The sequence below is a fragment of the Psittacula echo genome (genome assembly GCF_963264785.1).
Source record: "Psittacula echo genome assembly, chromosome: Z".
In the NCBI taxonomy this organism is placed as follows: Eukaryota; Metazoa; Chordata; class Aves; order Psittaciformes; family Psittacidae; genus Psittacula; species Psittacula echo.
Window position 1 is genome coordinate 100,379,150 of NC_137742.1, and position 144,179 is coordinate 100,523,328.

At 40.3% G+C, this 144,179-nt stretch overlaps 4 protein-coding genes across 4 annotated transcripts; 2 read left to right on the top strand and 2 right to left on the bottom strand.

The window, feature by feature from the left end:
* Positions 1–14,737: 14,737 nt before the first annotated feature.
* Positions 14,738–22,324, bottom strand: GCSH (glycine cleavage system protein H). Its single transcript, XM_080638252.1, has 5 exons — positions 22,203–22,324; positions 18,317–18,396; positions 17,084–17,147; positions 15,414–15,545; positions 14,738–14,841 (listed from the first exon to the last, which is right to left on the bottom strand). Exons 1-5 carry the CDS (start codon positions 22,321–22,323, stop codon positions 14,744–14,746), a joined length of 495 nt encoding a protein of 164 aa, XP_080494378.1. The 5' UTR covers position 22,324; the 3' UTR covers positions 14,738–14,743.
* Positions 22,325–22,720: 396 nt separating this feature from the next.
* Positions 22,721–63,645, bottom strand: PKD1L3 (polycystin 1 like 3, transient receptor potential channel interacting; the record flags this gene model as incomplete). Its single annotated transcript, XM_080638392.1, has 40 exons — positions 22,721–22,846; positions 23,745–23,876; positions 24,964–25,065; positions 26,350–26,560; positions 28,126–28,286; positions 28,648–28,775; positions 29,657–29,790; positions 30,251–30,578; positions 31,421–31,606; positions 32,286–32,426; positions 33,851–33,947; positions 34,381–34,612; positions 35,108–35,336; positions 36,578–36,791; positions 37,323–37,549; positions 37,670–37,869; positions 38,359–38,505; positions 38,851–39,029; positions 39,245–39,346; positions 39,570–39,800; positions 40,234–40,427; positions 40,862–41,087; positions 41,774–41,908; positions 43,050–43,176; positions 44,040–44,164; positions 45,248–45,430; positions 46,803–46,928; positions 47,778–47,972; positions 48,440–48,585; positions 49,744–49,885; positions 50,134–50,254; positions 51,000–51,207; positions 53,811–53,909; positions 54,992–55,396; positions 56,040–56,260; positions 57,921–58,068; positions 58,489–58,599; positions 59,368–59,553; positions 62,491–62,655; positions 63,195–63,645. The coding sequence occupies 40 exons, from the start codon at positions 63,643–63,645 to the stop codon at positions 22,721–22,723; spliced, it is 7,221 nt and encodes a 2,406-aa protein (XP_080494518.1).
* Positions 63,646–73,797: 10,152 nt separating this feature from the next.
* Positions 73,798–87,979, top strand: BCO1 (beta-carotene oxygenase 1; the record flags this gene model as incomplete). The annotated part of the gene is made up of 11 exons (XM_080638050.1): positions 73,798–73,861; positions 77,369–77,497; positions 78,882–79,011; positions 80,067–80,214; positions 81,069–81,216; positions 82,169–82,389; positions 83,217–83,474; positions 84,615–84,717; positions 85,587–85,681; positions 87,062–87,173; positions 87,807–87,979. The coding sequence occupies 11 exons, from the start codon at positions 73,798–73,800 to the stop codon at positions 87,977–87,979; spliced, it is 1,581 nt and encodes a 526-aa protein (XP_080494176.1).
* A 5,537-nt stretch (positions 87,980–93,516) lies between these two features.
* Positions 93,517–122,542, top strand: GAN (gigaxonin; the record flags this gene model as incomplete). The annotated part of the gene is made up of 11 exons (XM_080637748.1): positions 93,517–93,683; positions 107,021–107,135; positions 107,968–108,318; positions 108,788–109,005; positions 109,924–110,045; positions 110,496–110,608; positions 111,690–111,839; positions 112,145–112,281; positions 112,762–112,890; positions 121,463–121,572; positions 122,361–122,542. The coding sequence occupies 11 exons, from the start codon at positions 93,517–93,519 to the stop codon at positions 122,540–122,542; spliced, it is 1,794 nt and encodes a 597-aa protein (XP_080493874.1).
* Positions 122,543–144,179: the final 21,637 nt, after the last annotated feature.

Here is a 144,179-nt window from a genome sequence, read left to right on the forward strand (position 1 = left end):
CAAATCTGAGTGCATGTTTTTGCAGGAGAGGGACCTCTACAAATACGACATCTGAGAGTGGTAAAACCAATGTCAGTGTGATCTTCTGATTATGAAGGGCTGTCAGATCAGGCCTTTAAAGTCTTGGATCTTTTGTAGATTGTTTAGAAATTAAATGTGGTTTTTAACTGCATTTTTGTGTTCTGCAAAAGGGTTATGTGTCCCAGACATCTTGAGTAATGTCACGTTCTCATAGAACCTTTTGACTTCAGTGGGAATTGAGAAGCACTTTTGTCTTCTGAGGATCTGGTTTAGTCAGAATAATTACCCTAATAAATTCTGGGGGGAAAAATGGTCTGGAAACTTGATGGGAAAAGAGTGTTTCATTTGATGTTTCTAAGTTCTGATTTAATAGAAATAATAGCAAAACTACTTTCTGTGGTATTCTTAACTTGGTTTTAAATCCCCAGTCAGTTTTCTAATCCCAGATTTTTTAATAGAAAGAGAATGTAAACCAAATGTACAGTAAACATCTACTGAGTATTTAATAGTTTAGAATATTAAGGCCCCACTCTCCTAATAAAGTAATCCTATATATTGCTAGTACACATTTATAAAGCTAAAATTGCAGAACTAGGGTTTCAAAATGTTCATGATTAAAGCATATTAAGTGGTGTATTTGATGAAGAAAGCCAAGTGTCTTTTAGTTAAACCTATTTTTTTGCAAGAGCCTTAATACTGGAGAGAAAGAAAAGGACTTGTCTCCATTTGAAAGCACTTTGAAATCTGATGGAAATAGAGCAGAGCATCTTTTTATTTAGTGTTGTAGCTTTCCAAAACATGTTTTGCTTGACCTTTTTACCCCAAAATTGAACCAACAACTGTTATGCAAATTGATGAAAACACTTGGAGAAATAAAGAGTTTCTATGCATTTTAGATTAAGATTTAACAAGATATGTTTTTTCTGTTTTAATGGCTCTAGAAATACAAATGGTGCTAAAACCATTTTTAACAGTAACTCAAATTCTAGAACTTCAAAATTATCTTCCAGTGGATGGCAGTTGTCATTGTCAGTTTGATTTGTGCAGTGTCTGCAGGTCTGTAACGATTTAAAAATCTCCTTGTAGCAACTGTGGCTTAAACTCTTTGAATCTGGAATACCTACGTGGATGTACATGCATCAAGTACACTAGCAAGTTGTTGAGTTACCCTGCTTTTTATCATGGCTTAGGTGAAATTAATCTTGGTCTCTGTTGAAATGTTCTAGGCAGAACTGAGCTGTGGCTTTGTAATTCTGTTCAGGGATTGTTGCTATAAAATTTATTCCCCCTTTGTCATACACGGGTCTGAATATTAACCATTTTGAGGATGCAGAGTACCAGAGCAGCATTTTGCAAAGCAGAGTCTCAAGCAATTAAGCCTGTCCTCGTCACTAGATTTTGTGAGTAACGATATGGGTTTGAACACGATCACAGATTATGGATATGTGCAAGTCCAGTAAAAGGCATGGCCTCCTGGAAGCATTTGTAAACACCTGCTTTTTAAAGTCTGGAAAGTTAAGGTGGTGCCTGGTCAGCTTTGACTAGAGAATGTTACTGATGAAGTCTGTGGAAGAAGTTTGTGGTGTTTTAATAGAAATTTATCAGATATGTGTCAAAGCTGCACTACTTTGATTACATGTTTTTCACTTCTATCATATTAATCTATTTCCATGTGAGATTTATTCAGATTTCCAAAAACTTATTCAATGTTCAGTTGCAATGACCATGGTTGTTTTTTCCACTGGCAGAATGCATGTACAGATTCCAGTCCTTTAGATTTCAACCTGATGTTATCGATGTGTGGCTTGCTAGAAGCATTGTGATCAGTGGAGATGAAATAAGAATTCAAAAGAATAATTATATAATATTTACGTAAATGATGACTCTGAGGAGAAAAACCTGGAGAGGGTAGTTTTCAAGTTGGCGGGACAGCAATCATTTTAATAGAAGCTGGAGCAAACCAACTTTTTAATATCACATTTCTAAAGAATATAGTTCCACAAAATGAACTGTCACAGGCAAAGCAAAATATGTGAAAATTTTCAAGCCAACCTTTTTCTGGAGAATATGTAAGCTCTTTGTACTTTTATATGCATGAATAGAGCCTGTGCCACCTTCCTTTCCAAGTGATACTAGAATGGTTTAGGCAAGGAAATAATCCTTAGGTCGTGTACTTCACTTTTAAGTGAGTTATTCATTGCTTATGTCTCTGCGGATGTAAAAATGTGTCTGTCATTAACTGTGCAAAGTTGTAGCTTTATGAGATGTGCCACGGTGTTTTATGTGCACTATAAAGATACTTTATACGATGGGTCAAATTGTACTGTATGTCTGATATACATTGATGTTTGCTGCTTCACATCAAAACTGGTAGATATTTTGCATGGGATTCTATGCCTTTCATGGCAATATTTTTGAATTTTACCTATATTGTTAGAAATCCTAAAAGGAATCAGAACAATTAAGTGACTGTAAATGGAATTTCAGCTAGCTAAGCATATTATTATTTATTAGCATAAAATCAGTAATTGAAACTGTTGCACTCATTTTCAATAAATGCACATACTTTCAGGTAAAATATATTTTTCTCATTTTACCATTAGCAGATAACATTTTGCTGCGGATGTGTGTGCCTCAGTAAACAAGAAAATCAGTGCACACTTCTTGTTGTTTCTGCATATGTGAAGGGAAAATGTATCACTTGAATGAACAAATGTCTGTTCGTGCGTACACATGATCTCTTTACAGAGACATGAAATGCTTTTCCATAGCGTCAACAGGCAAACATCCTCTAATCCTATATTTTAATGTAACCTACAGAAATACTTAGAACCTGCTTTTAGCATAATATCAAATATATATTGAAATTTTTACGTGCCTTTCAACATTTCCTAGGAAGAAATCTCATGGGTTCCCTAGTTCTCTCACCAAAAGTCCAATGATGTTTTTGTCATTAAATGAAATTTGTACTAAAAATATAATAATCAATTCTAATTCATGATACATTTGCAGCTGTGCCAGAAATCCTGTATCTGTAATAGCCATAAGGATTTGATAATATTTTCCTATCTTACAGTGAAAGACATTACAGTCAGAAATCTGTCTTCCTGGTACACCTCAACAGTTATGTAGTTAAGTAAAAAACCCCAAAACTGTGACTATAGTTATATAACAAAATATATTTATTGTATATATTAACCTCTTACACAGATATTATGGATATATATTCTATCTGGAATCAGAAGTTCTAGTTTTTTATGAACTCTATTTGTGGAGACATGGACTGTTCAGCTTTTACTTCTATTTATCTGATGCTGCATAATGTGTACCATAAAAACTTTTGGATGGATTTAACCTGTCTGCACGGTTTATAACATGAGATATAAGTGCTCACTGTAAGGAATATCTGAAGAAAATGGCTTTTACCTTCCAGTTATACTGCATGGTGTTTTTGGCAAATCTTCATAAACTGATTCTCTTTCCTGTATGCACTTCACGTGTACCTATTCTGAATACATGAAAGGATTACTTACTGAAATGAAAATATTTTTGAGCACTGAAATTAAGATTTTTTCAAACAAGTAGTTAAAGGTAGGGAGTAAACATAGACGTTTGTGCTGTAAAATACAGAACCCTAGCCTTATGCAGAACTGATCAGTGTTTTTCTAAAATGGAAGATGGTGACATATCTAAAATGAAACATGTTCAGGGAATCATACCTGTGTCAATAGGAAGGCTTTCTCAGGTTCAGCTTATATGAGAGAATTGCCCTAAAATAGTTAAGTGGTCAGAGTACTTCCTAAATCAGTGTATGGACTTGAATGTATGTCTTCCATGATCAAAATGAATACTGAGCTGTAAAACCACGTGCTACTGGTTTAGCCAATTTATAAATACATCTTTAAAATCATTCTACAGAGAGGATTTTTGACCCTGGATTTCATACATATTGTGTATGAATACCCACCTCATTCAACTATGCTGGGTTTTGTCTGAGCTTTCTGCTATTGAGAAAGGTCTGATTTTATTTTTGTGTGACATAGGAAGATCATTTTACATTATGTTTTCAAGGGGATAAGACAGGAAGACCATTTTCCTTTCAACTTTAGTTTTTTAATATTAAACAACAGCATGCAGAATAAAAATGTGCTTGAAATAATATACACTAGCAATTCCAAAGAATATAGCTAAGAAAAATGGCAAATGTGAGATGTGCTTTAATAAAACGTACGTGCTTTGATTTAGTAAGGCAGGGAGAAACTCCTAGTCTTCAGTGCAAGTGTATTAATGCCGGGGATTTCTTTCTATGCAATATTATGGTGCACCTGTTTTTTTAGAAATGAACTTGATTGATATAGTTGATGTATTGGTGTGTTGTCTGTAAAATATTCTGTTTAAAGTGTCATTAAGGAAACTGTATGTCTCAAATAGTGTTATATTGTTAGGGTCCTTCTTGTCCAATCTGACTTCACTAGATCATAATCATAGTCCTTTGAATGACAGTAAGAAGATAATATTTCATAAAATTGGGTAATGAAGTCTCACACGTTATACTTCACTCTTTATCACTTTTAGGACAAAAAGTTGTGTTACTGTTGTGAGTTATAATTTTTTTGTATTTGTGTCTTTAAAATAAGCCAAGCTGTATTATACTTTTAAACTCAAAAAGCTAAGATTTGTTTTTAAAGCTGATGAAAAATATTAAAACTAAAGTCAGTTGGGGTTACTCCAAGTCCAGTTTCTAAGCTCTGGAATAACAAACATACATGTACATCTTGCAACTGGCTTCATGGAGGTGCACCCTGATGTGAACTTCATGCATTTTAAGGTTGATACAAAATGATCTCTACCTGGGTGCAAAACCTGCCTACATCTGGACATGAATCCATGTTGTAATGGGGAAAAATGACTGCTGTGACAGAAAATTACTGTTCTTGGAACGATTTAAGAAACCCATCTGCTCCCTTACAGTGTTACACAAACTATTTCTCTGTAATGGAGATGCTGTCTGTTGAAGACAGTTTTTATTCCTGTTTCTTTGATTTACCTTGACTTTGTTTAAAAATGAAAGTTGTTTCTAACTGTGTATTTAACTGGTAAATTACTTTGGTTGTAGTTTCTTCTGCAATGTTTGTATTTTCACCAAGTAATGTTTGTTTCTAATGTTTGTAAAAGTAATATCACCAAAAATTCAACATCAGTGTTTTATAATAATGCCTTGTAATTTACCTAGCCTTACAGTATTTCAGATGATTTTCCACCAAAACCACATCTAGTCACTGGTTGTCACAATTATGAAAATATATATTTATAAGCCTGTAGATTCGAGCTGTCATTAAAGAGTAATGATAAAAATTGTGAGCATGTGGTGAATATAAACCTTTTTTTTAACTGACAAATCATTAGACCCTTTTTTTGAGGATCTGAAACAATTGTGTTCTCTTCATCCATAATGCATGTGTGAATACATGTAATGTATCCATATTTCTGTGGACAAATATCCAATATTTGGGCCTAATTTTCCAGCCAACTGATTTCAGGAAGTCTCCATTGAGAGTGTTCTCTGTGGAAGGTGCAGTATGATGAGTTAGGGTGGTAATCTGGTCTTTGAATGATAACCATCTTTCAAGAAGATAGAATGAGATTATCGGTGAGTATAGATGTATGGAGCTGTCTTTATAGTCATGTATCCTTAACACCTTTTCAGGCATGGTTTAGCAGTCTGTAGTTCAGGAAGGGGTGACTGTACTTCAGATGGTTGTGATTATACTCCTTCCCAGCTTTGTGTCCTGATGGTCACTAGTAACAGCTGAAACGTTTTCAAGTGCAATTTAACATCTAGCTGCCGAAAGCCTGTGCTAGGTGCTAGAATGTAAAAGAACACCAGAGAAGGGAGGGATAGGTGTGAGGGAAGACGTGGGATGGGTGAAAATGACTGTGATTTGTATATTTTAAAAAATAACAGTTTTTCATAGAATCATGAAATTGTTTGGGTTGGAAAGGACCTTAAGATCATCCAGTTCCAACCCCCCTGCCACGGGCAGAGACACCTCACACTAAACCATGCCACCCAAGGCCTCATCCAACCTGGCCTTGAACACCGCCAAGGATGGAGCATTCACAGCCTCCCTGGGCAACCCATTCCAGTGCCTCACCACCCTCACAGTAAAGAATTTCTTCCTTAGATCCAATCTAAACTTCCCCTGTTTCAGTTTGAACCCGTTACCCCTTGTCCTGTCACTACAGTCCCTGATGAAGAGTCCCTCCCCAGCATCCTTGTAGGCCCCCTTCAGATACTGGAAGGCTGCTCTGAGGTCTCCACGCAGCCTTCTCTTCTCCAGGCTGAACAGCCACAACTTTCTCAGCCTATCTTCATACAGGAGGTGCTCCAGTCCCCTGATCATCCTCGTGGCCTCCTCTGGACTTGTTCCAACAGTTCCATGTCCTTTTTATGTTGAGGACACCAGAACTGCACACAATGCTCCAAGTGAGGTCTCACGAGAGCAGAGTAGAGGGGCAGGATCACCTCCTTCGACCTGCTGGTCACGCTCCTCTTGATGCAGCCCAGGATACGGTTGCTTTCTGGGCTGCGAGCGCACACTGAAGCTGGCTCATGTTCATTTTCTCATCGACCAACACCCCCAAGTCCTTCTCTGCAGGGCTGCTCTGAATCTCTTCTCTGCCCAACCTGTAGCTGTGCCTGGGGTTGCTCCAACCCAGGTGTAGGACCTTGCACTTGGCATGGTTAAACTTCGTCAGGTTGGCATCAGCCCACCTCACAAGCGTGTCGAGGTCCCTCTGGATGGCATCCCTTCCCTCCGGCGTATCAACAGAACCACACAGCTTGGTGTCATCGGCAAACTTGCTGAGGGCGCACTCAATCCCACTGTCCATGTCACCGACAAAGATGTTGAACAAGACCGGTCCCAACACTGATCTCTGAGGGACACCGCTCGTTACTGGTCTCCAGCCGGACATTGAGCCATTGACCACAACTCTTTGTGTGCGGCCATCCAGCCAGTTCTTTATCCACCGAGTGCTCCACCCATCAAATTGATGTCTCTCCAGTTTAGAGACAAGGATGTCGTGTGGGACAGTGTTGAACGCTTTGCACAAGTCCAGGTAGATGACATCAGCTGCTCTGCCCCTGTCCATCAGTTTCGTAGCCCCATCATAGAAGGCCACCAAATTGGTCAGGCAGGATTTCCCCTTAGTGAAGCCATGCTGGCTGTCACCAACCACCTCCTTGTTTTCCATGTGCCTTAGCATGCCTTCCAGGAGAATCTGCTCCAAGATTTTGCCAGGCACAGAAGTGAGACTGACTGGTCTGTAATTCCCCGGGTCGTCCATTTTCCCCTTCTTGAAAATGGGGGTTATATTTCCCTTTTTCCAGTCATTGGGAACTTCACCTGACTGCCATGATTTTTCAAATATGATGGCCAGTGGCTTAGCAACTTCATTCACCAGCTCCTTCAGGACGCGTGGATGGATTTCATCAGGTCCCATGGGCTTGTGCACGTTCAGGTTCTTAAGATGGTCTCGAACCAGTTTCTCTGCTACAGTGGGCCTAAGGTCTTCATTCTCACAGTCCCTGCATCTGCCTTCCAAGACTTGGGCGGTGTGGTCAGAGCATTTGCCAGTGAAGACCGAGGCAAAGAAGTCATTGAGAACCTCAGCCTTCTCCAGCCTTCAGTCATTTTCAGTGCTGAAAGACTAGGAGAAAGGTTTCTAAGCCCCATGTATATGCAGCAGTTTCTTCAGTGAGCTTGTCTTCCTCCAGTGGTGAGGCAGAATAGAAGCTATCTAGGTATTGACTATATGAACTGTAAATACTCTTCCAAATATTCTTTCTCTGCTAATTGCTGAGTTTAAAGTATTTGCTTCTTGCATTGTTATAATGTGCTAGTTTTCATAGTCTTTCACTGTAGACAGCATCTTACCTTACAATGGCCAGAACAGTTTCCAGCTTTTCTTGAACAACACTTTTAAAGCCTTTTTTGAAATACAGATAAAAGCCATATAGCCATAAGGAGAAGGAATGTTCCATGTTTGTTCTTATGTAATTAGTACAACTTTTTTTTCTATACTTTTTCAGAACATCTGCCTAGCTTTCTCATTATTATTATTAATAGTAATAATATTTCATGTTTTTCTTTAGAGGGACAAAGTAATCATAATGTAGCCTCAGATTTAATTTTCTTCCCTCAGAGGGAATATTTCCTGATTTAACATCTAATCTTTTTATTCAAGTAAAAATTAACTCTTAACTCACATAAATTACAGAATCCAGAGTTTTTTTCTGAAGGTGCCATTATATAAATATTATCCTGCATAATTAGTATAATACAATGTAATTTCACTTTTCTTTTTGGTGAGGCACATGCTTTGAATTTAGAACTGTTGTTATGCTTGAGTGATCCTGAAATAAAGAGGTTACAGTTCTGGGTGAAGATTATAATGGAGTCATGGTGCTCTAAAATCAAAAAAACAGGAAGAGTTTAAAATTGTTCTTTAATCTTGGATTCATTTTTCTTTACTTTTTTACTCACACACGGGGCAAAATATTGCTACAGTAATTCATCTGACTACTAATCAGAACTACAGTAGATGAAACAGCCTTACTAATAACAAGTGTTAAAATGTATGAAGTATTCATATAGTAGTGCTACTGACAATGATAATAATAGTCCCTGTTTCTTAATGTCCCACTCTGGGTGCTTTGTACCAACACCTTTTGTTCTGACTGATGAGCTGAATTGGCTGAGGGACTGGGCCATGACTGAATGCCATGGCCATCTCATGAATGGCCATCTCATCATGGGGAGTCCTGTGATGGGCAGAGGCAGCAGGAGTGAGGAGGGTCAGGTACAGAGAGAAGGAAGAGGGCAAAGAGGAGGCTGAGAGAGCAAGAGCCTGGTCTTTTCACAGCAGGGACTGTGAGATCGTAGAGTCAAAGAATGGTTTGGGTTGGGAAGGAACTTACGATCATCCAGTTCCAACTCCTTGCCACGAGCAGCTCAGGTTCTCGTGCAACCTCATTGCAAGAGCTAGAGCTGTTGTCATGGTCTTACAGCCATGGTCCCCAGCCGCCTTCTTTGGCCTGAGGATGACAGCCTCTTCTTCCTTGCATCTCTCCATGAATACAGGGGCCAGTTGAAAGGAGAAGTAGGGGGGTTCTGTGCTTCCTCTAAAGAGCAGCCCTTTGCAAAATTGTGTTAGATTCCCAATTAGAAATACTACTTTAGATCACATAGAAGCAGAGGCATGCATTAAAGGACCACAATGTCCTTCAGTTACTTGTTACACCTATGGAAGTTATGGGAAATAGACAAAAACATGCTTCAGTTGTAAATGAGGATGATACATTGTGGAAAGAAAAGAGCTGTGCAATGGTGGTGCTGCACAGCTTTATCACTGGCATTGCCTTGCCAGTTGTGGCACAAGTGGGGATTGTCAGAACAGACAGGAGTGGCCAAGAATACTTAAGCAGTGAAGAGGATAGAGGCACGATGGCTGGAAACCAGAAGTGCTCTTGAATCCTGTGAAGTGCAGACTCATCCTATCCTGTGGATTGATTTTAATGGTTACAGAAAGGTACAAGTACCTCCATTAAAATACATGTCTTCAGAAGAATACATTCAATAGCATAAATAATTTAACATTATAAACAAATGACAGATAAAACATCCTAATAGCAGAGGATGTAGGATGCTCGTACCGCATTAAAATCAATCAAGTGGCTCAATTATGCTTTGTCATGAAGAGAAGGATATCCATCTCGTGGGGCACACTCTAGCCGATCCAGATGCCGCAAGTTAAATTCTCCTGCCAAGGAGTGTTCCTCTAAGACTGTGTCTCAAGTAGTGTGGGGAAAGTGGAGAAAGTTACATTGAGGATACTCTCAAAGCCTGTCTGGGCCATCTGCTGCATACCATGCTGATAATTTATGCTGATGGACATTGCTCAGGAGTCTTCTAATATTGTTTTAAAGCCATGAGGTCATATTCCCTGGAAATGGCTTACCCGGAGGTGTTCAGTGTTCAATTAGTCCAGTCCCATTTCACCACACTGAAATACATTTGTCTGCAGAAATGGCACTGTGTCATGTAGATGGTTTTTGTAGTCTCCCTATGCTTGATGCAGCTTCATTAATGTTAAAGCAGTTTCCCCTTTGACTTTGGTGGAAAACAGGTTTTCCCCTAAGCTCCCAGACAGTCTCTGCTCTATTATTGAAAGGTTCTTATTGATTTAATGGCTGGCATCATGTTTGGAACTTAGTAACATTTTAGCCTGCTATGGACACCCCTTCCCACCCGGCCAGGTTTCAGACATGCTTCAAGAAGGAGTAAGAGCAGCCTAAGGGAGGAGAGAGATGCTAACGTGATAGGTACAATAAGATGAGGTTCGAGTTATTCCTTTGCTACATGTAGTGCTGTGAGGAGAGGGTTTTAAGCATTTTCAGTGAAGCAAGATGTGGTTAATATTGGTTCTGGTCTTGAAGCTGACGCACGGAGCTATCTGTCACTGAAGCTGAGCTGTCATTTATCGGCGACAGAGCAGTGAACCAGATACCGGCCCTTTCCTCCCCGATACCCGCTCTTCCCTCCCCGTTCCCATCTTCAACGTTGAGTGCCACCGTGTGGACAAATTGTGCAATAACGTCTTTTTAACACGGAATTAATAAATCCGCACGTCCCTGTTTTGACAGCCGGCAGCTTCCACTCACTGGTGAGCTCGTGTTGTTAAGTAATCATGCGCTGTTCTTAGCGCTTCGTTCTCTTCTCCAACATACACAGTGCAGGTGGTGCAACTTCCTCGCCTCTCTCTGGGTGATGTCTCCCAGCATCACAACAGAAAAGCCTCACATGTTCTGTTGAGGAGCTGAGGATTGATTTATCGGCACAGTTTTGTTTATTCACATGACTAGGCTGATGCAGAGAGAGATGTTACGTCCCTTATGTGTCTGTTTGGTGTATCAGAACACTGTGATGGGAGCCATTACTACAGTAAGATTGTGAATTCCCAGTCTATCAGTGTGAAGAAAAAGGAAAGAGGATCCTTATCCATAGTTCATCAACTGTCTGGAGACATCTGAAGGGGAGCAGTAGAAACTGAGATCTGCTGCACTTCTAAACCAATCACCAGAGCTACTGAGGTAATTGTCTTACTGCTAATTTCATAAGTGAAGTTGTCATTGCCCTTATTTTATGCTCATCAAAACATCACCAAGTGTTATTATTTATGTACTTCTGCTGCTGTAGTATTATACCATTGATTCTTTCCCCTCTGGTGAGAAGTAACAATTACATGATATGTATTTGTATACATGACAGGTCAAGATTCACAAGGAGAGGCAGCACTTCACTGACTGAAAACCAGACCAAATCTTGGGTATGCAATCTTTTCCAGGACCGATGTTGATAAAAGTCTTAGAAAACTAAATATAGATAAAATAGAAAATAGAATAAATATACAAAAAAAATAATTCTAAGATTAGTTTATATTATGCAGCTAGATATATTGAGAGATAAAGGGGTTGGTAATTGTGGTACAGAAAGGAAGTGTTGGCAAGAAGAAAGGTGATGATATAATCAACCCCTAGTGGATACAGAGACATAATTATTGGTTGTAGGAGAAGTAAGTAAAACATAATTTCCCATAAAACCAATCCCTCTACTGAGTCTGCAACATTTAGCTTTCAGTAGTTGTAAGTGTTAAGTTCTTAAGCTCAGGACGAAGACTTAAGAGGTCACAGATAAAAGGTTATTTTGTAAAACTCATCTCCTTTATTCATTTTCTGTAGGAGCACATACTGGTGAACAACGTTGATTTTCTTCCCTATGATTTATAGAAAAGCATTTCAAATTGTGCCACAGACCGAAGCTAATGCACATTCACTCCATCTTTTCACTCTGAGGAAAGGCATTCAGTGCGGATTCAACTGGCAAGTTTGCATTCATGCTCTTGCAGAGTCTGGCTCCATGCAGTGGACATTAGCCTATCTGAGGCTTCCTGCTGCTGCTGAGTGTGGTGAGGCTATGGGATTGTTTGACAGCTAGGAGCTCTGCTTGAGTAGCATACATCAAACAAGAACAGACACATGCTTTTGGCAGCATAACTCAGTTTGAGTGAATTGTAGAAAGAGAGACAAATACTTGCACCAATAGACATCATTCAGCCTAAATAACTGCAGAACACCTGAGCTCTTGGCATAAACCACACAAGAAAAGCACCTATTGTTCCCATTTTAAGAGGAAATGGGAAATTTAATAGATCACTTTAAGGTCATATAAGAACACTAAAAGCAGCAGGGATAGAGAGGCTCCTGGTCCTTCTCTTTAAGCAAATGAAGTCCATTCTCCAACTGTGCACCAGGAAGGAAAGGCTGAATTCTGTTTCAGGTGGTTTCTCTGGGAAGTTGTCATTTAGCCACATTAGTGTGTAGCTCAACCTGACCCTTAGATGTCACATCAACTTTGGGTGCGCATTTGTGGATTCATTAACTATTAAGTCTAATGGGATCAGCTGCTTCTGTTTAATGGTTTGCCAGGTGAAAGTTTCAGTTTCATTCCCGTGATGTCCTTACAGCAGTGTGCCTGCTGGATCTGACAAGACACATGGGTCCATTACATGTCAGACTATGACTGATCACGAGTCTCATAAACACTGCTAATACACAGAACAGGGCAAAGCCTGAGGAAGAGATCACATTTGCAAGTTTTTACTATTTCCCAGGTTCCTAGGGGAGTACAGAAATTATTATTCCACATTTAATTCATCAAAAGGAAATACAAACACTTCGAGGGAAAAAAATGTATTAAGATGTATTAGAATGCTCTGCTCTAATCTTTAAAGGCAGATCCACAAGTCTCATACCTTATATGGCAATGACTGAAGGGCCTATTTCTTTAGTAAAGTTGGAAACAGTAAGGTAGAAGAAACAGTATCAAACAGAAACATTTTCATGCATTCCTACCTCCATCTGCCTGCACTCAGCCTAATTAGAAACAAACTTTCCCTTTCCCTTCGGAAAGTGCACAGCAAGGTCAAAGACTCAAGCTTACACAGGGAGCCTGTAAAGAGGCCAGGATCAAGCTCCCAGCTCTCTCAGCCTGTTACAATAAATAGTGCATGATGCTGTGAATAATGGATAAGTACTGGCAGTTTTTAAAGCATTTACACCAGGTTTACTGGGGCCTTTTGCTTATCCAACACTGCCAAGCCAGGACTCCTCTGGCACAGCTAAACCTGCTCTCTCCTTTAAGGTACTTTGCAGTTTAACTCCTATGGATAAGACAGTTTTATCTTAAATATGCAGTAGAGCATCTCTTGGCAGGGCTTTTATCTGTGACTTTAGTAGGAAAAGTCAGCCCCTCAGATGTGAAAAAAACATCAATCACTTTGACATCCCCTCATATCATAATAAAGCCCTACATTTTTACATATTAGAAAGGTTTCTGTATAACCTGCAGTGTATTTCTGCTCTTTAAAAGAGCTGTGCTTTTGAATGGAACTTCCAAAGGAATGTGAATTTTGCCTTTGTTGTCTTATATGGATTAAACATTCCCCTCCTTCCTCTTAGATCAACTTACAGATACTTGGCTTTCATTCCCGTTTTGCGCTTTGCTTCTAATTATGACTTTAAAATTGTGGAACAAAAATTTTAGACCAAAACTCTGCTGTACTATTACATTTCCCTGGAGTGCAGTTCTGTACAACTCAACCTTAGCCTTAGATGTCACAGCAACTTTGAAGGCACATTTGTGGATTCATTAACTATTGTATCTACTGGGATCAGCTGCTCCAGTTTAATGGTTTGCCAAGTGAAAGTTTCAGCTGCATGCCCGTAATGTCCTTACAGCAGTGTGACGACTGGATCTGACAGACACATTACATGTGTCTGCCATTACATGTCAAACTATGACTGATCACACAATTTCCACAAATATCTACCCTTCTGAAATCATTAGTTGCTAGGGAAAAAAAATGTAGAATTCCTTAATTACTTGTGACATAGGTAGTGTTTACTATTTACTAGACAAAAAAGATACAGCCTGAACAATCCATTCTAGAATGTTGATAAACTATCATCACATGAGTTTTGTGTACTAAGGAAGTATATAAATCAGAAGACAAGGACCATACCTTCTGCCTCTAAGGAAGAACTATTTGACTACATAGTACAGTGAAAGAGGAAAACAAAGGATTAATAAATTCTGTAACGAAGTAAAAATCATGCAAGGAGGTAGCTGATATAGTTTCTTTTTTGGTATTATCTCTGCAACTATAATTAGGAAAAATATTAGGAGGCTAGGCAGACACCCCTTTTCAGTATCTTGGGAGCATTAGAAAAGTACTTCAACGAAAGCTCTAGTCCAGGTTATGAGAACAGTCATGTGTCCAGTTGTTACCATATTAAGGCTGTTGTTAATAAACTTGATTGTCAAATAATTCTTGGAAAGTATGTATTTTAGCAAATAAATTTTGTTTCCCAATATATTATAGAGAACATCCTGAAGTTACATAAATCAGAGAGAATAAAACACCCTTGCAGCTATACAGATGTTAAACATTTTTATCACTGTAATTATTTATGGCACTGTATACGTGAGGGATTATAAGTGGGATTTTTCAGGTTGCCAAAACTGGATATTCTGTACTTCACTGATTGATGACAAACTACATTGAAATATTTTATATGGATTTATTTCATTATTCCAGCTCAGTCCTCAATGGATTTTATGTACTTCTCATAGGCATCTTCATTCATCAGTTCATCAAGTTCAGCAGGGTTTTCCACAGTCATCTTGATAAGCCAACCTGAAGTTAGGAAATGAAAAACAGTTGCTAATATCCTACAAGAAAGATTCATTCATGTCTGTTCCTTAGAAAAGTGCCCCCAGTAGGCTACAAGCCCTCTAACACTGGTACAATCAACAAGATTTCTTGTGCAGGCAAAACAATGTTTTAATATTTTTTTTTTATAAAATGAACAAAAAAACCTGTCATAAGAAATGGCCTTTAAGCCAGACCAGCTGTCTAATTTAGTACTGTCTGACAGTGGCATCAAGGAGACACTGTCTAGAAAGACAGCCTGACCTCTTGGTATCATGAGCTGCTACAAGAGCAAAAAAGGAATGTGATGAAGGGAAATGGATTTAAATGCAACCACAGTCTATGTCTGAAAAGAACGCGGTGTAAAACAGGTGCCAGCAAAGACCAGACTACACTAATGCTTTCATGTTAAATTCTATTGCACTTGAACTGTATTCAATATATTCCATTTAAATCTTCACACCATTAAACAGAAAGAACTAGGAACTGAAGAGACATTTTTGCTAGCAAGATCCCAGGTGGCATTCATTATCCAAAGATAAAAAATGACATCTTACCATCTTGATAACAGGATTTATTGACGAGCCCTGGATTATCTGCAAGGGCATCATTAATTGCAGTCACTTTTCCCGAGAGAGGAGAGTAGAGTTCACTAGCAGCTTTCACACTTTCCAAAGCTCCAAACTCATCTGAAACACAGAATATGGTGGAACATTTTTTAAAGAAAAATAAAAAGCATTTCACATTTTTTTTAGTCAGACATTCTGGTGATGACCCAGCCATTGAACAGTGTCTGGATCTTGAGCAAGGAAAACTGTCAGAGATTGAAGTCACCAACTTTGTGACAACAATTACCAGTATTAGATTTTATTGTCATGCTAGTAGCTAGCTGGCTACTACAGAAGGGATGGAAATTTCTTACATGTAGTCTGATCCTTTGGCTAAAGCCCTGCAGCATATGGTTTGATATCAGGTTAGAAGGAACCACCTCCAGCTCTTGGGGCAAGAGACCTAAATAAACCCTCTCACTACAATTCAAACCTTTTTATATATAATTTGGTTACAAAATAGACACAGCCACTAGAAATGCCAGTTTTGTTTCAGAAACACTATTGAGTGCTACATTTGCACTCAGAAAACACCCATTAGTATTCACAAGCACCACGATGGAATCACCCAGCTGCTGTTCCCCTTTTTTCTGTTTTGTAGTCAGTTACAGAAACAATGCCTGGAGCAGTGTTAGTCCTGAGTAACTCCAAGCCACAAGCAAACAAGACAGAGGCTGGAGGAACACAGAGCTGTCACAAGAGCAGATAGGCATGAGCAAGAGGAATCAGAGAACAACATGTTCTGAGAAAGCTTGGAATTAGACTAAAGCCAGAATAAGTAGAAAAGATCTAAATGGAAAAGAAATTCCTTCAGATAAGACTACAAGTTGGTTAATTAAAGCCCTAAACAAAAAGACCTTTTGTTTAGGGTTTCACCATTCAGTGTGATGTACTAGATTTGGCCAAAACAGTTCTATATGAACCTATTCCACAAGTAGGATGGCAAAAGAGAGGCCTGCTACTTTACCACAGTAACTCTGTTTTCTTTTTCTGCAATCTCTAAAGCTAATGACCGCCTTTTCTTCATATACTAGCGAAAGAGCTCTCTGTAAATACAGGAATAGGCTTTTATTTTCTACCTGTTAGTACCCACCCTGCTTTAACGTACAAAACTACACAACTGAATGATTAAAAATGTAACAATTTTTACATTGCTAATGAGCAAAAACCTATGATTACAGTTGATACCCCAAAATTACTGAGTCTGTATGTTCATAGAAAAATTACAGCTTGATACCAATTAGATGCTTCACATTGTACAACTCATGAAATGCCTAAATGCAGAACCACAAGCCAGCCTGAACATTAACAAGTCCAAATTAAAGCATAAATATTTAAAAAACAGAGCATAGGTAAAATCATTACCAAAAAACCTCAAATATTTTTAAAATAATTTCTTCACAGTTTAATAAGCAGGTATTTTCTGCTACCATGCATGGTCTGACAGTGAGAATTTGAAATAAAGCTCTCTTGTAGAAATAACCTGGATTTGTTTCGCATCCAGATGATTTGTAATGGTATTAATGACCATAAAGACTACTTCATAAAATTAATCTCTGCAAAGAGTGAGTGGGATGACTAGAATACTTACTTCATTAGAAATTAGAGCAAAAACTTACCATGTTTACTCAATTTTGTCCCAATTTCTGGAAGACTACAGTAAACAACATCTCCTAATGCCTCCTTAAAAAAAAACAAAAGCATCAAAGCATATATTAAAGAAACTATACATAGGAGAGACCTGATACATTAGCTCTAGAACGTGTATATAAGTAATCTCTGGCTCTAAATTTAGTTCTCATTCTTTTAGGAATACATATTTTTCCACTTTTTCTTTTTCAACATTTAACTTGGAAAAGAATGCTTTGTTATTATGACCCAAATGCCCAACTACTGTTCATCTATTACAGTGTTAATAACCCACAGGCTGTTACAAGGCATATATACATCAACTGATCTTCACACCAGCTAAAGTAACGACTGTTTTAAAGGACAACGTTCCCAGCGATTGGAGGGAATACCCTTTTTGTTACTTCCAGTGCAGTTTGAAAGAAAATGCAGTGTTTCCTCTCCAGAGACATGGACAGCTAGATAGTTTGTCCTGACAGACCTAATGAGGAGCCTTATCACCACAAGAATCAGCTCAACCAGAACAGGCACCTGCCTCTTCACTGACAAATGTACCCTATCTCACAAAAGACTAGAGATCTTACAGTGTATTAGTGTTACTTAGAAAAAACAGAGATCATGGGAAATGCTGCTTGTCCTACAAAGCATTAATTCCACTTCACTGATAGCTTCTCACATAACATTTTCTGAAGTTTCACATACAGTGAATCTTAACCTGAATTTGCCTGTGACCATTCCAAATCAAGTACTTGCACGAGTACAAAACAACCCAGAGGAATTCCTAACCTAGAGTAATACATATATGCCATGTTGTACTATTATTTGCAATTCTTCTTTAACCAGAGGGATTGCATCATATTCCTGTTCAATGGAAATTTGACGTAAAATGTGCACAATATCCGCTATGTAGTCACAAACTTCCCAGGCCTGTAAGAGCTCAGGTAATAGAGGGGGTTTTGAATGCTGCTGAACCACTGAATTTCTCATCAAGTTCAGCTCTCCATAGGCTCAATCTGAAATGATTAAAAATTGATCAGGATGCTGAAGCAATATTCACTTCACAAAAAATGTGACAGATCCAAGTCCAAAAATCATGCCTAACAGAGAGCATATGCAGTTAGAACAGTAAAAAACAGTAAAAAAAACTGTCCAAGGAGCAAGGACAAGAGCAGGTATGCATAAATAAATATTGCAGACTTGGGTAAAGGGGGAGGGATCGATACCTGTGCAAAATTGCTGATTCCTACTGTTCCAATGCCATTTTCAACAGATATCCATTCATGCTTGTCTGTGAATTTGCGGGCTAAAATGAAACAAACTTGATATTTCAGAAATAAGTGACATTGCTCACTTAGATACAGTAACATATTTGCACTGTCAAAACTGTGCTTGTTTTTTTAGTGAGGTCAATTTTGTTAGTTTTTCTTGTAAAACAGGATATAAAATTTACAGAAGCATTTTGTTCTGCTCGTGACATTCTTAGTGATGCAGTAGAAGCTCACTAGGTGTTCTGCTGAAAGTATTCTACGACATGCAATCATCTAGAGACTGATAAAACACAGGAGCGAAAGGAGTAGTTCTACTTCAAACAAAAGTCTAAGTCTGAAGCATATGTGTACTCATTCTTATGATGGCATCATGGCTTTTCAAGCATATTTACTGCTTGTTTCTGACACCACTTTATTATTACAGCGAAGGCCAGTGTTAATGATGCATTAGTAACTGTCAGCCCTATAGCATCTAGTTCAAAGTACTTACAGAGCCATGAAGTAAAAAAGCTGCAGCCTAGCAAAAGGGGTCGATTCCCTTCCCTCCCCTGACATTTCCTATAGAGTCTATTTCTCCCAGTTTAATGTTGTCACAGATCTGTGTAAAATTAAGGCAAATTGATACAGACCAAATTAACAAAGCTACTCATCCGGACAACTTAAGAAAATGCGCTTGCTGTTACTACTGTTACCATGAGAACACCATGGTTATTCTGTATAGTTTTAAAATCAGCATAATTAAGACCCTGTTCAGTCTTTTCACAGCAATCTGGCAATTCTACGTGTATTTTAGATCTATAACATTTGAGGCAGCTTGTACTAGCTTTTATTATTAGAATTTCTTCCTATAAAGTCATACGGAGAAACTTCAGAAGAATTAACACCTCCTGTATGAAGACAGGCTGAGAAAGTCGGGGCTGTTCAGTCTGGAGAAGAGAAGGCTGCGTGGAGACCTCAGAGCAGCCTTCCAGTATCTGAAGGGGGCCTACAAGGATGCTGGGGATGGACTCTTCATTAGGGACTGTAGTGACAGGACAAGGGGTAATGGGTTCAAACTTAAACAGGGGAAGTTTAGATTGGATCTAAGGAAGAAGTTCTTTACCGTAAGGGTGGTGAGCACTGGAATGGGTTGCCCAGGGAAGTTGTGAATGCTCCATCCTTGGCGGTGTTCAAGGCCAGGTTGGATGAGGCCTTGGGTGGCATGGTTTAGTGTGAGGTGTCTTTGCCCGTGGCAAGGGGGTTGGAACTGGATGATCTTAAGGTCCTTTCCAACCCAAACCATTTCATGATTCTATGAAATAGGCAACATTTTTCTCACTGACATTTTACCTGAAACTTTTCTTACTCTGAGCATTTTCAGCCTGGTTTGTCTGCTTTCTCAGTTCCATGGTTTCCACATGGAACTTCCCCCCATTTTATTAACTTATTTTTAATTTTCACTTGTAGCACCTATCCAATCAGGCAAGGGATGTGCTAGAAGCTGGAGAATACAACTTAAACAGAGCTCTCTGTGTGATGAGCACCAGAATAGCACAGCTGGAACTTCTCTTGAGTTCCAAATTCTCCTCTCAGGCTCCTCCTCTAGGCTGGAATCCTTATGCTGGCTCGAGAAACTACACTTGTGCAAATCCTTCTGCATAGTCTAAACATGAAGGAAAACAGAAAATCTCATTATAGAGCTGCTACAATCTTTCCTCTCTAAGTCAGTCATATTTTGAGCTGTTTCAGTTGTAGTGATCTTCTCATTTATGTCTGAACATGTTTAAGAGAAGTAAGTCTCAGGTAAAATGGTTTATCTTTGAAGATGCTCCAAGTTTTACAGTAGAGCAATATATGTTTTTGCAAGTATAGTACACAAAAAATTTAGAGTAAAATGCAAATATTAAGTACTTTCCAATGAATCCTCACTCCAAAACCCCAGAGAATTTCAGGTAGTGCTATTTCTACCTACAAAAATCCCTCAGGATACATTCTAATAAATAGAAGAAATCAAAAGTCTTAAATCGTTTTAGGTCAAGACATTAAACCCACAGGAATTTCTTTGGAAATGAGTAATGAACCGTAAGAATGGAGAATGACGCAATCTCAAACCAAGCTGAATATCTGTGACACTACATGTCACAAAGAAGCCAACCACTGTCTTTTTTTTTTTTTATGCAGGATAACAATAAAGCATACGATTAGTTTATAAGTCAAGGTTAAAAAAATTAATAAAAAAAGAAAACCAGAAGACTTCCATGATCAGTTCAGAACAGAGCAGGTAAAACATTCTCAACAGTTGGATGAGCACTGAAGTTCGTTGTAGGACAAATTAAAAAGTTAGACTTGAACGATTTTAAGCATGCAAAAAAACCACTGTAAATAAAGGTTAAATTAAAGAGTTAATAAGTAATCTCAAAATCTGACCTTCGATCTTATGTAATCAGCTCACTAAATAAATAAAATTAAACAAATATGAACTGTCAAAGCACACCACGTCTCTTCTGTGAGCATTCTTTTCCAGGAAAGCAGCAAAATTTACTCTACCTTCATTCATTTCAACAGGACCTTGGTATCAGCTTAACCAGCACATTCTGAATTCAGACCCTCATTTAACTTAGCCTCCCTCTATTAAGTATTTCATAAATACATAAAACTCACACCTCTACAAAGAGGCATACAACATTCTTCCTCTTTGCCTAAAACACAGTTTATGGTTTTGCTTCAACTTATAGCTATAGAAAAACAATGGGTATATTAAACAATTAGAATAGTGGAAAAAGCTTAGATTTTGACTCAATTTGCAAGTGGTGACTAATAAATAACATTTCTCTCACTTGGTGCAGAAGACAGTTAAAAAGATAGTCTTCCAATCTATCTGGAAGGAAATTTATGACCTTTTCTTAGTGGCAATCATTTCTTTTATAGCATATTGTCCTCTTTACCTTTTCAGAATTTGTTTGCTGCGGTACCACTGACTATTTTTCAGACTTTCATTCAAAGTGAGCTTTGACAGCAGCAGATACCTTCAGAATTAACTACTTTAAGTGCAAAATCACACCAAGCACCAATGTGCAACCCCATCTCCTGCCTTACCCTTTCTGTAGCTGTGCTGCACAGGAGCTGCTGAGGCAGAGCCAAACTTCTTTAGCTCAAACAGCCCCAACGCCCTAAAACCCTAGTTTAGGTTCCGTGTCAGCCCACCTAAACTAATTGCTGCCGGCTTTCCTCCTCCCGGCTGTGCCTCTTTCTGGTCCTGCTACTGATGCTCCTCAGACAAGGATCCTGCTTTCCGCTTGACAAGCTACCCGCTTCCTTTGTCAAGTTCACGTTCTCCATGCTCGCTCCGCAATGCACCCTGGCTAGGGTTGGAAAGTGACACTTGGCTTTTTGCTGCAGCATGGAGAGGAGGTTAAAAGTTTCCTGCCAACTAACGGAGGCGAACCTGCTCCTCAGGGGAGGAGGCACCGGGAGGGTGTCAGCACCAGGGGCAGGTGAAACCGCGATCTCATTGCCGCCTGCGGCTACAAGCCCTCGCCGGCTTTCAGCCATCTTGCGGGGCCCTCCCGGTCCCCACACCGGCACCCGGGGTGAAGATGTCCGGCCGCAGCCCCGGGGGGATGCAGCACCCCGCTCCTCGCAGGCTCCGTGCACACCGCACACGGAGCACTTGTGCTCTCCGGGGCCGCGCAGGCAGAGAGCGACCTCTGGGGCTGCTCCGCGCACCGAGCGGGGGGCTCACCTCAGGCCGCACCGGCTGTGGCACCGCTCCCCACACGGCCGGCCCGGCTGCCACCGCAGCCCACCCTCCCCTCCTGGCAGCTCTGATAGAGCGGGACCGACGGCTCCCCAGAAAGCTCACCAGACAGCACCAGCGAGCTGGTGGCCAGCCTCCTAGCCGCGGGCATCCGCGGCGGCGGCGACAGGCGAGGGCAGCGCGGCGCCAGGCCCGGCCCGACTCGCCGTAGCGCTCGCAACGCCATCTTCACCGCGGCGAGGGGGCGGTGCCGAGCACGGCGCCCGCCTTACGGGGGCGCGTCAGGGGCGGCCGTTACGGGTCCCCTCAGGGCAGCGGTCTACGGGGGTCGCCATTTTCCGTTAGAGCTTACTCAGTGGAAAGAGGGTGTTTTTAACCCAAACCGTGCAGTAAACGCTCAGTGTTTATTAAATACAAGTCTAATGTACGCTCACGCACGACGCTTTGTCTTAGGTTTAGCGTTATTTTTTAGCTAATGCTCCTAAATAACATGTCAACTATGGTTTATTGGTTGAATACCACGTTTCAGTCACGAGCTATGGTAACCTAAGTCAAGCGACTTTAGCTGGTAGTTAAAAAGTAAATCTTCCACCCTCAAAGTGGCTTTTCTATGTGATTATTATTTAATCATTGGCAGGTTGTTCCAGTTGGTCGTTGGTGACTGGTGTCTCTTCCTTCTTGCATTTAATCCCGAAGAAACTGAAAAGTTTCATTAGCATTAGGTCAACAATTTCCTCTTCTTCTGAAGCCTGAAATAACAGTGAGAAGTAAGTTACTTAGATACACAGACCAGAAGTGAATACAGCCTCTGCTAAAGCAGGAAAATGCCATAAGAGAAGATCACTATTTGAGGTGAGATAAGCTAACTTTCACTCCAGCAAAGCATGAGTTAAACCACAACTATGAGTAACTGCCAAAGCAAAACATCATGCCAGTATTTTTATCAAGACAAAAGTCCCAGATGGACCAGATGAGCTTTGAGGCCCTTTCAAACCTCCTGTGCTGGGATTCTATGAACCTAGGTGAGGAAATTTGGGGTCTGCCAAGTCCCATGGAAATCTGGTTACAGGAGCCTGGAGTTCCCTTAGTGGCTACCATACAGCTAGTGGTGTATACATACAGTGAGCCACCCAACATTGCTGGATGAAGTAAATGAGAAAAATAAAGAAATCTTGTTTTCTATTGTCTGTGTCCTTTGTTTTCATCTCCCTTGACTTTATTTAAAACATGGAATTTTGGACAGTACTGGAGTACTAAGCTGGATTTTGCTGTGTGCTGTCAATAGCTTAAATGGGTCAGACACAGCGACACCTTTAAAAGGAGCTGTAAAGTCCTCATGGACTTAGATGTCTGTTTTGACACTGATTTCAATGGAGCCAGGCACAAGTCTAAGACTTTTGCTGGATTTAATAAGTGAACAGAAGGCTACAAATCAGATCTTGTGCTGAATCTGAGCAGGGATTTGCCTGAACAGGAATGGACAGCGTAAATCTGGAAAACCTGAAGTGTGATTTATAAGTAAATGAGTAACTTCTTAAAAGTTGGACTGAGTTTACAAGGGTTTCATCCAATGGTGGAATACCTAAATCACGAGTAAGCACTGCGCAATAAATGTTAAACACAAAGGGAGAGCATAGATGAACATACCTGGTGGTGCTTCTGTTCATCACTGAAAGCAACCAGAATCACTGAAATGAACAGATTCAGTACCACAAATGTCATGAAGATTATGCAGGATCCAATCAAGAAGGAGCCTAAAATTGGATTGTAGTCCAAGACCTATAGTATTCATAATGTAAGACATTGTACATTGATTGTAAAAAGAAACCAAAAAGCATACATACAAGCAGTTAAGACACAGTAAGGAGTTTGTCTCTCTGAAAATCCTCGTGGCTAATTATACTAGATGTATTATGTATATGCATTTTCTTCTCTAGTCACTTTCCTATGCTGATAGAATATTTTATATCTATGATATGTGAATATGGGTAATCTTTGGGGTTTTTTTTTAAGAATTTGCATTTGATTGTGTTGGTGTGAAAGTTTCAAGTGAAGGGTTGACAAGCCTGGAGGCGTGTTTATGCACAGAACAGCTCCATCATGCTTCAGCTTTCGAAGTATAGATGAAATCTCTGTATGCTCTTACTTTATTTTCTTGTATGCTTTACAAAGAAGCCCAGTCAGATTGTCACAGACATAAACTAAGCATTGTGTAAAAATAAAACCCTGTAATTTGCATGTAAGCCATATCCTAAGAGTATGTTTTGATTATTAACAACATCAGTGGGAAGAACATGTGAAAAACTGTGTCCAATTACTGATCTTCAAAGCTACCCATACCCTGTTTTATCTGTGGTATAAAAGCGTCCGCCAAGGAGGACTTCAGAGTCAGAGATGTCTGTAAACTGGCTTAATCCACAAAGAGCTGTTCGAAAGACATTGTAATGTTTGAAAGAACTTAATGGAAATTTCAAGAATAATAAAACCAAATGTAAAGTTCCCTTGTGGAAGGCCTTGCCTTTCTTGGAAAGCTCGTGAGTGTGTGTTCATTTCTGTCCGTAGCTTTCTAAGGAAATTACTGAAAAGTTTCTGTGATCAATAAGTAACCTATCTAGTTAAAATGTGAGCACTTCTGTCAATGCAAGGTTCATTCTGCATCTGAGACTGATACTCAAAATGGGATGTGAGATACATTTTGCCGGGGGTCTTTGTCTTGATGAGAAAAGCTTTAGGAAGCTGTGGAGCTTCCAAAATTAGATTAATTTCTAGCACTAACTGAAAGTCTTTCTATTTGCTGGGTCAAATCACATTTGATAGCTGAGATGCCAATTATACAGTGATAAACTTTGAAAATTATAGGTGATACCTCCTCATAGTTGAAGATTCCCAACTGAAGACTGACCATGGTCTCTGCTGAATTAAAGAGAGTTTTGTAAGAGGAGAGCTTCCAGCCGAATATCAGGTTTGTCTGCAGAGGGAAGAAGACACACCTTGTGTCACGATCTGAGTCCTTGCTGCAAAATCAGCTAATGACTGCTGTATGCAGAGGAAGCCATCCCACCTCATTATCAGAGCCATGAAGCTTTTCTGTAGTTTGAGGGGTTTTTTGTTTGTTTATGAACAGGGGAAACACCAGATAAGGTCACAGAAGACTAGCTTAGAACCAAGAACTGGGTTTACGCTTCCGGAACTATGTTTAACTGTAAGACCTTTTATCATGGCTACAAGAATGTCATATCTGCTCACCCACTATATATGTAAAAAAATATGCAAATACATGACAAAACGTCATATTTTAGCCTACCTCCATGAAGCAGATTTATCCATGCGTAATTGACCAAATTAATCGTAGCCACAAACACGTACCTTTCAGCACGTAGATCATTCCAAATAGGCAACATTCTTGTTTGCCCTCAGTAACCAAGATGCTATTTTCTTAATTTGCAGGCCTACTGTGTCTGATTTATATGAGGGCTGCTGCAGTCTCACGTTTTCTCCATCGCTCTGCCGCTTTTTTTACAGCTTCATCATTTGCATGATGTGACAACAGGCTTTGCTGTGGAACTGATCTGATCACTTGCTTTGCCTGTGGCTACACCAGTGCCTAAAGCTACTCAGTTGCTAAAGTGTCAATGCTCGAGGGAGAGATGAGGAATGTGAAGTCAGGCAGTGTGAGGCTGCAGCAGGTCCCATTTGTCACAGGACTGCCCTTTATAGGACAGTTTGGATTTGGCTCAGATGATTTCCACATTTCCAGAGATTTTGCAATTGAAATGTACTGAATTTCCTCTATCACTCTGCCAGAACATTTGCACAAAACATTTCAGCTAAACCAGTAAATATACATAAACAGTTACAATCCAACAATTCTTTAATCTTGTTAGAATTAAAATACCATTTTATTTGCATAAGTACTCCTGAAACAGGCAGAAAAATAATTATTTCCTCTTGAAAACTAGTCAAATAGAAAATGACACTTGCTGCACTCTCCCAAATTTAGGCTTTATCGAGAAAATTTTTCTATACTTCCTTTTTTTGTCACACCTATTACACTGAGATAATCCATTTTTTCATCTCAGTGTTTGGTTTTCGTACTAAAGAATTGGGCTCCAAGCTGCTAACCTAAGATGTAGATAGGCAGCTTTATTCAGTTTAAATTTTCAAAGCTGTGTTGTTTTCACCATTCAGAAATAATTAACTTGACAGTACGTGGATACAGACTGCAGACAACAGAAACCACAATGATACTCACAGCAATGGAATAAGCGAGGAACATGATTGCAATAACAGTGATGAATCCAGAGATATCACCCCACGCCCTCCTTAGTGTTGAAGTGATCATGTTTATTTTAGGATTGAGCCTCAGGAGATGCCACAGTTTCACTGTGGAGAGAAGCACTAGGAACGCAATCAGGTAGCCAAGAACTGCATCGGCTCTTGCTGTTTCATTAAAGCTTACGCAGCTGATAAGAAAAAAGAAAAGATGTAGTAGACCCTGCGTACAGAAGCCTTTAAGTGCATGAATGAGTATGCTGGAAAATCCAGTCACTCTGTCCTTGTTTCCAGTGGCGAGCTAACTTGAGTTCCTGCTTCAATGTTCCCATCTGTACTTCCTGCTGTGCGCACACAAAAATTTCAGTTACACATGGCAGAGCTTTTTATCAGTGTTAGCTAGAGCTGAGAAAGGGTTTAGGCTGTAGCCCAAGTACTGCTCAGTTTTATCAAGTCACAGCTTAAAGCCAGCTAATGCAAACTTCCTATCAGAATCCTGACTTTTAGAAAGATAGATAGGTTCTTCTGTGCATGTATAGCTGAGAGGATGGTGTTGTGCAGCAACATGCAGGGGGATGCACTAGGTGTGACAGGATTAGCCAATTTCCAACCAGTTGTGTGAGAAGCTACTGTAAGGTAAGACGTAAAAGATTGAAGGTCAGAACTGTGATCTGTGGCTGAATTTGTGTTAGCTGAAAGAAACTTGGTAATATTTACTTACCCTTTATAAAGGTAGCACATTGTGCTTTACGATTTTTTTTACAACAGAGGTGACCACAAATAGATTTTATAAATGTTGTATGCTAATACAGGACATGACGTATGCCTAGATGATCTATGCATGCTGCAGTGGCAAGAATGCAGCTGTCAGGTTAAGGGAAGTGTTTGTTCTTTCATTCAGCACTTACAAAGTGGCATATGGAATATTGAGTCCTGTTTTGGGCTTCCCAGTGCAAGGAGGACATAGAGTCCAGTAAAGTGCCACTGGACTGGTTGGGAGTCAGGATGTAGGACAAGAGAAGGATGTTGGAGCTGGGTCTGTTCAGCATGGAGAAAAGAAAGCTAAGTAAGACTTCTGATTATAGTCTGTAAATACCTAGTCAGTGTTCATAGAGAGGATGTGCAATGAAAGGAGGAGAGACAACAGCCACAAACTACAGCAAGAGGAATTCCATCTGGACATGAAAAAAACCATGTTTTTTTATTTCCCACAGTGAGAGTGATTCAGCACTGGAACAGGGGTCCAGGGAGGCTGTGGAACCTCCGTCCTTGGAGATACCCAAAATTCAACCAAACAAGGCGCTGAGAAACCTGATCTAATTCCACAGGAGGGGATTGGGGCTGTGACCCCCAGAGGTCTTTTCCTTCCTAACTTATCCTGTGATTCTGTCATCTGTTTCCTGTGTTGAACATTTTTTAACAGATGTTACCATTTTCCACTCTGTATTTAATAGGCCATTACTGTCTTCTAAGCAATTGTTGATTGGGAAGAGTGCGATGCAGATAGATGGGAAACTAGCAGCTAAGGTAGGGACTTGGTGCTCAAGTCTGCTGCATTTTATTAGAGCAGTATCAGAAGAAAATCCTGTTGCTGACACACATCTAAGCCCAGAAATACTTACATGCTTCATGAACATAGCCATATGGGGTAGCATTATCTAGCACAGACAAGCTGCTGTCTGGGAAGATGAAAAATAGAATTGTTTCTGCATAAGTAGCACCAACAAATATTGCACTAAATAGCATTAGTACTTACTCCTCTTTGTGTTCCTGGTAGTAGCTGATGTCTCTGGTCCCAAGGATTGTCCGCTTCACAAACACTGACAGAGCACTCCAGCTAATCAGTATGATGGTCATCTCCAGGAGATTCCACTTGCTCTGGTAGTATCTCCATCTCTGAGTCTTCATCAGTTTTCCCTGTGAAAAGAACAGCTTTGCTATTTCAGTCTTGTGTCTGTGTATCATACAAGACGCCTCTGCAGGTCTGTCCCTTCTGCAGGAAAGCAGACTGTTGCACATCAATAAAGCTACATTTTACACTATCTTTTCATTATTTTTCTCAAAAGAAGCATTCCATCCAAATAAAGTGTTGCCTTCCTATTATTTAATACAGATACAGTATCTGATTCAATCTTCCATTGAAGTCAAGACTTCACCTCCACTGAAACAAGTCAACAGCAGTGCTCCTGAAATCACGTACAGCCTTAAAGTTTTTGTAAGTGAAATCAAAACCAGACATGAGATGTTGCTATCAACTGACCTTTCTATTGGGCCTCACCTGTATGATCATGTAGTACACAATAAAGAGGAAATAAATTACTTCTGCTGCAACCACAAAGATGTGGAGACTGTTGGTGTATGGGTAAAGCTGGACACTTTGAAGCTCTGCGCTTGTGAAGAAGGCCCCTAAAAAACAAGCAACATTCACCTTGGTGCTCTGTTAATTACATCTTTCTGTTTTCATTCAAACAGCTCAGTTCGTCAGTAAGACTTCTATACTCACATTCACTTCAGTGTGAGACTGAATCCAATTACTAAACTAAGATTCATACTTGATTATGTGAGTAGCCTTATAAGTGTTCTTTTAAATTTTCCTTGAATAAGAATTTCGGTTGATGGCTTTTAGAGTGCTAGTCTTTCTTGTATGACAGCAATCTCAGCAGGGCTGAATTTGGATTGGACTACAAATACAGAAGTGAGGAGAAGCTGGAGATGTAAATCTGAATCTCATTCTCAAAAGACACTGGGCTCAGTTTTGAGGCCTGGTTTGGGCATTTTGCAATAGTGGAAGGGGCTACTGCTCAGATTTAATGCTTTTCTATGCCTTCAAACCAGAGTCTAGTTTCACTATTTCCTTTGTTGTATCCAGGTTATGTATTATATGATTACACAGCTATATATTAGAAGTCTTCTGGAACAAAAAAGACAGACTGTTATTTGTACTTTTTTGTCTTAATTTTGTATTGATTAGCTGAAATATTGGTAAACATAATTTTTCTTGTTCCTGTCGTGTAAATTCTGGAAATTAAGTTTCAGTATGTTTTCTTCCTCAGCAGATGACCACAGCATAAGTAAACATAAGATATTCTGTTATGGTCTGTATTAATGTGATACTACATTTTCCTAAGTGGCTTGTAAGTTTTGTATTGATTCTGTTACGAGTAGACTTATTAAAACACTTCTGTTTACTGAATAAAGTAGGTAAACATTGAGAACATGTAAATCTACCCTCTATAGGTGCATTGCTTGCTGTGTTCAGGAATGTGTAACTTACAAAAGGTTCTCACCTAAAGCATTGGTTTCAAACATCAGGCATACAATGCAGAACAGGTTCACATTGGCATTGTAGACTGTGAATTCAACAAATACTGCTCTTGTGAAGGTGTCTAGCCAGACGTTGTTGAAAAGGTACTGGAGAATTCTGCATAAAAATGTATAGTATCACATGGAGGATAGGGTTTTTTTGGATATACTCACAGAGAAAAACAGAGGTAAGATTTTAAAGAGGACATCTGGTCTATCAAGTCTGGGTATAGGGGATATTTTTACTATTAGTGTAGGTTTCTTTTTGGCTCTTCTGGAGAAACAGGTAGCAGATATTGGCCAGTGCTAAACCTGAGATGCCTCAGGTATCCAATCATTTACCTCATATAGGTTAAGCGTAAAAGGTTCTGAGTTGGGATTCTGGTTGTTACCTACCGTGGAGCAAGATGACAGGATCATAAACCACAATGATGGCACCACAGTAATATCTACAATATTCAGCACAATGCATAGCAGAAAAACTCAGAATGCAATCTGAAATGAATCTTAACTAGGGTAAAGAGCATCACTGACACCACAGCAGATATACCAATAATTTACAAGAATACAAGTGATACCTGGAGGCATTCTTAGGATCAGTTCCTAGGTGGATCACATATCCCCCTCCTCTGTAGATGGCAAGTTTGCCCCAGCTGGGCTGCCCTCTCAATTTGGACTGACTCTGATACTGCCATGCTGAGCTCAAGTCAGAGGAGTTATCAACAACTGAAGTGTTCCAGCGCTCCCCATAAACTGATGTATCTTCTGTTTTTGTGGAATATGGAGCATGGCATTCCTGAATTACATGCTGGAGTTTGGGAGAAATAGGGCAGGTGTCTCCTTTCACTCTTACTTGACGAATTCGAGCACTACCCACCAGCTTGGAATTGCCATCTGTAATGAATCCTAAACAGGAGATGGAAAAGAGCAGCACTGGCAATATGACAGAATTACTAATATTTCTTAATTTCGTTCATGATTTGCTGGCACATTAACATTTTGCTATAGATTCTTTACTGAGAAACACTGTATGCAAAATAGTTATGAAAATTAAGCCCTTGTGTTGATTTGAACTGAGTTCTTAGATTACATCCATATGTAACAGAGGTCAGTATCACTACCTGTGTTTTATACAGAAGGAAAGTGAGGCCTGGAGAGGAAAAGGGACTTGCTTTGAATCACACAGCAGAGTACCAGTACGCAGTTTTCATTTGGCCAGAGTATGTCAGTGCTTGTCATGCCAACAAACAGCTCTGCTAATGTATTTCAGTATTTACTCTTAAATGTGAGCTGGAAAATGGGCCATATTTATTACTGGGTATGTCTAAGGAAACACAGGGATATTGTATAATTAGCCTTCACAGTGACCTAATGCATGATGCAAACAGAGCTCTCCTGAGGAAAAGCTTTATAGAGCCACCTGTCTGCCATTCTTTTTTTGGATTACGGGAAGAAACTCATGTAAAATTGAGGCATATATGTGAATATCTGCAAAAAGTATGTAAAAATTTATAGTGCAGAACTTTTGGTTTATATGAAATATAAGGAAAATATCAGAGCACATTAAACTTGGCATCAAGCTGTAGGGTTTTTGTAATTCATGAATATTCATATTATAAGAATCTATCCTAGCCTTATACACTCACGTCTCCTTCTCCAGTCAAATATGCATGTGCAAGTAAGGGATATGTATTAAAGATAATGTTTCAGAATCTGGCAAGCTGAAGTGAAATAGTGTGACTCTGCACCTTTATATGATCCATAAAGATTTTTGACCAAGGTAGTGTTTGCCCATGTGAAAAAATCCTGATAACTGTAGACATTGTGGAATCCATCTGTAAAGCTGTTCTCAATGTGTTTGTTTAGGTAGTAGGAATTGGGATCTCTCTGCCCATAGGCAACAAGTAACAGCATCCATAAAAAACCCAGATAGGCTGGAAAAAAACAAGAAGAGACAATGCATGTGAGCTCAGATTTAATACTGCTGTTCAGAAGAGATTGCAGAGATGGTTACTGCTTATTATCATAACTTACTAGGTTAAGGAGATGCTTTGCTAGACTCTGACCAGTACTAATGAATTTACACAAGCTACTTCAATGTGCTGCAGTTTAAGCATATCACATTTGGAATGGCAACTGTAAATAAAATGAGTAGTCTAACTTTGTTCCAAGTAAAGTTGAGGTAATTTTTTTCCATTGTTTTTAGAGGAAGTAAAACTGGGATTTAAATCATTATCTGTAGATACTCTCTGCTTTTAGAAAGATGGCCTCCATCTGATTTGTTTTGTTTGGTTTTTTTTTTTTTTTTATTTCAACTTCTTATAATGTTGACCTCCTCATTCTCCTCTTTCTAACTCTTCTGTAACCTCAAGTGTAATCTGTTTCTTTATCATAAAATCAAGTCTTAGCCACACTTTTATCTCCAGCTACCCAGCTAATACTCTCACCTCCCTTCAGCTCCAGCTACCACTGAACAGCTGTCTCTACACTGTAATGTCTGGAAGAAAGCTAAAGATATGCCAAAACTTTTTCACCCAAGAGAACAATATTTTCACTAATGTAAAAATACCAATGAATACTACTGAATACATCAAGATAACATATGGATAATACCTAGGATTTCTCTGATGAGGGCAAATGCTTTCTGCTCCTTTAGGCAGCTGATTTTCATTTTCTCCACATCAGCTGCAGGAGGTGGCAGGTAAATATTGTTTCTACTGTCCCGTCGGGCTCCGAGGAGAGGGTGTGAATCCCCTGTGGGTGAGAGCAGTAACCCTGGAATTAGTCAACAGATTGTCTATGTCCTGCTTTTTGTTTCTTTTAACATTGTAAGTTAACATTTCTCTTTAACGCTTTCCCTTATGAAGGCAGGGAATGTGATTTAAACAGTTAGTATAGTAAGGCAAACAGGAGGAAAGGAGCTCACAAACACAGTGTGTTAGGTTTAGGAGCAGATGCAGTCCAGTCTATCTCTAGGCTGAGCATCTCAGAAGATGATGTATTCAGAGCCTAAGGCTGATCAGGGAGGAAGCCATATATCAGGATTCTTTGCTGTGCTGTAGGACTCCTGTCTGCTGGTGTTAGCTTTTTTTAGACATGATTGTGATTGCAGAATCCACTGATTAAATGGAGTAATACAGATAATTGTGGTTGTGGAAAAGTATGTGAACTGAGAACTTTCATGAAAGACTTAAAGGAGGTGAGAAATTTCCCTGAGAGGAACTTCTAGATATGCTTGCCAGATAAAGATCTGCCAGTCTAGTTGAAGAGTGTATTTTGTGCTGCATCACATGTCTATTTTCACTAGGTTGTGGAATAGTTACAGACATGAATGCTGAGATGTCTGTACAGAACTAAAACAAGCCTCCTTGTATATCTGTTTTTCCTTACATCTGATGTGAGAGTAAAATATTTAAGCGTGGTTACTGCATACTAATAGCACTAATTCATTCATTTTATTATAGTGGCTTCAGTCAGTTTGTCACATTTTATTATTTTCTTTTCTAGCTGTTACTTGAACACTGACAGCCTGAAAAGTGATTTACAATTCTTGTGATTCTTGTACAAGAATTTACAATTCTTGTAAGTTCTGAAAAATGATTTACAACTCTTGTACAATTCTTGATCTAGTATGAAACAATATAGGAGAATATTTTTTTCCTGACATAGGCAAGCCAGGGATGCAGGGAAGGAAGGAGCTGGGTATCCTAGCAGCAACTATGTCCTCTAGTAAAAGGGAAAATCTCACAACAAGGCTAGGGGAGATTGTGCGTGTCTATGTGCATTTACAGCAGTAAAAGGATAAACAAGAAGATATTATTCTTTTGATCCAGAACTTATGTTCATAAATCTTTTTCACCTTCTGGTCTCTTCCATTAAGTGTTCTACAAGATTTATCCAGCGTACAATGGTATGGATATGTTCTTTGTATGTTCTTCAACTGGCACAAAACTAGTTATTTAGGTTTGTTTCCACTTCCATGTTGATCTTGGGAACGCTAATAGGTAGGCACATAGAAATCACAGCTCTTGTGGATTTAGTGATTTCTGCTAAGATTCAGGTATATAAAGACAAACGGTGAAGTTCTCAGTTGAGCTGAGTCACATATTTGTGCATAAAGTACCCCAGAAGTTTGCAGAACACTCCCTTTAGTAATTTCTCACTTTATAGGCAGTTACCTGGTGCAGCTAAAGGCCCATCGACAGCTGTGTTTTCTTCATCCTCATGTTCTACCTTCTTCAGAACCAGAGCAAAGAAGGCAGCAAATCCCAGCACCTGGAAAGAATTAGCTATATACTCACCATATGGCCATTTCATATGAAGAAGCTCAATTTCTGACCTGGATCCCTTTGGATCCAGGCACTGCAAGAGAACAAGTGTACTTTGGCTTTGTTGAACTCATCCAGTTGAAGCTGATAAACCAGAGAACAATGCACAGCTCTCATCCAGTTAAACTGACTTTGCCATATTATACATTGTCCCTGATCAGAAACGTCATTGCCTTTTAAACTCTGACAAAACAAGGGAGATGAAACTAATGGAGTGAATAGCAGCAAAAGTCAACAGACCCCTCTAAACCCCCTACTCGCTCTTGTTTTAAGGGCAAAGACTTCTCATTTTACATGTTAAGTCCTGTGGTTCTTTAGAACACTTGTCTTCCTGAAATGATAGATAGAATGGCCAATGGTTGTATTTCTGAGGAACTCACCTTTAAGGGCTGTGTGATGAAAAGACTTTCCAAGAAGGAGATGGCCATGGAGATCAGCCATTTGATGGAGTTCTCCTTGCCGTAATGCAGCCCGTAGAGCATGGTAAAGAACCCAGAAACACCACTGGTGGCTGCAACAAGGAACCAAGCAATGAACACAAACCACCAGGGCAGCCCTTTGGAAGAAGAACTTTTCTTGCCATCACTGGAGGAGCTTGGAGTAAGGGACAGCCTTGAGAGTCAACCAGAAGAGGAAAAGTCAGTTTGCAGTGGAACAGAAGCCAAGATCTCTTATGATCACCATATAAAGGCCAGAGAGAGATAGTTAGTGCTATTGTTTTCAATACTTCCAGCTTAATTATTGTATTTCACTGAAATACTTTAGTCTGCTTATTAATTTGTCTTTATCCAGACCTTTTAAGAGACTACTGAGACTTTGGAGCTCAGTGATTATCCCAGCCCTTTAGTAGCATGTGGCATTTTATTGTAACATTCCATTTTGGTGGCAAAAATGACAAAGAGTGATGATGTTTCATTATTGCTTTTGCATGCAGTACACAGTGCATCAACATTTCTTTGTTGCTCCTACAATAGTATAATAGTAAAATATGTTTCTACAGCTATAAAAATGGTTTTCTAGCACATATTAAGCATCTGTCATCCTGACCACTTTTGAATTTACAACCTGAATTCACTTATTCTGAGAACGAGATGAGAACTAGGTTACCTCTCACTGATGGACGCTGATGAGCAGATCCGGTTCTCCAGGAGGTTCTTCATGTGCTGAACCTGACAAACAGCTTGTGTGTAACTCTGAGGCATCTGAAATTTATGGGGCCCCAGTAATTCCAGCTCCAGCCCTACATGCTGGAGCTGCATGTACAAGCAGCGATTGTAATCACTAGATTTCAGTCGCTCACACATTCCCTTCTCTGGAGTTGGGCTTCTTGTTTTTTCTGCAAGCCAAAAATTATTTCTTTATATTAAAAGAAAATCAGCATAGCTATTCCTAGATTAAAATAACCATTCAGTACAAAGAGTAGCAGAACTGGAGCTCAAGATTATGAATGTGGCAAAGTGAAGAGTACCATTTGAAGGGATATGTAAAAGCAGCTTTAGTAGTAGAGCTTAATTCTTTTCTGCTGGAATGAGCTGGAAGCGTTGCCAGAAGGCAACTTAGTTAGACAGAGATCCTAAACCTTAACAGAGAAGTCAGATAAGATCAATGTTAATTTGTTCATAGTTTACCTGTTCAATTAGTAGCTTGTTACGCTCATTGGAAAAGCCAAATGTGAGTCTTAATAAAATCAGTGGGATTGTTTACTCATATATTCTTGTTTAGTTGAAAATAAATGAATGCCTAAGTTAAGAGTCAGACTGAAAGGAACAACAGCACAAGGCCAAGAAGGAAAAAAGGATAGAACAAGAAGACTGTGAAACAACTGATATTTGTGAGTCTATTTGCTATTAGATACTGATCCTGCTCCCAAGACTGGATGGTGGCTAACATTTAATTCCATAGCATAGGAATGGAGATTTCAGTGTTTACTCAGTTGGGCACTCAATGGTGCAGTGAAAGGACAAGAGGCAATGGGCAAAACTTAAGACATGGGAAATTCTGTCTAAACATAAGGAAAAACTTCCATATTGTGAGGGCTGTTGGACAGTGGAGTAGGTTGTTCAGAGAACTGGTGTAGTCTCCATCTGTGGAGATATTAAACATCTGACTGGGCAGCCTACTCCAGCTGACCCTGCTCTGGGCAGGATTATGGACTAGACAATCGCCAGAGATCCCTTCCAACCTCAACTACTCTGTGATTCCGTATTTGTCTTTGAGTCAGAATGTAAGAAGAACTTGGGTCCCGACATCCAGTGATAGGACAAGGGGTAACAGGTTAAAACTTAAACAAGGGAAGTTTAGATTAGATATAAGGAAGTTCTTTACTTTGAGGGTGGTGAGGCAGTGGAATTGGTTGCCCAAGGAAGTTGTGAATGCTCCATCCCTGGCGGTGTTCAAGGCCAGGTTGAATGAGGCCTTGGGTGACATGGTTTAGTGTGAGGTGTCCCTGCCCATGGCAGGGGGGTGGGAACTTGATGATCCTTTCCAACCCAAACCATTCTGTGATTCTGTGATTCTATGATTACCATCATTTTCACTACAAAAATTTCAGTAAGCATGTCACGTTCTGTTGATTACCTTGTATATCCATAGCAGCTAATGTGACAATTATACGGTCATCCTTCTTGCTCTCATCATAAAGCTCTTGCTTAGCTCTGTTCTGCTGGCAGATGATGTCCTCAACCAACGCCAGAAGTGTGTTGATGTTAGTTGATTTTCCAACATCTGATACTGAAGTGATAGATGGAATCTTCAGGGCTTTACAGAGTGAGTTGGCAATTCTTCTTATGTCCTAGAAAAGACAGCAGCAACACAGCAGTAACTCTGGCTGCAGTGACTTATGCTAATGTGATCTGAAGGCACCACTGGCTGGGAGTTGAACTAATTGCTCAAATCTCCAGAATGGATAGGGATAGCACATCCTACAGAGCTGGATGTGACAGGCAGATTTCAACGAGTTCAGCAGGACAGCATTCAGAAGTACAGCTTACCTGCCTGAGGACCTAAGATGAGAAAGATGAAGTCTCTGATACCTTTTATCTCCACTGTCTTGCTCAATGTTTGCCTTAACCCCTGAATACAATGATGTTGGTTGCATATAATAATTGTGTCAGGGATGGAATGTAAATAGGCAGATCTTAACATGTGCCCATGTGGATGGGTAAATGAGTGCTTTGCACTACCAGTGAATAATTGGCTTTTCGCTTCAGACAAACTGAAGGCATCTGATGGAAGATTTCTGCTGTTAAACTGGGGATATCGGGTAGTGCATGGCAGCAGAGGGCAGTGCAGGACTCAGTAGGGAGCAGCTACAGTGACTTACCTTCATGACAGCCTCTGGAGTAAGTGAGACAGCCTGGGTGACCTGTGAGGTGGGAGATAGGCTTGGGGACACTCGTCCATTCTTTCCCGGCTTCTTCTCTCTCCCGTGTGTGGCTGGCCGGGATGGTACATTCCTGAAGATCTGCACAATGAGCAGGTTGATGGGGAACATGAGGAGGGAGCTCTCAAAGCCAATCATCACTTCCTGCCATGTGAACTCGATCTTTCCTGTCAAGGTCAAGTGGAGGGGATGAGTAAAAATAACCCCAGGACCAATTTGTTCAACTATTCTGCCTCTAAATTCTGCTGCCTCTAGTTCCCTGTCCAAGCAATGGTGAGGGGTGTTACCCAAATCCATTTTCTGCTCAGCTGGATCCTTTGGCACTCCCCAGAACATGATGCTAGTCAGCATGGTGCAGAGAAGCAGTGAGAAGCAACATGACACGCGTTGGGCTCTTGTGAAGGAGCTGCGTGGGGAGCGGCTGAAAATGGAGTACCAGATGTGTCCGTCTTGGAAACCCTTGGAGGTCTTCATGAAAAATAGATTGCTGGGAAGGAGGAGAGGGAAATCAAATGGATACTTAGAAAAGAGGGGGAAGAATAATGCAGTAGTTCAGGGTCCTGACCTGTTCATGCTTCTACACATTATTAGTAACTATGAGAAATTACCAAATATCATGACTGAATTTGTGTTCAATGGTCATAGCTACTTATGTCCTTTCACCATGGAGGGTGAGCTAATCGTTAACTGTTTCTATATAAATTGTTAGGGAAATTACACATAAGATGTTTAGTTTTTTATAGGTCTTGTCAGACTATCCTTTAACACGGACATTTCCAGTGTGGTATCACTGTTAGGGTTACCATTAGACTTACTTAACCATACTTCCTTTTTTCCTTGTCCAGAGTCATTTGAGGGCAATGGAAAGACCTCCCTTGTTTTCATTTTTGTCTAGAGTGTGATCTTTTTTGCATACCTGCTTTTCTAGACTGATTGCTATCAAGAGTAAAAAAAATGTACATAAAATAGAAGGTACCTGAACTGCTTCATGTCCTGTTCTGTAGCTACTGGGAACACTTTATCTAGGACACATTCACCAATATCAACAGCTAGCCAAGAGTTACAGAGGAAGTACCATTTCCGATCCCATGCCAGATCATGGACCAATACTCGATTCACATACCTGTTGGAAAAAACATACAGGCCACACTTATCTGTAACTGAGTTGTGTGAAATTCAGAACTCAACAGGACTATGGAGGACAAATTCTGGCCTTTGGCTTCTAAGACTGTGTCTAAACTGTAAGGCACAGAACGCATCCCATCCTGGTGGACACAGGATATGGAAAGCACTCCTGGTCCTGCAGTTTAGATTATGATTTGACCTGCAAAAATGAGAAACTAACACTTCTTTCCTTTCTAGAACTGTAGAAAGGATAATTGTCAAGTGCTAGAGAAGGAAAACTGTTATCATTATAAAAAAATACTTGTGGATGTTTACTTCGCAGGATCTCCAGATCTCCACTTACCAGGATGGACTGTCCCCTGAATTATCATGCCACAATCTAATACTCTGTAGTTCCCCAAGAGGGAAGAAGGTACAGAGTAGGAAAACATCCACTCCTCCACGTTCAAAGACTGGTGTATCAGGATCAGTTAGATGGTGTGGCTCACTCTCTCCTTCCAGTCCATAGAGAGTGAGAGTCACCTGGAGAATAAGATAGCAAAGTGAGGACTTGCACATCTGGATCCTATGTATGATTATTCCTCTGTCATGCTCTTCCTGTTTTCATCAAATCTGAGGATTTTGTGGATTAGACGTTCCATTTGAGCTGTCCTGTTTAACAGACTTAGGTGCTCCATTATTCATCCCGTTCTCTAAATGAGTGCCTAAACTGTCTTACCACACAATGCCATTGATACCTTAGAGGTTGTGGCTGCCCCACGGCGGTGTCCTGTAAAAACTGTCACAAGATAACGATACTGAGCAAAGGGGTCATTGTCTTCCAGTACTGTGATTTTCACCTGCAGAATGACATAATACAAGTGGTGTGTTAGCTGTTCTGTAAGTATGAATTCCTTAAAGCTGCGGATAGGAGTTTGTCATCTTGTGGGCAATACGTATACTTACTGGTAAACAGAATTATAGGGAAGGGAGTAGGACTAGTTGAAGACTTCCTATTAAAACAGGCTAGGCAAAGTGGCAATTGGCCTAAATACATTCAGTCTTTGTTAGCTGAAGACTTACTTTGGCATCATCCTGGATGTCTTTCCTTCTAGCCCAAATAACCACAAGCACGTATATCAGAAAGATGCATCCCACGGTTGTCACCACCACAGGGTTGTCCACAAATGTACCAAAAAGCTGTGCAGTTTTGCTAACATCTATAGCATTGGGTATGACAAAGAAGGAACTCCCAAAGAAGGTCAGATGGTTGCAGAGGCACTGTGTGCTTCTAGGGTTTGTTTTTGGTCCTACCTAAAAAACAGAAAAAAAATCCTGATAAAATATTTGACTTCAAAGTATTAGATAACTTACCAAGCAAATGAAAAGACAGTGCTGAGATTGGTAAGTTACTGTGAAGAACTACTATACACAAAAGAATTGCTTGAGTTCCAATAAGGAACATTAGTTCTAATGTCAGCCAGAAGCAGGCATTATAATGTAATACAACCTTGTCAGAATGGTCCTATTTCTTCTTATATAAAAGCCCATCCCAAGAAATTGAAATAGAAATGTCATTTGGAGCTTAGCCCAGTGTGACTAAACTTCTTCAGTTTATTTAAACATCTCAGAATGATCTTTTTTTTATGGTGTGAGTTCAGTGCTATCATTTTACTATAAGATGGTGGTTATAATAGCTGACTTTGAAGAGTATAATATAACCATTGTTTTATATGGCTCTACTTACATGACATCCATAGCTGTTCCAGTTCCACTGGTGCTCATCCCAAAACACACAGCGGGATGCAAAACAAGTGACAGCTATAGTTAGCCTGTCATAGGCTGTGGAATCCATTCCCATATCTTGTAAAACCATGAAATAGTAGGTTCCCTCTCCAAAAATGAGTTCTTCTGGGCTAACAACCCAGGTGTTTGTCTCACCTTGAACATAAATATTTCAGTTTCGATGTACATATATAAATGCTAAGAAGTAGTATGCATATAATCAAATATATGTATTGCATATAATCAAATAAACAAACTGAAGAAACAGGGATGAAATAATTCTTAGCAACTCATTGTTCAAAGCATCCCACCCTTTGCTTCTGTTAGTGAACAGTGGTAGAACACAATACTAAAGACTGGAACCCTGGAGCATGACAGATTGAAACTCCTTTGAGAGGTTTCTTTCTAGTCAGATGCCTGAACTCACGGTCAAGGTTCATTCTGCAAATATATGCATGTGCTGTTAAGCATATGCATGGATGAGCACTCCCCATACTGACTGTACCTGGCTTGCTATGGGCGGTGAATGCCTTTTGGTTATATGAGCCCAGAATGCACAATGTTCATGGGTCACTAACAAGTTATCTTACCTCCAGCAGTTTTCTTACAGAACAGATGATTTTTCAAAATGTAGTTAGTTTCATTTGGATGATAAGCATACCCTAAGTAGAGTATTAATGGAATGTCACGTTCAGATTCCAGGTGGATGACTATAGATGTGTTTTCTGAGGTAACATTGACTTGGAAAGTGCTAAAATTGCCCAGATTTAACAGAATCTTATCTTCTTGAGTTGCTGAAAGCCTTGGTAACATTATCTATTTTAAAACAGAAAGACATAGCTTTAAATACAGCAAAGCATCTTGCTTCTATGGTCTGTGAGCACAATATAGCCACATGCTAGATTATCTTTTTTCATAATATAGGGACAGCATGGCCAGCAAAAATACTGGCTTCAGAGTAATTTTCTCAATACTCTCAGCTAACCTCTGAGAAGTTCATTTGAAACCTGTGTAGACTCATCCCAAAGACTATGACCTGTGGTGCATTTCTCAGCTAAAAGCTGAGATTATGACTGAAACACTGGCTACATGGAGTGCATGTACAAATGATTTGGATGTCAGCTTATACATCAGCTAAGATGCCCAAACAATAGTAATATAAACACATAGTTGTTGGATGATGAAATAAGGCATTACATTGTGTTTTGGAATGACTGTAATCTGGACTCTTTTTCTACAACCATTAGCATTCTCACATCCATTTAAATGAAGAATAAGATACCTCCTCTTTAAGAAAAGACATAAATACCTATTATTTCATTTGTCACATCACACAAATCCTCTTATCACAAATGCAGAGACAACATCCTGTTATGTGATATAATGAACACTACCACTATTTGCAGTCATCTCACAGAAGATGATAACACAAATGGCTGTTCATTAACAGAAAAAGGAAAAATTGAAAAAAGAGGGAGAGGAATAGGAAATAGTGCATTTACCTCAATGTTCTCTTTGAGATTGCTGACTGGTATCATCAAGCCATCCAGACCAGTTAGACTTAGACCTCCCACTGTTCCACTAATGTCAAAACTGGTGTCACTGAAGAAAAAGGGATTCATGGCAAAGCTCACCATCTGTTAGCAAGACATTAAAAATCAGTTGAGCTGTCATCCATATTTCATATATTCACACTTTAAATTGCTGAATAGTGAAAACTTGAGCTCAGACCCAAACAGGACATAACCTAAAAGAGACCTGACTCCAGATTTAAATAAGAAGTTGCCTTATCTCTAAGGTAGGTTAAACACAAACCTTGAAAGTGATTTTGATTGTGAAACATGCTATGTGTACAACAGTGTTTATTGTTGTCCATTCGTTGGCACCCTTTTGCCTTTTAGACACCAGATATCGAAACACAATTGCATAAGCCTTTTTCAAAGTAACTGCACCAAAGCTAGGCTGTGGCACCCCTCTTGGAATTAGGAACAGAAGTCTGCATCTGCTATGATAGCAGTACATGGAAGAGTACGTTAAAGTCCAACAATTCAAAAGCCTCTTTTAGTGCTCAGGTAAGTCAATGGATGTGTTTTTCCATTGGTTTCAGTGGGCTCTGGGCATTTTCTAGCACAGCTGAAAAACTTGCAGTGAAAAAAAAATATTTTTTTGCAGGTGTTTCCTGAGAGTGTCAGATCGACCAGAGAGGTCTTTAAAAATGTATTGTAAAATATGACAATAACATAAAGTCTATTGTTCTGAGGGGGAAAACACCATCTCCTAATTCAGATAGGGGATGTGTTATTAGCAGGATATTTGCAGAACTTTTGTCTTGTGTAGGATCTGAGTTCCTTAAACTCACCTATTTCTAGCTGGAATGAGACAGGATTGCTGCAGGTTAGTGTTAATGATGACATGGATTCTGAGCTGTTGTGTCCTCCACAGAGCATGGGATGTAAACAAACAGCAAATAGGTTTATAGGTGTTGATTCATTCCATTGCCTTGTCTAGCCATGCAAGTATGAATCATGGGTGTATGTGAGGGGCTGATGGAATGGGGAAGTTAAACTTTTCTCCTTAGCTTGTTGAACCAACCTCATGCAATTAAGCTAAATGAAGTCTTCTTTGACCAAAAATATTTCAAATTACTTTCTTGGCATGACAGGAGGGATGACTTGTGTGTTTGTGTATTTACTGTAAAAGGAGAAAAGATTCTAAAACTGCTAGATTGCAAATGTAAGTTGTGTATCATATTGATTCAGAGAAAAGCTATTTACTTGCCCTTATATCCACTGTTTCATCATCAACTCCTGAAATATTGAGAGAGGAAGCAGATGGAAGAGTAAAGCTAGCAGCGCTGGAGTTGGAGATACTAATGGATGTGCGATCCATGTTTTCTGTTTGTAATCTGTACAGTTAGGGTTGGAGACAAGCAAAACAGAGTAAAAGAAAGAGGAGGCAGAGGGAAGGAACAAACCACAGGAAAGAACGTCAATAGCATGGACTTCATATCTAGAGAAAAAGCTTTGTAACTCCATGAGTGTAACATAGTTGCAGAACTATTTCTAGCTCTGCCAGTAAATGCTTTGTACATTAATCTGTATTCCACACAATGCCACCACAGAAGCATAAAAAAAAAAAAAAAAAAAAAAAAGATGCAATTGGTGTATCTGGATAGGAGCTTGTACCCAACTACGTGTACTTATGTGAAAGACGTACCTGGTTTCTCTGTGAACATGCTCTTGATTTAAATACACAGTTAAATGTGGATGGATGAAACCCAGGCTCTCGGGAAACAATTTAGGCATGATTATAGGGAATGGAAAATGCTTGTCAGGATGCTTTTTTTTAATTATTATTTTTATTTGTTTCTGCCAAGCTGGTTACAATTGTGTATAACATATTATTGGAAACTTGGAAAGAAAGAAAGCTTAACTGACATGACATGAATTTTCTGCGTAATTTCAAAGGTAAGTGACTACTGCCTCATCCAGGAAATAGTAAATTCTCTACTGGTTGTAGAAGACACAGCATGAGAATTTCTAAGTTGGTGGTATTGAAGCTAATCAGAGTCCGAGCTGTTACTAGTATCAGTAATGACAGCCTCTTTGCACTCTTGTCAAATAAACTACAAAAACATGCTGTTGTCATGTAAGTTGTCATTATGCTACATATTTAGTTGGGTGGTTCCATTTAAGGGCAACATAATGAATATTTGGGCAAATTTGATTAACTGGGAGGAGCCTGGGTGGGAGACACTGTTACTGTTACCTGTGCGTATACATTGTGGCAGAGGGAGTGGTAAGGACTGTTGGTTCATCATCTGGTTCTTTACCAAACAGAAGGGCACTCTGTAGATTTTCAACTGTATTCAGGAGCTGGTGGGACACTGAACTCTGGAACAGGATTAGAGGGTAAAACTTGCAACAGAGCTCTTCAGAATCATCAAAAGGCACATTACATCCTTTATGTCCTTTAAGGAATAAATACTGATGTTCAGTGTCTTACAAAGCTGGCAAACTTGGTGATGTGCTACTTAAACTCAGAGAAAGTTGTTCCAATCAATCAGCAATTCAATTTCTGTAATTCCTATTAAAACATTGCAGACAGGAAATAAATATTTTACAGCTTTTACATTTATGTTCTATTATTTATACCTGTACACACTGAAATTTGAAGCACTACAAACATGACATCAATTTAATTCAATATATTCTTGTACTTCTGAACACTAATGCCCTTTAGCAGCAAACTTTAGGGTTTAGTTACTTGCAGAAGCTAGAATGCGTTGTGTGTTATTAGTGTGTTATCCCAGGGGAGTCTAAACAGTTCATAACCTTTTCTCTCAGGTTAGACTTATTTTATGCCCTACTCCCTTGCAGTGATGATAATTAATAAACTGAAAATTAATAAACTGGACATACCCTAAAGTATGTCCAGTCACACAAAGGAAACTGGGACAATTCATGTTTTGATAGGAAAGGATAGGACAAAACAAACATGTTGCATAATTCTGAGTAGAAAAACAGAGTGGGCTTTGTGGAAAAGTGTAAGCAGCAACCAGAGCTGATTCCAGCTTTGAAGCAGTGGGGCCACTCAGGAATATTGAATACCCGTAGCTTCCCTGAATTATGGGAGGAAAGAAGGGTATAGAATAAGATCTGAAAAACGTCTGTGTGTACTTGTCGTCCATTAGAGGTCCTACACTGCTGCTGTGTTCCCTGGTACTCTGTCTTGTTCAGCCTTAAATGTAATAAACCTTAAGAGGCTTCTATCATCTTTGTTAGCAGATGTCAGTCTAACAGGTCTAACTAACTGTGGAGTTTTGGCTGATGTTCCAAGTCCATCATGGTGACACCATGAACCCTACCCAGTGCCAATTTAAAAATATGAGAGCCAGCAGACCTCTTACAAACCCTCCAGAGCAAGCGAATGTTCACACAAACAACCCACTACAACCTGAACCAAAGCAAAATTACCTGTTCTGCCCCTGGTACTGAAGTGTTGACAGCTCTGGTTCCTACGGAAGCTTTAAGAACATTGCTTACTGCGTTAAATAGGTAATCGGCTGCATCTTTTAGCTTCTGATCATCTCTACTGTCCTCTGTGTTTACAGTGAGCAAGGAAGCACTGACACCTTTTAGAATGTTGCTTGCTTCCACCTGCATGGGAAACAAGGGGAAAAGTTTATATATGTTGGTACCGCAAATGACAAAAATGTAAATGACACTTGTGTCATTTACTGAACATTGGAACATAGGTAATCACATTATATTTGTGGCTAATGCTGTTTTTACTATATTTATTTGTGCTGAGGTAATACTCAAACACCAATAAAGATGATATGCTACATGGTATACTAAAACATAACACAGACATGAAAAATGCAGCCTGCTTCTACAGGTTTATTCCATAATCAAGATTAATAACATCTGAACAAAGCTTGTGTGTCAAACAGTGGGCAAGGATACAGATTAGATATACAGTAAAGTTGTAAATTAGGTTATATTCTTGAGTGGTGTGTCCAAAAAATATCACTATAATGTCAAGTGACTGTGTGTTTCAATCTCAGTTTTCACAAACCCTATTGGATTAACAGCAAGTAATACCTTTGGCCTTATGCTGTGCTGAGTGCCGAGGGAGAATAAGTTTTACAGTTTGTATTTGGTGCCTGAATGCAGCCAGTGATTGCTTTGTGATTGTGAAAGCACTGGCCAGCTTTCAGCCCAGGATGGTGAGCGAGCCAAGCAAATTCATTGCTAGCTTGAACATAGCCATTCCCACAGTCTGCAAACGCTTAGGAGCCTTACTGTAGGGTGAGCGCTGAATCTGAGCTATGCTCTTGTGTTGCCAAAGTTAACCACATGCTGCTGAAATGCTCCCAAGCCATTGTCTGGCTGCAACTGTATAATACATCAGAAATCAGGACAGCTCCTTTTATTGCCAGCATGTTTGTGAAACTTCCCCAGTAACAGTTTGTTCTTCCTCCCATGTGCACACTCACTCCTTATGCATAAATAGCATAATCTACTGATAGTGCCATGTTGCCATGACATTCAAGAAATACTTTCGTGAGGCTAATCTGAGCATTTGTGCCCGGTTTCCCTGAGCGCTGACAAGTCCCTGCCTCACTGACAGCTTGCTACATTCATTTTGTGACAGCGCATGGATCAGGGACAAATGGATCTGGAAAACTGTAGATAAACACTGCTGGACAGTTTTTCTTCAAGATACAACATACATCCTAACAAGCCTCTGACTAAGTGAAGATTTCTGTCTTAAAAATGTATCCTAAAATGTAAGATGCCTATACCCTGAATTGTAGAATAAATATCTGAGTAAATATCTGAATAAATTCACTTACTCTATACAGCAAAAATACATTTCCTTCTGGTCAAAATACACATGCTGGTGCATTTGAAAAAATGGGTAAGAACAGATAATTGTAAGGCACTGAAACTCTTTCAAGGTCAGCAGTGTACAATAGAGTCCATATTGTTAGTGTGAGAAGGTATAATATAGATTGCTTCTTACTTGTGCTGAGACAGACAGCTCTTCACTCCTGTAAGTGATTTCTTTCAATACTTCTGACATCTTAAGAACAGTCTGCATTGATGTCACATTAACAGCAGAGAGAGTTGTCAGCATCAGCCCTCGGAGCTTGGGATGAAAAGGCATAATTAGGCAAAGGAATAAGATGCTAATTAGGACTGTGCAAATAGTGCTGTACATTGACAGCTAGGCTTGCTGTAAATTATGTGGTAGAGTAAGACTCCACAACAAGAATCATTTGAAATGATATTAGGTCTACTGACAAGATGCCACTTGCCTTAGTAACTGTGTAATCATGAGATTTATGTTACCTCCCAGTACAGAGAATTTATATATTTAATATCCATTAATAGCAAGGAGATTTACTTGTGAGAATTTGTACTAATGTATGTGAATTACTTTATAAATGCCACTTCCAGAGAAACCAGAGCCATGATTGATGTTACTCCAGTAATGAATCATAACTGATGGATACATTGCATTTCTCTAGATCTTTTAATCTGAAGGACTCAAAGCACTGTACAAATAATAAGCTTGTAACTGAAGCATAAGCTGGTAGCTTAAATGAACAAACTAAAATTACCTGCCATCTAGTACTTTTGGGGAAAATCAGATATTTATCCCACAGAAGAGGCCATTTTATTAATATTTAAATTGTTTGTGGAAAATCAAGTTGATTTTAAGTTTTCAAACACCGTTCAAATTCGTTTACATTAATGAAATAAGAATTGAGAATAAATTATTTTACTGATGGATGATAAGCCAAATTATTTATGTGGGCAAATAGTGAAAAATAGCTGAAACCTGTGCCAAACACTGAGACAGATGCTGGAACCTTGAAACCTCCATTGATTTCAGGTGGTGATATATGAGCTTTTTATTACTTTGGAGCTGTCAAAGAATATGAAGAGTCCATTATATTGCACTGTACTGCAAGAAAACAAGTGTCTGGCTGACCTCTTTTCGTGTGTTTGTCTGTAAAGATATGTTAAAGCTTTCGTCTTGGCTCTTCTGGTTAAGGACAGAGGTCACTGACTTATACAGCTGCAAAAGACTCATGCTGTTGTTGCTGTCTTTCAGGATGGTGTTTGCCTTCTCAGATACAATAGCCTGCAGGGTCACATTCCCATCAATCATATCTGCATGTCCAACCTGTGAAGAAATCAGATATGCTCTTAACATTGCCAGCGCTGTTATAATTATCTTTGAACTCCTTCCATGATCGTCTTACTGACAGCCTTGCTGGAGTGGGACAGAAAACTTTGTGTTCCCCAGTTTTTAATGGTGCAGTCTTAGAGGTCTGATGAGGATCTCCTTACTTGAGCACTGGGGAAGAAGCGATTTTCTGGGGTCTACATAGAATAGCTCCAGTCTCACTAAAGACAGCTTATGCTGCCCAATGTCCAAAGAGATCATCTTTTAAACTTTGTTCTAGAAAAAGGACAGTGGGAGATTCTTTTGTCTACCTTAAGTCCACAGGGAATAGTCTCTATTAGATAGGAGAATGGTCATTACGTCACATTAAGAAGGAAGTGATACGTATAAAGTAGGAATAAGCTCCAAAAGTGAATTGTGTGTCTACTTGAGAGGTCTTGAAATAAAGTAATTCTACTGTGTACCTTCACTGAAGCATTAGTTTGAACTGTATCTCCAAAGACGTTGCTAACAGTAATTGTCATATGTAAAATGAAATCATTTTCCTCTTCTCCAAGTGGAAGATAAACTGGGAAGAGTTCAGGATCCGGACCACAGTCCAGGAGAGAATCTGAAACAGGAAAGAGGGAGTCACCTAACAGATACCACACATGTTGGCATATTTTTAAACAGTCTCCTGTTTAAAAACGATGTGTCTTTAAACAGGGGACTCTGGGCGTGCTCTATACAGGCCCAACTGAATCATTATTGTCTCCCTGGGAGCAGAGCAGCTTGTGCCTTTGCTTTTGTTTGCGTTAGTTAACAGAGCTTGTTAGGAACAGGGAGAAGCAGTTAGCCAAACAGTTCACCTCAGGACTTACTTGGTTTCAGGTAGAAGCAGTATGTGAGCTGCCTGTTGTGACTGGATTGGCATGAACCTGTCAAGCAAGGAGCACTGCAGAAGACTCTGAACGTGGTGAGCACTGATCCCTGCTTGGGAGACACAGTGCAAGTGGGGATCTGGGGCGGAGGCACGGTGCTGACAAGGTATGTTTCCTCCCCATAGCCATGCTGAGTCATTGCTGGGAGTGGAAGGAGCAGAGCGTCAGCAATTGATCGTGCCTCGGCAGCACCGATCTTCAGACATTAATCTAGCCTGCTTAGCAGTGATACTGTTTGTGCAGGCATCAGGAACACCAGGGTGGGCCTAATCAGAAATGAAATCCTGCTACCGAATAAGCCATAAGAGGAAAAGAACTATTAACAGCATAGAATCACAGGATGGTTTGGGTTGGAAAGGACCTTAAGATCATCAAATTCCAACCCACTACCATGTGCAGGGATATCTCACCTTAGACCATGTCACCCAAGGCTCTGTCCAGCCTGGCCTTGAACACTGCCAGGGATGAAGCATTTACCATTTCTTTGGGCAACCTATGCCAGTGCCTCACCACTCTGACAGTAAAGGACTTCCTGCTTATAAACATAGCAGTGTTTGCATTATGAAGCAAAGCTGTATTATTTGTTCAAGCATTTAGCATAGCTTCATTACCACATGGGCCTTAACAAAGTTATTAACAGCTTGGAGTAAGAAAACTGAATTTGTCCTGCTGTGCAATAGCCCTGACCAAACTTAGCTCTTAATTATTTTAGAGAACCCACATATAAACTAACACCTTTCAACTTGTGGACTAATTTAAGTGCATATTCACCAGCAAGGCTCTGTGTGTGTAACATCAGTGTGATAGTTAAACTCAAAGATAGTCGGAAAAACCCTGCTTGCCCTTACCTGTTACTTTAATCTGAAAAGCTTCTCCCTGTGTCTGCAAGAAGGAGCAGTTTATTCTCAACAAGGATGTGTTGCTTTGAAGCAAATTCAAAGAGGTCTGCCAGAAACCAGTCAGGCCACAGGCTGGAGGGAGGGCCATAGGCTGGAAAATCAGAGAGGAAAGAAAAACATGACTCTAGAGACACTTTGCTCTGATTTCTGTTGTGATGTATCAGGAGCAGGGTAGGTGGTCATCATTATAACCCCTTCCAAACCAGAAACCCTCTTGTCTCAGTCTTCACTGTTATTTGCAGAGAATCCATCTGACAACATATCACTCTTATGGCTTTCGCTCAAGATAGATGTTTGTTTTAATGTGTGCAGTATTTCTGGTGAATGTGGTGCTCTCACCTTGGTTTGGAATGTGTTATCTAAATACCAGTTATAATATATGGCCTGGGAGTCCTTCTGTCCAGAGACACTCAAAACAACGTCCTCACTAGCATTCACTGGCTTGCAGTTTGCCTCACACCTGTAAGGAAGTAAGATGGTATTACAGGGGGTAACTGTGTGAGATGTCATAGTCCTTGATGCTGATTGGTTTTACTCTGCAAAAGCCCTGCAGTATGAGACAAAGGACACATGGCTTGCAAATGGTAAAATACTTGATTTTAAAGCAACAGTTTTAGCAACTTTCATCTCCATTTTCAACATGACTGTGGCCCAGAACCTGCAAACTATGTCACAAAACTGATTCAGGCTCTCAAATGAAGCCTGCTTCTGTTTAAGCTCCTTACATGATTATATGAGTAGATCATTGAACTGCCACTGTTCTTTAATAAGGCACTACAGTCTTGAAAAACAGGCTTGAAGAACAGATACTTTTAAGGCTGTAATGTATATTTGGGTGTCTAGTACAAACAGTACAAACAAAACTCAGACATATCTTATGGCATTTATTCCCATTATTTCATTGAGGTTTGCATATGGAAATATCCAACATTGAAAGGATATAGTGGGGTCAAAAACCCTAAATGGTTTTGGGAAGAATATTATTGAGTTTATAAAAAGATTTTATTCAGAGATATGGACTGGAAAATACAGCAAGACCCATTTTGTCTGTAATTCCTATGATGATAATTCCTAAAATAGGTTTACAACAATAAGTACATTATCACTTCATTATTATTGTAATTATTGGTAACTGTGACCTTGCACTATTTTTTTTTTTTTCAGTAATAATATTAAGCAGTGAATACTTGGGTTTTAAAACAGACCTGATTTCCAGTTGCAGTCGTTGTTTTGCAGTCACATAGAGACATTGCTCATCCTGCCCCTCTTCATCGCCATGGTTTTGGACTGTAACCGTGACAGTCACTGCTGATTTTGGAGGAGGGAGGCAGGAGGGTGGGATTTGCACCTCACTTCGGTTGGTTAGGATTATCTGTTGCTGCACACATTCGTTCCATGCAGGCCAGCAAGCTCCTGCACAAACATTTCCTTTATAATTAGAATAGTCATAACATCCCAGGTCCCTTATAAAGGACTTCCCTGCCATAGGTTTCAAAGAGATTTATGGAGCAAACAAGTTTCCAAGACCCAGTTTAAAGAGTAGGTAGTCAGAGTTCAGAGTACAGACTAACTTCTTTGAAGTAATACATGAGGTCAGGGATAAATATGGGGACGGAACACAGATGTCCTGAATCTCAATCAGTTTTCAGCCAGAAAAGTTTTTGCATCATGTTTAATGCTAATTTTTGCTGGTTTATTGAGACACGTGTACCTTGTAAATGCCTAACTATGTAAGTCATTTGGGATTAGTTCTTGGCTATGAGGGTGAGGGCTTAGACAGCTCTTGAAAAAATGAAACCTCTGGGAAAAGACAATGAGTATTAATCCATATTATATAGAATAATTAGTTCAGTGTTAAAACCAGGGTAAATTAGAAGGACATTCATGTACAGTGAGTGGCAAACATTAAAGTCAGAGGGTAAACCATCCTTTAGTCAGATTTTCACATGATCTGACATGATAGTGAGCTTGTTACTCATCAAATAGAAGCTGGTGTGTAAAGTTCAGGAAAAGCACATACCGCAGGACCAAAGAAAACTGGAATTACTGTTGTTGTCTGGCCAGCCAAGTGTAACAGTTGTGAAAGGATCCACATGGCGACTTGGTTTAATATATATTTTGCATTTTCTTTTGTGATCCTAAATAATAAGTAAATATTAGTTAGAACAGGATCATGTATAAACACGTATCTTACTTCTTTGTAATGAAAAAGGTCTTAAAGTTTAAACTCCAAATCACTGTATGCAGATCTGTAGTTTAAATGGTATTTCCCTGTATGTAGAATGGGAGTAAAAGCTATGGGAATAAAAGCAGATGACACAGAGAATTTCTGTGGCAAAATACTCCCAAATGCAAAGTGGCTCAGGAGCCCAGCTCCATTTTCAAAACTAATGCAGGTAGTTGTGAAACGAATTCCTCTCAATTTTCCACTTCTGGACCAAGACTTTTAACCCCTGGCCAATCACTTGCCTTCTAGTACCTCTTCTAGTACATTCCTTTTTTATCTGAATTGGGTACATTACAGCTATAAAGAGAAGAAGGAGGTGACTGAATTTGTCTTTCTGTGCAACAAACTGTGATAAACTTAGTTCTGAGTTAGATTTATGTCTCTCTGGTTTTTTATATTATTACAAGCAATCTGTAAAGCATCATGCCATCTTGTGAAGCAGCACATCTTCTGTAGCAGACATTTGCTGCTAGCGTTATACTTAAAAACTAGACCTTTATGATAAAAAAAAATTCTATTTAGTAATTTTATTAAAGTTTTGCAGCTTCTAGCAATTGGTGTATCATTAGTTACTGAGTTTGCCATAAATTGGAAATTTCTTCTTTGCAAAGTAACTTAAACATTCCAACACAGAAGCAGAAAACACTTAGAAACAATATACTAATATATTAAACTCTGCTTGAAGTATAGCCCCTCTAAGACAGCTTTGCTTTAGTGAAGTAGATAAAGAAATCCATCTAAGCACATTGCAACTTCTAAAACTGAATCATTGTGAAGAGTTCATTTTCTCTAATCTTGTTACTTGCAGTCTTCTATGAATTGTAGATTGAATGCCTGTAAACACACCTGTCTCAGAGGCTTTTATTGTAGATTTTATGTTAAACCATATGGGGCACAGAAAATCTAGTTCATAATTGAGTATACTAGAGATACTTCTTTTCATTATCTTATGCAGCACTTCTACTGATAAGAAAAATTTCTAAGCATTCCAATCTTAAAGAAAGATCTGTAAATAATGCTTACAGTTGTCCTTTGGGTATTTGTTTCAGAGATGCCTTCTTCCTTAACAGAATCTGTTAAATACAATAAAGAGCCAAATATTTTAGTGGTATCCATAAAGCTCTCAGACATCTCCAGTGAATGTGACTTAAATACACATGATTTGATGACCTGCAGTCTGAAAGATGTGCTGTAAGAATCAGACTGTAGAACTGTGATAAGCAGCCCTGTTACAATAGGTAAAACTGCAACAACAAACTAGTCACATACTATAAAAAAGATGATCCTGATTCTTCAAACATAATGGTGAAAATCAAAATAAATTCACATGATGGAGTTTCATATACGTACAAAGAAAAAATGAGGGAAAGCACAGGAAAAGTATCAGTGAAGTTAATACTAAAGTCACCGTATTACTGCTATAATCTGCTTTTGTAAATGTAAGGATGAGCCATCTAGAAATATTTACTGACAGTAATTTATGAGACTGCTGTGATGCAAATATTTCCTGGTTTCAGAGCTATGTCCCAAGCTGTAAACTTCACTAATTATTTCTAGGACAACCAGCAAATGTGTGATGTGTAACATATTCAGACTGATGATAATTTATGACTACTTCAAAGCCAGAGAATCTGCCTTCATCAGGAAGAAGCCTCCATATATGTTTTCAGCACTGTTATTGGAAGGAAAGCAATTACTAGATGCAAACCATAAACACTCCATGAAATGTTCTGATTGCAAAAAGACACATATGTGGTCAAACCCAGCACGGCCAGATTAGTGCAATTACCTTTTTTATGAGAACTGTTTGCCAGCACAGTTATGAACCCAAGATCCACACTCATGTTTGAGAATGCATTCATGGCCACCACTTTCACTAGGAAAGTACCTAGAGAAGACAAACAGCCAGTTAAGAATAACAGTGGGACCAGTCCATCATGTTCAGGATATAAAATCCAATTCATGAAGAAAATCCTATTCTTTTCTGTTAATAGCTTTGACAGTTTTGTGATGAGTTTCCACTGCTGAAAGGCTTTTCAAGGAATGTTATTCCTCTTTATCTCAGCTTTTTAATAACTCAGATGCCTTTGTCCTAGGACTTGCAATGCTATTCTTTGTCAGCTGGCTATGATATTACCACACAGGAGACTAGGGATGTGCAAATCCTGTGGTCCAAGTGAGTTTAGGCATCTTGAGAGAGCAGCTGTCTTGTTTGAAAGTTTCTGCCTGAAGGGAAGGGATGTTAAGATGGGTATAAGGAGACCCAGTAACACTTTCAATATTGAATAATTTTAAAACATAAAATGAAATGATGGTTAGCTTTAGTGTTCCAGCTTTGGCATGGGATTTTAATAGCTCATTAGAGGAGGAAACTTTTCTATTGTCTGCCACTGAATTAACTGTTAAGGACATTCTCCTTAATCTCACATTTTAAAGACTCTGATTTCTTAATAATGGAAAGAAAAAATTACTAAAAAGCTTATTCATAAGTCCAACAAAAACTAAGTGTTGGAGATGACACAGAGAAAAGCTCCCCTTTTCTTCACTGAGATCTCCTCAGATTATTGTTTACTGTGGTGTAAAAGGCAGAGGTGTGCAGACTCAAAAAGTTACACATATGAACAAACAGGAGGAAAACAGTTTGATTGAGGAAAATGTCATCATTTGTACTTAAATCAGGTCATGTCATGAAAAAAGAAACCCTGGTGCAATATGCATTTTTTACTGCAAAAATCAGGTGAAGCCTTGATTTCGGTCTCTGTGTGGAGACCCATTTGCCAGTTTAATGTATTTGCTCACAAGTGGGTAAGACTGTGCTGTTCACACTGTTCTGCAGACCAAGTCTGAGCAGTTAGAAAAGCTACCAAATTCAGCTGTACTGTAATCCCCTACCCCAGGATGCTGTTTATGTGAGCTCCTCCACTCAGCTGTGAGTGTCTTGGAAATACAGAAGATGTCAGCATGCTGTACCTTCAGAGTTCATGGGAATGATGTACACCCGGGGTTCCCCGTGAGGGCCATCTTCTTTGTGAGAGTGAGTTTCATTAGATCCAGTCACTTCAAACTTCAGCTTATCTGGGGCACCATGAGTCACAGAGACATTCACCTCCAAATCCTCCCCCAGCTGCAGAGTGTGAGAAACTAATGCGGCATGGAGACCAGATACTGGCTCAATCAGGTGAACAGCAATGCTCTCAGAGATGTCTGATGCAGTTGTGTTGCTGGATGCTCGTATTTCCAGCTGATGTATCCCTGGGCCTAGCAGCTCTTGAGAGGTGCTGTCAAGTGTCAGATTGTGAGGGACAATTCCTTCCTTTGCACTGGATTCAGTGAGTGTCATGTTATCTGCCAGTATGATGTAGGTCACTCCACTGCCTGCAAAAAGACAGTTCAGATTTCTCACAGTTTGCATAATAGGCTGTTGGATTGTGCAGCGTTCAGGTATTGTAAAGGAGTCCCAAGAGCACTGCAGCAATGCAGTCACTTTTAATAAAGTCACTTCAAGTGCTTTTGTGCCCCTTTAAGACTCCCTATTGAATTCTGTCATGTTTTCTGCTGGGAGTGTTAGGGCAGTCAAAAGAATTCAAGCACACACTACTGAATTTTATTTTTTAAACATATATATATGTGGATTCCAGGAATTAAATGTACACCAGCAAATGTGATCAGCTCAGTGTGGAAACCTCATACCCTAGGAGAAGCAATTCTATGTATTCCTATCTTGAAATATGAAAATATTCTTGCTTGCTTCATGTGTGTGACTAAAGTTATGCTCATGCTTTGTCATCTCTGTGCAGAGGGAAAAAAGGTCGTATGCTTATGTTTGAGGTGGTGTAATAGCCCTGAGAAAGAACCCCTCCAATGGAGCTGAGAGCGTGCAGTTGCAGGAATATAACAATTAGAGGGAAAGCATCCACTAAAAGGAAGCATTGTTCTGCATAATGAAAATCCTGCTTCTATCCCATGGGTGGTGTAATGTTTCTCCTGGCATTTACATCATGCAGATAATTACTCTCACCTCCATTGAGTTCAACTTGAATCCACAACAACTCCCCATACAGTGTACGGCAGTGAGAGCTGTTCCCAGTTTCATACTGGCTATAGCACCCAGTAATGCTCAGTCGATCCATCTTATCTTGAACAGTCACCCGCTTCTGTGCCACCACGTGCCATTCGCTGGTGGTGCATTCCACAAAGAGAGTAAACTCCCCAGGAGATGAGTATCTGTATGTGACATTGCTGACCAGTCTAGAACAGAAAGAGAACAGCTGGTTGTTGTGAAATACTGTCCTGGGAGGCCCTTAGCCTTAAGTGGTAACAGCGGTCACAGTTCCCATGTTTCTGACTCAGCACTCTCTCTGTAATCCCTCATCTATTTATGTAGAATTTTTAGGGTTGAAGAATGTTGCTTTGTTCCAGCTACAGTGTCATTAAAGTTGTGTACTGGGGTGGTCGTTCTGAAAGCATATCGATAAGGGTAGGTAGATTGTGCTGTAAAGCAGGTAGATTACAGTTCAGTAACATGCAACATTAGATCTGGGTTGTGATTTTAGCTCTGAGCGCAGACATATGACTGCACATTAGGACATGTAACAGTGCTCTTAATTCTCTATTCTTTATTTTATTTGCTATTTACTGTCTCATAGATAAATCAGTGGAAGCTGCTCAGCATGTTGTCAGAGCACTCCCTTGGTTTTTTATTTCTTTCATGTGCAGCTACTTCTACACTTGCCTATGAAGAGGCAGCAAAAATGTCTCTTCACTCCTGGGTCTGGTGCAGCTCCAGTCACGATAGCAATAGGAGATGAATGGGTATGAAGTCTGTGGTAGCTGCTATTATTACTAACAAGCTTAGGGAGATAGTGCAATGGACCTGAGGATGTCCTTCTTGAATGACATACACCATGGAAGGCAAATAAATATTATTCCTGACACTATTCTCTCTGAACTCTTTATCATCTTATCATGGTACCACCTAGCAAATGCAAAAAAGATCAGGGCATATCATCCTTGATAATGCATATTTTTCATTAGCTGTTTCAATGAAGAAAAAGGTTTCATTTTAGAGCATGCCAATGACAAGATCAGATCAGAAAAGATAATTTAAGAGCAAGTTTCAGACTGGACACAGGAAACAGAAAAGTATGACTGTGAGTGACTTAGTGAGGTAAAAGATCTTTCCATAAAACAACAAGCCTTTGCTTACAGCTAGTAAATGTATTTTGTGTAAAGGCTCACTATCAAAGATTTTTTTTCACGTTCTTTACAAGCGCTTGTCTGTAGCTCTGACAGAACGTTTATTTTAACTGTTTCTAGTATGTTACTACCTTTTGGTTTTCATTCTACTCTTACCTTTCCAGTTGACTCAACTAGGATTTCATTAGTAGACAAATTAATTTCTAGAGCCATTCTCTGTTATTCCTAGTACCAGGACAAAATCTGACTTTTAAATCCAGCAGAAAAATGTTTGATCTTTTAAAGACACAATTTTTATGCAATTAGAACAAAAAAAAACCCTCCAGAATGCCACTGCATTATTTTAAATATTATGAAAAAAATACCCTTTTAATTTAAGAAATCAATGATTTCTTGTTTCTTTGGCAACTACTCACATGTTTTCAGTTGTTTTTTGTCTTAGGATCTGGAATAAATTCTCTTAGTAAGAAACACAAATCACTTGTCAAAATAAAAGCGAAAGAAAGATTGTGGTTGGCAGCTTGACATATAATTCTGTGTTAATTGCAAACAAGTTTCTGTAGAATCCAAATGTCTTGTATGTATGGTCTGTTATCAATCTAATTAATTTTTGACATCTTATTTAAGAAACATGGAATGTTCAATAGAATGCAAGCAGCGAAGTTTACCAGTTGTTTGATGATACAGGAAGGCTATATCTTACGTTAGAGGGTAGTAAGGATCAACGGTGTGTCCATCTCCAGTGCTAATGATGCAGGAAATGTTGCCAGAGTATGGAGAGAGCAGCCAGGTCAAACTGACTGTGATATTTTCAAAGACAAAGCATGTATCTGTTACAACCAGTTGCAGACCTGTAACATATAACGCAAAAATTCAGTGCCATTGTTTGTCTACATTTCTTACAGCATTAATTCGTTTTCATTTTTTGAGAGCAGGCCGTCTTCAAAACAGAGCTAATACTGCTGCTAATTCGAGTGTATTAGTGATGTGACAAGGAGCTGATTCTTTTCCATACCTACTGATCGAGATTATTCTTTCTGAACATAATTTCATTTAAGTGTGTTTTATGTGACTGAACTTCCTGTCTTTGCATCCTATCACAACCCCTCAGTTAGGACAGGAAAGCTACATTTTTGTGCCTATTTTTAGTGGTCACTGCTTCTCCAGGTTCTTCCTTGAGGATGGAGCAGTCATTTTTAAGTATCATTGGTCACACTGTTACAGGAAAGAGCAGAACAGGCTTTTGAGGTTGATAGCCCCCTCCCACTTACCTTCCTTGCAGTGGTATTGAATGGACAAATAGCTTCTGGAAGCTGGACAAGGATCTCCAAAGAATGTGCCATCTGCTGCCACCTGGCAGGCCTGAAGGCCATGACACTGGCCTGGAAAGAAGGACCATTTTATATGAACTAGTGTGTTTTGTCTTTGTCAAAACAACTCAGGTGAGAGATGATGACAGAAACAAAAAGGGGCAGGCAAGCAATACCATGGCATTGATTTCTAGACAAGCTCCCAGTATCGCTTTGACTTTTGTGTGTTCCTTATTGCCTGGTCATTTCTCAGCACTATCCCACTTTATTGGATTTGGAGAGGGTAAAAGTTACATGTTTTGTTTAATTTTGGCTGAAAGCCCAAGGATCACCATAAGGACAGGCCACAGTCACGTTGACAGAGGAGCCTTGTAGCTGCAGTGTGCTGTGTACTTGGCACATGGTAGCAGCATCAGATCCCTCCTACCCTCGTGTCTCTGTGGGTGCCAGCATTTTCACCTCTCCTGGTTTGGAGTTAGGTTTGTGTGGATTATGTTCTCTTCCATCTCAGTCAAACCTAGGGTCTCCCACTGAGTTCATCGGGGAATTGGTGTCACATATTTTCTTCACACGGTGACAGGAACCAGGTCCTCCCTTGTTCTCCATTTGCTTCCCTTCTACTTCCCTGTATCTTTGCTCCTCACAAAGTCCCTCCTTTCTATCCAGCCTCCTGTGGGAACCTCCCCTCTATGTCAGAAGTTCTCTGTGATTCCCTTCATTTTAAGAATAATCCACTTTCCCATTCACTAACTCTACTGAACTACAAGATAAAGTATTATATGGACCAGGAACTTTGGCACTCACTCTATGCTTCTGGCAAACAATACCATAACACACTACCTGCTACTTCGTCTTTGACACTGATCCAGCTACAGCCTTCTTCTGTATCATACTGGAGAGGAGTCTCCGATACACAGTAGTGGGGGGTCTTCCGTCCATAGAAGCTGTCTCTAATTTGAATGACTTCTCCTGACCCACACTGTATAGTGGCATTGTAATTATCACAAGCAATGCTCTGGTCAGATTCTAATAAGAGAAAAAAATTCAGAATTAACCTTTTCAATTTCTGAAAAATCCTGCTACAATTCTCCTGCAAATGCTATTTTTTTTGTTTGTTTCCCTGTTCTCTGCTTTCTCCCTTTAAGCTAAACAATTAAGAAAATAATAAAAAAAGAAAGAACAAAGAATTAGATTTTTTTTTTAAATCCAGCATAATAGATCTATGTTTTTTACTGTTTTTAACAAAAAAGACAACATTTTTAATAAACAAAAATATTTAACCAAAAAGTATGCACATTTTTGTGGAAAACATTTATCATTTTTTTCACCTGCAGTACCTGCAGTAAGGAAGGTTTAGTTATTCCTTACTTCCAAAAGAGTCTTGTGGCAATTCAGGGAATTGCTGTGGAGAACAGTTTGCATATTAAGTATGGGACGTGATCCCATTTCTGCTACAGAGAGATCTTTGTTCCTGTGTGATATTAGACTGACTTCATTCAGCACACCTGCTCGAAAGAGTAAGGTCATATTTCTAAACGCATACACCTCATTCTTTGATTAATCTGGGACAGTTAATTGTCTTTCAGAATTCTTAGTTTCCTATAGTAATCAGGATACTTATCACCCTGTAGAGGAGGATGTGAAAGGCTGCTCTCATATGAGAGTGTTGCAAAAGAATGTTTTTGCTTCAGCTGTCTCAGGTTTAAACATTGTCCTGCAGTTGCTGTTATGATCATTCCTCTTAAGAACCTTGATTACCAGTGCGGATGTGTGCACACTGCAGTAATTGTGTGCTATTGTTATTTAAAGGCTAAATCTAAGCCTGGCTGTAACTATAGCAACATGATCATTTTACAGATTAGAGCTTTCTAAATAAGCTTGAAAAGTAATTTTCTGTTCAATTCTCATACAGACTATCATCTCAAGCATTTTTTTGTTCTTTGCTTTTCGTAGTGTTCTCATAGTATTTGCTATCTTAGCAGCTTTTCTATGGAAAAATGCATAGAACTCAGTCTGTGTTCCTACGTACAAACCCTAGTTCAATATGTATACTTTTATTACAATAAATTGCTAACCTACACAGCACCAAATGGAAGAAAAGAAATAATAAGAAATAATAATAAGGAAAGTTTTTATTTGCATTGAGAAGCACAAATTGTCCTGGGATAGATGATCAAAGAAAAGATGAAGACAGAACACTGACTGTTCGGTTGGTTGCACACATACCTAGCTCAAATCATCAAGTCAGTAAGTTACCAGGAATCAGAGATATTAAATTCAAACAGTGGTATCACTTGGAGCTACCTATACAATTCATTTGATGTTTCAATGTTAATGTGAACCAAGCTTCACAGTAGCTGTGAATGAAGGTGTTAAGGATCACTGGGTCTGCAGAGCTTCCATACATTCAGCACCTAGGGAAACTAATACAAAGATTGTACCTGTTTCTTTGGGATATTTAACCTAATTCCTTGCATGCAGAGCTGGTGAAAAAGGAGTCTATCCTGTTATTAAATTCTGTATGTGTATGAATGGCCATGGCCTGTAGATACTGAAAACAAGGCTATAATTTCCTCACTCTGTTCTCGGTTTCCTGGGTAATGGAATGATGGATGTAGTGTAGGACATGGTTGCTCAATAATGCAAACACTCTTTGAATGTTATGGGCTTGAATTCAGATCCTATGGTAACAGATGGCAGTTTCCCTACAAACAGATAGTTGTCTACCGTGGGTGTAATGGAAAAACAATTTGTCTGGTTTTGCAAGGAAAATAAGCTTCAGGAATTGTGCTGTCTGCCAGTTTCTTCTTCCCCATTATTTTTAATGTTAGTCATCTTCAGCCAAGTTTGACTTATAGATATAAACCTCAAAACACCCTAAAATTTCGTAAAAATCAATAGCTAGGTAGAAGAGAAAGAGTCACATCAGCGCTTCTAATAGGAGTGGGGATTACAGCCCATTGTCTATTGAATCCACAATATGGGATTCAACTGCCAGCACATATAGCTGGAGCTCTGGAGCAGTCACAGAACTGGTGTGGAGGGAACTGAGGGAGTGAGAAGTGTTTGTAGAGGTAGGACATGCTGGGAATATGGGAATGACCCATAGTGCTGAAGGAGGAGGGGAGGGAGAGGATGTAGAACAGAAAGTCAGAACAGGAAACCGAATGTTATTAATTTTGCTGATTGTGGAAAGACTTGTTAATTGCATCAGAAGCAGTACAGTACTGTACAAGAGCAGTAGCAATTCTAGGGCTTGTGGAAACCTGTACTCGCATACGAGATTTGAAGGCTTTTTATATGAGGGAACCTACAGCCAGACTGTCCTTCCAGTGCTTATGACCTTAGTTCTAGTTACAGTTTAAAATGCTTGGCTTATGAGCAAAGTGTGAGGAACACTGATTTCCCTTGTATCTACATGTGGAATGGGATGGCAATGCTGGCATTCCTTTCCAGGTCACAAATTAAGAGACAAAGGGGTCTGCAGATTTTCTGCCTGAGCACTAAAATGCCACCAGGAAGTACAGGTTCCTCTCTGCTTCTTTATCCTGAGGAAGCCCTTAGACTTCAGCTGGTGGAAGGCTCTGAGAAGAAACAAGAAAAGCTTTGCTCTCGAACTGACTTTAAACTAGCTACCTTATGTCCACTGCAGACATGGACTGCTACACATTCAGATTGACTCTCAAATCAGTTTCTATTCTACTAGCCTCTGTTGGAAACCTGGGCCTTAATGGCTAGCTGTCAAGCACCTACATCTCCTGGTTCTTCCTTTGTTTGTATCAGATCTTAACATCAGCACACTGGAAAAAGAGCACCTGCTGCGGTTATATGGCTTTTTGCTTGTTCACTTTTGATAAGCTTGATTTTAGTTATTGAGCAGCCACTTTCAAAGCAACAAGGCAATTTATGCATAGCTGGGAACATGCATGTTCACTTCTCAGATCCAGCTGTTGTGTATCTTACCAAACTCGCAAATGAAGTCGAATTCCTGGCTGCAGTTTTCAGTCACACCCCACTGGTACTTGGCATTCTTCAGGATGTACCCACATGCGGATGAGAAGGGAGATGGCTGATCCTTGTACCAATTACTGTAGCTTATAACTGAAGTGTCCAGCCAAATCATTGACCCTGTGAACAAAGTAAGCGTGTCTTGAATGCTCATTTTCCACATTTAATACAATTACAGAGTCTGTAGCCCTGCTCCTGCTGAAACAGAGGTGGTTTAGTACATGTAGGAATCTTCAACTAGATGTTAACTGGATATAATCATTACAGGAGCCACCACCACTTCTCCCTGTGCCCCCAGCCTCAAGATTCCACCACTTCCCTTGCATCAGATCTTGCAGCACTTCCTAATGTGATAAATTGTCTCAGCTTGTTCTTCCCCTAGAGACCTAACAGAGCACATTTTTTTCACTAAGTCAGGAAATGGATTTAACTCACCATGTGTTCATACAACCACAAGACCCAATGGAAAGGGTGACAACATGCAACTGGGAAGTGAAGCAGGCAATTAAAAACATCTTAACGTAAATCTGAAGTTACAAAAACAAGAGACAGTGGCTTTTCAGTAGGTGCCTACAGAGGAAGTAAGTTTTTGCATTTGTTACCATGCGAAGCAAGCACTCATACATTTTTAAAGCAGACATGATTTCCAAACCACCCACCGTCAGAAGTTTCGTTCAGCAAGGAGTCTGAGGTCAGTCCTATCCACCATTCCTGATCCTCGGCAATATGTTTTTGCAAGAACTCTTGGGTTTCCTCATTTTCAATAAAGACCAAGTGCCCTCCTCTTCTCTCACACCAGCTCTGGGCGCTTGCGAAGGTACGCTGGAGCCTAACAAACTCATAGCATGCATGGTTGAAAGCTAGCTGGTACTTTGAGCAAGGGATTCCTTCATCAGCAGTTGCTTCCTCCACGGGCAAACATAGAGCAAGAGAAATCAGAGCTGTGATCCCAAGCCACATTCTCAGCACAGTGCCTTGCATGGCACTCGTCTCACTTACCACATCACCTCTCTTTTTGCTGCTGCCTTCAAAAGCTTGAGATGTCACGTCATCAGCATTTCTCCTTCCTCTTTGCTGCTTGGAACAACAGGAGAATACAACATCAAACATATTGCTTCTGACACATAATGGTGATTGTGTCTGAGGATACACACAGGTGTTGATGATAAGTCATTGTAATGGCCATTGTGAGGTCTATTGTGTAAATGTCTCATTCCAGTGAAGTAAGTTTGAAAAGAATACATTAATTAGAGTACTGCTTTTCTCATGAGCTGAGAAGAAAAAGTTGATATATGCTGCTGTTGGACATGTGGGGAAGTGAGATAAAGCTCCTACATCAAAGGCATCATTGTGTGACCATTGAAACTGGAGATCTTTACAGCAACAAAGAGATAAAATAGTAAGAATGAGAGGAGAATGAGCAAAAGGAGAAACACAAGGAATTATGAGATGGGAAAAAGCAGTGGTCCTCTAGATACGTGTAATAGTTTTAGATTGCTTTATTTTCAATAATTATAATTTGAGGTGCTTCTTTTGGATGCTAATGCAATGTCTATAATTATTGTGTCATGTCCTGTCCACCTGTTTACACAGGCACAGGTTAATCTCTACTGTCCCAAGTAAGCATCTTTTTGAAGTGTTGTGTCTGTTTAGAATTCCACACCCCAAATGAAATACCTTAAAAGCATTCTGTTAAAAGCTAAGCTGTTAACTATATAGAGCTACAGTATTTATACCTGCTGGAAGGTAGAAGAGAAGGACAGAAGTTAAAACAGTGATTTAGAAAAGATGCTTCAATCATCACAACTACTTGGGAGCCCTACGTGCACATTCCAAAGACTGCTGATGGACTTTGGGAAGCCAGCCCAGCAACATTTAGGAGCTGAAATCCCTAAGTGCTTCTGAACTTCCTTACAAAAGATACCCATCAGGTTTACAAGGCCACTGGGTGACCAGAAATGCAGTCCAAATAAGGGCCTTTAGCTACTGCAATCCTCCTGTGCTTGGCATTAACTCCACTGAATTCGATGCAATTATTATTAATTTATACCACCATAACCTGACACTGAAAGGACATGCACTTATATTTAGACATGGATGAGTGAGCCAGCTACTGAATCACAGAGAGGCAGGAAGCAGAGATGTTTGGTTGAATTCCCGCACTGCAGAAATGCCACCTGCACTGCACTGTTGAGCTGAAGGTAATGCACGTATTGGACAGCATGCCAGGCAGCTCTAACTGTAAAGCTTTCTTGCAAATTAAAGTATGTGTACTGCATCCAGTAAGCATTTGAGAGTGTTTTTCAATCCCAAATCCTTTCTGGACTTTCAGTTCACTCACCTTGCTCACAAGTAAAGCAGAACCGAGGTCAGGGTTTTCAAGACAAAGTTCATAAGTGTTTAATGTGTAGGGCAGTTGTGGGGAGGAGACGAAAGGGGGAGAAAATGCACTGTGGTGGAGGGATGTCTCTTTTCCTACTGCACTTGAAAATCAAGACTTACCTTAGCTATGGAACCATGGAGCCCTTAGAGCAGATCCCGCATTGCTTCTGACTGATTAATAGGGAGGGTATATGGCGCAGCTGAGATATGACTGTTCGGACTGGATTTCTCACCTCTGGAGAAAGCGAATCCATACTCTAATTAGCTGATGGATATGGCCCAGTCAGTGCCCAGACACCCATCCCCTTCCTGGAAGAGACCGTACAACTGTGATTATCAAGTGGGGGTTCTGCTGAGGATGTCTACAAATGAGTTCCTTTTGGCCTGCATACAAAACTTCATTGGCTACAGTTTGGGAACCCCCAACCCAACTGTTTTATATTGAAGCTATTGCAAAAGTCAGGGTAAGGGAAGCTGCTGTTCAGTTTGTTGGCCACTGTATGTTTTCATGATACTTCCTTCAGAGTCCTTGCTTCATGGCCTGCTGACTTGCCAGGCTTTGCAGAAGCTGGCAGCCAGCCCTCCTATTTTGTCCTTTTAGATATAAGAAACAGCCTGCTTCTGAAAATATTGCTGTGATGAAGGAGATTGTACTCAAATGCATCAATCTTAGTGATGCAGACTAGGCATCGCTATCCAGTAGGTGCTGTTGGCTCACATTTGTGATGAATGGATTCTGTAGCATTGTCCAGTTCTCTCTTTGCAACTGGAACTTTGACTGCATAAACATAGTCCTACAAATGCAGGAGCTGGACGTGCCACAGGCTCTCCTCTGTGAATCTGCTCCAAAGCCATTGAAATTAAAGGAAGTCTTGTCTCTGGCTTTGACGGATTTTGAAACAGGCCCTAAAAAAGAACAAATAATGTTTGGAAATGTCTACAAATAAAGCCAAGCTCTCCAAGTGAGTCTACTGTTGGCAGTTCCTACAGCAATGTGATTTTTCTTCCTAATCTATGGTTGCTATAAGTAACTCTTCAGCTGCCTGCAGCAGATGGGGAATGGAAGAAAGACAGTTTTCCTCTTTTGCAGTTTGTTGACTTCATGTATTGTATTGCCAGTAAAGCAGTCAGTTTATTTTGTTTACCACAAGGAAAAGAAAAGCATTTACGGAAAAGAAAATGCTGCTTTAAAAGTATCAAAATTGGCAACTGGGGTCCTCAAGAAGAAAGCAATCTCCTGAAAGCCTTTTTCACCGCTAAGTGAAAAATGTCTGGATTACAAATAAACAGTGCTCCTTGAATTTACCGTTTTCTAGGAAACACGCCTTTTGCATTCTTCCTCAGCAGAAAGACACTTTCAAGACACGATTTTCTTATGTCATAAATCTGCATGGAAGCTTCACAGCATAATGGGGCAGAGGTGGTGGTGTTTTTCCCCCCCCTGCTATTTGCTTTTGTATAGCTTGCTAAATATAAATACTTTAAATAGTTAAGAAGTTACTTTATTAGTCACCGGTACTAGTGTGCAAGAGACAAATTGGTGCACCCTGTTGTATAACCTCATTTTTCATGTGTGGGAAGGCCTGGACGTGCTTAATGCAAGCTCTCTCATTGTCTCAAGGGGGTGGCTAGCAATTACACTGAGTTCTCCTCTTGTGGCTGCCCATGGAAGTGTAACTGATTCCTAAAAGGTATTTTAAAGCCACTCCAGAAACTTCAAGCATGTGTCAGGCATAATGTCAGCTACACAGATTTTGGATACACCAACACCATTCATCTGCTGTTTTTTGTTTGCCTGTTGCATAGTTCTGAAGAACTGGAGCAGACTGACATAAGAGAAGTCTGTATGTAAGCACTGTGAGCCTTTTGCATATAGCCAAGACCTGTTAATCCTTGTTCAGTTACAGCTGTCCACCTGAAAGGCTGGTGTAGCAACCACCCTACAGCATGTGTTATGTACCAGTGACTTAAACTAAAACATATTACCAGCTAAAATAAGGCTTGAAAAGCAATTATGTTTTGCAAGCTTTAACTAGAAATCAGTGACAAAGCTTTCTCAATATTTTCACACCCTCACTCCAAGCTGCAATGAAGCTATGAATAACTCCTTTGTTTGTGAACTCTCTTGGAATAAGTCTTTCATTTTTCTCAGAATTGCTTTAGGGGGCCCTGCAGATCTCTTACAGAGTCCTAACTTGCCCTTAGGAGTTACAACAGATGGTGGCCATCAAGAAAAAGTTTCTTCAGGGAAGCTATGTAAAACATCAAAAAGACAACAATGAATGATTTATTCCTGGTTGTCAAACAGATCCTTCAAGTTTTATTAATTTTTTGTTGTAATTTTGTAAGTTGAGGTGAAAGAATTCTGAGGCATATTTTGTTTATAATGCTGAAAAAGTTAATAGGTGTTAAAAAAAGCAATCATGCCTACCCTGAGATTCTATAAGGAAGCCTTTCAGGTGGTGATGACCACACCTAAAATTGAATCCCTTAAAACCAGCTCAGTTTTGGTAGTGAAATCTCAAAGTACTCATAATAACTTTTATCTTTTCTAACTAGAACTTACATATGTAAATTATATGCCATTTGGAAAGTTTAGCTTTATATGTCTACATTCTGATAGAACAGGCAATGAGCACACACAATGCTTATATAACGTGTCACTGTGGTAGGCTTACCTTGACACCTTTGCAAATCAGCCTTTCGTGCCTCAAATCAGGCAGCAAGCACTGGATTGCAATCTTTGAAAAATATAAGCCTGAGTTCTTGTTCAGTGTAATCAATAACTCTATAGCTCAGGGTACCCTGAATCCAGCTGCAAATATCTCCATGACCCAACGGCTGCCATTAGAGCATGGGTCATTCATAAGACTTTTCTATATTTGAACTTTGGTGTCCTAGACCTAAGAACAATGAATTCCAGAGTTTCACTGGGCTACTGGAGAGCTTGTGCACAGACTTGGAGGAGAGCTATGGTGTCACCACTGACTCAAAGTTGGTCCTGATCTGTATCCTTGTGCAGATTAGAGCTGCATTATGACAGCCTGAGAACATCCTATGATTCCAAAGGGCATTGTAGCACAGCAGAATAGCTTGACAACCCTTAACAGAGGCCAGAAAGTACTAGATTTGAAGATTTCAGAAGTGAAGAGCTGCCAATAGGAAGGAATAAAGCACATCCCTATTCATCTTGGCTGTACTTCATTTGCCTTGAGGAAGAGCAAGTAAATTTACTCTCTGTAGGAGGTTATTACTATTTTTGCGTTCCTGAATATTACTGAATGTAATGTATAGATTTTATCAGGAACAGAAATAATCTCTGTTGTATGAATTGAATAATCATATAAATGGAAAAATGATTTATATTGCTTTGAGGTAGAAAAAAGATATTATTTTCAGGTATCATTAACCTGAGACATGATCATGAGTTCATTTTAATGTATCATGTACACCTTTGTGGTGTGCAGCACTGCCTCTTGAGAACATTTGTTTCATTACTACCCAGATAGGTAGGAAGTACTGAACAGACTGTCCAGAAAGGGATGGAGAAAAGCCCTTAGGTACACCTACATCTTCCATCTCTCCAGCTGGCTTTCAAAAAGCCCAATTAGTTTAAAAAGTTGGGTCACAGTCACACTTCCTTGCTGCTCTCCCAGGCTGTTTGTCCTGATACTCAGTTATTTGCTAACTAAAAAGGGTTTGGTTTTGTTGTTGCTCTACTGGCTAATTTTCCATGTGGCAACACAGTGAACTTACCAGTGAGCCCTGCCAAATCGCAATTTTGATGTTATCTTGTTTAGAAAAGCAAGGAAAACAATTCTTATCTCTACAGGGTGCAATAATTAAATTAGACATTCATGCCTTACATGATGGGGTCAGCAAAAGATAAGTAGGACTACATTCAGGAGTTGCTGGGTCGGACATTAATTCCATTTATAGGACGTGTATGGTTCCCTTCTGTCACGAGTGCTGCCTGGATAAGTCCCTGAGGATCTTCTCCTAGAATCTGTCCCTTTGGAAGCATCTGTTTCTTGATAGCTTGACTTTTCCCACCTGCCATACAGTTGATGTCTCCCACCTAGTTGCTATGGTTTATTGCCTTCCATAGCAGACTATTGGGAAGAAAAGGATAAGTGTGCCCCGTAAGAACATTAATTGAGCTAGGGTTATTACTGTTGAAGTAGGATTATTATTATGATGGCTTATGAATTCATATGGAAAGCAGCAGAACTATCTGAAGCATCTGCTGACACCTCATGTGTTCTTGTGATCATGACTAAGTGGCACAATTTAGGTGAGCCATTGCTTAGTATCTTTATAAGAGAACTGCTTAAGGGATTAAAGGTACTCTCTTTGGGTAAAATATTAACTGGTAAGTACAAATAAACCGAAATTTTCCTAGAACACAGAGAGGCAAAAAATAATATATATATATATATATATATATATATATATATATATATTGCTTGGATTTGAATCAATAGCCGTCACAGCTCCACTGGTGTCTCTGCAGTGACCCCAGACTTCCGTAAGCATTAGACCAGCCATATTTCTAAGGCGGTCCAGCTTCCAACTCTTGTGTTATTTCATTTTGTTACACATTTTTTATCTGCTTGTCGTCAGTTACAGGACATGAAAACAGGAAGAAAAAAGCTGTGTTACAAGTTTTTGTCATTAGTAATGTCTCACGTCGTTAGATCTCCAACACCTCACAAACGACATCAGCTTCACAATCCTCACACTGCAAAGACTGGAGGTCCATCAGTCTCTCTGTTCAGGGTCACTGCTCTTGTGTTAAGCACTCTTACACTCAGGTACCACCTGACTAAAACCAGAAAACAGTTCTTTTTAGGGTTTTTTTAATGTTCTTCCAAAGATGACAATAGGCTAAAAGGAAGGACAATATGTAGTGGCATTAACTTCACCCACTGTAAATATCTATAACACCTTTTCTACACCTTCAGCCATGGAAGTGAACACCAACCTTCATGTTGTTCTGCCCACTTGAAAACACATTACTGAACTGTGTAACATATTAAATATTACATGTAAATAGTTCTGGGATGAAACATTCAGATAAGGTTATAAAAGTCTTACGGTGAGGAAGTTTATGTGGGTACTGTGTCTGTTTACTTGTTTGAATATCATGTTTGGGCATTTAAATCCTTGAGCATTATGATCAGTGGGCAGGCTCAGCCTGGAGTGCGTAGGCTCGTAGTTCTGTGCCTCAGCACTTGAAGCATCTTAGTACTAAAGCAAACTGTGCTTTTATTTAAATGATCACATCAGTATTTCTGGTGTGGTCATTTAAATAACCACATTTGGTCATAAATGTGGTCATTTAGTACTTACCTGGTGATACATATTAAAAATATGATTATATTAAAAATATGCGGATATATAAAAGCAAGCAAACTTTTTTGTTTACCACAAAAATAGTGAAACCTTACAACAATCTCAAAAAAATCTCAAGAAAATAGTTAAAACCTCATGAAACCAGTTATTTTGATTGAAACAACACTGCTCAAAACAGTATTTTGAATCAAACAAAACCTGTTCACAATAATAGATAGCAACTATTATTATTTCCATTTGAACAAATTATATTGGTAGTTTGTGTTTGCAGTTATACTTGGACAGTGCAAGAGACGTCCTCCTAGATAGTGCTGGAGGTATTTTTCTGAAATGAGATCATGTCAATAAGTCAGTATTTAACAAAGATAAGAGCTTGTATGTATGTCACAGTAACAGTAACATAGCAATCGGTGTGATTTCAGCAAGAATGACTCTTAAGCTCTTATCAGTTTTACTGTTGGATTCTTTATTTGGTAATAACAGATACCAGTTGATAGTTGAAAGTTCTTAGCAGAGCTGAAAGTCGTATCGGGTAATTTGACCTTCGTTAATGGCCTTTAATTAAAACTCGAATTTTATAGTAGGAAAATTGAGATTAAGTACTTACATTTCAATATAAAGATAAGGAATAATATTGGTGTCTCTCTGATTTATAAGGCAACAATCTGCTTCTTGTGTAAGTGAACTGAAAGTACAAAGGTAGACACATGGCAATGGCATTATTGTTATAATAGAAAATAAGTGAATCAGCTCCTTTGCTTTGTGAAGTTTTGTTTTGATCACAGAGGTCACACTCTAAATGTCATCCCCAGCCTTGCACGACCACACAGTACCACCAGACCAGTGCTGGGCAGGGTAATGCTTTGCTCCACAGGGGGAAGTGAAAAGTAGAAAGAATCCAACAGGAAACAGTTTGTAGCCTTCACCGCAGTTTAAGGCTGAAAATAATACAGTGAAGAAAACCTGCCTGTGGTGGGGAGCTGGTAACTTCACAAATGTTGTCATGAGGGGTGAAGAGAAAGAGGAAACTGCAAAGAGAAATGCAAGATGTGGTTGGGGGAAGATTTGTGTTTGAAGGATTCTGCAACTGGGCAGTGTTTGTAAATAAGGTCAAGCATCAAGAAAGCCTGGTCAAACTGGATCACTTGCATTAAGGATTATGTTTTCAATAGTCCCTAATGAGAAAAGTAAGACAGCACAGTCTCCATGAGCTTATAATGTTTTGGTAAACATTATATGTGAGTTACAGTATGCCTGGTAAACCCAAGATCAAAGAGTCACTGTAGTCTCTCCAAAGAGGGTTGTATTTCTTCTGTTTTTTCTAGAATGTAGAGCTCTATAAACCTCCATTCTCTCCCACCAAACACATTTTTTTACAAAGGAAGAAGAAATACTGTGAAATAATGAAATCAGAGAAGTCCTCTACTCCATATGTAGCTCTGCTGATAATTACACATTATAATTGTAAATCAATACTTTGATATTTCTCCATTTCAGTGTAAAAAAATAGAAGAAAATTGCTCAGCAAGAAAACTGATCTCTCCATACCTTAATAAACTGTGTATCTGTCATTAGCATGATGAAAAAAGAAGACAAAAGAAAGGTAAATGAAGTATTTTTCACTGACTAGCAGGATAAAGGAACTTTGCAAGGCCTCCTTATTTAAATTGAACAAAATATGGGACAAAATTCCAGGTTCAGACACCTGAAATTAGCTATCAAAACACATTTAGGTTGATTTCAAGAGCTGTTGGATATCTGCAGCACCTTGTTTTTCCATTCAAACAACTTTTAATAAGGTTTCCAATTATCTTATCTTGGCTGAACATTAAACTACATGAGCAATCATGGTGGAGAAAGGCAAGTTACTTGAATTTATCTTTTTTATTGCTGTTTTACTGCTCCATGGAAATCTTATTGGTGCATATTAGACCACTCCAGGTCAGATAATTAAAATTGCAGCATTAAGAGCTTTGGCCATGTCAATGGATGAGGATGCACTGGGGAGAACTAAAGTACTAAAGCAAAGCAGAAGAACATGGACAGAGAAAATGTCCCCATGGCTTAGTGGAAGTAGAATTGGACAGATCCATTTCAGTCTCTAACAGTGCTGATAAATCCTTCACTTGGCTTTGGGTATACAAGTAATCTACATCCCAGTACACACACACACTCTCTTTCACATATAGGTACATATACTTACACATGCATATATAGCGTATGTATATGTATCTGCATATCTGTATGTATGTGGACTTTGATACCCTTCATCCCCTATAGTCTCCTGGTTCAGTCCTGCTGTTTATTAATACTACTAATTCCAACAAAACCCGTATATTTTCTTTTTTAAAATGGCTTCTTATTTTGTTATCACCAGCTTCTGCTAGTGCTTTTCGAACAGACACAAAGGTGTGCTGTCTCGATGATGCTTTGAAATGAAGGTAAACCAGCAAACATGCAATAGGTTAGGAATAGAGAAGCAATATATATAATGAGTATGTCAGAGCAGTCTGTAGCACAAATTCTATTTTAAACAAAATAAATACATATGTTTCTAAGAAGTGATGTTAAAACATTTTCAGAACAATGCTGATTTAGCTGAAAAGTTGGACTTTAGGGTAACCTAATGGAATTGCATAATATATAATTGTGCAAAGAATCTTTTTATCCATCGTGTTCAATGGAGCCTATGATTTGCTCTGCAATCACATGCTTTATATTGAAATAATTCTTTTCCCAGAGGATTTTAAAATTAACAACCTTGAACTCAGTTAAGTACCTTATCTAGAAACAAAAGCACGAAGTTAAAAATCCCCCTTACTTTTAATGGTGCCTGCTATGCTCACATAGAGTGGATTCAGGTCACATAAGGGAGAATATGTTATAGCGAGTATTTGTGAAAAGATGTTTTATTCAAAGATGTGCCACTCAGTTCATTCTGGACCAGCTTGTATACAAACAAATACAGCACATGACTGTTAGTGGTGATATTTTTTTAATTAATACTACGGCCTGATTTGAACTTCACAGAATGGAAAGAAAAGGATGATACCCTGCTCTGAAATGTCTGTCACTCCCCAAAAGCCAAGTTCAGTACAGTGTGTAGAGATTCCTTCTCTTTTCCTCTCCCTACCTGCCAAATGGAGCAAGCACCCCTATATGGCATCTAAACTTGTACCTGAAATGCTGAAGGTGATGTTCCAGAATAATTTTGCCTGATTCCTGCTTGTGCTTGGCTGCTTCACATAGATTCCTAGAGAGCAAACAGGTTTTTCTTGCTCCTCCTTTGAATCAGTGAGTTCATTGTAATAAGAATGGGCAAAATTCTAGTGTATGTGCTAGGGATTAAAGATCAGCTAGTATAAATTGTCGATCTATAAGCCACGAGCCACTAGCTCTCTTTGCAGTTTGACCTTATCCTTATACGTAAGAGGCAAGCGCTGGTCTAAGCCCAGACAGGAGAGGAGCGCCAGGGCTGCAGCAGCGGCTAAGCACAGCACCCACAACACATTTGTTGCATGAGAGATGGAGATCATATTTGGTAGGAATAAAGAAGAACATCCAGAGCCCATAAAAGCTAAGGTGCAAGGTAAGTGCAAGAAAACCTGTTCTAATATGTGTGGTTATGTTTGTGTTTTCAACATTGTTTACCCAACACAACACTGGAAAACGGAAACTGCAAAAGTAAGAAAAGTGAGTTTTGCGTAAAGTACTGATCTCAGATAATATTTATGCTCCAGCTGCAGGACTTTCCTCGTTTCACATTTCTGTGTACTTCTCAAAGGAGTCTGAACGGGATTCACTGAAGTTGCTGGCGAGGGACAAGTGTCGGGGTTTAATCTGGTGACAGGCGCTCCCTCCCCCATGGCTCTGCTCTGGCTTTCAGTTTCTCCTCGCTGTAACCCTTCCCTACCCTCTCCGTGTCTGCTCACACTCTTCCCTGCCTCCTGGAGACAGTCACTAAAACCGGGACTCTTCAGCAGTAGTATTGCTAAATAGGAAAGCAGCAGGAATGGAGGCAATGGTCTACCGTTGAAAAGAGGGTTCAGAAGTCAATCTGCGCAGAGTATCCTTTACTGAAGCAGTTTTAAAAGGCTCTCCAGGGATAAACACTTGATCAATCTGTTATTCTTACTGCTATTTTATACTTTACAGAAGAGGGTTTTGCTACATTTACAGGAGAGGTTTGTTGCTGAGAACTCCTATTTAGTAAATACATGCTGCACTGTTTGCAATACGTAGTCTGAGAAAGGTACACATCTAGTCTCGATTTTAAAGTCACTTCCTGAGTACAACGTGTGCTGCAGGACTTTGTTGTTGTTCAGTTTGTGTCTGAATTGCAAAAGGCTTTGTTTCGAAGTGCTTTGCTACAATTTGCAGTGGGTTTATGCCATTTAATTTCTGTTCCTCAAAATAAAAACTTATTACTGAAACATTTGAAGTTGTTTGCAAACAAACTATGTATTGTCAGACCTGATCTGTATTATGCAGTGGTTTATTTGAACCAAAAAGCCTTCATTTTTCGGTAAATGTTCCATCATTGGTAACAGTGATAATTATTTCCCAATTATGAAAACTAACGAGAAATTTGATCTCTTTAAATATTTTGCTAACCCTGAGCCCTGCCAGTATTTTGGCTCCATGAGACTCTGTTGCTGTGATAGTTAATAATGCCCACATATTTGGAGATCTTATGGTGCCACTGCTGTGTCTTCATGTGGTATAGAAAAGTACTATTGTTTCCACTTCAGATGAAAGTCTGAAGCAAAATGATACACAGTCCAGATTTCTAAAGCTGTTTAAGGACTTTGGGATGCTGATTGATGCCAGTGTGATTTACAGAAGGTCTTAATTCCCACTAGGACAAACTTTCATCTAGAAACTTAACCCTTTGCTCTGTGCTTTTCATATTGGAATTGTCCCAGAAACTGCACTGAATTACACCAGAAGTTTCAGAAGCTGCATCAAATCCTCAGTGCCTTAAAAAGAAGATCCCCCTTTTCCCTGTTTATTTCTTCCAGAAGAATTATTTTATTTGCCTGTTCTGGCACTTAATAAGCACCGTTATTCTGACATAGAGGAATAATCTCTAAACAAAATCTTTAGCTCTAGGAGCTGCAAGATGTTCGCTGAATTGCAGAAATATCTGCTTTTCCTGAATAATGGCCCCAAAGTAGAAGACAGTTGGACAGGGTCAAAATCTCACAAGACCTCATATGAAGCAGAAGTATTACATTTTCACCATAGTGAAAGAGAGACTGGTCGCAGCAAGACCACATGCAGTCAACCCAACTCAGTGTTAGCATTGCAGCCCATGCTCATTGCAGAGATTAGAGTGCTAAATGGCATTGGTAGGAGGGTAGAGGCACAGAAGACTACACTCACTACACTGCAGTCACCCATAGTATTGAGGAGATAGAAAAGCCTACAGTGTCCTGATGCCAAATAACAGAAAACAGGAAGAAGGGAAGTGGCAAGAAGTGGCAAGAAGAGAAATGCTTGTATTTAGGCATATAAGCAGACTAAATTTGTATCTATTTTGAACATATACTTTCTTTAAGATCACCATCCTATTCTCTCTGAAGGATTTTTTCTTCTGCTAACTCGTCATTTCCTCACTGTCTTCTCATCAACTATTTTTAGCTGCTCAAGTTTTGTGCGGTTATCTGTATTAAAGATTAAACCTTGTTCATCTTATAAAAATGCCCCTATGATTATTATATTGGAACTTCTTGCATTAGGCAAGAAAGGTTTAGTTTTCAAGGCTCTTTCAGAATGTAATAATAATAGTAACATTAACAATAATAATAACAATGATAGTCCATCCATTATGTCAACAATATTTTATCTTCCTCCCATATTCCAGAACAGTAACAGTAATGAAGTTGTGTGAGTATTGTGGCATGCAGTTGGTTAGTCTGACTGAGAATATATTTTAGGTAAAGCTGACATTTACTCCATGTCCTTCCTTTGCATGTGGATGTTTTTAACTTGTGTCCTTAATGTAATCTGTTTAAAGATATGGCACATGACTCTCTTTCCCTTACCTAAAATGGTCAAAAAAGGAAATATTCTCTTAGAAAGTGGCCAAAGTCCTTCTAGGATCTTGGAAAATCTTAGAGCAAAACAATTGTTACTCCTCTGCAACTGCATCAGCTTTAACAAAATTGAGCATTTCCACAGGAGGACATTTCTATCTGCTGTAAAGGGAGTATTAATTACAAAGTGTGTCAATATGTTCAACATGGGATTAAATGATAAGGGAAAGTAAAAGTTTGGAATAGCATTTTATGCAGAGACAATGTTCAGCACAGGATTGTGTGGATAAATAGTATGTGATCTTCAGTGTTCCCTCAGGAGGCATACACACAAAGAAGCAAGTGAAGCATATAAATCTGATACGCTTTGTTTAGCTCTTTAATGAAATTCTTTGACTGTTGTTATTCTGTGTGTCAATAGTGGGTAATGTATTTCTTGCAGGGTTTTGATGAGGAACATTTCTTATTCAAACCTCAACAGTACTTACGTATTTTCACTATAGTATTCCTACCTTTTATTTGTGTTCAAAACATCAACATTATGACGAGTGTCACAAAAGCACTCCCCAAATGACACTACATTATGCTTTGTAATTTTATTACCGAAATTTTCACTGGAATTCATTTAGCCTGAAGTTTAAATTGACGTACTGAAGGCAGATGCAAGTCATATAACCTACAAAATATGTTTATTTCTGACAAGCTGTAGCTTTTCCTGGCTTGAGGACAAAGGTTTAAATATATCATTTTAAAACCTGAGTACAGGAAAGGAAGGTCTCATCTTATTTACTTCCTGTTATTTAGCAAATTATTCCAGCAATTTCATCTTCTTATAGTGATCTCATACAGCAATATTCATGCAGAATATTACTAGTGCCACATTTTTGAGCAGATCATATTTTAGTAAAACCAAACTCCAACATAATTATATGCTATTACAAATCTTGACACATCCACAGTGTAGCTGCCTACATGAAGCCTATGCTGTCAGGAAAATTATCCTCTAACATGCTCCTCACCTAAATGAATGGATGATGGTATCTCCTTTTTGTTCATAGGTCAATTGCCCACATGGTTGCAAGGGATACTTCTCCGAAATGGCCCAGGGATGCACACAATTGGGGACACGAAGTATAACCACTGGTTTGATGGCATGGCTCTGCTGCATAGCTTTACATTTAAAAATGGTAAGTTCTTGCACATCAGATTAAAAAAAAACCCAAATCAAACCCTAAAAAGCCTATATTTTGGTGCCTTGTGTTGGTAATTCCCAATTTGATTAGTGTTATCAGTTTGCGTGTTTTGTCTGCAGTGTGGCATGTGTGGTGAGGTGGTAGCCACCTTGGGGAAGGACTTTCCAAACATATAGTCACACACCACTCTCCACAGCAGCAGCAACATCTCTTTAAAGCAATTTCCCATTTTTTTTATGTTTTTCCTCTTTTCTGGAGTGCCAAAGCTCAAAATTGTCTGCACTACAGGACAGCCTGATTTCTGAGCTGGTCACTGCAGGGCAGCCTGTGCCTTCCACCCAGAGCTTCCGAGTTTCCAGCTGGATCAACCAGTACAAGAACTGTAATACCTAAAGGTTTTTCTGTTGTGGATGAACAACCTAGTTTCAGAGAAGCCTAACATTACCCCCTTGGGATTTGGCTGCAGCTATAACAGCGGCCAGGAAAGAAACTGGGCCACTGTGTCACTTAACATACCAAACCTCCCTTATATATACTTGACACCCCTGCAAGCAGTCCTCCTACTTGTCATATTTGTGGAGAGAAAACAGGCAGCTCCTCTATCCAAACCAACCTCATATTTTGCTTTCAGCTAAAGCACTTTATACGCATTCAGCTGTTTTACAATGTGGGGCAGGATTTTTTACACCTAGATTCTTCTTGCAAAAAGTACATATCTGTAAAAGAACCGTGTTTTACTCCTTTCATCCTCTGTTCCCAGTGTTTACCTTTTAGTTTCCGTTTCTGTGATTGGAGGCATTTAATGCAACTGCAGGATCTCCTTGCATGTTCAGCTCTACATCTTTAACAAAATAACCTATAAAGAAATGACCAGTACATTTTATATTACTCACCTAAAGCAAATAGAGCTCAGTTAGTTCAATTCTAGTGTACCATTAAATTGTTTAGGATGGATATTTATTCCTTCACTTAATTTGTTACTTTCTCATAACTTCATTTTTTCAATACAGGAGATTTACCACCACTTGCACATTAACATATAAATAATCAGTTTTACACAGATTGTCTTAGTTTACTGAAATAGTTTATCCAAATCCCTCCTTTCCTCTCCCCAGTCTTCCAGTATTGTTCACATGTGTTATGAGTTGAGGACTATAACCAAACCGCTAGCAATCTCAGCTGCCACAACAACAGTCCTGGGCTCCTTAGAAAGCTGAGAGAGCCTTCCAAACCAGGGAGTTAGGGGCATTGTCTTCACTGCAAACTTCTCTTAGCTAAAGGACAGCTGCTTGAGAAACTCTTTCTCTGACTTTACCTGTGCTAATTTTCTAAAGAACTCTGCATTAAATGTGATTGAAACCTGTCTGGCCTTTGTCAGGTGAAGTTTACTACAGAAGCAAGTATCTCCGAAGTGACACGTACAACAGCAATATAGAAGCAAACCGAATCGTGGTGTCTGAGTTTGGAACTATGGCTTATCCAGATCCATGCAAAAACATATTTGCCAAGTAAGCAATGTTTTTTTCCAGCAAAACTCTTCTGTCTACTTCTTTCTCCAGTACAGATGTCTTTCTGTTTGCCTTGGACTCATATTTACAAACACAAAATTTGTTTTGTAAGTTTACAATTGGTAAATATTGAAAGAGATAGATCCAAGCACTGTACTCTCTGTGGGTTATTCTAAGGCAAATATTTATATTTATTTAGCAGCAATATAATATTGGGTGTTTTATTCACTATTGCAAGTATTTTGTTGTAATTTTGAAAAAAAAAATTTTTTTCAAGTGTTTTGCAGAAATTTATAAAAATGATAATCTGTAAGAAGAGAAACAGAAAGGAAAAGATTAAGAGATGGCAAAGGCATTTATGCAGATTTCATTTAACAAAAAGATGAAAAGCATCAATAATTGAAATAAAATCAGAAAAACTTCTTGATTAAAGACCATTTTTACAAAAAAAAAAAAAAGATGAAAAGTTACAATTCTTTCTTGAGTCAGGTGCAGTGCTTTGAAGGACTACATCAATAGGCCTGAGCTAATCCAATGTTCAAAATCAGAACCACTGGGGATTACTGCAGTAGCTGCTTTCATACTGTTAGAAAGTATGATATGAGAGGCAAGGTGTAAGCCATCATGTTATCTGTCACCTGTCTTGTACAATTGGCGTGAGTATTCCCTAACAAATGCAAGTAGCTTACCTATCCCTCCTTCCTGGCCCAACTACCTCTGATGACCTTGCTACCCTGAGATAAGATGCTTTTCTTCTTTCAGTTATAATCAGGTAGTGCTGGCATTTTAAGTTCAAAAAGGATATAAGCAACAGTGTTTTGGCTTCAGGTAAATGTGATAAAGTCCTACACTAATAAGAAAAACTGTTGAGCCCATATGTGAAGTTGAATCTTCTTTGAAATCACAATTGTTGTACAATATAGCACCGGGAGCTAAAATATTCCATCAGGGATTATATGAATCCATCGATTTTATGAAGGCATACCTTAAAAAACCCATCAGCTTCTGGATAGAAACTGTTTGACCAGATTTTCACAAATTTTTCCCTTGTACAGGGCATTCTCTTATTTGTCTCACACCATTCCTGAGTTCACAGACAACTGCCTCATCAACATTATGAAAACTGGGGATGATTTCTATGCTACTGGGGAGACTAACTTCATCAGGAAAATTAATCCACAGACTCTGGAGACATTAGAGAAGGTACGAATGTCTGTCTGTCATTCTACTTCCTTGTCTGATAATGAATAAAGTTTCAGGCTGGCTCATAAGGGTCTGTTAAACATGTGCAGGACACATGTTAACATGGAAAAACACATTTCTTCTTCTAACACTCTCTTACTTCTGAATTCATGATAAAGTGGAATAGGGAAGATACCAGTTGTTTTAAGAACTCCTGAGTCCAAAACGAAATCCCAGGTAGTTTGGGAAAAACTGGGTTTTTACTTGTATGTAATCTAGCAAGGTTGCAGGAATAAAACCACGATGACATGGTTATTTTGGATGATTTCCATTATTATGCCTCTGTAGTTATCAAATGATTTACATAAGTAGCAATTCAGTAGGTCAGTTATATGACTACTTGTCAAATACGTTATGCAAGATATTACTTAATTATTAAAGTGAAATCTTGAAAGATACAATGAGGTTTTTTTCTAGCACACAGTACAATTGAGTACAATTTCTAAACTTTAGATCAAATAGAAACCTTTTGATCCAGAAGATTGCTAGACTCATAGCCCAATTAAATAAACTGCTTTCAGGATTAAATGGATATTTGCAGAGTAACTTCTTTAGCCAGTCCTCCTGTTGTGTTATGTAGCTGCAAGGGAGAGGTGAATGTAATTCAGATTCTGTAACTTGCTTTAGCCTTGAATCAGGAAATCATTTGATTACCTACGTAAGTAATTTGGCTTGTTGAAATTTCAAGACCTTTTGAAAATGGGGGACCAATAAAGGCTGCCAGTGATAAAAAGCTGGTGGATTTGTGATGTTAGCCTAGATCAATTTTAATTTTCTTACACATCTCTAATATCTCCTGTTGTATGATTTTCCAGGTTGACTACAGCAAATACACAGCAGTAAATCTGGCAACTTCTCACCCACACTATGACAGTGCGGGAAATATTCTTAACATGGGTACTTCAATAGTTGATAAAGGGAAGACAAAATATGTTATATTTAAGATTCCTCCCTCTGTGCCAGGTAAGATACTTCTTTCATCAATATTGTCTAGAAACTTGTTAGCAATTTCTTTTCTTCTGAGGTTAGGGGGTGGTGATACAGCACTTTTAGAAACCAATAGCGTTAATTTTGTTAATTTTAACTTACTGAGAACTGCTAGCTGGTCTGGGCATGCGCTATTACAAATTCAGAAGAATTTGACTTTGACTGTTACTAGAGTGAAGTAACTCTTAGAAGAATTTGCATTCCTTGCATTGTGTTGTGTGGAAAGAGAATGAACAGAAACAATTTTAACTATAGGGCAGTACATATAATTTTAAGTTGTAAATTTTAATTTTCTTCATAAATGAAAATGCTCTTAAAGTGCTGATACTGCAATTATAGGGAAGCATAATACCAAACAATACTTAATGGAGAGTAAATTCCTCACTAACCTGGCCTACGCTAGGCCTTGCTGAAATAGTCCTTTGCTCACAGAGCAAATTGCTTGCTATTTTTTCTTCAAGACAATCTTTTTTTAATGTTGTCTTAAAATCAGCTGCTACTATGATGTCTGTCCCTTGGTTGAACAACCAAGAGGCCTTCCACAGCTGAAAGATAAGTTTGTCATTTCTAGCTGGGGCTCAAACAAATTCAGTATAGACCAAACAGGAACATCTCCTTAGAAGTTCAAAAACATAGAGGCATTTGAACTGCTGATTTAATTGAAATCTTTCTCCTCTGTGCTGTAACTTCTGAAGACAGTAAACAGTGGAATCAAATACTAAGACGGGGAGCACTGAGATATTACTGCATTGCTTCACTCAGATGTAAACACCTATGTTAGGTATGCAAGAGTAAACACCTCACTTTCTTAATAGGAATAAAGTGAGAAGAACATGTTGTTCTACTTCATATATGGGAGAAATCCAAGCACAGGATGGTATTGAAATTCCTAAGAAATATAATTTTATTTTTTATCGTTTATATTCAGAAACAGAAAAGAAGAAATCTCGTTTCAAACATCTGGAAGTGCTATGCTCCATCCATTCTCGCTCTCTGCTCCACCCAAGCTACTACCATAGCTTTGGAATCACAGAAAATTACATTGTCTTTGTAGAGCAGCCATTCAAACTGGATATGGTCAAACTGGCAACTGCTTACATGCGAGGCGTGAGCTGGGCTTCCTGCCTGGTCTATAATAACGAGGAGAAGGTATTTTTCTTAATGCTGAGCAATGGAAGCGGCCAGGCCAGTCTCTTCCACACTGCTCTGGTTTTCATCTGGTTCATTAGTTTCAGTAATGCCTCATTTTTTTCAACCCTTGACTTTCATGTTGCACATCTTTTTAGAAGTTGTATTTTTTTTTATACTATCTCCTATCTTCAGAAGTTTCACAAATAAATATCTGATGCTGAAGTGCTTGACAAAGAGGATAGTTTGGCATTGTTAAAAATACTGTGTGCTAGCAGAGAAATTCAAAACCACACTAGCATCCCTTTCACAGTACATTATATATATACATATGCATATACAAATGTATATATATACATTATATTTGTATGTGGATAATAGACATTATAATACTGTATACTATCCACAATATACAGTATTTTTTTGGGGCCATGAACAAAACTTATGTGTCTGGGATGCTACTGTGGGGTTTTTTTGTGCAAAAAAGATGTGCAACATGAATACATATATAATGTGTATATATACACATATATAATGTATTGTGGATAATATACATTATTATACAGTATTATAATAATCAGATGTATTGCATCTGACAGGAGAGTCAGTCTAATCTAATTTGCAACAGTAATATTAGTTTAAAGCTTTTCCACACTCATGTTACTTTGGCATTTTTTGATATTCAGCTTGGAACCTCTTGTCTCCTAGCAGCAAATCCTGAGTTCTTAATTTGCTTCAGCAGAAACAGACAATACATTAGAATGTTGATGGCTACCAGTAGAAAACAGTTTTCTAAATAACTATTTGCTCTTTGTTAATATTTTAAAATAATGTTTCCTCTCTTTCAGACTTGGTTTCATTTTGTAGATAGGAGGACTAAAAAAGAAGTATCCACCAAGTTCTATACCGATGCTTTGGTGCTTTTTCACCATGTAAATGCTTATGAAGAGGATGGCCACATTGTATTTGATGTTATTGCCTATAAAGACAACAGCTTATATGATATGTTCTACTTAAAAAACCTGAGTAAAGACTTTGAAGAGAATACTAAGCTTACCTCCATGCCAACCTGCAAACGATTTGTTGTTCCTCTACAGTACGACAAGGTAGAAAGAAAATGTCTTTTTAATCTGTTCTTTGATCAGGTATCTAAAATACATCAGTGTGAATAATGGGTGAATTATTAGTAGTCAGCCCTTACATGCAAATTTCTAATTCTTTAAAAATATTGTATACACAAAGTGTGCAGGAGTTTTGTTTTGTGTATGTACTGTGGGAAATGGCAATGAACAGCTGGACCTACAGTCACAGGACCTAATAAAATAATGAAATACCATTCATTATGGAGAACAGGGCTATTGAGCACTTCTTTATCAGTGAGATTTGTAAAATGCTGTCAAATATGAGCAGACTTATGAACTTGGCCATTGACTGGAAAGGCATGCATGAGTTTTTGCACAATCTGTTTCTTCCACTTTACTTTACTCAAGCCTACATATACTCATACTCCCAACTGCTGAAATGGTTTTATTAAAATGAGAATATTTCATTAAAGTGAGAGATCTATCACGAAGAGGAAAGATTTTATCTTTCAGTTTAATTTAAAACATCATTTTACATCACTGTTTTCAGGGAGGATTTTATACTGCCCAACAACTTGGGCAAGTTTCAGCCTGATACATTTGGAAGGGATAATATTTTTCTCTCTACATCCCAAAGTCTTAGTGATTTGATCATGTCTCAAGAACAGTTACATAGCAATGACAAAGGGTGTGTTGGATCACACCAGCTGTCCAAACTACCCTTCAATTCAGCAATAGTGTATTAAAAATGAGAGTGCATCACATGTATTTTTGCACTCAATTTATAGCAGGTGCAAACGAACTTCAGTGACTTCTAATGGGAATTAGATACCTAATTCCTCAAAATACATCTTCATTAATTAAATTCACAAACTATGTAATCGAGTTATTGTTCTTCTGGAGCATAGCCATGTCTATCTAAACTTTTTTAAAGGCTTGCTTTATTAAAAATGTGATATATTCATCTGTGATATACTCAGATCCTCTGGATATAACAAGATTTCTAATGAAGAAGTAAGAATCTAATGCTACAAGATAAACATTATACAAAGGAATTTTTTGTTTAATCCCAAAATTGTCTATATTAATATCAAACCTGATGAAATATCTAAATTAGAAGCATATTCTTAGAGATATTACTTTCTCAGCATATGTCTCTTTCAGGATGCTGAAGTAGGTTCTAATTTAGTCAAACTTCCATCTACTGCAACTGCTGTAAAAGAGAAAGATGGCAGCATCTATTGCCAGCCTGAAACCCTGTGTGAAGGTGAGACATATCCATTATACAAATCTCAAATATGTTATTTTAAACACACATAGATGCATTCTAATAATGCCTAACAGCTGTTTATATATGTAAGATCTTTACAAAGGTAAAAGAAACAAAACTTTTAATTAATAAGTTTAGTGTAGCTATTGACAATCTTCTTCTTCTTTACTTCCCTCCTAAGGGGCTATCCAGTAATGTATGACCCTGAACCTTTTATATATATATTTACCAAGAGTGAAATCCTTTAAATGTCTGAAGTTACATCATTTTAATACTAACACAGGATCCCAAGTCTGATCTTACAACTGTTAATATGGCTTGCAAATCTACTTGTTGCAAGAGTAATTTTAATTTAGTAGGTCTGTTGTAAATAGTAACTTCAGTTATTGTTGCATTTTATAAAGATTGCCTTTGAAAGTGAATTTTTACACTTTTTTCAGGGGATAATAACAGGAATATATAAAGAATATATATTTACCTAAAGTGAAAGTAATTCCTTAGAATGGTAGTCTCCAATTATATCTCAGATGTTGACGCCTCATGACGTCCCATGACACCTATTTCTGAAGAAAGAAAAAAAGCAAAAAATCCTAAACAAATAAAACCCCAAAATCCTCATAAATTCTAGTATAATGAATCCCTAAGAATAAAAATTTGCCATTTTTGAACTAACAAACAACCGTGGCTTAATTTTGTTATGTTATTATCCATCTTCAGCTTTTTAGAAGTTCAGGCATACAAAATCCATTCAATACACTCTCAAAGTTCTTCACAGGGCATAACATCCTGAAGATTAGCATATGCAAATGTATACTTGAGTAATTTTTCTTCACTTGTTCCTAAGTCTTTAACTTTATTTTACCCAGGGATAGAACTGCCTCGCATCAACTATGACTATAATGGCAAAAAATACAAGTATGTCTATGTAACGGAAGTCAAATGGAGTCCGGTTCCTACAAAGGTATAATTAACATTTACAAAGTCAGAAACTGTATTTGTAGACAACAAATCAAATTAAAGCAGTTGTAAGTAGACCATGCTTTCCTGGTTTGGCCCAAAATACAGCCTAATCTCATTCATACATGCTAATTCAAAGTGTGTGGCTCTGAGGCCAGAAACCGAACTCTTGTTTTCAACATCAAGTTAAAGCTTCTAAACACTGCAGTTAGGTATGGACAAACCCTGTATAATTTGGACAGACTTCTTATAATTCTTATTGTGTGACTGTAAGGCAGTGCAAATTGAGGTCACTGTTGGTTCTTGTATATAATTACCACAACTGATTACCAAATAAACCTGGATTTCTGCATGATGCAAAGAAATTTATTGCAGTAATTTTGAGAGTAGCTCAAACAAATCTGCAAGTTTGTGATTTTCAATGTAGATAATCTGTGCTTGACTCATATGTAGTTAAAAATGCTGTTAGAAGGGGTTTTTTTCATATCACATTTGTTTTTTCGCAATAAAGAACAACATGTCAGTTGCTCTTTATTGAACGGAGGTGCAACAACCACGCATAATCCTTAGGTAAGGTCTGATAGCAAAATTGCTGTCATCTTGGTTAGAAGGGAGAATTCTTCCAAAATCTTTCTCCAGTAATTTGGATAGTTTCATTTTTGTGTAAATGTATCTTTTGACTAAAAAGGTCAAAAGGGAAAAGAATATAACTGCATCCGTATGGGTAAAGAAAGGCCCTAACAGAATTGAATGGAAAATGCCATGCAACCCCATTGGTGATTAGTTTGGTCAGGCACTTACCCATTAATATTGAGTTGAAAATCTTCAGTAAATACCAGTATCTGTGTGGAATTCTTGACCCATTGGTTTGATCTTTACACATCACTATTAATAGCCTTTGCTCTGGCATGTATACTCTATCTAACAGTAAGAAAGACTTGAGAAATACTGAGGTCAGAATAAAAAGAAAATAATTCACAGAATTAGAAAACAGAAGGTTTAAATCCTGTTTCCTGAATTACTACAGAATTGCAGTGATTTGGTGCATGTCACTTGAATGTCTGGGCCTTGGACTTTTTCACTTTATAGTGAAGGCATTAATTATACTGAAGTTCTCCCATGATGTCTAAGTATTTGTAAAATACTTAAAGCCTATCAATGAAAGGTGTAATTGTAATCTCATGAAATGGAATTAAAAGAACGTTGTGAGATTTTGCAGCCACTAAATGTAACTCCAAAGTTTAACATTTTCCAAGTGTTTCCCTCTTGTTACAGCACATGCCTTGTTGCTCCTTAGCTCTTAGCTAATCCCCCACATTGTACTTTTGGAATAAACCACTGTCTGGGTCACTGACATTTTTCTTTTCTGGTCACAACAATTTAGATCGCAAAACTTAATGTCCAGACAAAGGAAATGCTCCACTGGGAAGAGGACCACTGCTGGCCTTCTGAGCCCGTTTTTGTTCCCAACCCTGATGCAAAAGAAGAGGATGATGGTAAAATGATGACAACATTCTGAAAGATAGGGTTACATGAGTTTTGCATTAAATCTCACAAGTTTCATCGTTCTTAGCTGAGGAAGCTGGGTTGTTGCTTGCACTGTGAGATTAAAATTAGCACCAGCCATTTTACTCCCAAAGAGAAACGAAACCCAAAGCAATATTAGACTAAAATCAGCTTGTGTAATGTCCCAGGATAAGCATAAACAATAAAACCAATGCTTAGGACTTTTCAGAGAGCCTTGGAGCTGGAGTTATCAGTAGTTTGGAATTGCTGAAGCTGTGGGAAGTCAGTGTTGTTGCAGATGAGAACACGAAGTGGCACTACAAGTATCCCTGAAATCTTGATCCAGTTCTGTTCTCAAGTGACTCCTTGCAAAGGCAAATGTGAAATAGCTGGAAGGATGAGTCACATAACTGCCAGGCACACAATTCAGTGTTGGTTTGCCTTCTTCCTTCTCAATGAACTGCAGGCAGACCAGGAAAAAGCACAGAAGGGAAGCATTTGTTAGTTCTTTAGCACTCTCAGTAGACTTTCAGTTTGTGTCCTAAGATTCTTAGGAAACAAGAATTGTTTTTCTGCTTGGTGTAACTGTTATGGGCTTCTAATTCTTCATTTGTATGTCACAGGTGTTGTTCTGACCTGTATTGTGGTGTCTGATCCAAAGAAAGCACCCTTTCTACTTGTCTTGGATGCTAAAACGTTCAAAGAATTGGGCCGAGCCATAATAGATGTAGAACTGCATCTGGACCTGCACGGAATGTTTATACCAGAGAAAGATTCTAAGACTGAAACAGAGTAAAATGCTACTTACTCTATCACACAAGCTTAGACAACCTTATATGGAATGGGGGATAATATTTTCCAGGAACCACTTTGTCTTATAATATGTCATAAGAGATAACTTTTATTACAAATAATTATATGCACAAATGGTACATAACTACTCCAAAAGAAGAATAATCAGTCTGAAATGCTAACGTTATATACAACTTGTGGGGCACAGAGTAGGAGACAAAGGTAACAACAAATGATTTATTTGAGTAGAATATAGCTTTCTGAGCAAATAAAGTACTGTATTTATAGGGTGATGCATACCATGAGTCACATGTGTCTGCAGCTCATGTAACTTTCGTTGACTGTTTCAAAATTGCAGCTCACAATGGAAGTTGTCTCCTGCCATAAAACCTCACTATCTGCTATGATACTAATAACTCATGGCAATGCATTCTCTTGGTGCTTGATTTCCTAAACTCCACCATAACCAAAGTATTAAACTGAGGTGCTACAACTTTCTAATTTAGAACCTAAACCCCCCCAGCTTTGCTAATAAATTGATCGCTGTTTTTCCCTTTTATGTTGACAAAAATGAGTAACTAGAAATAGAATATATGGGTTTATGTAGCATTCAATTATACTTTAGTCCTATTAAATCTTAAACGCTTCCTATTGAAATCAGTTTTCCTTGAGGAGAATATCTGACATGGTATTTCATGTAACTAGATGGTTACATTGTGTGAAAGGTAAACAGAAATGCAGTATTTATTAATATTGCTACTAGTCTCTGTAAATAACAGTACATATATAAATGAGAGCAGAACTCAGATACACATGGGCAACAAGCTGTTTAGGTACAAGAGTGAAAGACCCAATTTAAACACAGTAGCTGAAACAACATGCTATTGTTGCTATAGCCAAGCATTTGCTTTATTGTCTGCTTAGAAGCATCCATATTCAGACATGGATTTATCATTGCCTGTAACAGATGCTTCCTCATAAAAGTACATAACTCTCATGCATAGTCACAATTAAAAAGCATATCTCAACAGAGTTCAAATGCCAAGTATACCGTGACTGGCTTTTGTTACAGGAACGGCATTTCCTAATCCCCTGAGAGTATTTTTTTTTTCCTGATTTGGGAACATTGATTTTTCTTTAAAGGAGAGCTTTTTAAATTTGAATTGTATTTTCCTATTACAGCTACCTTTACTGTTAAAGGCATTTTTACTGATGGGGAAAATCAGGTGTACATCCATCCATTTTAGGTGTTCATCTGGTCTGTTTGCATCAACATACTACTCAGGTACCTCTCTTTTTGTACGCACTCTCATCGCGGCTCTGCTGCTCACAGTGTTTTACACAGGTAGGAAACAGGATGAAATTACTGTCATTTACTATCTCTCCATCACATGGGAATCTGGGCTTTGGTGACTGGTTTGTCATTATGTAAGATGTTTACAGCAGAGCAGGAACTGAACCAACATCATCCACAGTTCTTTTTTGCTCTGTAACAAATGTACCTCCCTTTCTCTGCTTGGGCCTTTGCAGTTTGATGTTATAAAGAATACACAGGTTATTTTTCATTTAACAAGAGTTCACTGTGGTCAGCTGTACAGTTAAAATATGCAGGTTTGGACATTCAGATGTTTATATATTCCATGAAATGGAAATAGACAATTTCAGTAAGGTGTGTCTGCATAAATAGTTATCTTCAGTGTTTTCAAGGCATATTAATCCTACTATTTAAAAGAACTTTATGTTCTGAAGAAAAAACTGAGTTTTATTCTTGTAAGTAATATGGAACAAGCATTGGAATAAAAAACTTGACTTCTCATGTTGGCAAAGGACACCAGCTGTGGGGCTGTTTTTTCTAATTCAAAAAAGTTTGGATTTAACAAGTCTCCATAAATACTTCTGGCATTATAAAGTGGTAATGAATCAAAAGTCTAACAGTTACTATAGATTTCCTTTTAAGAGTTTGTCTCCAGAATTTCTTGTGTAGAATTCATAGTGTTATGCTTTCAGATGATCGTAAGTTTGGATACAGGAGTTACTTGATATCTGAGGAGCTAATTCTAGATGATCATATGATGGGAATATTCATCAAAAAACCAAATCAGATTTGCTATCTTCAGTCCAAGAAAGCAAATGTGTTGCTTATATTCATGCATACCACAGACCACAGAAAATAAATTATAAGAACTTGTCTTGGATATGATTTTTAAACAAAGTATGCTGTATTCCTGTAATGGATGGGAACCTAGCTGGGAGCTGATTCCCCCTCATGAATGAGAGACATAACAAAGTATGTTTTTTGACAAAGTGTATTCGGTAGAGTCTATCTGTTATGTTTCCTGTTTGTCGGAAAGAGGCAGGAAAACATGAAGGTGCAGCTGTCCTATGACCTTCATAGTCAGCCACGCTGAGGCACCTGGTCAACGCTCTCAGCGCAGCCAACAGTGAGATCAGAAGAAACTGCATGGCCCCATGAGTAAGCAATTACAGATCTGGCATAAACCCAGTTGTTTTTCTAAGGGTATAAAAGTGGGACCCTCTTGTAGCCAAATCCAGAGCCTCACCTATAGGTGGATGCACCGCATAGGAACTTCCCAGTCTCTGAGACTCCTGGCACTGGCTGCAATGGGGCTTCCCACTGCCTGGATGATTAGTGGTGATTGGTAATGTGTTTCTTCTTAATTTCTGTTCTGTCTATGCAGTAATGAATTGATGCATTGCTAATTTTCCTCTGTGCTTTACTTATCTATCTATCTATCTATCTATCTAATCTATCTGATTCGCTTTATTGTAATTATTCACTATATATATATACAGATATATACCTGATTCACATTAGTGTGCTTTTTTGCTTTAATATGCTTATTTGCTTTAGTGTGCTTGTTTAATAAACTGTGCATGTTATACAGCTAGTGTGTGGTCATTTTGTTGTGTATTCTGCCTGTGAGCAGAACAAGTCCCTTGGTGAGTATTACACAGGATTTGACCAGCATCAAGTCCGTAGTCAACCTGAAGAGAAAAACAGTGATGTAAATCTGGATTTGCCAATCCCTGTATCCTCCTGTGGGAGGGACAATATGGATAAAAACCATATGGCTAATCACAGATTTGTTCAAGAATGTTTTTAGCAGTTGCAATAGCAATCTGATGAAACATTTACCCTGAATAGGGCAATACACTATCATTTCTGGGCTGACAATAGCAAGGGGGAATGCATATAGGCTTTGCCAAATGGCTGCAAAGCTTGTGGGCTTTTTTTTTTTGTGGTAACTTGGCACATGGCAGTGAGCCTGTCATTTGATTTGCTTCCCTGACACCCTTCACTGTGAATGAAATCTTGAGGGACTGATAGGTTTGATTCTTCTTTTGCACCAATTTAAGTCATATATCAGCCCAGTGAAACTAGAGGAATTACTGTAATGGCATAAAACCAAAATCTAAGTTTAGTGACTACAAATAATGACAGTAAGGATAGATAGCTCTGTTAAAGGAAAACAAACATAGTTGAGCAAGAGAATCAGGCCATGGGTATGCATACATATAATTATTTCAAGGATGTTACAAATGGCCCTTTGGTTGGTAGAGTGCTTTGGTTTGTCCTTTTTTTTTTTATCAGCATGTTTCATTAAATACAACAAATAACAAAGCATAATAATTAATTTGTTCCCTTGAAGTGGATATTATCTGTTACACCTTGTCCCATTGCCCCACATAGGCAGCAGGAGGAAGCAGGAGCCCTGTTTACTAGGACAAGTTAAAAACCAGAAATACAACTATGTTTTCCTACATTACAACTGAGGCAGTAGGCACAGAAACAAACCAGTGTTTTTAAATAACCAGGCCACTCAATGACAGCTTTCGCAATAATTTAAACCACTGTTCCTTTGAGTATGCAATTACTCAAGTATTAATAACACGCAAAATACATCTTTCACCCCCAGTCAAGAGGCAGAGTGCTCTCTGCTTTCATTACCCTCAAAGAGAGCTGAGGATGCGTCCTCTGGATCTGTTGTGCTCTTCCTCATTCTACACTTGGCATCCTGAATAATTATACCCAAGCCAGAAGAAGCGACCTTCTAATATTTTTAAATGGGCATGTTATAACAAGAAGTGATGCAAAAAGTTGCTGATGTTTCATGCAGATTAATTTTAGACCTTCCATCATATCAGGATGTGAAATGCATCCTCTGCTGCTTCTAAAACCCCTGTTCAAAGCTGCACAACAAATCCAGAGCGCGGTATGCTCTCAAAGACGCCTTTCCAGTCAGAAAGCACCTGAACAAGGGTTGAACTGTAAACATGGGCTTAAATAGGGCTATTCACACTCCCTATGGGCAGGACTTGGTGCAGTGCTTTGCCTGCTGCATCTGCACATGCACATGTCCCAGCTGAGATCTCCATTCGGAGAACAAAACACATTTGTGTCTAGCTTGGGAAGGACAACGTTGCCTTTGTGAAGTCATTCATTTCTTTTCCCCATGGGGACATTTCCAGATACCTTTATTCTTTTTCCTAGTGGTTCAGTCAGTTGGAGATACCATTGAATTGGATTAGGATGAACTATAATAATAAATTATAATAAAGTTTTCCACATTACAAAGATAGGCATTTTTACATCACTGAGTTAAAGAAATGCAAATAATAAACACATGTGACCCACCATAGCTTTGCTAGATCAGGACCCCCGAAAATCTTATTCTCCCAATGGAGAAACAGAACGTGTGATGGCCTTTGGGGTATTTCATAACTTGAAAAACCCATTCCTGCTCTTGACTGTGGGAGCAGAGGCTGCAGAGCCATTTGCCCTCCTTGGAAAAGTCAGTTTTTGAAACACTTCCACTCAGCATAAATGATGTCGCTACTTGAACACTGGATGCTGCTAAAGATGGAATCAAGTCGTCTTTTAATGTGCAATTAAGCACGTTAAATATATGCCCTAAACTCCTGTGCAGAGACCTGAAGACCCTCTTTTTGTTGGACGAGGCTGTTTCCAGCAGGCAGCTGTGGAAAGCAGCGCCATCCCAAGGGTCTCACTATATTTAATTCTCACTCTCTCAAGCTAACGCCTGTCATGTTCACCTCAGGCAGGGGGGAAACACATAAAGAAAGGCGGGTTCAGCCACATTTTAAAGCGGGGGGGGGGGGAATAAAGGTATTTTCAAGGGAGACAATGAGTTCACGGTTCCCACCCTAAGGCCACGGCGGGAACCTGTCCGTCAGTCAGTCCCTCAGTCGGTCCGTCAGCCGATCAGGCCAGGGGCCGGTCTGTCAGTCAGTTGGTCTGTCTGCCTGCCAGTCAGGCCTGAGGGCGGTAGGACCGTGGCCCCCCCCGTCCCGCCCTTTCCCTTCCGCCCCCCGGCATCTCGTCAGCCAACCCCGGGCATCCGAGGCCGCCTCCGCCTCGCCTCTCCCCGCCCCGCAGGGGTAGGCCTGCGGACGGGCGGGGCGACGCAGGGAGATGATGTCAGCGGCGGGCTGGAAGCCATGGTGTGAGGGCAGTGATTGAGGCGGCCGGCCCGGCGAGGCACGGCTTCGCTCGGTAACATGTCGGGGCCGAGCGCCGTGTCGGACCCCCAGCACCCGGCGAGGCTGCTGCGGGCCCTCAGCTCCTTCCGCGAGGAGAGCCGCTTCTGCGATGCGCACCTGGTGCTGGAGGGGGAGGAGATCCCGGTGCAGAAGAACATCCTGGCGGCTGCCAGCCCCTACATCAGGTACGGCTGGGAGAGGAGGGCTGCGGCCGGGCCCGCGCCCTGCCTGGGTGATGAGTCGGCGGGAGGCCGCGCTCCGGGGGGCGGCCGGTTATGTAAGGAGTGGGCTCGGCTTCGTCTTGACGGCGGAAGAGCCGGGGCAGGCCGGCGGCGGGCCGGGCTTAGCGGGCCTGCGGTGCCCGGAGTTTGCTTGAGCGCCCCGGTGACAGCGGCGGCCCGGTCGTGCCCGCCCTGCGGAGCTCCCCGCAGCCCGAGTGCCCCTGAAGGAGCCGCCCGCTCATTGAACTGTGGCTTCGTGCAGGTGCGAGAGACGGCGTGTTTAACTACCGGGTAAAACCGCCCTGAACAAGTGCTGCCAAGTGCCTGGTGTAAACAACCGACCCAGCAACAAGGAACTTTGCGGGGCCGGTGCCTGTGCGCTGTGTGCCCGCTGCCAGGGCTTCCCCCGCCTGCGCCTCAGCCTCGTTTGTCTTCTCCTTGGTAGCTCTTAGCATGACAGAGCTCCGGGTGGTGGTGGTTCATTCTGAAGTACATTAGATTCTAAATTTAAGAGAAGATTGCTTTGTCTCCCCATCTCGTGTTCCCTTGTGCCCTCACAGTATCCAGGAACAGAACTTCGAAGCTGCCAAAGGTGCCAGAGCCGGGAGAGCCGGTGACTCCTGGCAGCAAGTGCCAGCAGTGTGTGCGGCCAAACCAAGCCGTTTGACAGGGAGCTGTATTAGCACAGTCACGGTTTCCAAGGTGGCCCGGCAAACATCTTATCCTGGCCTGTGTTTTCAGTGAAACCCAGTTAATGAAAGGTCCTGCTGCAGCTGTCAACAGCAGCTTGAACTTCTCTGTCACTCTCAGTGGTGATACGCCCTGACACCAAGTCAGGATATACCCACCATAAGATCTTCATAGTATGTACCTGCACGTCAGGAAGTGTGAACAAAATGTACAGGTGATGGATTCTAAAGGGTTTTTATTTTTAAGTCCCATAATTTGCAGGTAATGAAGACATTAATTTTGTCTAAGTCTGTAAAGTAGGAGAAGACTTTTTGGTATCATTTAAAAAGAGGATTATCATAATTCTGTAGCAGACTTTTGGTAATGGCTGGATATTCTTTCCAGCTGTAGCTTCCTCTGAAGTTGTCATAAGATTTGCATATTTGCTCTAGGTGGGGATGGGGAGTCTGTCTGCTACTTTCAGAATAAGATGGAACCTACTTCAGTGTCACATTGGCATCTGCTCTTAGGCAATGCAGTATTTTGGGTGACCACTGCAGTACAACTTTTGACTTTCTCAAGTACAAAAATAAACTAAAAATAAATAGAATATTAAGTTGGTGACTAAATTTTAAATGAGTGCTGAATGTGGACAGAGCAGCAGTTCTCTGCAGCTGTTTGAGGTAGTCAGTCCACCTACCCAGCTAGAGCTGAGTGTAAAATGAAGTAAAATTCACAGAGAAGGAAGATCAGCAAGAATTTGCAAAATTCACAGAGCCTGTGTGCTACCAATAACTTTTTTCACTGCTTGTCTTAAGAAGCAGTTTTGTAGACTGTGGTGAAAGACAAATGAAAGACATGAAATTGAAATGAACCATTGATCCAGTACTCTTCAAAATGCCTGAATGCTTTTTAGGTTGTTGGTCATCTTATTTTAGATGATTGTATGTAATATCTGAAATTAAGGTTCAGAAGGGTTGCTGTAGGTGGAAAAAGGCCATATTCTTGGAAAAACTGCTGTTCTGCTGTAACAGAAAGATGAGTTTAGAATCATAGAATCAACTAGATTGGAAAAGACCTTTAAGTTCATCAAGTCCAACCATTACCCCAAGACTACCAAGACCACCACTAAACCATATCACTGAGGGCCTCATCTACACAGTTCGTGAACGCTTCCAAGGATGGTGATTCCACCACTTGCCCAGGAAGCCTGCTCCAATGCATGAGCATTGAAAATTTTCATGCTCCATGAAAAAATTTTTCCTAATATCCACTCTAAACCTCCCCTGGCACAGCTTGAGGCTGTTACTCTTCTGATATCACTTGTAACTTGAGAGAAGAGATGGACCCCCCAACCTCACTACAACCTCCTTTCAGGTAGTTGTGGAGAGCCATAACATCCCCTCTCAGCCTTCTCTTCTCCAGACTAAGCCCTTCCAGTTCCCTCAGCCATTCCTGCTAAGACTTATTCTCCAGACCCTTTACCAGCTTTGGTGCCCTTCTCCGCACCTGCTCCAGCACCTCTGTATCTTTCCTGTAGTGTTTACAGAAAATAAGCTGGTTTTTACTGTGCAAAAAGACTGCTTAATTAAAACACGCTGTAAATTATTCCATGGAGAAGTGCATGTTCACAGATTTTAATCTTTAAGTACTGCATTTTGTTCAGCTCTGAAAAAGGGACTTTGGAAATATGAGTTAAGTGTGCGTGAGGAGTAATAGCGCCAAACATAACTACAGTAGCAGCAAAGCTTGTAGTCATTAGAGTTGTGGGTTTTTAAACTTGGAATTGTTCAGGGTCACATCCCATGAAGGAATTTATTAACTATGTGTGAAAGTAGGTTACATGCATTAAAATATAAATATGATTAAGTGTTTTTTTTGTTTTGTTTTTAAGCTTACTCATCTTTTCTCCTCAGGCTTGCAAGATGTACCAAAGATACGTTCACCTAGCTCTTGCATGGCACATTAAGAAGCAGATTTGTATTACCTGCCTTTGCAGAACCTAATTTTTACCTGCTGCCTGTTTCTCTTCTTTTTATCGCTCCAGGATCTATCTCTTAGTCCAGCTGGTCTCCACATTGGGTAGAATTGGTCAGGTAGGTTGCCAGTGTTGGAGCATGATGTTTCCAGCCAAAAGTAATGTTTCAGTGGCTCTTTTTGGAGATAAAATTCATCTCCAGCCTGTGCAAATCCCATTTATTTTGAGTGTTGACCTTTAAATAAAACAGTTAGTCTAGGTTTCGATATAAAGAGTTATTGCAGGAGATGCAAGACTTTTAAGTCCTTGTATTTTAAGGGTAGATGATTCCAAGTCATGCTCCGGTACCATAGGCTGTTACAGTCTCCATCTGCCAATTGATTTGGGGTGCTGTCACTTGAAAAACTCCAATACAGACCTCAGAAAAATCCAGTAACTAAATTCAGAAGTAAAACTTGAAAGAAACACGAGTGGATTTGTCAAATGTACTCAGCAGTGAAGCAGTGGAAGTATGAGCTGGCGTGGTGTTTTCTGTATCTGGCTGTGTTGTTATATTTTGTGGCTGTGGGCAAGTTGGTGGACGAGTTCAGAATCCATGTAGGGTTTGCATGAGTGCTTAGTTTAGGGTGTGAGTAGGAAAGTAAGAAGGCATGGGCTCAGGGGGTGGTTGGGTGTGAGCAGAGTTGATGTGTGCTGAAGGATTTGTGAAGCCTCAGAGAGAGGAGCGCTACCTGTTTTTAGTTTTGCATGGAAGCTGTTTGGCTGACTGGTTATGAGTAGGACACTTGTAAATTATAGTGATGAAGCTTTCCTCTAGTTATTTGGCAACTGAATTATCCATGCAACTAAAAACTGGCAGCTTCAGCAGAGAGAGGACAGGTGGTATGAGGGGACACAGAAACACATGGAAGTGTTACTGGTGGCGTGGGTCCTGTCTGGTGTTCTTGTCCATAAGCTAGCTTCTGCATGTACAGAAGAAAATAAATGCCTCTTTCATGAATACATTTTCAGTCTGTGGAAGCAGTAAGACTTTAAATTTTTGTGATAATTTGATTCTTGAGGTCTCGCCTCAACTACTTAATGCCAAGTTGCTCTCTTGAGTTCAGTGAGGTTTGGGGTAGTTGTGAGAATTCCTACAGAACTTCTCAATATGTGAAGTTTTATCTAATCCCTCTGCCCCTGGAGCAAATCCTGTCATTTGCAAAACAGGGAAGTCTTCCTACGTATCTCTAACATCTTGTGGTGTGTTCCTGAGCCTGAGAACAGGAGGATTGTTCAGGAAGAAACTGCCATAGGACACAGAGTGGTTTGACTCAAAGTGATGCTATTGTGCATCCCAGAGAAGTTAAATTCGAGCCAGGTCAGCTCTTGATTTTCTCTTCTGTAACAAATCTACCAGAAGCCTGTGCTTCTTTCTAGCAGTTTGTATCCTGGCAATTGCCCTAATGTAGATATAATTCTACTGCCCTGATTTAATTTATTTAGTGTAAATTATGGTGGCATAAGAGTGCTTTCACCAGAATAAACCATGCTTGCACTAGTGAGTTTGGCGTAAGCTGTTGGCATATATCTGTGAACCTTTTATAGGATAGATTTGGTCCAAGTATTCCTGGTATCCTCAGCAGCAGCAGATGTTCTCATCCACATAGATCTGTCACTGCCTGGCATGAGTTGTTCCTGGCCAGCTGAAACTTGCAGCTCTTCATACTTGCTAGCTTACAGTCTGCTTGCCTGTATGGGAGCATGTGGGAACCACCTTAACAACAAGGATATTTATGCTCAAATTCTTAGATGCACTTAATATCATTATGCTGAGAATCTGGTGCAGTGTTAGAAATTACAATAAGATGTTTTTGTTATCTGAGCAAGTTTTGGCTTTGGTTTTCATGCATCTGTGTGAACAGATTACAGATGGAGGTATGTAGTCTATACTGTTCACTAAGGCTTTTCTAGCTTATTGATGGACCAGTAACCATAGTGTCATCTTTTTCCAGATGAGCATAATTTAGCTAAACAAAATGAAAATGTAAAATTAAGTTCACATTATTTTCCATTTACTTGTAAATAGCTGTACTACTTATAAATGGGTTTTTGCCAGAAGTAACCTGATGGCATTTGCATATTCTCGCTTGTGCTGTTCAACATTCTGACATCCCTAAAACATTGCAGGCCTTGTAAGACTCTTGCACAGCCCCACAACTGTGCCAGTGCTGAAACAAACTTCCACAGACATGTGATGGGACATGTCCCCATCATTGATCTCGTTTCTTTTCCTCTGTATGCTGGCACTTGAAACACTTTGAATTGCTGTGAAACCATGAGAAGGCAGCCTGCCTTGTGTAAGGGTGTCTGTGAGCATCCCTAAATGCTGGTATGAAAGGTGGAACAGGGTGTCCGTTCTGCAGCACACCACAAAGGTGAGACTTGGTAGGTTTTTTTTACACTTGTTAGACAATAAATATTCTACAGCAAGGCAAGGTGGAAGCCAAGGCATGTCGGTAGCTCCTGCTGCTCATTTCCTGGCACCTGCTTGTTTTTTACTGACATTTATAGAGACTTTTTGTAGAGTTTTAGAACTTTTTTCTATTTGGGACTAGTACTGAAGTCACAATACAAACCATTGCTGAAGCTGGCAGGTATTTGCTTGTCAAGACCCTGTGCTCTCACGTTCTTTTGTGGCTGAATCGTGCTGTGCTTGTGCCAGGGCTTGTTCTGTCTTCACTGGGCATGCAAGGCAGGGCTGTGGTTACTGCCCTATCAAGAAGGGCTCTAAAGTCATGTTGTCTTCAAGGTTTCTTATGAGTCTGTTTCTGACAGCCTCCTGGGGACTTTACAGGCTGCCCTGGCTGTAGGAAGTCAGGAAGAAATGGGGCCAGAATTTGCTTTCAGATTTCTGGAGCCCAATTTTGTTTAGGATTTGTTTTTAAAAGAAAAATGAAACTAAATTGTCACCTGTGATGCTTTAGTGATAACTGAGTTGTAAAGTCTCTGTAACTTTGAGACACAATAAATCAAAATAGTGCCTTGTCCAGAAACTCTGTACCTGGTATAACTCAGAAGTGCCTAAATGTGTGTTATGTTTGCATAAGTAGTTGGGGGGCAACAGTGATAAAGGTGTATTAAAAACTTATGGTTTAAAAAGGGATTTAGAAATCACTATACCAGGCTTGAATGGGGAGTTGTTAATTATATTCCTGCTGCAACAAGCCCCTAAAGATGGCCTGAAGGGAGGAAGCAATAAGGCTCTTAGCTCAAAATAGCAAGAAAATACAGTTGGGCTGCTCCTACACGTCAGACAAAGGGAGAACTGGAAATCAGAGCATCTGTTTACGCAGGAGAACTTGAGATGAAATTGCTTGTCCTTTCTTTGTATCTGCAGACATGTGGCTCATCTGTGTGCCTGATGTAAGAGGCGAGTTGGGGTGGAAGGAGGTGTGGCAGGATGGAGCTGCTTGGGATGTCTGGGTAATTTATACTCTGTAGGTTGCCTTTACACACCTGCATTAATTGCCCTGTTTGGCAAAACTTCTGTTATTAAAAGAACCTTTTTTTATTAATGACTTTTCTCACAAGATTTAAAACGTATTTTGTGGCTGGAGCAGGGCCGCTCTGAAGGTGCTCCTATGTCTGGAGGAAGATCTGGAATTCATGAGTCTGAACTTCTTCATTTGTGTTTTGGGTTTTGTTTGTTATTCTTCCTTGAACCTGTTTTGTTTGCATTGGTCTCAGCTGTAGTTACAAAAGCAACTTTTTCCTCATGTGGACTGACAAATGTGGAAAATAACTGATGGTCTTAAAGAATTTGGTTTTTCCCCTCTCTGTTCAGACCTCTTATTTCATATATTGTACAAAGCTTTCTCTCTGTGCTGGTACTGAGTACCAGTGTAGCGTTACCCATACGCAGGGGAGTCACCAGTCTCCTCCTCATCTTCCATATTATGGCTGTGCCACTGCTTAATATTTCCAAGAAAGCTAAGAAAAAAATCACTGTTATGGTCAGCTCAAAATTGCTTGTTGCCTATGAAGGAAATACCTTCTTAATACCATGTAGTTAGTGGCAGTTTTATGTCCTCAGGCACGTTGGTTTACATCCCCTGAACGACTTTAAGCTGCCTCGTACTGTGCTTGCTATTGTTTATGGACACGGTTAGTGCTCTGATTTGCAGACTCTTGGCTCTTCCTTCTTGTGCTAGTGAAATCCACACTCCTGCTTCCACTTTCCTCTTGGCTGTGTCATCACTTTCTGTGATAGTCTCACATATGTGTTTTCCAGCTCCCACCATGCCCAGAGCTGGTACTTCCCTCAGTTGGATTCCCAAAGAAATACAGCATTTGTTTTATCTTCCAGCTGTCCCATGGCATTACTCATGCACTTGTAATGTCCATTCCACTTCATATTTACCAGCAGTGATGAAAATCTTTATCTGACTCTGATGCTTATTTCTCCCATAGGAGAAATACTATAAGGATAAGTGAGATATAAAACCCTGGTTAAACCATGTTTTCTCTGCAGGTTCATTGGTGTTTTCCAAATAATGATCTTAGTAAGTCACAAGAATGTTTGGATTATTGTTATTAGAGACGATCTACACAGCACTGCATTTCTTAAATATGTTTAATGGTAAATTTAACAGCATGGGCATGACATTGTACTTGTTCCTTCTAAAAGAGCATTTGTAGCAAGAACAAAAGTGGAGTTAATTTGAAAGAAGACAAATTTTGAAGTAAGATACAGTTAATTTCTTGGTTTAAAATTGCATTCCAGGAATGTCTTCCTTTGCTTTTCTGATGAAGTCCTAGTTCCAAACTGCTGTCTACTGGGTGTAACAGTGCTGTTTAGAAGAAAGCTAAAATTTCAGTTGATTTGTAATGGAAATCTCGGGAATTATCTGTTTAGTGAATATACTTGAGTGTTGTATGTAGCACAAAAATGGCATAAATATGATGCAGATTTAATTCCTTAAGGAGATGCTGTGATGAGTGTTTCATGCCAGGTAGTCTGCTGCTCGTAGAGAAACAGAGATTGGATAATTTTTTCCTATCTTTTAAAAAGAAAGAATTAAAAAAAAAACCAACCCAAACCACCTTTCTAAATCCAGTGTCAGGTATTTCTAATAGAGAATGGTACGTAATATGTCTGTGCTTCATGTGAGAAGAGCTGAACAGCCAAGTGCTGAACCAGGTCTACTCAGCTGCACACATAGGTGAGGCCAAGCTGTGTACGAGGTGCCTGGCACGAACCGCCTGTACCTGGCAGCCAGCTCATCTGCATTGTTTGTGTTTGACTTGTTTGTAAGCTCAGCTTGGTTGTTTTCAAAGTTGTCTAAAAAACCCCCGAAGTAAAATGAGATGGGAGGTTCTTACTGCTGCTGAGAGGCTCAAGGGTCCATTCTTGGGGACTGTGTTTGTCAAGTGTGTGTTCTGTCTACTTAGGGCTAACTCACATGTTTAGGCAAGACGTGCTGGTTGAGGGTAGATTTCCAATTTAGATTGCGTCTAGGTCTGAATTAGCTAAGTGTAGTCAGAGTCACTTCAGATTTTCAGGGTAAACAAAAAAACTGGGTGAAGCCCACAGACCGTTTACTGCTCTGTTGCTGTCCCTTCTGCTTCTGTTGCTGAAGGAATTACTTTGTTCTTTTTCTTTCTGGGGAGAAGCATTAAATTTTTGCCTGACTTAAACTTTCCAACAGATGAAAAAATTAATTTATTCCTTATTGTTGTTTTTCTTTGCTCAAGCAAGGCAACTTCTGCAGGTTTTTGTGCTATTAGGTGGACTACTTCTGCCTTGAGACCTGAAGGTGCAGTTAACAGATAATCTTAAGAAGAGAGATGTAGGAGAGGCATAGCCAAATCCTGAGAGCTGGCACCCTTGCAGGGTGTGGTGAAGATTGTCTTTAATGTGTGGTGCTAAAGGCCAGGGTGCGACCTCAAAGAAAACCTTCTGATTTGGTTGTAAAATATCTTTTTGGAGGATGGCAGTGGGTGGAGTGAACTGCTGCATCATCTTTTTGTGCCTGACCTGTTTAATAATGTGATTATTAAGGGGTTTTTTTGCATGCAGAAAGACAAGCCTGCATGGGGGAAAATGTTGCAGGGATGAAGGCAGACAAATGAAAAAACTTCACCATTAAAATGGTCAATCCTAAATTTGACTTAATGAGATTTCGCATGGAAAGCTTGTACTTGAAGACTCAAGCCTGCATAAGGAAGCCTAGGTCAGGAGGAGACTGCATCAAAAGTAGAGTCTCTTACATTTTCCCCTTGATGATGCAAAATCTCAAAGTACTTGCTTGTCATTTTTGGGACTGAGTCATTCTTGTGAGCATGTTTTGGGTTTGGTGCATGTCTTTGCTGAAAACATTTGTTGGAGGTATAACTTCATTTTAAATTGCTAATGCTCTCTGGAGAAGGCCCAAACAGTGGTGCAGGTAAAGGATATATTACCAAACCCCAATTTTATTACTCTTTGGATTGGAAGAATGGCTTTGCTACTGTAATAGTAAGGTTTGCTAGTGTGGCAATCTTGGCAAAGCTTGTGTAGACTAGTCCTTATGGTTAATCTGGAGCAAAATCACTAATTTGGAAAGAGCTCCCTTCCAAGTGTTTCCCTCTTGTCTCCAGCAGTTTGGCACCCTGCTACAGCTGTGTAAGTAGGTCAGTGAAGAGCATTGTTTGCAGTGCGATGACGTGGGAGCGGGTAAGAGTATTGTGTTGCAAAGCATCAAAAGCAAAGTGCCTGTCTTTTGTTTCCCAGATTTTTCAGTTGTTGTTCACTTTAAATATCATAAACCTGCTTGAGGTGAACGTGGTCTAGAGCATTCTCATGCACAAAGGCACAGTCTTTGCAGACAGATGTTTTCTTTACCTGTTTAAGTACCAGTACACCAGGGCTTTGAGGATTAAAGCATTCCAAAAGTTCATAAAGGGAACAGTGTAACTCATGTCACTATTGTAGAAACACATCTGTTGTCTTTTCGACAGTTTACAAATAAGGCAAAGATTTTAAAGGTAAAAATATTCCCACAAGAATATGTTTGAATCAGGTAAGCGTTATTGGTAGTGGCTGAACATTTTGTTTTGATATTAATTTTGGTTGTTGTTTTATCTGGGGTTTTGTAAATTATTACTTCCCCTCCTATAAACCGTCAACTGTAAAAGGTAGGGAAAAGGAGTTTTCAGCCACATGAACCCTTTTTCTACGTGCTCCTTATGCATCTAAACTATCCCACCGCAGTGCTCTCACAGGGAACTTGACTGCAAGGTTGGAAGTATGACTGTTTTTTTTTTTTTCCTCTTCTAGAGTCAGGGATATGTTGGAAGATCCATCTTATCTTTAACAAAAACTGCAGAAAGTCTTAAATTTATCTGTTAGGGTATTTTTTTAATTATTTGAATCTGGTTTGTGCCATTAGATGTGCATTGTCACTCCTAGCAGTAGCAGTGCTTGTTCTTAAGCCCTTGCTTTCATTTTAATGATTTACCTTGCTTATATTGTTGCTTACATAGACAGAAGAGGTATTGAATTTTTCTTCCTCATTCTACCTCATGTAGTGCCATTTGAGATGACTCATTAGGATTGTATTCCTTAAGTGATGTGGAAGAGCAGATTCTAAATTTGTCGCAGGCACACAACATAAAAACACAACATAAACCCAGTTGTTCTTATGCCACTTATTGAAGGTGCAGTATGTGCCAAGCAGTTCTGACCAGCTACAAGAGGATGTTGGTGTGGATGTTATACATTTATAGAACACTATGTTACTGGAAGCAGTTTCAACTTACAATGATGATCTTCTTAATTAAAAAAATGGAAAACGTTTTAAAACATGGATGGAGTCAAGCTGCTGAAAATTAAGTTACTTAAGAGAACAGGATGAAGAAGCTGCCTTGGTTTGTTTCCCTCAGCTCTGTATGTATCTTGGCTCTGCTCTGCTCCTAGCTAACAGGTTTTCTGATTGGCTGTGGGGACTTTATTTGCTTCTGAATCTTGATGTTCTGCTCTTGCATCTGAATGAAGGAAGACTAAGGCAGCCTTTTCTACTGTGGTTTGGCAGCTTAGAGTGCTTTTAAAGTAATAAATGCTGTCCAGAGTAAGAAGCTTTCATGTGCATGTGTTAGAAGCAGTCATGCTGCAGCTGGGTACCTCTCTGCACCTTGGCTTGCTGATTGCTACTTCTAGCCACACAAATCATAGGCTGACTAAATCACTGTGGGGAAAAGCATGGTGGAAAGAAAGCATCCTCCCTCGTGGGATATTGCAGGTTGGAAACCATATACTTAAGCACAGCTAGAAACTTTTTTTCTAAAGTTAAATTTAATAGAGGACCAGGACTGCTGTGAGCTGTCTGCTCTGAACTGGGAACAAATGTGTTTTGAAACTTTCTAGTTCTGTCTGTTGCAAGGATCCCCAGACCTCAGTTTGTGAGCAAGGTGTGGGTGCTCCTAACAGCTAATGCTGTGTGATGCAAGAGGACATGTGGCTCCTTGCCCTCCACTTACACACCTCCTACTTTATTCTCCTCCTCCAGCTTTCTTTCCACATTGGACTTACAATTTTCTATCTTAAACTTTTCCAGCCCCAAGCCTGCTTATAGTAAGTTCTTGCATCATATTTTTCCTCCCCTCTTACCAACAGCCAGCCCTGCAATACTTGATGTGAGGGACAAAGAGTACCTTCAGCTGCTGTTTGGAAATGGTTCTCATGTCAGAAATCTGTGCCGAAATAAATAACCCAGTAGTTTACTAACTAACAAATTAAAGTGATGGGACAGATGTTTACCTACTCAATTTCAGGACAGACAAAGCTTTTTATATTACTGCTTTGGGTTTGTGTTGTGGTCTTGCATCAGTTGCTGGTTTGTTTCTTTTCAGGTTAACAACTGTTGATGCCTGAAAATGTACCCAGTAATTAGAACACCTAGCCTGATAAGACCCAAACCCTCTGAACAACACTTTCTTGTTACCAGGAGGCGTCAGCATAAAGTCTGTGCAATGAGGTTATTTAGGTTGGGTGTGTACAGGTGATGCTAAGATGGAAGATGGTGATAAATAGCATCAGTCCTTTCTGTAATCTCCTGATTAGTGCTGGCATGAAACATGTTTGTTACATGCTTTGCATCCATTATGAGCCCCACCATGTGTTGGACTACCCAGGTTCTGTGTAGGTACCACTGTGTAGTTAACCGTACCAGCTGCTCATGAGTACCTGATACGTATGAGGTCCAGATACCACCTGACTGTCTCTCTTGTGAAGGAGGCCAGATGCTGCAAGCTTTGATACACATTATGTTAAATTGAAAGAAAACACGGTTTCATCCCAGATGCAGCTTTTATTAAAAACCAAGAAACCCGAAACTTTTGAGTCTAGTTGATATAAAACTGATGTAGTTTGAATAGTTTTGAAAATGTGCATAAAGAAGCCTTGGCACTCTCTTAGAATGAAATGTGTGTTACCTCTGTATGTGCATGCTCTTTCATTATTCTTATTATTTCTTATTTATTCTGATATGAGTAAGTGAAGCAGAATCTGTCCTTAGCTAGGTCCTGTTATATATTTAATTAGTATGAGTGTGGACAGCAGAAGACTCAGTTGAACTGACTCTTTCATCTTACAAAAGCCACAGCTTTTCACGTTAAGAAACTTACTCTATCTAGGAATATCTTCAAATGAATAAGAAATTTTTTTAAGGCTTTTATTTTAATGTGCTGTGATAGAGATGTGAAGGTGGTGAAACAAGTTTTCTGGTCTTTATATAATGTATTCTTCATTGCCTAAAGCATGAAAAAAAGGTGTTCAAAATGATCTTTTATTAGCTCTTGTAGCTGTGCTTGTTAGACTGGCGGAGACTGCTCCCTTTTGAGCACCTGGAGTTGTCTTTCCTGGAAAAAGTGTTTGCTCTAACAGAAGATGGAAAATGATGCTGTCTGCTGTATTATTTTTATTATTTCCTCATCTTTTCTCCCAGCTCCCTTCCATTCTATTCAAAGGTACATCAAACTCTCCCTGGTATTTCTGAAGAAATTGTTCATAAGTGAAGCGTCCACTGATGCCGATGAATATTTAAAGCTCAGCTAAGCAGCACATGGGCTGTTTCGTACAGCTGTGAGCTCACAGTTTAGTTACAGCCAGGCATAGCATTAGGCTGATAACTCCATAAACTACACAAAATGGTAATTCAATCCAAATGTTTGTGCTGCCAGTGTATATTCTGGTCACATCTGCTCATTGAAATTTTTTGTTGTTGAAGTGTTTTTTGGTTTAATTTGCTTTGGGTTTTTTTCCACCTTTATTAGATCAAATTCTTGTGTTTCATCTGTCAGCAGAGCTGCAGTTCTGTTTGAAGTTCTGAGTGAGATTTTTGAGTGCTTGTGATGAGTGAGCTGAGAAAAATTAACTTTGGCTCTCTGATGCCATGGGTATCTTAGAAGGCTGACGTATTTGCTGAACTTAGAAATGTGATGAGTGATACTAGAGACAATACATACATCTTTTTTGTGCTAATTTGAGAGACAATTTTCACATCATATTGTAAGGTTTTAACATACTTGTTACCACTCACATGATCCACAGTTAGCATTTGTTTCTCCAGGAAACCAAGAGCAAGAAATGTCCAAATTGTGAGCTTTTTCTTTTTTTTCTTTTCTCCTCTCTTAGAACAAAATTGAATTATAATCCTCCAAAGGATGATGGCTCAACGTACAAGATTGAGCTTGAAGGGATATCTGTCGATATCATGAAAGAGATACTAGACTACATCTTCAGTGGGCAGGTATGGTATTCAAATAAACTAGATAGAAATTGAATATTTGGTAAAATAACCTGGGTTTTAACACTTCTTCCCAGAAAGATGAACCTATTGAAGTTTGAAGCTTTGTCATAAAACTTCTGTAGAGTGGTATGTCATGCTGGGGCTATGCATGTGAAGTAGAGGGAATAGGCTCTGCAGGAGTTGTCTCTGCTCTTCTAGTGCAGCCAGGAAGGGCTCTAAATGAGTCAATGTCAAATGCTTGTACTGAAATTTGTGGCTGCCTTCAGTAACCTGCTTTAAAACATGCAGTCTTTGATAGCTGTAAAAAAGAACTGGTTTGAGAGCAAAAGAGATTGATACTCTGGCACTGAATATTGCAGTACATCAGGCATCTTCCCTTACTGACCCTCATGTCCACCTGTCTGGCCCCTAGTTGCATGTCCCTTCACATCTCGGTGCCAGTAGCCTTAGCTGGTGTGTCCAGTTTATTTGGAGATGGAGATTGTTGAATGAGTTTAATTTTTGTCAGAAAAAGAAAAAGCAAATGTGGTTTGACATTATCTTCTGGATATGCATTTTAAATAATTATTTATTTATTGAGGCAAAAGTAATTTTATGTTCTCAGTTTAGATGAGCAATTTTATGGTTACTTCAGGCACAAAATTCCTGTCAAGCAAATGCCTTTCAGTCCCTGTGTTAATTTACAAATGTGTTCTATCATACAAATTTCTCTTAAGTTTTACCCTGGCATTAATACATTTTTTTAGCTGCTGAGAATGACTGTAATGAATGCGGGCACGTCATTAAATTAATGAGTGAGATAGTAGTATAACTTCTAAATTAATTCTTCCAGATCAGGCTAAATGAAGAAACTATCCAAGATGTGGTACAGGCAGCTGATCTCCTGCTGCTTACAGACTTAAAGACTCTCTGCTGTGAGTTTTTAGAAGGTTGCATAGCTGCTGAGAACTGTATTGGTATTCGGGACTTTGCACTGCACTATTGTTTGCATCATGTTCACTACCTTGCCTCAGAGTATCTGGAGACTCACTTTCGAGATGTCAGCAGCACAGAGGAATTCTTGGAACTGACTCCTCAAAAACTGAAAGAAGTGCTGTCGATGGAAAAGCTCAATGTTGGAAATGAAAAATACGTCTTTGAAGCAGTGATTAGGTGGATTTCTCATGATTCTGAATCAAGAAAGGTCAGGACATCCAAATGTTTATATTTTGAATGTGGCCCAAATGGGAGTGTTTATTTTCATCGGTGGGAACTTGAAATGGAGACATTTCTTTCAGGGATAATCTTGCATTTATAGAACTAGTTGAATTTTGCCTGAAATGCAGACAGCGGAATTGCAGTAACAGGGTGAGGGCTGTGTTGATGATGTATTATCTGCTGCCTTTATTATTTAATAAGTATTAAATAAAAAGGTAACTTTCTGGCGTTTGATATAGTCTTGGTTTTGTGGGGAGAAAGCAAGTAGCACGTCTGTGGTGAAACTATGAAAATAATGCATTTTCTTAATAACACTATGTTGTTAGTTTTGTTATTACTTCCAAATACTAAAAAACTTAAGTTTTTAATGAATATAGATCCTTCTGTATGTAGGAGTGCCTTAGAGGTGTTCTGTAAAGCTTGGGGGATTTTCTGACATTTCTCTCCTCCTGTAGGTTCACATGAAGGATGTCATGTCAGCAGTGTGGGTTTCAGGTTTAGATTCAGCATATTTACGTGAGCAGATGATGAGTGAACCGCTGGTGAGGGAGATCGTCAAAGAGTGCAACAACATTCCCCTCACACCACCCCAGCAGGGAGAGGCGATGCTGGCCTCCTTCAAGCCCCGAGGCTACTCGGAGTGTATAGTGACTGTTGGTGGAGAAGAACGAGTGTAAGTATGGAGTGGTACCGCAGGTTGTCACAGCTGGTGAAGAGACAAGCATCCAGCATTCGTGGCATGTCTGAAAACACAGTGTGGAGAGAATATGTCCACCTAATGGGCTTATTACTCTGTCATTTGAGTTTGGTTTTAAGTTGGTCAGACACACCTAAAATACCTTTGTGAGTGATTCAGCAATAAACAGTTATTTTGAGATAATTTTCTAACATTCAGCATGTACTAGAGAGTAGGACATGGGGTTTATTCGGTAGGTGTTGGCTGGTTTTTATTTAACTGAATAGGCTGTACTCAAAATAAGTACAGATCATTGGAGAAACTTTTTTCTGATGATCTGAAAAGTATCTATAATCTTAGAAATAATGAACGTGCTTTAACTGTTTAATTTATAATAGCTGTGGTCCCCCAAGAAAGTTATTATTGGTGCATCTGAGATGGCAGGTGAAAATTCCTGTTCTGCATAATAATCCGTTTTGTTTTTTGGGTGCCCCCTGTACTGGAGGGGAGGTTTTTGTCCTGTTTAAATAAGTTCAGCACTTAGATGTTTGCTTTTTATAGAGGTGTAATGAAGTAGTCCAGTAACAGTTTGCACGTCAGTTTGTCATTGGTTTGCTCAGACATTACTAGTACTCTCCATCAGTTGTTTTTAGTTTGTTCAAAGTTCCCTCATAAAAAATGCTACAGGCAGATAGAGTTCGAATGAAGTACATCTGGTTTCGTGTCTGTACAAAACTCAGTTTACGCACATTTGGTTGGGGAGTCTTTTCCTTACCAGAAAATGCTACACTTTATGAAAGCCAAATACACTAGAAAATGAACAAGCAATCTTTGGACACAAGCTGTTAACGGTAAACTCGTAAAACTGTCTTGTCTTTCTGTTTTTGTTTGTTCCCTCCCCACCACTGTGTTCAGATCACGGAAACCAACCTCAGTGATGCGGTGTATGTGTCCTCTTTATGATCCCAATAGACAGCTCTGGATTGAACTTGCTCCTATGAGTATTCCAAGGATCAATCATGGAGTATTGTCAGCAGGTAAAGGGGAACTTTGTATTTGTAAAGTCAGTATTATAAAAACTTACCAGTGCCTCAAAATATAGCTTATGTTTTTTCTTTTAAGATTGACTGCACTGGGGTTATTTCATGCTTCCCCTTTGTCTGCCCAAAACATTACTTAGTTCTGTGAAAATCCCTGTCATCTGAGTGTCTTACTCCCTCAACGTTTTGTGGGAATCTGCTACATCTGTGTCTCCAGGAGTATTCCATGTTTTAAGGAAATTCTAGTTGCTGCATCACTGAATATGTTGAAGAGTATATACAAGGGTAGACTTTAGTTGAGATATACCTTCTCCAGGCCTGAGTTTGATCTGTGCCTGGTCTGAATCTCTTAGTGAATTCCAGGATAGAGCTCACCAGTCACCTTGTCTCACTCAGTATACAAGTGTGAGTGTTGCTTGTAAGATCATGTTGCCTTTTGTTTTACAGAAGGATTTTTATTCGTGCTTGGTGGTCAGGATGAAAACAAGGGAACGCTAAGCTCTGGAGAGAAATACGATCCAGATACGAATTCATGGAGCTCCTTACCACCAATGAATGAGGCAAGATCTGTATCTAACTGTTGAGATTTAAGTTTTTATTTGGGCAAGATGTTCCTTTTCTTCTGGGAATTTTGCTGTGAATCTCCAGTCACTTGCATCTTACACATTCAAAATCATGCTACAGACTGACTTCTGTTTATATCCTGCAATACTTGTGGTCTGATACTGACTGCTGGATCAGGAAAAACTAAACAATTAGTGAAGACCTAGCTGTAAAAATGAACTACAGAATTTAAGGAATTTGGTAACCAAACAGTCATATAGTATACTTAATGTTCTGCCAGTACTGGCCTTCTAAAACAAGAGAACTGTTAAATGGACAAAGGAATTGGACTTTGTAGAAAAGGTGGAGAGAGGACTGGCCAGCATACAGAACTTGGCTTGCACAGACCTGTTTAGGTTTGGTTTGAGTTAATGCTTCCTTCTTCAAATTTGCATTCCATCAAAAAGTACAGTTTATTATTTGTAAACATACATCCTTAATACACCTGTGTTTTTATCTTCTTAAATCAGCATAGGGTATTTATTAAGAAATTGTTGTTTGCCACAGGATTTTCCTCATTAGTCTCTGGTTGGCAAAAGCTTGTAGATTAGGCTACATTTGTAGTTACGATGCGTTGTTTCCTGCTTACTGTGAGTAAGACTTTACAGTATGTTGTGTTTTCTGTTTGCTGTGGGACTGAGGGTAGCTGTTCTCCTACATAAAAAATAGAAGAGCCGCCTTTTCACAGATAATGGATCTGAGTTTTGCTGCTGTTGAGACCTGAAAGCGACAGCTTCGTCGTGGAGACTGCTACTGTGCAAACTGAAATAGGGCCAAGCTCTGTTCTTAGGTTTCTTTGTGGTCTCTTTTGGCTTTTGCTGCTCTCTATTTTTTGAATACCCTTTATTTTGTTTAGTTGAATAAATTAATAATCTTATTCTGGAGTTTAGGACTTCACCATTAAAAATCCCAAACCAACTTAAACCCAGGGATAATAGCAATAACCTTTTGCAGGCAGATATACAGAAAAAAGATTGTATTGATTTATTCCCGATGGCAGTTGTGTTTTACAGTCTTGACTGTATTGATATTCCTTAGGCACGACATAATTTTGGTGTGGTAGAAATTGATGGAATTCTGTATATCCTGGGAGGTGAGGACGGTGAAAGGGAGCTTATCTCTATGGAGAGCTACGATATTTATAGCCGGACCTGGACCAAGCAGCCAGACTTGACCATGGTTAGAAAGGTAAAAACTACATTGTATGTTATCACATTACTTACTGTTTAATAGTTAATGCCAACATATATGTATATATTTCAACCTTTTGTTTCAAGTAGAAGTTATAACGGTCTCAAAATGAAATAAGAGAGAGCAGCTGCTTTCTTCATATACCAGAACAAAACTGTGGCTGAGGATTTTTGTGTGGCATTGTTTGACATGTGGTGCAGGCAACTAAATACGTGTGGGTATGTGCATATAGTTAGTTTTGAGCTCTCAATAGTGTACATTTGCATGTCATTTTACATCTGATTTTTCTTTTTTTCTACAAGATTGGCTGCTATGCAGCTATGAAGAAGAAAATCTATGCAATGGGTGGAGGCTCCTATGGAAAACTCTTTGAATCTGTTGAGTGTTACGACCCCCGGACTCAGCAGTGGACAGCAATCTGCCCTCTGAAAGAGAGAAGGTGAGTGAAAATGGAAGGGGAGAGCTAGGCTGCTGTGTAAAAACTTTTTTCGTTAACACTCTGGTGAGAAAGAGTTGTCTTTTCCTTGATGAATCCCTGAAGATAACCTATGGATTTCATCATGTCTTTCTGGTGGCCTGTAGTTAACTTGGCTGAGTAAAGATGAGCATCTTGGCAACAAATACGAATTTTGTAGAAACACACTCCTGATGTTACACGCAATACTTCCCTAATGCAAAATGAAAACTAGAAATTGTAGTTCAACTAGAACTTGAGAATTTTTCCAGAGATTAATACTTTGCTATTTCATTCTTTTACATGGTCTGAATTGGGTGTTTATAATTTATATTCATGACTCATGTAGTTAACATAAGGAGTATGTGTGTATATAAACTTAAAAAAAATGGAAAAAGTTCAGAAGGATATAAGAAATTGTTTTGGTATATTGCATTTACTTACTTTTCTCATTTGGATTCTCAGGTTTGGGGCAGTGGCCTGTGGAGTTGCCTCTGAGCTTTATGTATTTGGTGGCGTCAGGAGTCGTGATGACAGTCAAGCCAGTGAGATGGTGACGTGCAAATCTGAATTTTATCATGATGAGTTTAAAAGGTAACTGGCTGCATCTATAAAGATAAAAAATACGTGCCTTACACACTCACCTGTCTGCCTTTGCTCCAGCACTTCAAAGCATATTACGTTTGTACCATGCACCTCTGTCGTTCAGTTTACCTTTTATGAGACAGTATGGCTGTTACAAAGGGCTGTCTGCTTCAGTAGCATGTCCCTCTAAGATACCAGTCCTAAAGCCCTGAGCCACCATGTCTTGAGTGTTCTTAAGCAGGAGAAACACCTTGAATATGCAGGTAGTTTGCCTCGTTCTTCCCTTGAACCCTGTGATTCCCCCAAGTGCTAGAGTACTGCTGCCCCCTTACCGGTACTCATGCCTTAGGCTTCTTGTGAGTGCATCTGGAGGAGTGGAAGTATGAACAGGGATGCTTCTCTGTGATCCAGCCCTATCTCCAGGGATTCGCATGTTGGGAATTACTAAGCTAGAGATAAGAAATTCCATGCATTTCTGTTCCAAGCATTTATAGCTGATCAATGTTTGAGCCTGTGTAGGTTGTTTCAGAGAGAGCTCCCACAAAGCGGAGTTTGAAAAATCTTTGGTGCCACCTGCGGGCTGCAGCGCGGCAGTGCTTCTGGTGTGTGGCATCCTAGAGGTGTTGAAGGATTCAAGTAAAATCATAATAATCATCCAGTTGCTTCAGGTCTTATTCTTACACCCCATACGTAGTGTGGCACCAGCGCTGTGCTGGTGCAGAGAAAGGATAGACAGTAGCGGCAGGTAGTCTGGATCTTGAGTTGCTGCGGGAGGCATGTGTTGAGGGCTGCTGAGGTACTCAGACTTTGCCTTTCTGCTCTGCCACTGCATAGAATTTGAGTGTAGACATTTAACTCCGAATACATGTGTGCTTGCACTGCAGGTAGTACACAGGTTGTGTGTCTTCCTTTGAAAATGGAAAGCAGGAAGACTGGGACAATTATCCCAGCTTCTGCGGTGGGTGCTGCTGTCAGGGGTTTGTGCTCTGTGGCTTTGGAAGGCCTCGGTTTCAGTCCTGGGAGGCAGGAGTGCTGTTACTGGCCAGGAGAGGGTGCGGTGTTACTGCAATATCTCCTACTGCTCCACCTCCTGGAGTCGAGCAGTTAATCTGATTTTGGTACCCTGGTACCCCTCAGAGGGTTGTGGGAATGGATTCTATGATATAAGCACCTTCAGACTCTACAGCACATATTGTTTTTGTGGTCGCAGTGGAGGAGTAATACTGAAATACTGCACTGAGAGTGTATGTGTGTATTGCACAGAGAAGTCTAAAAGTGTTGGGTTAAGAGATCTCTGGGAAGGAGGAATGTGTTTGCAAGATGAGTTAGCAGCAGTGAGTCAGAAAGCACAGTGTATAAATCCTAGCAGTCTCAAACTAAAACTCAGTGCTTTTTTACATCTCTGTACTACATGCTTTGTAATGAGGTACAGACTTCTCCAGCTGTTTTTAAGTAAGTGCAGAACTCCACCACACTCACTTTCTTTTTGAATGGAAATAATGTTTTGTACTGTGAGTTCAGCCATTAGATGTTTTGGCTTGCAGGTACGTGCAGCAAGGCACACGTGTGTGATTGGCATCATCTTTCATACGTGCCTTGGCTCTCATTACCTGAGAACACAGGGCCTGGCATCATCCAGAGTCCATGAGGATCTGAGTTTGACTCAGTGTATATGTCTAAGTGTGTACTTAGATCAGTATATAAACATATTAATTCATATAAACTGGCATAATTCTGGCTTGACTTGGATTAAAGGACTAGACTTGTTTAATATTGCTTACGTTGACAGTAACTTACTCCAGAATAACTCACAGTGCAGAGTCTTCCAAAATTGTTATTCTTGACCATGACACAGACTTCTGTAGAGACTGGAGATGTGCTGAGATCTTCATGGTGGCAGAAGAGTAAACACTGAGGCTCCTGTTAAGCTATGCAGTATAAGCAACTAATAAAATAAATTGAGTGTGGGTAGTAGCATATATTTGAAATGTGGACAGGATAATGTAGAAAATAATTCTTACATTTGAAGTACTTCTGGAAGTGAGATTTCTTTGTTAGTTTCAATTAACAAATGTTTTGTCAGCCTATTTTTTGAGTCACGACCATGAATAAATTTAGATGACCAAAGGATAACAAATAGCAAATATCATAGCGCAGGTCTGCAGGATGTAGTTTTGGTTTTTTTTTTACCTCCAAGGGCTATGGATTGAGCTTTTTGTGCTCAATGTGCTTTATTATACCCTGCTTAAAATACCAATTGAGCTAAAAATCGATTTACATCTCCATCTCCTCTTTCATGGGGTTTTAAGGATATCCTTCACTCAATGTTCCAGCATTGCTTTACTCTGTAAACAGCAGGAAATCTTATTAATCTTAAGGACCTTCATGGGTCAGTCAGTCCTTCTGCCAGAGTTCCTAATTTATAATATGCCATTTAGCCTTGCGTAAGTGTGTGGAGAGTTGGATGCTGTCTGTAAACACTGTGGTGTTTTGGGTTTCTTGTTTTTGATGTGAATATTTAGAAATATTTAATAGAGCACAAATTGGCTTTAGGATTCTTTGCAAGAGCTGCTGATAGATCTCTGTCCTGGAGTATAGCCACTGGTGGTCTGTAAGTGGGGTAGGCATTCTCTTCATGAGCTCCTGGTTCAGAAGCATTATGAAAATTTGCAGGTATCGAGGGAGATAAGGGAGAGATACTTGTTCAGAAACAATATGAATACTTGGTAAAAACTCCTTAGAAGTATTATTTTTGCTCCTGAAACATCACAGAAATAAGGAAATATTTTAGCAGTATCTTAAGTAGTCAACTAAATCTAGTAATCCAGTATCGTAGAATAATAGACTCATAGAATAGTTAGGGTTGGAAAGGACCTTAAGATCATCAAGTTCCAACCCCCCTGCCATGGGCAGGGACACCTCACACTAAACCATGCCACCCAAGGCTTTGTCCAGCCTGGCCCTGAACACCGCCAGGAATGGAGCATTCACAACTTCCCTGGTGTCATGGTTTAAGCCCAGGCCGTAAATTAGAACCACGCAGTCTACTTCCCACCCACCCTTTCTTCCCCCCGCTCCTGGAGGGATGGAGAGGAGAATTGAAAGAATGCAACTCCCACAGTTTGAAATAAGAACAGTTTAGTAACTAAGGTATAACACAAATCACTACTGCTAACACCAATAATAATGATAAAGGAAATAACAAGGGAAGAGAATACAACCGCTCACTGACTGGTACCTCGCCCCCACCCTGCCGTGATCCAGCCCTTCCGGGTAACTCTCAGTTCTACATCCTGGACATGACGTGCTGTGGTATGGAATACCTCTTTGGCTAGTTTGGGTCAGGTGTCCTCTGCCTGCTTCCTCCTGGCTTCCCCTCCTCCCTGGCAGAGCATGAGACTCACAGAGTCCTTGATCAGAGTAAACATTCTGACCAGCAACTGAAAACATCGGCTTTATCAGTATTATCCCCAGGCCAAAAGTCAAAACACAGCGCTGCACCAGCTACTAAGAAGGAGAAAAAGTGACTGCTGCTGCTGAACCCAGGACACCTGGGCAACCCATTCCAGTGCCTCACCACCCTCACAGTAAAGAATTTCTTCCTTATATCTAATCTAAAGTTCTCTTGTTTAAGTTTTAACCCCTTACCCTATCTCTACAGTCCTTAATGAGGAGTCCCTCCCCAGCATCTTTATAGGCCCCCTTCAGATACTGGAAGGCTGCTATGAGGTCTCCACGCAGCCTTCTCTTCTCCAGGCTGAACAGCCACAACTTTCTCAGCCTGTCTTCATACGGGAGGTGCTCCAGTCCCCTGATCATCCTCGTGGCCTCCTCTGGACTTGCTCCAACATTCCATGTCCTTTTTATGTTGAGGACACCAGAACTGCATGCAGTACTGCAAGTGAGGTCTCACGAGAGCAGAGTAGAGGGGCAGGATCACCTCCTTCGACCTGCTGGTCACGCTCCTTTTGATGCAGCCCAGGATACGGTTGCTTTCTGGGCTGCGAGCACACACTGAAGCCGGCTCATGTTCATTTTCTCATCGACCAACACCCCCAAGTCCTTCTCTGCAGGGCTGCTCTGAATCTCTTCTCTGCCCAACCTGTAGCTGTGCCTGGGGTTGCTCCGACCCAGGTGTAGGACCTTGCACTTGGCATGGTTAAACTTCGTCAGGTTGGCATCAGCCCACCTCAGAAGCGTGTCAAGGTCCCTCTGGATGGCATCCCTTCCCTCCAGAGTATCAACCAAACCACACAGCTTGGTGTCATTGGCAAACTTGCTGAGGGCGTACTCAATCCCACTGTCCATGTCACCAACAAAGATGTTGAACAAGACCGGTCCCAATGCTGATCCCTGAGGGACACCACTCGTTACAGGTCTCCAGCCAGACATTGAGCCATTGACCACAACTCTTTGTGTGTGGCCATCCAGCCAGTTCTTTATCCACCAAGTGGTCCACCTATCAAATTAGGCAGTATGTGTAATTAGGAAGATTCTCCCATTCAGTGTGCAGGAATTTCATTAGAAGAATGCTTATGCAAATGTGATGAAAAAACGAAGTGACTGACAGCAGACAGGAGCAGGGAGAAGATTCTTATTCATTTGTTGGCTTCCTTTCACAGCTGGTGTAAGCTTTAGGTGACGTGTCTGGAATACATTGATTCTGTATCACTTTTTTATTTACTTCTCACTTGGAAACAAAACACTTGCCATCCTGCTTGTTAATCACAGCAGTGTGGATGGATTATTTTGTCTGAGACTGAAAAAAGAATCAGGATTCCTTCGTCTTTTTTTTTTTTTTTTTACACTAGTGGAAGCATATTTCAGATTCAGAGTAATCGTTGCTGTCTATGGTTACAGAGGTACTTGCCTTCCTTCCCTGCTCTTCTCTGATTCGGGTTGAGTAAAGCCCTCCCAGGGAAGTACGCAAGAGCTATGTCCCAAGGAGTGTCTTCAAATTCCTGAAGACTGTGAATTTCTTGCCATGTTGTTTTTTCCATGCTGTTCAAACAGCAGGCACAGCCCACATGGAGCTGGAGCTTAATCAAATTCTGAAGAAATGTGACCCCTTGCCCTTCCTGTCTTTGTTTCTTCCTCGTTTTAACTGCTAAAGCCTCTGTAAGTGTTCCTGAAAAGTTCTGCCTGGTTTTTAAAGTATATGCATTGAGAAAGGGTGACAATGATTTTTCACAAGCAACTGCACATACCTTAATGTCGTCCTTCCACGATACACAGTAGGAAGATGCTTCGGCCTCATATGTTTAGGGTATTTTTATTTAAACTTTGATGCCCTGAGTATCTAGTGCAGATAAGCCCGTGAAATTCACGTATTTTCCAAGCCTAAACTTGTTCAGTAGCTAGACTAAACTTGTCTAATTGTGTTTTTTAATTCCTTAATGTGGGCCTGTATTTACTGTTAAAAAAGAAAAAAAAAGAAAAAAGAAAGAAACTGCAGTCATCGTCCTGTATTTTTCTGCCACATACTCAGTTTTCATAATTTCTAGGTCGCTTAGTGCTAAAAACCAGTGTCCTGGGCTTAAACCATGACAACCAGTGAAAATATTGTGTCCTATTGCCCAGTCAGGAAAAGAAGCTAATGTAACATGGTGTGAAATGTTTTGCTCTGTAACAGGGGTTCTGAACCAGTGTAGAGGGCTTCTTGTTTCTGCTGCTGTTAGTTCCTCTGTGACTGCTACAATACGTTCCCTTGCTTTCTACAGAATCAAAATCCTTGCATGTACAGCACAGACAGTACTGGACAGCTGAGCCTTTCATTTGCCCTTTAAAATCTGATCTCTTTCCCCAGGATAATTAGTAAGTAGCAGCATATCCTTCAGTGCTGGAAAAGAGGTTTGCTTCTGAATCATGGGTTAAGATAATGCAGAATTTTTGAAGGTCAGCAGTATCTGTCAAGACTTTTCCTAATGTTAATTTCTCTCAAATTGACCAGGTATGGCCATGAAAATATATGGGATGCTTTTCAAAAGTTTTTCAAGCTTTCGTGTTCTCTGTAAATTATTTGATAAAAGATCTAGGAGCAGTAACTAAAAATGCTAAACAGCATTGCTGTGCTAAAATAGCATTGATTTGTATGTTTTTAGGGTCTCTAAACAGTAACTGTGGGAGCATCTGCAGAAGTGCAGCAGCGTTTTGTTCAAAATTGTTTCAGAACCACAGAAAGGATGCTGACAGCTCTAGATAAATGGGACATCTTTACAAGTCAGTGTCCCACTGGGTGAGGAAACTAGTTACTTGGTCTCCAAAGGCTTCAACATTGAAAATTGCTTTTCCCTTGATAGAAAGGTCAGGCTGATTTCAGTGTTGAAATGAGAATACACTTGAAATGAACACTAAGGTTACAGTAGGAGCAAGAAAATGATTCGAAAAGAGTCTGATGAGTGATCAGGAAGGTCTATTTCAATTCCAGGTAATAGACTTCTTTTTCTTTTTTTTTCCTCCAAATCCATTGCAATTTTAATTGCCAGTCTTCTATCTATTGTTGTAGAAAAGGCTCCCTTATATGCCTGTTTCCTTCCAGAAAGTCATATTGGATGGCTGCAAGAACTCATTATGGGTTGGTTATACAGATAAGTGGAGTGATTCTGAAATAAAGCAACTTCAGGATCAAGTATTATGAGCTTCGCATACAGCAGTACCAATTGCTTTTCCTGGTTAGAACATGCCAGGATGTCCTGAACTAGACAGTCTTTACGTAAGAATGAACTTGTATACTCTGCTTTTGAGTCAAAAGATCATAGACCATTCCCCCAGGACTGCCAAGACCACCACTAAACCATATCACTGGGGCTTCATCTACACTGTTTTTGAACACTTACAAGGGACAGTGATTCTACCACTGCCGTGGGCAGCCCGTTCCAATACCTGATCACCCACTTTGTGAAGAAATTTTTCCAGATATACACCCTAAACCTGCCCTGGCACAGCTTGAGGCTGCTACCTCTTGTCCTTTCACTTGTTATTTGGGAGAAGAGACTGATTCCCACCTCACCACAACTTCCTTTCAGATAGCTGTAGGGAGCGATAAGGTCCCCTCTCAGCATCCTTTCCTTCAGACTAAACAACCCCAGGTATCTCAGTCATTCCTATCAGTCTTGTGCTCCAGACCCTTTGCCAGCTTCACTGCCCTTCTCTGGACCCAGTCCAGGACCTCAATGTCTCTCCTACAGCGAGGGGCCCAGAACTGAGCACAGGATTCAAGGTTCACCTCACCAGTGCCCATTACAGGGGGACAATCACTGCCCTGATCCTGCTGGCCACACTGTTGCTGATACAGGCCAGGATGTTGTTCTCTTCTTGCCTGCCTGGGCACAAGCTGCTCATGTTCAGCTCGGTCAGTCAGCAACCCCAGGTCCTTTTCCATGAGCAGCTTTCCAGCCACTCTTCCCCAAGCCTGGAGCATTGCATGGGGTTGTTTTGGCCCAAATGCAGGACCCTCACTTTGCCTTGTTGAGCCTCATACCATTGCCTGTAGCCCATCGATCCAGCCTGTCCAGATCCCTCTGCAGAGCCTCCCTATGCTTCAAGTGATCAGCGCTTCCAGCCAGCTTGGTGTTGGCTGCAAATTTACTGAGGATGCACTCAATCCTCTCATCCAGATCATCAATGAAGATGTCAAACAACATTGGCCCTGACCCTAAGCCCTGCAGGTCACCACGAGTGACCTTTCGCCAGCTAGATGTGATACCATTTACCAACAATCTTAGGGCTTGGTCATCCAGACAGTTTCCAACCCAGCAAAAAATGATATCCAGGCCATGAACAGTCAGTTTGTCCAGGAGAACGCTGTGGGACACAGTATCGAAGGCTTCACTTAAGTACAAATAGACAATGTCCACAGCCTTTCCCTCATCAACCAGGAGGGTCACCTTGTTGTAGAAGGAGATCAGGTTTGTCAGGCAGGACCTGCCCTTCGTGAACCCATGCTGACTGGTTCTGATCCCTCCGTTTTCCTGCTGATGCTTTATTCCCTCACTTAGGATGATCTGCTCCTTGACCTTCCCCAGCACTAAGCTCAGGCTGACAGGCCTGGAGTTTTGGGGTCTTCCTTCCTGCCCTTTTTGTAGAGAGGCATCACACTGGCCAGCCTCCAATCCTCTGGGACCTGCCCACTAGATCAGGACTGCTGATAGATGATGGAGAGTGGCTTGGCAAGCTCCTCTGCTAGCTCCGTCAGCACTCTTGGGTGGAACCTATCCAGTTCCATAGACTTTTATACATCTCAGTGGAGCAGGAGGTCACTGTCTGTTTCTTCCTGGATTATGGGGACTTCAGTCAGCTCCCCATCTATGCCATCAAGCTCAGGGAACTGAGTACCCTGAGGATGGCTGGTTTGTCTGTTAAAAACTGAGGCAAAAGCAGCATTAAGCACCTCAGCCTTTTCCTCATCCTCAGTCACTAGGTTTCCCCTGGTATCCAGCAGAGGATAGAGGTTTTCCGTGGCCCTCCTTTAATTGCTAATATATTTGAAAAAGTACTTTTTACTGATTACAGTTGCAAAAATAATCCAGATTTTTTAATGTGCTCAATAAAAATCACCATTTTTTAATTATTATTTTTACAGGTGGATTTATCTAAATGACCAGAACCTGTGTATCCCAACTAGTTCTTCTTTCGTGTATGGAGCTGTGCCCATCGGAGCCAGCATATATGTGATTGGAGATCTTGATACAGGTCAGAATTAGAACTAATAACCTTCTGTTGCTTATCTTTTTCCAGTCTTGGCACTATCCCAGTCTGTTTGGCACTAATGAGACTGCATTTTGTTAGAATAAAAGGCTGGGACTATGTTCTGATAAGGTACTGTGGTTAATTATGTTGGACATACAGAAACGTACAGTTTGGTTTTGTACACTGGAGCTCTTCAGAAACTGATTCAGCACTAAACCATTTGGTTGCTTAGCAGTTTGAAGATCATAAGAGATCAAGACTAAGAGTATGTTATGCATTTGTATAAATATAATTAAAAATGTTAGCGCCTGTAGGTGCTTCTCCTGCCTTTGCAGTGGTAAGCAGGTGGTCCTGCATTTTGGGAACATGATCCAGTGGTTCATATGGATGCGATAGTGACTCTAGTCTCTAAATCCCAACCGAATAAATGTGTACTAGTTAGTAAGCATATTCATATTCAATATTCAGCTTTCAACATCTGGCCACATACTGTAAAAGATACTTGAAAGGCAGCGTGCTTTCATGGCCATATGTAGGTACATGAATGTGTAACATGGCTTTCTACAAGATATAAAAGAGCAGAATTCCAAATGTGGTGGATTTAAGTAGGTAAAAATGTCATAGTAGTTTCCTTTTGACAGTAATTTCAATCATGCATCCAGAAACTGATTTGTGTTTCTGTACACGCTCTTATCCATGTGTTTGCATTATTACAGGTTAAATGTGACAGTAGCTACATTATATTTTAAGCGTTTTTATCTCTTTTTGTGTGCGTGCATGTGTGACTTTAGGTACAAATTATGACTATGTTAGAGAATTTAAGAGAAGCACGGGAACCTGGCAGCGCACTAAACCACTGTTCCCATCGGACCTCCGCCGCACCGGCTGCGCGGCTTTGCGGATCGCAAACTGCAAGCTCTTTCGACTGCAGCTTCAACAGGGGTTATTCCGCATCCGAGTACCTTCTCCGTGAGCCGTATGCTGACAGAGGAGGAGACTGGAAGAATTCTGCGCAGTCCACCATAATATAGCTCTATATAAAGGAAAAGCTGAGAAATTACAGCTGAAACTTACACTGTATGCTGTGCTTTGGTATGGTAACTGTTTTTGTTTTAAATGCTTAAAAAGCTTGAGTCTCAGTTCTTGTTTCGGGAGCAAATAACTTAAGTATACATTAAAAAGAAGAGAGGGGGGAAAATTAAAAGGGGTTAAGGAAACACCTTCAGTCGTAGTCATTTGGAAGATTAGAACTGTGTTATCGAAGGAGGGTTTTTTTATGTCTTGAAATAGGTGGGAATTGGTATTCCTTTGGTGAAGTTTATTGACAGTAAGATTTAAGATGTGTTTCCCCTGAGGGGAACTGATAAGACTTAATGTGCTATCTTGGACTGGATAGCTGTAATACACAGAAGCTACATGATAACCAACCTTTCTGGTATACTGGTTTGACCATAATGCCATAGGAGATGTTGGTTGTTGCACCTTTGATTTCTAGTCCTTTCTCAAAAGTTAAGGTCTGTGCCTAAAAATGTTGGAGATGTGTACATACGGTTTTTTCATTCATTTGCAGTGGTTTCATTCCTACAGATATTTTTAATATATTTAAAATGGACTAATCTGAAATGGATACAGTATACTACAGAGAAGTATACCATGTTTTTCTACGCTGTCATTTGGATAGCCTGATGAACTGGTGTTCAGGTGGATGGGATGCGTTCCTGTGTGGGCTGCGTTCCTGTGTAGGCTCTGGTGGCCATTTCCTTGAAGTAAAAAGGAAACGGTGTTTGCAGTGGTTAATCATGATTGCAGCTTTTGCTTAAAAATCAGCAAAACTTGACAAATTAAAGAAAATAGGTGTGTTCCTTTGTACTTCAGATCACTTGCTAACTAAAAATGCTTTTAAAGACTGGGGATTATAGAAAAGTGCAGTTTATTTCTGATAGAACAAAGGTGAAATATGACAAGCCTGTATTTGTTTTTCAGAAAACATGATTTTTGGACTAAACGTTAAGAAAAATTTCTACAATGATTTTAAATTGCGATCAAAAGTTGTTTTACTAATGATTTCTGTGCTAAGGTATAGTCTTGTTTACTGCTGTCTGACTTTGAAAGCTGGGTTTTATGGTATGGTTATAGTGAAGAATTTAGTATCTTGCATTGTTTTTCTTACTAATTCTTGTTCACATCAGTAGTGGTATTTTTCTGAGTTTTGTTCATAGTCAAGATCAGCTGGTAGAACACTTTTACCTCACTTTTTAATTTCATTATTGTTGTGATGGGTGGGGCATAACCTGTATTTATTTAAAAGAATAAAAAAAGGGAGATGGAAATAGAAATAAGATCTCCTGCCCTTCAGAAAAAGAGACTTTGTATAACCAGTATTATAACTACATACAATACTTTCCACTCTGCAACTCTGTGGACCTCAGACAAACCAATCTCTGCCCTTAGTTGGTAGTGTAAACCTCCACCTTTATGGGATCATCTTAGATATGCTGAAATACAATCCCAAAGTAGTACAAAATAGTTATATTTCACTAAATATTCCTTGAAGAGACATTCTTAAACTTACTTCTGCTCAGTCCCTCCATAGCGCTGGTGTGTAGTTGGAATTACTGGGATTCTGAGCAAAAGAATGGGGGATAAAAAGAGGGCAGCAGCCAAATCCTTGACCATTATTTATTTTATTTTTTATTTTTTACAATGCTGAAGTGCTGCAAAACTTGAACTATATACATCAATTTTCTGACCTATATTAGTTGGCATATTAGAAAGTTTATATATTTATGCATTGCAGTAAACTTGGTGTATGTGTATATATATATATATATATGTCTTCAGATTTTAAATTTATATATAATGCTTTACTACAGAAATGTGAACTATTTCCATCCTTGGCTGTCTTGTGAAATAAATCAAGTGCTGTTAGTTTATCTGTAAAACTTCCCTTTTTTGAAAAATCTTACATTGTTCAATTATTTTATTTTTTTTTTTAGACAAGTGCCAAGATCCCACGTTGAAAAGTGATGAATGTTTCCTAAGTATCTATTTCACTTTTGAGCTGTTTTCTAAGTGGCTTAGAAAATGTTTGAAAATGTTATTCAGAATATTGCAGGCTGCTATCTCTTGAGTCCCTGTAGCTTCCCAGTACGTTTGAAGTCATTCAGCATCCAGAAACCCCAAGTAATAAATGCACATAATAATTCCAAATTGTATATGCTCCAGCAGTGTTTTGCAGTTAAAGTTATTGAACAAAATGTTTACACTTAAAGTAGGATTAACAATAAGTACTCCTACTTTTTGATTTTAACATAAATGCAACAAATTTAGTAATTGGAGTGTGTTGCAAATGCACTTCGTGAGATTTGACCAAGAAATTTAAGCCTCTTCACCTCAAACAGGTACAAACTTAATTCCTTAAGCCATGTATGTTGGCGGCCAGGGATCAAGTCTCTAGAGACACCATGTCCTGGAGTTCCGGGTGCATGCTCAAGCAGAAGATCAAAGCACTCCCTAGATCTCACAGTTGGCTTCCTTGGCCTTGCTTTAAGGGAGTGTGGGTTATTGCCCATCTCTGCTGTCCGTGGGGCTGACCCTGGAGATGCTCTAGTCTCTCTGTGTGCATCTTTCAGGGTCTCTGACTTGTGTCTGTCCAGTTCTGGTCTGCAAGCCCACTGGTGAATGCATTTCTTGAGATGTGCAATAAGCAGGTTCCGCTGCCTCCCAGTTTGGAGCAAGGCTTTGAAGCCAAGGCTCTCCTTTCCTCAGGGGGAGCCTGATTGTGCAGCTGATGGTGTACGGGGACCTGACCTGACTTTTCCCAAGAGAGAAACAGTTGACTGCAGTAGAGGAGGGAGGCTTTGATACCAGGAGTGCTGTGTGGAGGGAGGTCACCGGTTCCCTGAGCATGTGCAGACAGCTATAGATTGAACTGGGTTCACTGGTGTGTGCCACCACCCCAGCTGTCCTGGTGGCTGTGTACCCCCTGCATATGATGACTGAACCATATGGGAAGCAACTCCATGCATTTTGTGAGTTTGCAGTCTGGGGGTTGCAACTGGGTAATCTTTAAGATCCCTTCCAACCCAAACCGTTCTAGGATTCTATGATTGTAATCAGCAAATCACCAAATACGGGGTAGGGGTTGTGGAAGATGGGAGTAGCAGTGGCTCAGTCCTCACTCCAGCTCTTAACCCCTCCAAAAGTTTCCTCTTCTTTTTTCTGTGTGCTAGAGGCTATTTTTTGAAAACCTCTGACACTGCTAATTTAAGGGTAAAATCCAAAGTTTGAGAGTGCAACTGGGGAGAAAAAGAGACTACCATAAGCACACAGCAGTGTTCTCTGTGCATGTTCTATGTGTGTAGTCTTGTGGCTGCTCTCCACAGCAGGAGTAGTGATTACAGACATAAAGGAGTAAAGTGCTGTTCCTCTCATAAAGTAAATCTCTTGGGTTTCTTAGGGAGGCACAGACTTTGCCTGGTCTCTGTTTCTTATCTGGCTTTGTGAGGTGCTTGTATTCCTGAAGAGTCAGTGTTGGATTTCAAATTCTCATCCTCTCTGTTTCAATAACTTGAAAAAGAGGCATCCTGGCGAGCCTTCTGTTAAGTTTTACCTGTTCTCGTGTATTTTATCAGCTATTCCTTACAGCATTCCCACAATAACTAAAAGCTATCAGCTCAGCTGCTCCCCGTCAGGTGACTTTCTGTAGCTTTGAGGGTACTTCATCTTTAAATTGAAGGCAAATTAATATGAGGTTATGCAAAAGGACAGCAGTGAATCTTAAACAAAAGGTAATTGACAAAATGCACTCACTGATAACTGTGGGCAAGCTCTATCCCTTTTGCTTTTTGTGTGCGTGCTTGCACATGGTACAGCCTGTCTTCTGCAGCAGAGTTCTTGGTGTAAACAGGAGGTTTTTCATCAAAGCTTCTGAAGCACCTGGCTTGCATTAAACCCTTCCAGAAAGCACCAGGCAGCTTAATTTCTTTTCTTTTTTTTTTGCTGTATTTCTTGTGCCTGCGTGACTTGGTAAATGCACAAGTACAAAAGTGAGGGGTTTAGGGAGAGTTGTTCTCTGGTTTAAGTGCAGTTTCTTTGCCTGGCTCTATAACTCCTGTGGCTGTACAGCCTGTGTGGGTTCTGGTAACATGCGTACGCCATGCAAAGAGTAGGATGCAATAACAAATGCAAGTTGTTACAAGTGCCAAACTTTTGGGTTCCTCTGTGTATAAAAATTCAACTGCTTGGTTAAAATATAGAAGATGCTTAAAATTCCCTGTCTTCCAAAAGAAGACCAGTTCTGTTATTTTTGGGGTTTTTTGTGGTTTTTTTGTGGGTTTTGTTTTTTTTTTAATGAATGTTGTTTAAAACACTGTAAATCTTTACTTTCATTTTAATACTGTTCTGCAGGTTTGTGTTGCTCTTCACAGCTGCCTTGAGACATCGCTCCCTGTGATGCATATGGACACTTTGTTAGAGCACTAGTGCCATGCAAGTACAATACAAATGGCAGCTGGCAACAGGTTTTACTACTTAAAATTATAAATATTTAGGTAAAACGCAGTTTGCTTGCATTAATCTTATCTGCAGAAGGGAAGCAGTGTCTTGGGAAGCATGACTACACCCATGGGCACAGGCATACTGATGATGGTAACTGAGGTATGTTTTGGTGCCACTCACACTGATGTTTTCCCATGAGTTCTGTTTGACTTAGGATGCGGATCCTTTCTGCTTCTAGTGTTAGCATAAAAACTTTGATGTTTGTGTTCTCTTGACTCTTTGGTATACTTAAACAGCTTCTTCAGGTGGTTGGGCCGGGTGCTAATTATATACATGTTTGTTTTGCAGTTAAAGCTACTATTTCCATCTTCACATGGAGTATTTCCTTTTACCATTAAGGATCAACTGCAGGCTAGTGGTGTAGCTGTCAGTGCTGTGGCCTTTTGACATTTGCCATTTTCTGTTGCTCTTCCTTGTTTGCTGTTGGAGTTGAGAGCCATGTCAGGGCATGTGTTTCTGTGGCGCGCTGCTTGGGAAAGAGAAGGGAGATCTGTCTGGTCACTTAGGATTGGGAAGGTGAGTCAGTAAAGGCTGACTTGGAGACATGGTTGTGAAGCCAGTGAGGTTTCAGTAAGCCCTGTTCCTTTTCTGTAGGGGTCAGAGCTGCGTGCTCTAAAGCTTGCTGACAGGCTGGACACTTCCTCTGCAGAATCCCTATGGTTTTGGTGGGTTTATTTTCTGGGAAATTCCTTAATGTAGGAAGGAAAGTTTGCAGCCAGGCTTTAAGGTGACATCTCCGATCAGCCATGTCCTGTGTGACTTTGAAATCCAACTGCTGCTACACTCGAGTAATCAGTAAATTTTTGATGAACAGGTAAGCTGTTAGAATAGACTAAAACCATGCAAAGTGCCTACCTAGCTAAAAACATCTGCTAAAAGGAATAAGGTGATAGGAGAATTAAACTATAAACTGCTGCCAACGGATGATTATGTTATAACTTTGTTAGTGGTGCAAAATCTTAAAGGTATTTTTTAAAACAGCTTATTCTAGATAGCTTCTTATTAATCGTTAAAATACATAAAGGAGTTATTTGAAGGTTATTTGAAGTAATCTACTGAAATGTCTTGAAAAGCGAGACAAAGATTGGAACTTTCCAGTGTAAAAGGCTAAACCTCTTTGCAGGGGTTCCCGTAAATAGTGAACATCTGTCAGAGTATCAGGAACTCAACAAGCTCAATGCCATTGCCTACCTGCGCCCTTGAATTTTCATAATTAGATGAGAGTATACTGAGCCCTTGTGAAAGCTGATAGATCTGGTTACAGTAATAGGATAAAAAGAGACCTCCTCTGTGTAATTTACCTTATTTTAAAGATAAAACATGAGAATGTAATTTTATTTCGTTTTAATACCAGGTGCTTTGAATAATCCCATAATGCCCTTGACTTTTTTTTTTGTTTTCTTTGCCTTTCTATGTCCCATTCTTCTCAATTAATCCTAAGACATCCTCTGCTTTTGTCAAGGCAACTTATGTTCATCAATAGTTCTAAACCCAGTCAAAGTCTGATACCGTGTAAGCAGGCTGCACAGCGGGCTGCTTTCCCAAGTACAATTCCTGTGCTTCCTGTTAGCATGCTGCCACCTCTGCTCATTTCAGAATAGAATAAGAACTAGAACATTATTGGACCTGATGAAAGCAAAAGCCATTTTGGAAATTCCAAATTTCATATTGTAGCATGTGGTATGTGGTAGGCATATATGCCATAGAAACCTCATTGCTGTTCTTGGGATTTGCACCTTAATGATGTCACATGCTAAAGCTCCGGCTTGGCAGCATCGGTTTTGTTAATCTACACATGATAGCAGGAAGGCTTTGTCATCCTTGTCACTTGCTTTGCTCTTTTTAGGTCTGTAAAAAGTAAGTCTCCTTAATTATTACAGTATGTAAACCAGAACACCAGGGGAGCTGGCAAGGTGCTCAAATTGAACAGAGCTGGCATTCTTTAAAGCTCTTGTTAAGGTTTCTTTCTGAAGGGAAGCCAAGGAGTACCCTCTTAAGAAATATTTTCAATTTCAAACTCCTTCAGAACTGGTCTTAAAGCATTCCAAAAGACTCTTCTAGATGGCTTAGAGAAACCAAGGTCTGTTCTAGCTTATGTTTGCTTGGGGAAACAGCTGCTAAGTCAACTTTAAGCATTTTTCCTCCCTGACTTCCAAAACCTAATGACTTGCTTCTTGTAATTGAAATGTTTTTCTCTTTAAGGGTCTGTCATTGTATTTTGCAATGTATGTTGACTATTCTGTATCTTAGTTTAGTTGATATAAACACTAAGATGTGTTCTGGTTCTGTCCAGGGGAAGAAAGTATCAGCAAAACAAGCTTCTCCTTTTACTGCACATGGCCTTGTTGTGTGCATCTAATGGGGTAACAGCCTTGTTTTTGCACAGGGCTTATGTCATTGCTACTCCTTGTTGCCTTTGGTGTATGGAACATGTCTGGGTTGTTGCTGGGAGTCGAGGCTGTGATTGGCTGAGAATTGATCCCCAAAGCCTTGTCCAGACCAAACATGCAGATTACTGATACCATGAATAACACTGCTTGCTGGTGTCAGATGTTTTGTCCTTCACTTTTATTAACAAGATTTTGCCTTCACTCTTGCCCCAAATGTACATCCGAGTGCATTGCTTTTGCTAACCGTCACTGGGAAGAGCTGCTAGGGGTTGGGGGCATCCACACTCCCCTCACCTCTGTCTGCACTGGCTTTTTGCATACCTCTGCATCCTCTAAATCCACTTGGTGTATGTGGGGAGATGATGAAACGATTAAATGAGTTTTCATCAAGCTGGTAGAACTAATGTTAGCAGAATAGAGATCACCTGAACATCTGTGAGCAATCCTGTAGATAGAACATCTGTAGCCTACTCCCCTCTGTGAGTGTTACTTGTGGTTGGAAGTCCGCTGCCTTCTCCCTGGGGAGAAACCCTTATTCCCACCTACCTCATTTGTTTTCCTTTTTACTTTGTCAGATCTTTTGTTTTGCTTTCTTTTGTTTTGTTTTGTTTTGTTTCAAATTGCATATTGTCCTTCAACAAAAAGCTAAAAGCACACCAGAAGTGGGGCAGAATGATGCCATTGTCCAAGGATAGTTTACTTTAACTGCATTGTCTGTACAAAAAAGACCAAGGTTGACCTGCAGCTGCTGTAAAAAGTAAATAAAAAATTAAATTACTTGAAAGTAACTATTATACTTGTAAATGAGAGAAGTAATCGGAAGACTGTCCTGGCAACTTGTAAAGAGGGGAAAAATCTGTCTAAAATATAGAAGTCTCTGCTCTCTTAAGGAGAGATCAGATGTTTTTCTCTCTGCCTCTACTCTGCACTGCTTTGCCTATGAACTTGATCCGTTATCTCAATAGTGATTCACTGATTTTTCTGTGATGTCTAATTTGGATTTTTTTTTCCATAAAGTTTCCCGTTTACTCACCTACAGAGGAGAAACTGTCCAAATAAATACCCACCTTCTGTACCTGTCATTATGCACTTGCCCATCTGTTTAGGATCTTCAGGTGTGCAGGGTTTTGCTTAGCTTGAAGAATTAAAAAAAAGTGTGTTTTCTGCTTCTAAAGGTGCTATTTTGACATATTTTAAAATTCCTTACACTGTGCTTGACTTTAAGGTAGGCTGATAATGAGCTCATGTTTGGTTTCTGGGTTGGTCTTTTCTTTTTGGAGTATTCAGTCTTTTCTTAAAAAACATCCCTTTTCATAAGGACAGCTTCTGAACTGTCAAAGGCCTTACGAATACAAAATGTAACAGGAAAACTTCGCCTTTTTCTCCTTCTTTATAAAGGCAAGCCCAAATGCTTTATGGGAAACATTGTCCTATACAATTTTTAAGTAGCAGCTCATGTTAACTTGGACTGAAGCGTAGCAATCATCTTACTGGCCAATGCACAAACAGTAGGGATGAAACAAAGAGCTATTCAAGGCTCTCTACCAATTACCTGCTAATTCCAGAGCCTTCTGTTGGGCTCACTGTGTCTCTTCTGTAAATACCAATCTTCATGGTATTGCTCTCAAGGTCTTGGCGGTGTGTTGTTTTCTACCTGCCTGGGACACTGTGACCCATGTGGCTGTTTCCATCAGTCCGCGGGGGGCCAGGTGTGGGTTGTGTTCTTAGGCTCAAGGTTGTGCCTCCGTTGAGCCTGTTCCGGAGCCATCTGGCTGCCAAGGTCTGTTCAGCTGACCCCCTGGTGCCAGTGGTTGGGAGGCACGAGGAGGGATGGTGCCGAGTGTTGCCATCACTGGAGTGGAATCAGCTTGGTGGGACTGAGGAGGAGGCTCTTGTGGGTGCAGCTGTGGGGTAGAGAGCTGAATCTCAGTCCTGGGTAGGAACACTGTTGTCATCCTTATTGCACTGTATTTTTGTTTAATCCATATCATCAGTTTGGTTTATGGATTTGGTGATTAATCACTGCTAGAGCTTTTTCTTTCCATGGAGGACAAAAAGTCGGTATTCCTGCCCTCTGTGGAAGTAGCTGGGGGGTGATGTTCGAACTTGTCCCATCTCCAGACACCAGGTTACAGCCTGAAAAGGCCTCACAATCCCGGTTTAGTATTTCTCAGTCTTGTTAATCTAAGAGCCCTTTAGCCTTTTGAAGAGGCCACAGATTGCCTTGTCGTTCTGCTGCACAGAGATGCGGAGTGGAGGGAAGTCACGAGCTTCCTGAGTGTGCTGAACCTGCAGAAAGGGTTGGAACTAAATGAACTTTAAGATCCCTTCCAACCCAAACCACTCTAGGATTGCAGGACATATGTTGGGTGCTGTTCTCTGGACCATCCTAACTCACCCAGACTGCCAGGAACCTTGGGCTGGTGGCCTTTATGAGGAGTATCTGCATTAGCTGCAGCATGAAACAGCCACTAAATGGGGGACCCCAAAATCCTCGATCCTCTTGTTTTAGGGAAGGCTGAAGAGCATCTCCATCCATTGTCAGGCTTGTGCACTGAGTCTGAGCCTTGCAGCTGCACCTTGGCAGGGTGGGTAAAGATGAGTTCACCCTGTCCCTTACATGAATAGAAGACACACAGGTTTTTAGGCTGAGTGCTATAGGAGATCTAACATTTTGCATATGTTCTATTGAAACCTGAAATTATTGGAGGCTTTGGAGCTGTTTCTACAGGGTGGAACAGCAACTATGGCCCTAAATAACTGGTGCGCTCCTGGCCAGTCCTGTGGTTTTCCCCTCCACTTTTTGGGGATTTTTTGAGAAAACAGAAATGCATGATCTTGTCCCAGTTTGTAGGCTAACTGCTGAGTAATCTGAAGTGGGAGCCTGACAAGCTGAGACTGTTTTAATTTTGCCTTCAAAAGGCAAAAGCAGAACTTCGTGTTACATGCGCTACCTTCAGAGTTTTCCCTCTGTAAACCATCTTTACTGAGTACAATAAATCTTGTAGGATTGGGCTAAAGAATTGAAATATATATTACATGAACGATGGCTAGTACACTTAGTTTGACTTTGCACTGTAAAAATGTGCTCTTTTAGAGTAAGAGAATGAAATAACTACACTGATTAATCCAACTATGATACCTGTATTCCATGAACTGAGTAACAAGAGGGTGTTGGTACATAATGCCACATTGGTGCTGCTCTCATAAAGGTTCGGTGTTCTGTCAAATCTGAGATCTTGATAAGTACCAGGGTATGGTTAGAATATATTGCTGTGTTTTCTACAGAAAATACATCAGTGTGTTGTGGTAGAAACACTCACCTGGTCTTGTTTACCATCGCTGGCATGCAGCTTGGCAGCGAGGTTTATTCCCATCATCCAGCTGTTGTGCTTGGACTTACATATTACAGATGTGTTTACTGTTACAGGCTTTTTATGGGCTACGTTTTCTGTGGGTCTTTGTGCTCTTTGTGGGAATGGAGTTTTTGCTTGTATTCGTTCTTGTGTGCACCCCAAAAGTCTTCCTGAACTGCTCTAGGAATGAATTGCTTGGGGCCAGGCTTTGGAATCCTCAGACATGAGTATGCTGAGTTATTTCTGTTAAAACCAAGGAAAAATAAGACATAAATGCTCTTTGGCCTCAGTCAAACTATGCAATATAGCACAACAAAGAGCTGAATTCCTTGAGATACAGAAGTTGCACAGCTCTTGTGGCCTTCCAAAGCCAGTCCTTGGTCCAAGGTTGGGAGAACTTGTACACGATGGCTGCCCAAGAGTCTTGCATCCAAATAACTCTTGTTCGGTGATTTTCCTACTTCTCCCTGCCTCACCAATCAGTTTATAGGTGTTTTGACTCTGAATTATGTGCTGTCAAAGTGTATCCCTCCTGTCAGTCTCGTGTGGTTGTCAACTGGAGATAGTCTTGCAAACCCACCAGCGTGGGCTACCCTCTGGAGCGAGTTAGGGGCCACTTTGTGATGTTTGCATCTCTGCATGTCAGGCATTCTGGCTTTGCTGTGCCCCTCCTGTAGCTGTAGGTCTAGCTTTAGTGCTCCTGTCTTGCTCAGGTGCGGGTGTGGTGCTTACAGTAAAGAATACCTGTGACTTGATCTGCAATCCACCCCAACTGAGTTTTCATTTCCACCGCTTCTATGTGAGTTTGATTTTGCTGCTTCCATAGCAATTTGGGGATAAATGGCCACGTGGTCAGGACTGCTGGTAAAGGTTCTTTGTTCTCCCATTGCTTCATTTATCCAGTTAAGTTTGTTCTTTGTGTTCCTGTTCTTCCCCCTGTTAAGTACTAATGAAACGGGTACACTGTTTTCCCCTATTTCTACATCCCGTGAATAGCTCTTCTCTATTAGTTGATCACCTCTTCTCACCTTTACGTGTGTTTTTCTGAGTAGTTCACCTATATCTGTTATTTACTTAATGCACGTCGTATGTCACACTGCTTCTCCCTCCTAACACTGTTCACTATTTGGTCTTCTTTGATTCAGGTTAGGCTTGATTTGCTTCTCTGACTTCAAAAGGGGATTTCAGTGCATGGACAACATGGGAGACACACAGAAAATCTCTGCAGTTGTCTGTGTGTTCATTCCTGCCCCAGCACAATGCTGTGCAAGGTGTTCAGCCTATTCCAGTCCCCAAACCAGGTTTTCCCTAGTGCTAGGCAGAACAAAGTCTGAAGCTGTTTTTCCTTTCTTTTGGTAATTGAAACTGTTTGGAGATTTTCTTTCTTTGGAAGTTGCCACTGTGGATGAGCAGCTGGCATCAAGGGGGTTGTTAGGTTTCCATATTCAGTATTTTTAATTGAGGAACATATAATTTATTTTGAGAGGGGGAATTATGTAAATTCTTTTGTATTTGTATGTCAAAGTGGCCTTTATAGGAAAAGCACATAAAATATTTAGATTAAAATTGCTTAATTGTGTAACTCCAGTGGGGATTTTTGTATTGACAGGGTTTCTATGCATTTTTCAAAATATACTTGTGTTTTGTGTTAGAATTATTGGAAATATTTTTTAAAAATGTGTATTGCCACATTTTCCATGGTTGATCCCTTTACTACCATTCCTTTTGAATACTACGAAGATTTTAATTAACCCTGTAAATTAATTTTCCCCCACAGATATTTACATTAAGTCAATATAATGAGTTGTAGCATGGGTATGTAGCTTTAAGGGAATAAGCCTAGTCGTGTAGCTTAATTATGGAGAGATCTTTTGGGAGAAGGGCAGTGTTTTAATTGCACTTAAAAGACTAAATTAGGAAATTAAGTTTTTGCTGGGATTTTTTAAGCTGTTTCCATCCTCTATTGTTTACACTCGAGCATTATTTAAATGTACTATTTGTGCAGTGTAATTCTCCTTCTGTGTTCTGTTGGGATAATACTAATGTTAACAGACATGAAAGGTTTTGGAAAGTGTCGTATCCCAGCAGAGAAGACATAAGTTCAGGGGATGGAGAAGAAAGAAAAATAGTGTGTTTTTCCATTTAATTACATGCACATTTTTACATTAGCTGAGACTAGAGGAACTGAACTTACAATTGAATTGTAAGTAAAATTAATGGTCTGGGGGGAAATAAAGAAGGGGTTTGCAGAACTGCAGGTAAAAATGCCCTTCAGTTGCCCTGCAGTGCAATTGCCCTGACTGCCTATGCAAAGTATAACCCAAGTTTGATGCATGAGACCCTTCTGTTACTGCTCTGGTTTTACGTTCTCTTCTCGAGGTGTTATTGTAAGGCTTCCTCAAAACGTTTGTCAATTGACACCTCCATTTTATAGTTTTATGTCTGTATTTTTGTTCCTGTTTTGTAAGGGATCCCACCTCGTTCATAGGTTAGTGCAAGTGCAAGCTTTAGGCGTAATAGCAAATGAACATTGCATGCTACCGTGGGTTCTCATAATGGAAGAAAAAATGTGCAGTTTCAATGGCACTTTGACCTACAGCTGGAACATTGAGTTTTGCAATGGAACAAACTCTCAACAATTGAAAACACTCTGAGTCTATATTACATGTCCTGAAAGTGCAGAAAAAGGCAGTTACTCCAGTTGTACCCGCAGATAATTTGGTATGGATTTAATTTCTTTTTTTTTTTTCCCCCATAGTTTTATGATCTGATTTTAGGAAAATACACTTTCCTTGGTTTACTTTGGTTGCCATGAACTGCCCAGTGCAGAGTCTGGTCCACCTCCATCCATTTACTTTCATGGAGTAGTTGCACATAACATTTGTAAGAGCAGGGCGGTGAAGCTGTGTGGTTACTTACCAGTAACCTCCCTTGCAGCATTGCTTTGTGGCTCATGAGACGAAAAGGGAGACGAGAATTTTCCTGGATTAAGTAGCACTCGCTTCGTTTACGTGTTCAGTATAATGTTGGGTGACAAAAGGGAGGTTCCCTTTCTAAAGTGTTTGACTTGTGCTTTGGGGACTTAGTTGCCACTGTGCAAATTGTGCTGTAATATTGTACCAAGGATCAGTGAAAGTGTTTTATCCTTTTTAATGTCGTTTGTATTTGACCGGGTTTTATAAATGTAAGAAATCAGAGTGTTGTATTTTGACCTGAAATTTGCATATGGTAAAAGTAACTTTGCTTTATGTATCGGAGGTTTGTTCAGAACTTGAATTATTTTATAGAAGGGTACAGACCAAAATTAATTGTCTTAAAAGGTGTTTAATAAACTAACCAAATAAAACATCGATGGTTTGAAAAACTTGTTGACGGCTCCTTAATGCTTTTTCTCTCTAATTTCAAAAGGAAGGAAGGACATACTTCAAGATTTTCTCTCAAGGTCTTATGAAAAATGAAGAGGAAGAAAAAAAGAAAGCAGTAGATTTTATAAATACCATCTCCCATGAGTTACCTGCTTTATTATTTAACATTTCTACATGCCAGAAGTTTAATGAAAGGGGAAAACCCAAAGGAAATAAATGGAGGAGGAAAGGCTAAGGAAATCAGGGGAGGCGGGAACGGCCCCTCTCCGGCTCTGTCGGGGCAGCAAATGTTATGGCTGTGGACCCATGGGTGTTTGGTGGCCACTGCATGAGACATGGGAATGGGAATGGGAAGGAGCTTTTGCTTACCCTCACTGTTCTCTGTGTCTCTGTTCTCCCCTGCGTCACCTTCACTTGCCCTCTTCACAAGTACTGGTGCTTCCACATCACCTTTAAAAGAAGAGGAGAAGAAGATGCGGAGCACAAGAGCTCCCAGGGGTGGGTACAAACAGCTCCTTACAGGGCTGCCCTGTCTATGGCAATCCTCAGTGGCACCACAGCATGCGTACACAGCCTCTGTGAGTTCAGAGCTCGGGGCTTTCTTAAGATGCCAAGCAGCTGCAACCCAGATTAAACAATCTGCCTCCTTCACACTGCACTTCTCCCTTTACTGATGCACCAGCCACCGCTTCTGCTACTGCTGCCTCTGCCAAGGCACAAGAACCAGACTATTAATAGGAGGGATACTGTCTGCAGTGAGAGGTGGGAGTGCAGTGACTGCAATAAACCGACTCTGCAGCCGTCCTGCACTTCGGGTCTTCAGGAAATCACATTATTTCACCCAGGGCTCTGAATACGTTTTCTCAAATGAAAGGATATTGAGGCAAGGCCAGATGTGAGGTAGGGTCAAGGGAAAGGTTGGGGTAGCTTGTGCAAGGGCAGCGGAGTGGGAAGGCAGTGCCACAGCAGAGTGCTGGGTGCTCTGAACACGTATTTTAGCAGGGATGATGGGTGTTAGGACAGAAAGGTGGATATTTGCTCAATAAAAGCCTTTTCCTGCTTAGTTCAACAGCCATACCAAGCAAAGCACAGGCCCTGAACCACGAGCCGGTTTGGTGCAGAGAGCCCGAGGCCTCCAGTGTAAATACAGGCTGATGATAGGGAATCTCATCTTGATTTACCCTTGTTGCTGGTGTTCCCATGGTTATGGCTGCGTAGCTGGGCTCTGCCGTATCTCCCCTGTCTTACTGAGTCCTGGGAAACAAAGACAGGAGGGTGAACTTGAGATTTATCTTTATTCCACAGCCTGGAATCCTAACAGAAGGGGAAGAGGGCTGCTGCCTGGTTTTCCTTTACCTTTTATGCATGGAGGAGATAAAAGTTCAAGTTTCCATTTCTTCCCCTTTTTACCTCCTCAGTTTTCCTCTAAAGTATTGCAGAAGAAATCCAGGAATGGTTCCTTGAACAGGATTTTCAGCCAAGGCTTTCAATGCCCTGCAGCAAGGCCTCCCTCTGCCACCCCAAATGCACGGTGCTGTGCCAACCAAGGCGGCCGTGTGCTGCATTTACACAGCAGGGCTTGGCATGTCAGCGCCACAGGGAGTCACCGTGGACCACGAGCTTCTATCCCAACCTGCGGGAAGAGCATCCCACCAGCTTTGCCCTAACAGGAATGTGTCAGGAGCGATAATGCAGCTGCCGTGGAGGTGCTGGGATGTGGGAGCAGCCCCTGCTCTGCTGAGCCAGGTTCTTCCTGGTAAGAGGTGCTGCCTATGCCCTCTGCAGAGCCGAGGTCTCAGAGCAGCCTTTCCCCAGGCTGAGTTGATGTGGGAAGGACGAGAAGCTTTGCAGAGGAGGTAACCGGCTCCTGGCTTCTGGAATCTCAAATCCAGCAGCAAGCCCTGCTGTTTGCTGAGCTCTGTGTTGCTAAGTCAGCCCTTTGATCACGGCAAACATAAGATTAGCAGAATTAATTGCTGTTCAGAATTCAACACAACCCTTTGCTTTCTGTCTGGAAGCTCCTGTGAAGGCAGACTCTCACGGTAATGCAGGGTCCTGCGAAAGGTGCAAGTTGGGATGAGTGGTTGCCGCTCACCAGCTCCTGCTGCTCCAGGCAATGCCAGCAGCACCAGTGACATTATTCCTGCCTTTTCCCCAGTGCATCTGGATGTGCCACAGGCCAAGCTCTCTCACGTGTGGCCTCTAAGGGATTGTGAACCCCAGCGCCATGGGCTGGGCCGAAGGAGTTGGCTAATGGAGAATTTACGGTAAGAGCTAAAGGTATTTTTAACCACCAGGATATGCTTATCGCCAGGAAAGGCCAAGCAGTGCTCCTATCTCTGCAGGGAAGGGGAAGTGCTGAGCGTGACTTTAGTTTCTTTCCAGCTCCTTTCTAGACTCTTGACAGGGATATTTTCTCACTGAGGCGTGTCATCGGGTTAAAATCAGGGAGTTAAATAGACATCAATCCTGGGTCACAGGTGAAAAATACCAACTGCCAGCATGCCGTCCTTTTCCATTGCCTGTGATGTGCGTTCAGGAAGGACCTCTGAACAGAGGGCTTTGAAATCAAGTCTGGTTTGCTTTTCTAAATGCACTAACAGCCTGTTCATTCTTAAGGGCAACTTTGATGTTTTCTGTCTTGAGGAGGAAAGCAGATTCTCCTTGCAGTACCCACCCTGCTGCCTCTGCAGCACATCAGGTCCTTTCCACTGTGGGCTGCTTTTTGGCTTGGGTGCTTTGCTCAGGAAGGGGCTGGATCCATCCATCCCTTGCTGTGCCTGGTGCTTGCATGAGCTCTGCCAGCCCAGGGACACGGTGAGTGCAGGGTTCACCTTGCGGGCAGCATGGCCCTGACATGCACAGCCTATTGCTGCTCTCCTGTGCCTTGTTCCTGCCTCAGGAACAGAAAAGCAATTAAAGGTAAGAGCACACTGAAGCACAGTGAAATCTGCTTCAGGACAGACAACAAGGATGCCTTTCAGGGCCCTGTGCAGCAGGGGTTTTGCTGACCCCATAAACATCCACTCGCCTGTTCCAGTCAGCGGCAGGAGTCACAAACAACAGAAGTACTTTGATATGACAAATGCTTCCTGACCAAAGCGACACGCTGAGGGTGCTACCATGATGCCTTCTTCGAGCAGTGCTGCCCACCTCCTCAAATCCAGGCTAGCATCTCCTGCCTGTGTCCTCATCAGCTGCAAGACCTCCCTCTTCTCCCTCTCCATGCCCTTCCCTAGAGCCCCCTTCTCCAAGTATGGTTGAGTCCTTAATGTCCCTGCTCCTCCTCTTTATTGCAGGCTCAGATGTAAGAGCTGTGGCCCATACGCTGAAGTAACTGCACAGTGCGCATGCGATGAGGCAGTGGGTTAGGTATGGCCCCGTGGCCTCCAATCAATGCCTGCTCGCAGTTCACCTTGGTTTTGCTTGCGTCACTGGATGTGGTGACCTCGCAGGGATGGGGAGGGCTGCGTTGTGATTTCCTTGGCTTGTCCTAGATCTCTTCTCCTTGAGATGCTCATGCCTGAAGTGACTCACCCGGTGCTGTGGAGAGAGAGATGCTCCTCCAAGGGCTGTTGGGTCTGAGACTGGAATGTTTCCTTAGGAAGGGTCCATGAGATCTAAATGTCTCCTTGAAAAGGGCCTATGAGATCTGAGTATCTCCTTGGAAAGGGCCTATCTATTCCCATCAGCTGGCCGTGGAGCTAAGAGCTATGCTCTCCTCTGTGAAGGGCATCAGATGGGGTGATTCTTTGCTTCTTGCTATCTGTGCTTCAGCAAGTTTCGCTGATTTGCAATTACATTTTCTTTCATGTTGGTTTCAATTGCCCTCTCGGTTCCATGTGCTACAGAATAACGCTGAAGAATCCATTTTCAGCCTTGCAGTTCATCTCCTCCTCATTTCAGCTGTGTCTGTGCTGCTCTCCTTGCCGTCATAGTGTGAAACATTCAGGGAGAAACATGGAATTTCCTCATCTGAAAGTCATGTACCACATCTTAGAGCTTGCCATGAGGCATGAGAACATTCCTCACTCTACCTGCTTTGAAGAGCAAAGGGAAGCTGCAAGCACCGTGTTGTCTGCTCTTGGCAGATGCTTTGGAGACCAGCCTGTTTTCATGGAAATTAGGTTGTTACTATTAGTTTACTTTTTGTCAGGACCTGACTGATTCCTCACTCATTTGTCCATTTTCTCAAAGCAGTTTGTGAATCACACGCACATAAAACGAAGCAGTTAGCAAACGCTGCTTCCCTTTGATGTGCGGTACTGCAGCCTTCTCGTTTGTCTAACTGCTCCCTGGGATTTTCCATCTTACTACGAATATTTCAATGAAGTTGGAAAAGCGAACCCCCCGCTACCTGTACTTGTGCAAAGGGAGCAGGAAGGTTGTGCAAGTTAAAATGAAAACAAAACTGGTTTGCAGCTGGGTGGTTGTGAAACCCACGTGTTAAGAAATGAGACCAGGAAAAGGGCTGAGGAAGAAGAGTCCGAAACAAACCCTTCAGGTGTGGGGCGATGGCTGAGGTTAAACAGGCCCTGCTCAGAGAAGTAGGCTGGACTCACTACTTGGTACAGGAATAACATTATGCCATTGTAGTATTTTCTTAAGTTGGAATCTTAGGAAACGCAGGCACATTCCATTTCTCTCTGCTCAGAGATGTCATGTCAGCATCAGAACCAGCGCACCACTACTTGGTTCAGTATGTACAGCATTTCCTGACCTTTTTCTTTCATGTTGAATGACATTTTATGTTCTCCAGGTATTAGCAGAGTGACTGACATAAGCCAAAATCTAATAGTTTCACCTGTTACTGACTGTTCACTCCAGCTTTCTGGAGTTCCTTTATTATCTTAGCTTAACCTGTTCCTTGAAGCTGATGTAATTAAAATGGCAGAGTTCTGACCTTGTTCTGAGATGACAGATGCTCCTTGGATTTGCACTTTATTGTACAAATGCATTGTCCTAAAGGTCCTAAAAGTGAACATTTTCTTGCCTAAATAGATAAATAAATAGATGCCAAGAATTATTTGGGGTAGCATAGCTGTTGCCTACTTTATCCTTGAGTTTCAAAAGGAAAGTATAATATGATTCCAAATTGTTTTGTATCTGTCGAAGTGCATTTTAACCAGACATCTTCTCTGTTTCCACTCTTTTGTTGTCATTGGCAGTATTGCAAGAGAACGTCTTCCTATAATATTTCTTTGCGATGTTCAGTTCTGTGGATGTACTTGGATTTGTGGTTAAATGAATAGAGAAATGCCCTGTCTTTCTTTATGATTGCATGTAACCGTTTGGAAAAGACAGTTATGTGAGTCAGAGAACACTAGAACAACGTAGTTCCATAGAGGAAATAGACGTGCTAAGGCACATGAAAAACAAGGAGGTGGTTGGTGACAGCCAGCATGGCTTCACTAAGGGGAAATCCTGCCTGACCAATTTGGTGGCCTTCTATGATGGGGCTACGAAACTGATGGACGGGGGCAGAGCAGTTGACGTCATCTACCTGGATTTGTGCAAAGCGTTCGACACTGTCCCACACAACATCCTTGTCTCTAAATTGGAGAGACATCAATTTGATGGGTGGACCACTCGGTGGATAAAGAACTGGCTGAATGGCCGCACACAAAGAGTTGTGGTCAATGGCTCAGTGTCCGCCTGGAGACCGGTAACGAGTGGTGTCCCTCAGGGATCGGTGTTGGGACCGGTCTTGTTCAACATCTTTGTCGGTGACATGGACAGTGGGATTGAGTGCACCCTCAGCAAGTTTGCCAATGACACCAAGCTGTGTGGTTCGGTTGATACTCTGGAGGGAAGGGATGGGATCCAGAGGGACCTCGACACGCTTGTGAGGTGGGCTGATGCCAACCTTATGAAGTTTAACCATGCCAAGTGCAAGGTCCTACACCTGGGTCGGAGCAATCCCAGGCACAGCTACAGGTTGGGCAGAGAAGAGATTCAGAGCAGCCCTGCAGAGAAGGACTTGGGGGTGTTGGTCGATGAGAAAATGAACATGAGCCGGCTTCAGTGTGCGCTCACAGCCGAGAAAGCAACCGTATCCTGGGCTGCATCAAGAGGAGCGTGACCAGCAGGTCGAAGGAGGGGATCCTGCCCCTCTACTCTGCTCTCGTGAGACCTCACTTGCAGTATTGTGTGCAGTTCTGGTGTCCTCAACATAAAAAGGACATGGAACTGTTGGGACAAGTCCAGAGGAGGCCACGAGGATGATCAGGGGAGTGGAGCACCTCCTGTATGGAGACAGGCTGAGAAAGTTGGGGCTGTTCAGCCTGGAGAAGAGAAGGCTGCGTGGAGACCTCATAGCAGCCTTCCAGTATCTGAAGGGGGCCTACAAGGATGCTGGGGATGGACTCTTCATCAGGGACTGTAGTGACAGGACAAGGGGTTACAGGTTCAAACTTAAACAGGGGAAGTTTAGATTGGATCTAAGGAAGAAATTCTTTACTGTGAGGGTGGTGAGGCACTGGAATGGGTTGCCCAGGGAGGTTGTGAATGCTCCATCCTTGGTGGTGTTCAAGGCCAGGTTGGACAGAGCCTTGGGTGACATGGTTTAGTGTGAGGTGTCCCTGCCCATGGCAGAGGGGTTGGAACTGGATAATCTTAAGGTCCTTTCCAACCTTAAGTATTCTATGATTCTATCATCACAGCCACAGGCATCTATACTCCTGTGAACTAACATCCCATTTCCAACATGCCATGTCAGTGTTGCTCTTGGGGTTGATCCTGGGGTATGAGCAGCATTAAGACCGCAAAGTAAGGCCCCAGTCCAACAAACCATGCTTAGGTTTTGTATTTGGTCTGATTTTGCAAGGCCCCTGTGAACGTAGGAGGCTGCCAGACAGGGAAGCCTTGCTTGGACCTGGAATGACACATGGTTGAAAGCAGAACAGATCAGGGAATCTGGAGGACCAAGTGAGTGTATTCTAAGCAGAGCTTCTCACAGATTCTTCTCTCACTCCCTCAGTTTATTAAAGAGACTTTAATAAAACCCCTAGCTCTTGCTAGGCTGGGTGACTCTTATCACAGCTATGACAGGTTTATTCCATTTGCAAGTCAAAACAAGTTTCTCCTCTCTCTCAAAGGTACGTAATTGCCAAGTTCATCCTTATTGCTCCACCCGTCCCCATTGCCTATGATCTTTGGGTATTTGCACTTCCCTGGCACAGTCGTGATTGGCAAAACAAAGCTTGCATGTGTGATAAGTTTAGCGTAGGAGACTCTTCTCATTAGCACTGGATGCCATGAATCAGAATGATTAAGTGGTTTGTCCAAAGCACACAGTAGATTTAGTGTTTCTGCACTGCACTCCTACTAAATTATGGGTGTCACCAAATTCACAAATATTGCCCACAAATATTAAACCTTAAACTCATAAATACAATCTGGTTTTGTTTATACTGAGGCCCTCAAATCTTAACCATTTATTTTTTCCTATGAACAAAAAGCTCCTAGAAACTTGAAATTATGGTAGTTTAAATTTGCTCCATTCCAAAAAAAGCCACGAGGTAGTAGTTCAGTTTAGACAATATATTGTTTGGAGCCAGAAAGGATCTAGAATCTTACCTGCTTCCTTCAGTTAACTGCTGTTCTTGCTTTGGCTAACTGCAAGTGCCCTATGTGTTGCTTATCAGCAAATGAACTGCAGGTAGCAGTTAGGTGAACTGTTACGAGAAACTCAATAGAGATGAAGACAAATGGTCCAGCATTGAGGATGGAGGACCATTCCCTGATGGCTCAGTTCTGGTCCTTGTCCTCCTTTGCACCATCTGTGTGACTGGCAGGCTGAAGAAAGGCTGACCTTTGAACATGCCAGAAAGTCATTCAAGGTCATCCTCTGATCTCCTTGGAGAAGATGCTTCTGTCTTGTTCCTTGTTTTGAGATAGGGAAGAACAGAGCTGAACTGGTGTGCAGCCCTAATCTGTGA

What these genes read in the sequence shown, in the direction of transcription:
- GCSH (XM_080638252.1), bottom strand. Translation starts at nt 22,323, where the DNA reads ATGGCGTTGCGAGCGCTACGGCGAGTCGGGCCGGGCCTGGCGCCGCGC. An exon ending in GAATCAGCAATTTTGCACAG is followed by an intron (nt 17,148 to 18,316) that starts GTATCGATCCCT and finishes TTTTTTTTTAAG; the next exon opens with GAGGCATTAGGAGATGTTGT. An exon ending in GACAAAATTGAGTAAACATG is followed by an intron (nt 15,546 to 17,083) that starts GTAAGTTTTTGC and finishes TCTGTGTTTCAG; the next exon opens with ATGAGTTTGGAGCTTTGGAA.